This window comes from Budorcas taxicolor, chromosome 8 (genome assembly GCF_023091745.1).
Source record: "Budorcas taxicolor isolate Tak-1 chromosome 8, Takin1.1, whole genome shotgun sequence".
NCBI lineage: Eukaryota > Metazoa > Chordata > Mammalia > Artiodactyla > Bovidae > Budorcas > Budorcas taxicolor.
The window spans coordinates 25,969,433-26,100,726 of NC_068917.1; the positions used below are offsets into that span (position 1 = coordinate 25,969,433).

The 131,294-nt window shown below is 42.8% G+C and overlaps 7 protein-coding genes and 4 pseudogenes across 7 annotated transcripts; all 11 read right to left on the reverse strand.

Moving 5' to 3' along the window:
* Window positions 1–19,258: 19,258 nt before the first annotated feature.
* LOC128052640 (interferon beta-2-like) lies at window positions 19,259–19,819 on the reverse strand. Its single transcript, XM_052645223.1, has one exon. The coding sequence runs from the start codon at window positions 19,817–19,819 to the stop codon at window positions 19,259–19,261; it is 561 nt and encodes a 186-aa protein (XP_052501183.1).
* Window positions 19,820–26,532: 6,713 nt separating this feature from the next.
* Window positions 26,533–27,214, reverse strand: LOC128052251 (interferon omega-1-like; annotated as a pseudogene).
* A 9,830-nt stretch (window positions 27,215–37,044) lies between these two features.
* On the reverse strand, window positions 37,045–37,665 carry LOC128052258 (interferon omega-1-like). Its single transcript, XM_052644761.1, has one exon. It carries the CDS (start codon window positions 37,663–37,665, stop codon window positions 37,045–37,047), a length of 621 nt encoding a protein of 206 aa, XP_052500721.1.
* Window positions 37,666–40,419: 2,754 nt separating this feature from the next.
* Window positions 40,420–49,985, reverse strand: LOC128052691 (interferon alpha-2-like; annotated as a pseudogene).
* Window positions 49,986–55,442: 5,457 nt separating this feature from the next.
* LOC128052639 (interferon beta-2-like) lies at window positions 55,443–56,003 on the reverse strand. Its single transcript, XM_052645222.1, has one exon. The coding sequence runs from the start codon at window positions 56,001–56,003 to the stop codon at window positions 55,443–55,445; it is 561 nt and encodes a 186-aa protein (XP_052501182.1).
* Window positions 56,004–72,825: 16,822 nt separating this feature from the next.
* On the reverse strand, window positions 72,826–73,386 carry LOC128052636 (interferon beta-2-like). Its single transcript, XM_052645218.1, has one exon. The coding sequence runs from the start codon at window positions 73,384–73,386 to the stop codon at window positions 72,826–72,828; it is 561 nt and encodes a 186-aa protein (XP_052501178.1).
* Window positions 73,387–91,580: 18,194 nt separating this feature from the next.
* LOC128052311 (interferon tau-like) lies at window positions 91,581–92,243 on the reverse strand. Its single transcript, XM_052644823.1, has one exon. The coding sequence runs from the start codon at window positions 92,241–92,243 to the stop codon at window positions 91,581–91,583; it is 663 nt and encodes a 220-aa protein (XP_052500783.1).
* A 4,285-nt stretch (window positions 92,244–96,528) lies between these two features.
* LOC128052429 (interferon alpha-H-like) lies at window positions 96,529–97,098 on the reverse strand. The gene has a single exon (XM_052644989.1). It carries the CDS (start codon window positions 97,096–97,098, stop codon window positions 96,529–96,531), a length of 570 nt encoding a protein of 189 aa, XP_052500949.1.
* Window positions 97,099–104,150: 7,052 nt separating this feature from the next.
* LOC128052312 (interferon omega-1-like) lies at window positions 104,151–104,832 on the reverse strand (annotated as a pseudogene).
* A 7,982-nt stretch (window positions 104,833–112,814) lies between these two features.
* LOC128052469 (interferon omega-1-like) lies at window positions 112,815–113,463 on the reverse strand (annotated as a pseudogene).
* Window positions 113,464–119,105: 5,642 nt separating this feature from the next.
* On the reverse strand, window positions 119,106–119,675 carry LOC128052433 (interferon alpha-H-like). The gene has a single exon (XM_052644993.1). The coding sequence runs from the start codon at window positions 119,673–119,675 to the stop codon at window positions 119,106–119,108; it is 570 nt and encodes a 189-aa protein (XP_052500953.1).
* Between the last annotated feature and the right edge of the window lie 11,619 nt (window positions 119,676–131,294).

A 131,294-nucleotide genomic window follows, 5' to 3' on the forward strand; every position in this document is an offset into this window, starting at 1 on the left:
CACCCACCAGAACTCCAACACAAGCCTCCCTAACCAGGAAACCTTGACAAGCCACTGATAGAACCCCACCCACAGTGAGGAAGCTCCATAATAAAGAAAACTCCACAAACTACCAGAATACAAAAAGGCCACCCCAAACCCAGCAATATAACCAAGATGAAGAGACAGAGGAATATTCAGCAGGTAAAGGAACAGGAGAGTTGCCCACCAAACCAAACAAAAGAGGAAGAAGTAGGGAATCTACCTGAGAAGGAATTCCGAATATTGATAGTGAAAATGATCCAAAATCTTGAAATCAAAATAGAATCACAGATAAATAGTCTAGAGACAAGGATTGAGAAGATGCAAGAAAGGTTTAACAAGGACCTAGATGAAATAAAAAAGAGTCAAAATATAATGAATAACGCAATAAATGAGATCAGAAACACTCTGGAGGCAACAAATAGTAGAATAACGGAGGCAGAAGATAGGATTAGTGAAATAGAAGATAGAATGGTAGAAATAAATGAATCAGAGAGGAAACAAGAAAAACGAATTAAAAGAAACGAGGACAATCTCAGAGACCTCCAGGACAATATGAAACGCTCCAACATTCGAATTATAGGAGTCCCAGAAGAAGAAGACAGAAAGAAAGACCATGAGAAAATCCTTGAGGAGATAATAGTTGAAAACTTCCCTAAAATGGGGAAGGAAATAATCACCCAAGTCCAAGAAACACAGAGAGTTCCAAATAGGATAAACCCAAGGCGAAACACCCCAAGACACATATTAATCAAATTAACAAAGATCAAACACAAAGAACAAATATTAAAAGCAGCAAGGGAAAAACAACAAATAACACACAAGGGGATTCCCATAAGGATAACAGCTGATCTTTCAATAGAAACTCTTCAGGCCAGGAGGGAATGGCAAGACATACTTAAAGTGATGAAAGACAATAACCTACATCCCAGATTACTGTACCCAGCAAGGATCTCATTCAAATACGAAGGAGAAATCAAAAGCTTTACAGAGAAGCAAAAGCTGAGAGAATTCAGCACCACCAAACCAGCTCTCCAACAAATTCTAAAGGATATTCTCTAGACAGGAAACACGAAAAGGGTGTATAAACCCGAACCCAAAACAATAAAGTAAATGATAACGGGATCATACTTATCAATAATTACCTTAAACGTAAATGGGTTGAACGCCCCAACCAAAAGGCAAAGACTGGCCGAATGGATACAAAAACAAGACCCCTCTATATGCTGCTTACAAGAGACCCACTTCAAAACAAGGGACACATACAGACTGAAAGTGAAGGGCTGGAAAAAGATATACCACGCAAATAGAGACCAAAAGAAAGCAGGAGTGGCAATACTCATATCCGATAAAATAGACTTTAAAACAAAGGCTGTGAAAAGAGACAAAGAAGGCCACTACATAATGATCAAAGGATCAATCCAAGAAGAAGATATAACAATTATAAATACATATGCACCCAACATAGGAGCACCGCAATATGTAAGACAAATGCTAACAAGTATGAAAGGGGAAATCAACAATAACACAATAATAGTGGGAGACTTTAATACCCCACTCACACCTATGGACAGATCAACTAAACAGAAAATTAACAAAGAAACGCAAACTTTAAATGATACATTAGATCAATTAGACCTAATTGATATCTATAGGACATTTCACCCCAAAACAATGAATTTCACCTTTTTCTCAAGTGCTCATGGAACCTTCTCCAGGATAGATCACATCCTGGGCCATAAATCTAAACTTGATAAATTCAAAAAAATCGAAATCATTCCAAGCATCTTTTCTGACCATAATGCATTAAGATTAGATCTCAATTACAGGAGAAAAAATACTAAAAATTCCAACATATGGAGGTTGAACAACACACTTCTGAATAACCAACAAATCATAGAAGAAATCAAAAAAGAAATCAAAATATGCATAGAAACTAATGAAAATGAAAACACAACAACCCAAAACCTGTGGGACACTATAAAAGCAGTGCTAAGAGGAAAGTTCATAGCAATACAGGCATACCTCAAGAAACAAGAAAAAAGTCAAATAATTAACCTAACTCTACAACTAAAGCAACTAGAAAAGGAAGAATTGGAGAACCCCAGAGTTAGTAGAAGGAAAGAAATCTTAAAAATTAGGGCAGAAATAAATGCAAAAGAAACAAAAGAGACCATAGCAAAAATCAACAAAGCCAAAAGCTGGTTCTTTGAAAGGATAAATAAAATTGACAAACCATTAGCCAGACTCATCAAGAAGCAAAGAGAGAAAAATCAAATCAATAAAATTAGAAATGAAAATGGAGAGATCACAACAGACAACACAGAAATACAAAGGATCATAAGAGACTACTATCAGCAGTTGTATGCCAATAAAATGGACAACATGGAAGAAATGGACAAATTCTTAGAAAAGTACAATTTTCCAAAACTGAACCAGGAAGAAATAGAAAATCTTAACAGACCCATCACAAGCACGGAAATTGAAACTGTAATCAGAAATCTTCCAGGAAACAAAAGCCCAGGTCCAGACGGCTTCACAGCTGAATTCTACCAAAAATTTCGAGAAGAGCTAACACCTATCCTACTCAAACTCTTCCAGAAAATTGCAGAGGAAGGTAAACTTCCAAACTCATTCTATGAGGCCACCATCACTCTAATACCAAAACCTGACAAAGATGTCACAAAAAAAGAAAACTACAGGCCAATATCACGGATGAACATAGATGCAAAAATCCTCAACAAAATTCTAGCAATCAGAATCCAACAACACATTAAAAAGATCATACACCATGACCAAGTGGGCTTTATCCCAGGGATGCAAGGATTCTTCAATATCCGCAAATCAATCAATGTAATTCACCACATTAACAAACTGAAAAATAAAAACCATATGATTATCTCAATAGATGCAGAGAAGGCCTTTGACAAAATTCAACATCCATTTATGATTAAAACTCTCCAGAAAGCAGGAATAGAAGGAACATACCTCAACATAATAAAAGCTATATATGACAAACCCACAGCAAACATTATCCTCAATGGTGAAAAATTGAAAGCATTTCCCCTAAAGTCAGGAACAAGACAAGGGTGTCCACTTTCACCGCTACTATTCAACATAGTTCTGGAAGTTTTGGCCACAGCAATCAGAGCAGAAAAAGAAATAAAAGGAATCCAAATTGGAAAAGAAGAAGTAAAACTCTCACTGTTTGCAGATGACATGATCCTCTACATAGAAAACCCTAAAGACTCCACCAGAAAATTACTAGAGCTCATCAATGAATATAGTAAAGTTGCAGGATATAAAATCAACACACAGAAATCCCTTGCATTCCTATACACCAATAATGAGAAAGTAGAAAAAGCAATTAAGGAAACAATTCCATTCACCATTGCAACGAAAAGAATAAAATACTTAGGAATATATCTACCCAAAGAAACTAAAGACCTATATACAGAAAACTATAAAACACTGATGAAAGAAATCAAAGAGGACACTAATAGATGGAGAAATATACCATGTTCATGGATCGGAAGAATCAATATAGTGAAAATGAGTATACTACCCAAAGCAATTTACAAATTCAATGCAATCCCTATCAAGCTACCAGCCATATTTTTCACAGAACTAGAACAAATAATTTCAAGATTTGTATGGAAATACAAAAAACCTCGAATTGCCAAAGCAATCTTGAGAAAGAAGAATGGAACTGGAGGAATCAACTTGCCTGACTTCAGGCTCTACTACAAAGCCACAGTCATCAAAACAGTATGGTACTGGCACAAAGACAGACATATAGATCAATGGAACAAAATAGAAAGCCCAGAGATAAATCCACACACATATGGACACCTTATCTTTGACAAAGGAGGCAAGAATATACAATGGAGTAAAGACAATCTCTTTAACAAGTGGTGCTGGGAAAACTGGTCAACCACTTGTAAAAGAATGAAACTAGATCACTTTCTAACACCACACACAAAAATAAACTCAAAATGGATTAAAGATCTAAATGTAAGACCAGAAACTATAAAACTCCTAGAGGAGAACATAGGCAAAACACTCTCAGACATAAATCACAGCAGGATCCTCTATGATCCACCCCCCAGAATTCTGGAAATAAAAGCAAAAATAAACAAATGGGATCTAATTAAAATTAAAAGCTTCTGCACAACAAAGGAAAATATCAGCAAGGTGAAAAGACAGCCTTCTGAATGGGAGAAAATAATAGCAAATGAAGCAACTGACAAACAACTAATCTCAAAAATATACAAGCAACTTATGCAGCTCAATTCCAGAAAAATAAATGACCCAATCAAAAAATGGGCCAAAGAACTAAATAGACACATCTCCAAAGAAGACATACGGATGGCTAACAAACACATGAAAAGATGCTCAACATCACTCATTATCAGAGAAATGCAAATCAAAACCACAATGAGGTACCACCTCACACCAGTCAGAATGGCTGCGATCCAAAAATCTGCAAGCAATAAATGCTGGAGAGGGTGTGGAGAAAAGGGAACCCTCCTACACTGTTGGTGGGAATGCAAACTAGTACAGCCACTATGGAGAACAGTGTGGAGATTCCTTAAAAAATTGCAAATAGAACTCCCTTATGACCCAGCAATCCCACTGCTGGGCATACACACCGAGGAAACCAGAATTGAAAGAGACACATGTACCCCAATGTTCATCGCAGCACTGTTTATAATAGCCAGGACATGGAAACAACCTAGATGTCCATCAGCAGATGAATGGATAAGAAAGCTGTGGTACATATACACAATGGAGTATTACTCAGCCGTTAAAAAGAATTCATTTGAATCAGTTCTGATGAGATGGACGAAACTGGAGCCGATTATACAGAGTGAAGTAAGCCAGAAAGAAAAACACCAATACAGTATACTAACACATATATACGGAATTTAGAAAGATGGCAATGACGACCCTGGATGCAAGACAGGAAAAAGACGCAGCTGTCTATAACGGACTTTTGGACTCAGAGGGAGAGGGAGAGGGTGGGATGATATGGGAGAATGGCATTCTATCATGTATACTATCATGTAAGAATTGAATCGCTAGTCTATGTCTGACGCAGGATACAGCATGCTTGGGGCTGGTGCATGGGGATGACCCACAGAGATGTTATGGGGAGGGAGGTGGGAGGGGGGTTCATGTTTGGGAACACATGTAAGAATTAAAGATTTTAAAATTAAAAAAATAAAAATAAAAAAAAAATATTGGCATTAATGTTGAGAATATCAACTCCAGCTGGTTTTAGAATTAGAGGAAATATATCTGATGCCTTGTGGCTGAATCTTATGGAATAACATGTTTCTGTATGAATTCATTTATGTATATTAAGTTATTTATTTTCATGGTACTTGCATTTCTATGTTCCATTTATTACGTGCATGCGTGCTATGCATGCTTAGTCGTTCAGTCATCTCCAACTCTATGCGACACTATGGACGGCAGCCCAGCAGGCTCCTCTGTCCACAGGATTCTCTAGGTGGGAATACTGGAGTGGGTTGCCTTTCCTTTCTCCAATTTATTCCATAAGAATATGTAATTTTCTTTAATAAATATGTACCTTTTATTTACTCATGACATTATCTGAAGACATGTTTCCTCCTCTTCCTTTTGGGTCTCTTCCCAGAGGCCGAATGCTGTGAAGCGACAGAGAGAAGGTGCTGTGCCGCTCCTTCCTTTATCTGTGGGCCTTGTGCAGAGAGTCTTGAGTGTGAGAGGCAGAGGCCCCGACCTCACAGAGCTCACACTGGAGCAAGGACACTGCCGTGAAAGAAGTAGGCGTAAGATAATTAGGTGTTTACATCTGGGCCCTGGGCTTCACAGAAGTATCAGATGCTGATGGCAGTGAGTATCCTGGGAAGCTCATTTAGACCACGTTTAAGCGACTTAGCAGCAGCAGCACCAGCCGTCTCCCCAGGGAAGTAATCCGAAGTATGAGACTTGAAGAATGAGCATGAATTTGTCAAGTAACTCATGAAGAGCAAAATAAAAAAATAATAATACACAACAAAGCACAGCACGCGGAGTGTCCCTGCAGCAGGAATGGCTCTGGTGCTTTTAAAGGCAAGAACAAGACCAGAGTCGGTAGACTGTACTGATGCCTGCAGGGGATAGCATGGCATGGCCCTGGAGACATGGAAAAGGGCCCAGCATCGACTTTTGAATGATGTCAGATTTTATCTTAGGAACCAAGGAAATTACTTGCAAATTTAAAGCTACAGAGCCACTGGGACCAAAGCAGACGCAGGGAAATTCCTGAAACCAGCAGTTCGCAAAATGTGGTCTGTGAGCCCCTGCAGATCCCCAGGACACTCTACAGGGATTCATGAGGTACAATAATTATTATAGTGATATCAAGATCTTATCTGTCTTTTTCACCACAGGAACAACTTCTCCTGGTGGCACAGATGCAGCGCTGGGTAAGACTCCAGTGCTGTGGTGTGGATCAAAGCAGTGGCACCTCAGTGCCTAGTGATTGTCCTGTTCTTACGTAAAATATACTTGAAGTTTGAAAAAAGGACAGTTTCCCGTAAGAAGATCCCTAGTGAAACAGCAAGATGATGAATTTTATGAAATCTTCACTTTGGAGTACACATTTGAAAAATCCCTCCGTTGTAGTCTTGTTGACATGTTGTGTGGCAAGCACGTCCGCTGCATGTATGGTGATTGTTCTCAGGAGAAGCCCTTGGATGACGATTATTTGAGTTACGAGCTAAACTACCACTCCATTGTCTCTAAGGCAAACCATACAATATCACAGTTATCCAAGTCTATGCCCCAACCAGTAACGCTGAAGAAACTGAAGTTGAACAGTTTTATGAAGACCTACAAGACTTTTAGAACTAACATCCAAAAAAGATGTAGTTTTCATTATAGGGGACTGGAATGCAAAAGTAGGAAGGCAAGAGACACCTGGAGTAACAGGCAAATTTGGCCTTGGAATGCAGAATGAAGCAGGGCAAAGACTAACCGAGTTTTGCCAAGAAAATGCACTGGTCATAGCAAACACCCTCTTGCAACAACACAAGAGAAGACTCTACACATGGACATCACCAGATGGTCAACACCGAAATCAGACTGATTATATTCTTTGCAGCCAGAGACGGAGAAGCTCTATACAGTTAACAAAAACAAGACCAGGAGCTGACTGTGGCTCAGATCATGAACTCCTTATTACCAAATTCAGACTTAAATTGAAGAAAGTAGAGCAAACCGCTAGACCATTCAGGTATGACCTAAATCAAATCCATTATGATTATACAGTGGAAGTGAGAAATAGATTTAAGGGCCTAGATCTGATAGATAGAGTGCCTGATGAACTATGGAATGAGGTTCGTGGCATTGTACAGGAGACAGGGATCAAGACCATCCCCATGGAAAAGAAATGCAAAAAAGCAAAATGGCTGTCTAAGGAGGCCTTACAAATAGCTGTGAAAAGAAGAGAGGCGAAAAGCAAAGGAGGAAAGGAAAGATATACGTATCTGAATGCAGAGTTCCAGAGAATAGCAAGAAGAGATAAGAAAGCCTTCTTCAGTGATCAGTGCAAAGAAACAGAGGAAAAGAACAGAATGGGAAAGACTAGAGAACTCTTTGAGAAAATTAGAGATACCAAGGGAACATTTCATGTGAAGATGGGCTTGATAAAGGACAGAAATGGTATGGACCTAACAGAAGCAGAAGATATTAAGAAGAGGTGGCAAGAATACATAGAAGAACTGGACAAAAAAGATCTTCACGACCCAGATAATCATGATGATGTGAGCACTAATCTAGAGCCAGACATCCTGGAATGTGAAGTCAAGTGGGCTTTAGAAAGCATCACTATGAACAAAGCTAGTGGAGGTGATGGAATTCCAGTTGAGCTGTTTCAAATCCTGAAAGATGATGCTGTGAAAGTGCTGCACTCAATATGCTAGCAAATTTGGAAAACTCAGCAGTGGCCACAGGACTGGAAAAGGTCAGTTTTCATTCCAATCCCAAAGAAAGGTATGCCAAAGAATGCTCAAACTACTGCACAATTGCACTCATCTCACACGCTAGTAAAGTAATGCTCAAAATTTTCCAAGCCAGGCTTCAGCAATACGTGAACTGTGAAATTTCTGATGTTCAAGCTGGTTTTAGAAAAGGCAGAGGAACCAGAGATCAAATTGCCAACATCTGATGGATCATAGAAAAAGCAAGAGAATTCCAGAAAAACATCTATGTCTGCTTTATTGACTATGCCAAAGCCTTTGATTGTGTGGATCACAATAAACTGTGGAAAATTCTGAAAGAGATGGGAATACCAGACCACCTGACCTGCCTCTTGAGAAATCTGTATGCAGGTCAGGAAGCAACAGTTAGAACTGGACATGGAACAACAGACTCGTTCCAAATAGGAAAAGGAGTCTGTCAAGGCTGTATATTGTCACCCTGCTTATTTAACTTCTATGCAGAGTACATCATGAGGAACACTGGACTGGAAGAAACACAAGCTGGAATCAAGATTGCCGGGAGAACTCTCAATAACCTCAGATATGCAGATGACACCACCCTTATGGCAGAAGGTGAAGAGGAACTCAAAAGCCTCTTGATGAAAGTGAAAGAGGAGAGTGAAAAAGTTGGCTTAAAGCTCAACATTCAGAAAACAAAGATCATGGCATCTGGTCCCATCACTTCATGGGAAATAAATGGGAAACAGTGGAAACAGTGTCAGACTTTATTTGGGCGGGCTCCAAAATCACTGCAGATGGTGATTGCAGCCATGAAATCAAAAGATGCTTACTCCTTGGTAGAAGAGTTATGACCAACCCAGACAGTATATTCAAAAGCAGAGACATTACTTTGCCGACTAAGGTCCATCTAGTCAAGGCTCTGGTTTTTCCTGTGGTCATGCATGGATGTGAGAGTTGGACTGTGAAGAAGGCTGAGCGACGAAGAATTGATGCTTTTGAACTGTGGTGTTGGAGAAGACTCTTGAGAGTCCCTTGAACTGCAAGGTGATCCAACCAGTCCATTCTGAAGGAGATCAGCTCTGGGATTTCTTTGAAAGGAATGATGCTAAAGCTGAAACTCCAGTACTTTGACACCTCATGCGAACTGTTGACTCATTGGAAAAGCCTCTGATGCTGGGAGGGATTGGGGGCAGGAGAAGGGGATGACAGAGGATGAGATGGCTGGATGGCATCACCAACTTGATGCACATGAGTTTGGGTGAACTCCGGGAGTTGGTGATGGAGAGAGTCCTGGTGTGCTGCGATTCATAGGGTCGCAAAGAGTCAGACACGACTGAGCTTCTGAACTGAGCTGAACCACTCTCTTGATAAAATCAAGGTTTACTCTAGAGAATGACAGACAAATCACAGTCACTCAGAAGTGGGCATTTGACAGATATTTTCTTATACTATTTCTATTAATGTATATGAACATTCTTGTTGACTTTAATGAATGAGGCCAATCTATTTTCAATTCATGTTTCCAGGATATGAATTCATCTCAGTGTGTATCTTTGCTTCTGAAAATTTGAAGAGTAGTGATTTAATATCCATGAGTTTCAAAATTTCTAATTCTATGGTTTAATTTTGACTTGACATAATTAATCAGGATGATACATCTTGAAATGATGCTTTAAAATAATATTAAAATTAATTGCAGGCATTGTGATCTGGGCACACAACTTATACAAATATTTTTCCCCTGGAGGAATTATGGATATATTCTGTGAAGTCTAATGTATGATAATGTTCATGGATGGTTTATAGATATTTGAATCAAGTTATATTTCCTATTGTAGATTAAGGGCCCAAGAATGTTAATCACGAAATTCGTCCTGTAAATCATAGTTTCAGTTCTTCTCTTTACTACTTTATATATGGTTTTTTAGAAACTAGTAGCATTGTACTGGGCTTCCCAGGGGGAGCTAATGTTAGAGAACTTGCCTGCCAATTCAGGAGACAAGAGGAGACACCAGTTTGATGCCTGGGTCAGGACGATCCCCTGGAGGAGGGCATGGCAACCCACTCCAGTATTCCTGCCTGGAGAATCCCATGGACAGAAGAGCCTGGCACCTATGGTCCACAGAGTCCCAAAGAGTCAGACACAACTGAAGCGACTCAACTCACAAGCACAGCATTGAGGGGAAACTTCAGTGCTCCAGTGTTTCTGTTCACATTGCTATATAATGTTATATTTTTTACTCATTGTTTTATACCATTTGAAATTTAGCTCAAGCATTTTAAGAATTTAATTATAGATTCAATGTGTTTCTTAGGTATATTGAACTTCTTTCTCATGAAGAATAATTTCTTTCTCAGGTGTTTATTTCTGGAATTCTCAAGTGTATGAATATTGATATCAATGACAAAGATCTCGTTGATATTAACATTGCCACCTCTAATTATTCCCTACATTATATTTTCATGCTCTGTATTGGCCCCCTTCTGTGTTGCCTTTCTTTTGCTATTAAGTATTTAGTATTATTTGATTTTAGGTTTTTCTTCCTCTTCCAAGTAATAATGTAGTTTATGTATTAGATCAATCAATAGAACCTTTTACGTTTTAGCAGATTATATTAATTTTTAAAATTATGTTAACCTTTATCAGTTTGGGTCTCAAATGTATTGGATTTATGCCTTACTTTTAACATGACTTTTACATGGTTTTTGACCCTTGTCATACTCCATTCAGTTCTCCAACAGTCATTTCTTTTAGTAAATATATAATGTTAAAACAATTTAGAGTTTCTCTGAATCCTTGAATGAAAAACTGAACTACTAAAACTGCAAAATTTAAAGTAATTTGAGACTTCCTTGGCCGTTCAGTGGTTAGAACTTAGTATTTTCACTGCTGTGGGCCTGGGTTCAATCCCCAGTCAGGAAACTAATGCCTCTTAAGCCACGTGGCACACCCAAAATAATAACAAACCCTTTAAAGTAACTTCCACTGATGCGACTATTCACTTCTAGTTCTTACTAGGACTGTTGCTTTCAATCAACACAGTAAATGCTCCCAAGAGACTTGATAGGAACAGAGATGCATGTGAAGCTATGTTCAAGTGTTAACACAGGGGAATGTCTAAAAGTTAAAGGAAAACACATTGTTCATTTAAGAAAATGAAAACACATTAATTTTGATGCTGTTAGAATGATGGAAAGTTGCAAAATGAGTGTCATGTATTCTAAATATGATGATTGGAAATTTTTGGAGTCCTGTGGTTAGTAAGGCCCTAATCAACTTGAATGAAACAATTCTCACTGTAAGGTGAAGCATATGAGAATATAGCAATGAGTTTCATATTCTTATCTAGCTTGTAAACTTGCTCTGAAGGCGTTCTCATCCTGGGAGTCAAAATCTTTTTGAGTGATGACGATGCTGTTGCCATCATTAGACATCATGTCTCCTGACCTGTTCTTCAAGACTTCTATCGAGACTGCATCCAGGTACACGTACAACTAAGGAAACAACGGGAAAATCTACACTCAGTGTCACATAGACTCTCTCATAAAACTACCCTGCAAGCTTTAACCAAGGAAGCAGGTGAACCACGTGAGGTCTGAGAGGAGAGCTGGCGGCAGGGCTTCCTTCATCACACCAGGCTCTCCATCTGTTCCTGGAAGTCTCTCATGGCCTTTCTTCAGGGATCCATTATCCAGCGTTGGACCAGAGCAAGGAGCAAGCTACAGGACTGAGAGAATGAGGATCTGTGGCACCTCCGTCTGCACTCTAGGTCCTCAGGCTTGCGGTCTTGGTGGACTAGTGAGTGATGCCGTCATGAACAAACAGGAGCTGGAGTTACACTTCCACCTATGGGCTGTGGTCAAATACTGGCTTCAGTTCAGTTCAGTCCTCAGCCCAGTCATATCCGACTCTTTGCAATCCCATGGACAGTAGCACGCCAGGCTTCCCTATCCATCACCAACTCCCGGAGTTTACGCAAACTCATGTCCATTGAGTCGGTGATGCCATCCAACCATCTCATCTTCTGTCGTCTCCTTCTCCTCCCTCCATAAATCTTTCCCAGTGTCAAGGTCTTTTCAAACAAGTCAACTCTTTTCACATCAGGTGGCCAAAGTATTGGCATTTCAGCTTCAATATCAGTCCTTCCAATGAACATTCAGGACTGATTTCCTTTAGGATGGACTGGTTTGATCTTCTTGCCGTCCAAGGGACTCTCAAGAATCTTCTCCAACATCACAGTACAAGCGCATCAGTTCTTCAGCACTCAGCTTTCTTTATAGTTCAGGTCTCACATTCATACATGACTACTGGAAAAACCATAGCTTTGACTAGATGGACCGTTTTGGCAAAGTATTTCTCTGCTTTTTAATATGCTGTCTAGGTTGGTCATAACTTTTCTTTCAAGGAGTAAGCTTTTTATTCCATGGCTGCAGTCACCATCTGCAGTGATTTTGGAGCCCCAAAATATAAAGTCTGCCACTGTTTCCACTGTTTCTCCATCTATGTGCCATGAAGTGATGAGACCGGATGCCATGATCTTAGTTTTCTGAATGTTGAGGTTTAAGCCAAATTTTTTGACTCTCTTCTTTCACGTTCTCAAGAGGCTATTTTGTCCTTCACTTTCTGCCTTAATGATGGTGTTATCTTCATATCTGAGGTTATTGATATTTCTCCCGGCAATCTTGATTCCAGCTTATGCTTCATCTGGCCCAGTGTTTCTCATGATGTACTCTATATATAAGTTTAATGAGCAAGGTGATAATTTAGAGACTTGACGTACTCCTTTTCCTATTTGGAGCCAGTCTGTTGTTCCATGTCCAGTTCTAACTGTTGCTTCCTGACCTGCATACAGATTTCTCAAGAGGCAGGTCAGGTGGTCTGGTATTCCCATCTCTTTCAGAATTTTCCATAGTTTTTTGCGATCCACACAGTCAAAGGCTTTGGCATAGTCAATAAAGCAGAAATAGATGTTTTTTCTGGAGCTCTTTTGCTTTTTCGATGATCCAGTGGATGTTGGCAATTTATACTCTGGTTCCTCTGTCTTTTCTGAAACCAGCTCGAACATCTGGAAGTTCACGGTTCATGTATTGTTGAAGCCTGGCTTGGAGAATTTTGAGCATTACTTTACTAGCGTGTAAGATGAGTGCAATTGTGCAGTAGTTTTAGCATTCTTTGGCATTGCCTTTCTTAGGGATTGTAATGAAAACTGACCTTTTCCAGTCCTGTGGCCACTGCTGAGTTTTCCAAATTTGCTGGCATATTGAGCTTGCTACTGCTGCTAAGTTGCTTCAGTCGTGTCCGACTCTGTGTGACCCCATAGACAGCAGCCCGCCAGGCTCCCCCGTCCCATACTGAGCTTAGAGATTGGCTATATTGGTTTCCTCTGAACTCCAGCTGGGAAGAAAGCAGGAAATAAGAAACCAAAGAACGGTTAGCTGTCCTGCCAATTTGGAGAAGGCAATGGCACCCCTCTCCAGTACTCTTGCCTGGAAAATCCCATGGACGGAGGAGCCTGGTAGGCTGCAGTCCATGGGGTCACGAAGAGTCAGCCACGACTGAGCGACTTCACTTTGACTTTTCACTTTCATGCATTGGAGAAGGAAATGGCAACCCACTCCAGTGTTCTTGCCTGGAGAATCCCAGGGATGGGGGAGCCTGGTGGGCTGCTGTCTATGGGGTCGCACAGAGTCGGACACGACTGACGCGACTTAGCAGCAGCAGTAGCAGCAGCAAATGCAGAAGTGAAGAAAAAACAATTCTCATTCACAGTAGTGATTCTAGAAACGTGAAATGTATGTTTTTAGACGCACATATTCATCTTCTTTTTCAATAATGGGAAAAAATGGATTTTCATTATTACATGCATTTGCCATTTTCCTCTATTTTAATATCTTTAGCCATGGACATTTTATGACCATATCAGTTTTTCCAGTGTATCAATTTCATACATTAAACCTATCCATTTTCACTTCCATATAGTGAATTCATTATTTTTCTATTGTTTTATTATTTTTCTTGATGAAACATACTTGACTCATATATTTGTTTTTGATGAGCCACAAATGATGTACAATGTAAAAAATAAGGTAAAGTACTTTTCTCATGTTCTTGACAGTATTTGAGATCTAACATGGTTTCCAAGTAGGATTATACATTTTTTGAGTTTTATTACACATATAAGACACTGAATCATTTTCATTGTTATATTTTAACTAAATGTAGAAACATGCCAGCATTGGGACTTCCAGTGGTAACTTGTGAACTCCAAGAGGTATACTGTTTTCTTATGTGAAACATAAGAACATCTAAAATCACACACAAACATTCCTTTGTGTTTCTCTAGTTTTGTGGTTTTCTGCAGGGTTGTTGTTGTTTAGTCCATCAGTCGTTTCTGACTCAGGGTCCTCTGGCAAGAATCCTGGAGTGGGTTGTCATTTCCTTGTAGAGGGGATCTTCCCAACCTAGGGATGGAATCCGCATCACCTGTCTCCTGCAGTGGCAGGCAGATTCTTTACCACTAGTGCCGTCTCATCTGGTAAATTGGAAGTTCACATACAGTTTCATTAATTTTAACTTAGAAAAGCATTAGGTTTAACATGGAAATGTTGTAGTCCCAAATTCTATTTAAATGTTCTAATTGTTGAAACATTTCTTTTGTATTTAGAATATTTCATTCTGTGTATCACAATTCAGATTGTATCCATGGAAAACAAAACAGAGAGGATTTTTTGGAATGAATATGCCAATCTCAGTAAATAAATTTTCCATTATAATAGCAATTTCAAAAATTCAAATTTTGATAATCTTCAGCCATCACGAAAAACAGAATCCCTATAACATCTATTGTTTTCTTGACCTATTAACCACCTTTTTAGAGAACCAATTTGAGGCACAGCTAAACCAGACCCCCCCAAAAAAATAATTGTACGTATACATATACAGTTACACCAACATTCAAAAAAAAGAAGATCATGGCACACAGTCCCATCTCTTCATGGCAAATAGATGGGGAAAAACTGGCAACACTGTCAGATTTCATTTTCTTGGTGTCCAAACTTACTACGGATGGTGACTGCAGCCATAAAATTAAAAGACTCTTTTAAAAGATTAAAATTAAAAGATTCTCGTCATTCTCCCCAAAGCTGAACTTGGACAAAAAGCATTTGGTTCAGATTGTATTTTAATGAAGTGTGTGCAAGCAAGAACAATCCTTGTTCCCCTCAACCCTTACCAGAACTTCATTTGAACAAACAGTGCAAATGTGAAACCTGGCCTCATGCCCTGTCAAGTACAAACTAGCATGTTCCATTGGCACTTGCCATCTACCTACAGGGATTAAATCATGTGCTCTTGCAGTTGCTGATTTTCAACACCCCTGGAAAGGAATCTCGGGTGGAAAGCAGAAGTGAGGGAGGCTGTGTGCAGGGAAAACTGGCAGAGCAAGTCTTCAGAAGGTGAGCTATTTTCAGGAGCCCATTTTAAGAACTCAATGGTTCTTCTATCTCCTCATAGCTAGAAAAGCATGGAAACCCTTCATGGTGACGACTGCTTCTTGTGACTGCAAGAAACCTTCACCACACAGGCAGAAAACGTCCACAAAAAATAGGCACATGATTGCATGTATTGTCCCTTCACCAAAATCACATATATCTCTCTGTGTGTCTTTGGAACAGCTTCTCAGAGCTACCTGAGGTGCTGTCTCCTGGGCTACAGTTCTCATTTTGCCCCCCAAACACTTAACCTGCAACTTTCGTGTTGTGCATTTTTGAAAGTCAGCACCCTGAACTTATCTCTTCATCCATTCATCACCCAATAGTTTCCCAGCTTGCTTGCAGTGAGATTCCCATGAGGATAAATCCAGGCCACGGAACGCGAGAGGAAGTGCTCTCACCCTGTATAGTCCTGGCGCTTGGAAGCATCCCCTGTGAGCCACCAGACTTCATCGCTTTATTGCCCAGTGTACTAGATACAAGTACCACAGACAAACATGGAGTCATATATTGACGATGGAAAAAGCCACAGAACAGAAGGTACCCATGTCCCTGAATCACTCTTTGAATGAGAGCAAACCAGAAGATTCACCTGATCCGGAAGGCCTGCATTGTGCTCTTCAGAGAAGGAAAGATAAGTTTCTATGATGATGAAAATCCACACAGTTTATTCTTTATCTCTATAGCACCTAGACTTAACTGAAAAAGATATTGAAGAACAGAGGATCCTGGAAACCTGTCCATGGGAAAGAAACTATGAACGCTGAGTATAGAAAATACCAGCCCCGCAGACATCAAGAGATCTTTTCAATGATGATCACAAGATCTTTATACAAGAAAAGACATTCTGCTCTGCTGTTCACACCTGCTTCTGAAAAATCATGATTTTCATTTCAGTTTTCATTGCCTGAGGAAGTATGAGCTGCAGTCACTCTGGAACAGGAAGCAAACAATGATGGAATTCATTAGCAAGTGTTACAAATATAAACACCCTTATTGTTGCCATTTCTTTGAGGATTTTTACATGAGGGAAAGGCACTTTTCATTTCCACTCTGACAGCCTCTCAGGCAAAGTGGCTGTATTCCAGCTCCCTGACGTAGAGATGGATGCCATGGAAATACTCCCCGGCAGGAAGTCCCGAGAGAACAGCACAGATTGTCTCCTTCCATGGGCTCCAGTTGTTTCAGGCTCTGATCCGGGCTGCAGGGTAGCACGGCTGTCCTCCGTGGTGAAGAGTTGGAAGCTCTGCTGGAGCATCAGATAGTGGTTGCAGGGGCCCTGAGTCATCTGCACTGGAGTGATCATCTCTTTTCTGAGGAAATCTGAAGTCTGCTCTGTCCTTTGGGCGCGACTGAGAGCGGGTCCTTTGCATCTATTTCAGAAGTTTGAAGATTTCCCTGTGTTTCTGGCGGTGGATCCCAGGCTCGTTCCAGCGAAGAGAGCAAGCAGGGATGCAGCAGAGTATTCCCTATGGTGCGACGGGGAGGCGCTGCGACAGAGTGCACTTCAGCCCTGCCCTGGGGATGGGACCTTGGGCGATGGGACCGTCGGAGGGCGTTCCGGACAAAGGAGGACCCTGAAATGGCTATGAAACTATGGATGTTTGCGCTGATAAGTCGGAGGTCTTCTGGCAGGTGTAAAACAGCGGAGGCGATGAGAATATTGGCGATAGGAAGCTGGGCCAGAGTCCTGCCACACATGAAATCCGGCAGGGGTGGGCGGTGGGTGAGGCGGTTGCAGATAAGACGATTGGAAAGTGTTGCGGACACAGTGAGAGCCCACGTCGCAATGAGACGAGAGGCTATGGGGCACTGGGGGCGGTGTTGCACTCACTTTAGATGCCGAGGTGGCCAAGATTATTCGCTGTCGGACGATGGGAGGGCTTTGCGCTGAAAGTGAAGCACAGCGGAAGCGATGAGACTATTGGCTGTGGGGTGAAGGGAGGGCGTTTCTCACACAGGGGAGCCCTGCTTGGCTCTGAGAGGAGTCCGCGTTGCGGACAAAGTGAAACGTGACGGTGGGGAAAAACACTGCTGGTGGGACGATTGGACAGCTTTGAGACAAAGTTAAACCCTGCGGAGGGATGAGACCACCGGACGATGGATGGGTGTGGTCCACACAGGGGACCCTGGAAGTGGCGACGAGACTATTCGCTGAGGCAGGATGGAAAGGCGTTGGGCACAGAATGAAACACGGTGGCAGCGCTGAGGCTTTTGGCTTCGAGTTGAAGGGACGGCTTCGCGGACAAAGTGAAAGCGAGCACAGGTGATGAGACAATCGGCTTGGGGCGGTGGCACCGCGGTGTGGACAGAGTTAAACCCGGCGATGGCGGTGAGACTGTGAGAGATGGGACGGTGGGAGGACCTTGAGCACAAAGCCGAGCCAGGGGGAGTCAGTGAGGCTATAGGCTTAGAGCCATTTTGGACAACGTGAGAAACAGCCAAGGCGATGAGACTGGCTATGGGACCCTGGGAGTGCGTTGCAGCCAGAGGAGAAGTCAGCGGTGGTCAGGAGACAAATAAGCATGGGACGGTTTGGGGGACTTTCTGTGGATGAGAAGGAACGCGGCCACCACCTGGGTCAGGGACCAAAGAAGTGTGTGCCCCTGGAATGCTCTGGAATTTTCAGGGTCTTTCAAGGATTCGGCCTTGAAGTTGGGGAGTAAGTGTTGAATAGCTGAAAACTAGGAATATTTTTAAAAGCACAGCACTTTGTTTGAATTAATTTTATATTGAATTATATAGTTATTTTAAAAGAAATATTTCACATATCCAATTTTACAATAAATTTATAGAAGATATTTTAACTATTAAGCATAGAATATTAAAATATATTTTGTATATAACAGTAGCATTTTATTCAACTTTATTTAAACTATATTTTCTGTGTACTAAAACAAGTATTTAATATCGTTTTACTTTTCTATCTTTTATGGATGTAAATTTAATATTTCCAAGATCACTTTTCACTTATTTTTAATTGAGTGAATTAGCATGTTTGACAATTTCTAATGACTCTCATGACAGTCTTAAGTAATTTTCAACTCATGTTCCTGAAACCTCTTTCTGAGGACTACATTGCTGGAAATAAGGGTTGGAGTGTACAAGTAAGTGAGAACGTTTAGAAGGTCGGAATTTTTCATTTACTTTAGTAAGAATTTTATAAATTAAGTGGAATTTGCCCAAATTTTATTGGCATAAAGAAGGCTTACTTTGTAAGACTCTCAAATGTAAGGTGGTGGTGTACATTTTCCCCCAACTGAAAAAAAAAAAAAAAGAAAAAAGCCCATATCATATAGAGGGGCCCTCCGGCATGAGGTACATTTAAAGATGTCTGGTACATTTAAAGATGTGAACAAGACAAGCGTGGGTACTGTGTGGATACATGGAGAGCGTGCATATAACTCGGACATTCCACAGGGCTTCCTTGTATTTTAAATTCCTCAAAGGCAGGGGCCAGAAACTCGACTACTCTGCAGGCTTGTTTTGCAATGAATGCCTCCAAGGTGCTCTGCAATTTTTAATATGTGTTGTCACAAAAATCAAGTTGACATTGAAACTGCCATGTTGACCTTTGTTTCATAAATAATTTATTTCTCATATAAAAGTTTAAATAAATAAATAATGCATAAATCAATTTAAAAACAACTTAGTCTTTAACTAACTGTCCATTGAAATCAGTGCATTGCATCATCATTTACTTCAAGACCCTCTGCTGGCTGGAGTCTCACCTCAAAGTCACATTGTCCCTTCCCAGAGCCACAAGTGGGAGATGTTCAGTCCCGGAGGGAACCTGTTAGGCTCTTCAGGAAAGAAAAGTTCCTGAGCAATTGCACTTGCACGACTGCCCAGGCACACCTGTTGTGCTCCTTGGAATTGAGGTACTGCCCGAGGGTGAAGTAATATTTCTTCAGGCGAAGAATGGTCGTGTCTCCCATAGTGGAGGTTTGCTTCTGCATTATTTCCTTCTGGATTGGCTCCAGACGATTCATCTGCCCATAGAGTTCCTCAAGGAGGTGCTCAATGATGGTGTCAGACCAGCCAGTGCTGGAGAAGTCTCTGGTGAGAATATTGAAGATGTGCTGGAGCATCTCATACATGACCAATACGGCATCTTCCTTCTGGAACTGCTGTGCTTGCTTCATCTCCTCAGGCATCTGGAAGTCCATCCTGAACTCGAGGCAATGTTGAGGAGTTGCAGGTAACTGCCACAGGAGGTTCTGACACACCTCAAGGCTCCGCTCTTGTTGGAATCGAAGCAAGCTGTAGCACCTGCAAAGAGCTGTGGTGGAGAGACACAGCAGGACAACCATCTGGAGGAGGCACCGGTAGGTCATGGTGAAATCAGGCCCAGGGCTGCCTGTTCTGCTAGTAGGTGCTGAAGCTGAGTCTTCAAGAGTTTGCAGAGTGAATGTCCTTCCTCCTTGAGTGTGGCCTACTTATACAGGGTGGCCCTCCATTCTTACTATTTGAGAGGAATTTCCCACTTTCAGGTCTCCCTTTCAGTTTTCCCATGTCATTTGAATTATTAGTTGCCTCTAAAACTCTTTTTCTTTATGCTCCTTGCTATTTTAATTTATATATACCATGGGGAAAAAAGATATAGAAACTGAGAATTTCTAATGTTTGTAAAGTTTCAATGAATTGCTGAATGTTAAAGAAAAATATAAGCCACATCTTTTGAACTTGATTATTACAGGATTCGTTCATTTCAAAAGATTTTTCTTTTTTTTCTTTTCATATTATGAGATTTGTGGAGAGGGGGCCTTGTTTGTAAGAGTTTTCTTTTTCATAAGAATTAGGTTTCATTCTCAAATCTGCTATTACCAAACATTAATACTTGCAGTTTATGATTTTAACAAAGGCACCTATTTTTGTCTCTCTACAATAGAGTGATGTTCCTAGAGGGGTGGGAGAGGTTCCAGAGGGAGGGGAGATATGTATACCTGTGGCTGATTCATGTTGCTATATGGCAGAAACCAACACAATACTGTAAAGCAATTATCATTCACTTAACTAAATATATTTAAATAAAAAGAAAAAATAATGTATATAAAAAACAAAATAGAATGTTGTTAAACTAAGTTGTTCTGAATTGTTTTGGAGGCCTTAGTCATAAGGAGCAAGACATCACATAATGTTATCAACCTTGTTGTTTTTCAGTCGCTAAGTCAGGTCTGACTTTTTGTGACCCCATGGGATGCAGAATGCCAGGCTTCCCTGTCCTTCAGTACCTCCCGGAGTTTGTTCAAACTCATTATCACTTCATGGTAAATAGATGGGGAAACAATGGAAAGAGTGACAGACTTTCTTTGCTTGGGCTCCAAAATCAGTGCAGATGGTGACTGCAGCTAGGAAATTAAAAGACCACTTCTTTTTATATGAATGTGCAATTTAAATTTTTCTGGAGGCCACATCAAAAGAGTAAACAGAAAAAAGATAATTTTAACAGTATATTTGACTTAACAATATTTCTAAATGTTATCATTGCAACATAAACCAATACAAAATTAGTAGTGAGATAGTTACATTCTTCTTTTTCATAGTGCCTTCAAAATAGAGTACATGGTGTTAGTCATAGTACAGCTCAGGCTGGACTAGACAAGTGCTCAGCTGGCCACATGGGGTTGTCGGCTCCATGGTAACCAACACAGCTCAAGCTGGAGGGAGCAGTACGAAAACAAGATCAATATTAAAAATCAACCACTTTTTTTATATGAGCAATTAAAAGTTGGAAAATGACATTTAAAAATGATACCATTGACAATAACATAAAGTGTCTACTACTGAGAAACTGTCATAGCCAGAGGTGGCTAAGAAGACATGGCAATTAAAGGTAACGGGGCATCCTAAATGACATCCCAGAAGAGAAAAAGAACATTAGGTAAAAGATGAAGGAGATCTGGGAATTCCCTGGAGACCTAGTGGTTGGGACTCTATGCTTTCAGGGCAGGAGGCCCAAGTTCCATCCCTGGTCAGAGAACTAAGATCCCACAAGTCTCAGAACCAAAAATAAGAAAATAAATAAAAAGTTGCTACAACCAGAGTGTGTGTGTGAGGGGGCCGCGTGGGGAGAGGGAGAGGCATTAGGAGCTCTTCATAAAGTATAGACTGGGTAATTTTTAATAATAGTTTGTGACTGGACTGGCTCTTTGTGGCAGCAGGCGGGCTTTCTCCAGTTGGAGCAAGCGTGGCTGCTCTCTAGCTGAGCTGCTCAGGCTTCTCCCTGCAGAGCTCTCTCCTGCTGCAGAGCACAGACTCCAGGGCCCAGCTCAGTAGTTGTGGGGCACAGGTGCAGGGGCCTCACAGCACACGTCATCCTCCCTGAGCGGGGCTGGAACCCAGGTCCCCTGCACTGGCAGGTGAGTTCTTAACCACTGGCCCGCCAGGGAAGCCCTAGACTTTAATCCTTTGGAATATAACATTGACAGGCCCAATACCTTCCCTTTTGGCCTCTAAGGACAAGTGTATAATTGAAATTTGATTCAGATTAGATGGCCAGAAACTAATGAAGAATCAAAGGTTTCTCTGTTACATTGAGATTGTCTTTTTTTCCATCTTGATCATCAATAAGGATTAAGCAACTTGCCGAACTAATTCTTCTTCTGGGTGAGCAAAAGACATGCAAGCATGTGATGAGGTGGTCAGCATGCGTGAGAAGGGAATACAGAGTCTACAATAGAGACTGCCAAGGTCACCTCCTACTGCGACTCACAGTGTCTGTCATTTAGTGAGCAAGTATTTAGCAAATGTTTCTTAACCACTTCATGAACAAAAGAAGCAAATGCTGCCAATTTAGAGCGTGTCTTCCCACCTTCGAGCTGCGGCCTCGCTTTCAACCTCTCTCAGCACCTGAGGCTGAATCCGCCCAGGCTGGGGCTGCCCAGAGCCCCTTCTCAGGCCTCCCACCTGGTGTGGAGAGGGACAATGTGCAGAGCAATCTAAGTGCTCCTGGTTGTAGTCTTCTCTCTTGCCCTTTCTCACACCCTGGACATCTTGTCAAAAGTCTTGGATTGACTCATGCAATTTTTTTCTAGCTCACTTCAGGATGCAGCTGGAACTAGAACCTTGGCTGAAGGCCTCTTTGCCTAGCTCTCCTAACACCTCCAGAATATACCCACCCAGAAGATCCCACACTGTGCACCCCTGTCACTCTCAGAGTGCTCCCATCTGAGGGTCAATGGCCCAGGACCAGGCAGGAACAGCGCAGGCCTTGTTTTCACTGTTTCCTGCCAGGACCCACTGCTGCTGGACACTCAGACTGGCCCTTTCAGAACATGCCCATCTGCATCAAGCCTGCATTTACTTCAGATCCCAGGCCGTTCTCTGACCTGGACTTTAATTGTCAAAATCACTATCAGGGGTGCAGTGAGTCAGGCTAACCCAAGGTTGAGAAAACGGTTAAAAGGGACAACACATTGGCTGCAGCTGCTGAACAAGCCTTAGAGGCCCCCCTCTGCTGACACGTGAGCAAGTCCCACTGTGTGGGTTCTGGGTTAGTTTCCTGTCTCTGAGGCAGTTTCTGAATCTTCCTTAAAGTGAAACAGCCCAAAGCAAAGCCATCTACATACTCAAAACCAGCAAGTGACTTGTGTTTTTTACATCCTCAGAGATTGCGTCATGAACCCCAGAAGGCAAAAATAGCAAGGAAGTTGATGCAACAAGTGAAAGGGAAACTAAATGCAAGCTGCCAAAAGGGATTTCAGGATCCAGCCTGGGAATCCCCTCTGGCCTGGTCTCCTGGCTGAGTTGAGTGCTCAGAGCAGAGGATCCTCCTGACTGCCTGCCAGATGCTGTCTTCCTGACTGATTCTCTGAGGTCCTAAACTCTAGGAGGACCAAGAATCCAGTGAGGGTGGGGGTGAGTCTTGTGGACAGCTGGCCTGTGTGCCACATAGGAATGTTTCTGTCTAGAACTCTGGGTATTGTTGCAACCTTCTTGGCCTCCTCATCCCAGTGAAAGGCTATTTCTCTTCTCACTCGGGGGTGGGTGAGCTGCAGAAATGTGTCTCTGAACAGCTCTCTGGGAACTGCTTCATCTTCCTGACCACAGATCCAGAACCTCAGGAAATAATCTTCTAACCAGATTCAAATAAAACAGTTAATATGTAAGGAGCACTTGGGAAGTGTTTGGTACCATTCTGAGAATGTGCTATAAATTAAGGCAATTAATCTTACCACACTTTCAAGACAAGTTATTATGATTATCTTAGTTTTGCAGTTAACACATAAGGCAGCGATTTATAACTAGCAATCCATTTTTATGTACTGCTGCTGCTAATGAAGAAAAATCTCAAAGATCTTTTTGCAAGGGACCTGCCTCTTGAGAAACATATATGCAGGTCAGGAAGTAACAGTTAGAACTGGACATGAAACAACAGACTGGTTCCAAATAGGAAAAGGAGTGCGTCAAGGCTGTATATTGTCACCCTGCTCATTTAACTTATATGCAGAGAACATCATGAGAAACGCTGGGCTGGAAGAAGCACAAGCTGGAATCAAGATTGCGGGGAGAACTCTCAATAACCTCAGATATGCAGATGACACCACCCTTATGGCAGAAGGTGAAGAGGAACTCAAAAGCCTCTTGATGAAAGTGAAAGAGGAGAGTGAAAATGTTGGCTTAAAGCTCAACATTCAGAGAATGAAGATCATGGCATCTGGTCCCATCACTTCATGGGAAATAGATGGGGAAACAGTGGAAACAGTGTCAGACTTTATTTTTGGGGGGCTCCAAAATCACTGCAGATGGTGATTGCAGCCATGAAATTAAAAGATGCTTACTCGTTGGAAGTAAAGTTATGACCAACCTAGATAGCATATTGAAAAGCAGAGACATTACTTTGCCAACAAACGTCCGTCTAGTCAAGGCTATGGTTTTTCCTGGGGTCATGTATGGATGTGAGAGTTGGACTGTGAAGAAGGCTGAGCGCTGAAGAATTTGTGCTTTTGAACTGTGGTGTTGGAGAAGACTCTTGAGAGTCCCTTGGACTGCAAGAAGATCCAACCAGTCCATTCTGAAGGAGATCAGCCCTGGAATTTCTTTGGAGGGAATGATGCTGAAGCTGAAACTCTAGTACTTTGGCCACCTCATGCGAAGAGTTGACTCATTGGAAAAGACTCTGATGCTGGGAGGGATTGGGGGCAGGAGGAGAAGGGGATGACAGAGGATGAGATGGCTAGATGGCATCTCTGACTCGATGGACATGAGTTTGAGTGAACTCCCGGAGTTGGTGATGGACAGGGAGGCCTGGCATGCTGCGATTCATGGGATTGCAAAGAGTCGGACACGACTGAGCGACTGAACTGAACTGAACTGATAAATAAATAAGAAACTGAAGTATATGAGAAATGGATATAAATGTATATTTATATGGTATACATTAGTATGTCCATATGTATAGATTTGTTAACTACATATGAAAATGTCTAGAAGGATACCCATTAAATTGTTAATGGTATAGGATTACAGTGAATCCTCCAAGAAGTCAAGGGTAGGCATTCCTTTGTATGAATTATTTAAAAGTTTAGTGATGACATGTGTGTTTAATATATATAAATAAGCTTAAGAAACCCTTTTACTTCTTTAGAGTCATATTGATCATGGCAGCTACTGGTTCTCACATCTCTTAGCTGTCTCTGCATTCCCCAGCCTGCCTTGGTCTTCTTGCCTCCATTTGAACAGTTTAGGAAGACTGTTTTCTCAGGAGTGGCCAAGTGTAGAAAACTTCCTCTCCCTTCCTCACCCTACTCCAGGATCCTAGACTCCACACATGCAGATTGACCTCCCATGATGGATGTGCTGCTGCTGCTGCTGCTAAGTCGCTTCAGTCGTGTCCGACTCTGTGCGACCCCGTAGACGGCAGCCCACCAGGCTCCCCCGTCGCCAGTGATTCTCACTGTCCTGATGATTTCTGCCAGGAGCGCTTGATGCCTCTTGTGTGATTTGGACTCATTGAATCCAAACAGTAATTGTATGAAAACCACTCTTACTGTCCTCATATTAAAGATGAGGAAACTGACCTGTTGTGTTTGTGAGACTTTTCAGGGTCACACTGTTGGTAAATAGCACAGCTGGGATTCAGAGGTTTTGGAATTTCGAGAACTCTCCTCTCACTTGGGCTCTCTTCCTGTGGCTTCCACTCTGACTACACCATGCAGCTAGAAACCAGCACAGAACAGAGCTCGTGTGTGGAGGCAGTGAAGTTACTGTGGAAGGGAGTGAATTGCTCAGTAAGGCAGTCCTGAGGAGAAGGCGGGAGAGAGAGTAACAGGAGTCAGGAGCAGCCAGTCAGCAGGGTGTGTCCTCAGCTTTCCCGCAGGAGGTGACTGCTTCCCTCACATATGTACATCAACCAGTCTTTAACGAGTGGGGATAAATTAGTTACGCCTGTGACATCGAGACTAGCCATTTTCTACAATTCATAATCTCCTTTCTACCTTTTTTCTCTTTGGCACCCTCCACAGCTTATAGGATCTCAGTTCCTCAACCAAGGCTCCCTGGACGAAAAACTCCGAGTCCTAAGAACTGCACCACAGAAGATTCTCAGAATTCCGCCTTTTGACAGACATTTGTTAGAAAGTGATAGAACTGTTTCACCATATAAAGTGAACAAATACCATTTTGTGATAGGTATTTGAAGACAAAATAAGGATTTAGGTTTTCAAAATCAAAACTCGAGAAATTTATTGTGATAACTATTTAATAAATAAACCAAATAACAATTTTAATAAAATAGAGAAATATATCTTCTAAATTTTAATACAATGTAAACATACACATTTTTATATGAAAATATAAATATGATGAGATAAAATATTCCATTACCTAAATAAATAAAGAATAAATAAATAACATCAGGGCAGTCATAGCTTATCGATTGATACCCCTGCAGTTGATTTTTTTTATATCTATGTGCTTATTACTACAGACATGTATCGGCTGAGTTAATTCCACACATTTGGTGGCTAAAGCAGAATTCATAGTCTTCTGAAATGACCCCAGGTGAGTATACAAGGATGATGCGGCATCTTAGTCAGTGAGAGTCATGTCAAGGTGAGCTCAGGTCTCCATCCATCATTCTTAACCTTTCTTGCAAGCTGGCTGATGAAGACAAGGATCTCATGATTTCCACTCTGACGGTTTCCCAGGCGCAGTCGCTGTATTCCTTCTCTTTCAGGTAGACATGGATGCCCTGGAAGTACCTCTTCACAGCCAGTGTGGGGCCCGTCCTTCCCAGGGCAGAGTCTTCTTCTCCCATCACCTGCCCAAGGCAGGCGTCCAAGTCATCCAGCTGCTGATGGAGTCCAGTGCGGAGCTGCTCCAGGAGGGTGGTGTCCCAGGCAGCAGACGAGCGCTCTGTGTGGAAGAGGTTGAAGCTCTGCTGGAGCATCTCATGGAGCACAGAGATGGCCTGGGCCTCCTGGAGCTGGCCGCCCTCCACCATCTCCTGGGGAAAAGCGAAGTCTTTTCTGTCCTGCAGACAGAAGCGAGGGGAGAGTCTCCTCATTTGGCCCAGGAGCATTAGGTTCTTCCTGCCAACCAGCATGTGGTTCTGGGCCAGGTCACAGCCCAGGGATCCTCCTGGGGCGTAGCTGACCAACACGAGGGCCATGAGTAGAGAGAGCACGAAGGCCATGGGGAAGATGCGGCTGCTGCTGGGCTGGCTGAGACGGCGTCTGAGAGAACCTTGAGGTAGGTTCTCTGATGCCAGGCTTTCTAAGTGAGGCCATTAAATAGGGAACATGGTAATTTTCATTTTCTAATCATTCTATGCACTTTTACTTCCTTTTTCGGTTTTCTGTTACGTATTCTCAATACAGTCAAAGAAATGTTCTTCCTTGTAGACTATTAATTTTGCCTTTTCCTAGTCACTTCAGATGTGCCCATCCAAATGGATGTTTTTCAATCAAATGAGAAAGGACTTTCTCTTAAGTCAGGATTGATGGACATGTGTAATTACACACGTTACCACCCTTTATCTCTCATGCATAAGTGTTGCTCTCCTCTCATCCATGAACGTATTTTTGGCTCACTCTGAAGCTCCATTTTTCCCTCTTAGGTTCCTTAGGAAGCCAGGCTCTGTCTGCTCTATGGATTCCGTATATAAGGGATTTACCAGATCAGTCTGGCAGTTAAGCTCTTGGAAACAAATGATGAGTTTTCTTTAGTGTTTGATTTAGAGAAGAGGCTGATTATTACCAGTCCTTGAAGTCCTCCCACATTTCTCTTCCTTCTAGAACAGGTTCCTGCAGATCCCTGCCCTTCAGGGAACCATGAGGGCAGGACTATTACAGACATCACCCTTCTTTCCACCATTTTCTTACTGGAGACCTGTCGTCCTCCACAGACTGGGGCAGTACCCCCACCAGAATCCTGGTACTTCTCGGGGAACATGGGTGAGGAGACTCTACATCCAGGATAATTGTATTTTCCCAGCAGCACCTCACTCACAAGGGAGAGATCACATGGAGCCACCCCTGTCTCTGGAGTGACAGAGTCCCCTTCCTCACCTGCTGGACTCTCTCCCTCCCTGAGGGCAGGCTCACCACATCCTGAGGACTCGAAAACCTCCTTTCTGTGGAGGGCTTATTGACTGGTTGGGAAAATAAATTGTCTTCCTGAAACCCCAACCTCTCCCCTGGAGTTTTTGTGTGAAGGACCCTAGTGCTCAGTGGTGACCTCTTCTTCTCCTGACCCGTGTCCTCAGGTGTCTAAAGTGTCAGCAGTGCTCAGATGCTGAGGGCAGAAGTGTGTTTGTGCAAGTTAGTGGAGGAGTTTCCAGCTGCAATTATTTTCCTTTTAGTAGATAAATAATATTTACTTTGCCAGGTATAGGTTTTATTATTCAACACTTTTACTTAAACTCTTCAACTCTTGTTCTGCTCAGAGTTTCTGAGGTGGAGGAAGGAGACTCAGTGATGGGGTTGTCTCTTATTGGAAGCTTATGTCTCAGAATCTAATGAGATTCGGTCATTGATTCAGGCAGTTGATTCTACTGGGCATCTCTGTTCCTCTGTTTCTGTCTCCTCTGAGATTGCAGGGCAGTGAGATCCGGGGCACTGGATCAGAAGAAATCGCCTTCTTTCCTTTACTCGAGTGTAATTTTTCATTTAAACATTTTATATACACACTTAGTGACTTATTGGACAATGTTGGTATTCCTGCCTCTGCTCTGGTTCTATTTCATGATGAGGTGAGAACAAGAAAGGGAAGTAAAGAAGCCAGAGAGGTTGCATCTCTTTCACTTTCAAGATGTTAGATTTCTTTTTTGTTTCTCTTTGCAACTTTCCTAGAAAGTAAACTTCCTCAGTTGTTTTGTGGGGAAGAAGAAGACAAGGGAAAGTCTCAATGTCCTGATATGAAAGAAGGGAAGGGGTTTTCCCCTGAGGTAATGATGTATTATTCTGAGTTAGCAAACTGCAGTGCAGCACAGCTGGGGAGCAGACTGTGGCAGAGGGGAAGGATGAGGCCAATATGAACAACAGAAAGACTGGGACAGGGCTGCTTCTTACAGAAGCTCAATGAAGGCCAAGTCTTGGGTCAGTTGCCTGCTCTCAGCTTTGTAAGACCAGCTAGCTGATTTTCCTTTCCTTTAATCCACATGTCATCAGTATAAGCAGAGAAGGAAGAGACACGGGCACTCAGAACCCCATTTGCTAGAACACAAACCCTTTCTGGCAGGGTATAGGAGATCAGCCTTGCCTAGCATCTGTGTGGTTGATAAATCCATTTGGGTAATGAGAAGACGCTTCGAAAACACTAGAATGACAGGGAATGAAATGATTCCAAAAGATCCTGATCTTAATCTGGGTAACAGTAAAATTATGATATTAAAGTAATAGCTGAATTTTATTGATTGCTAAAATTAAAAGACGCTTACTCCTTGGAAGGAAAGTTATGAGCAACCTAGATAGCATATAGAAAAGCAGAGACATGACTTTGTCAACAAACGTCCGTCTAGTCAAGGCTATGGTTTTTCCAGTAGTCATGTATGGATGTGAGAGTTGGACTGTGAAGAAGGCTGAGCGCTGAAGAACTGATACTTTTGAACTGTGGTGTTGGAGAAGACTCTTGAGAGTCTCATGGCCTGCAAGGAGATCCAACAAGTCCATTCTAAAGATCATTCCTGGGTGTTCTTTGGAAGGAATGATGCTAAAGCTGAAACTCTAATACTTTGGCCAACTCATGCGAAGATGTGACTCATTGGAGAAGACTCTGATGCTGGGAGGGATTGGGGGCAGGAGGAGAAGGGGACGACAGAAGATGAGATGGCTGGATGGCATCACCGAGTCGATGGACATGAGTTTGAGTGAACTCCGGGAGTTGGTGATGGAAAGGGAGACCTGGTGTGCTGCAGTTCATTGGGTCGCAGAGAGTCGGACACGACTGAGCGACTGAACTGAACTGAGCTGTACCCTAACAATCTCCCTAATATTCCAGTTTGTGATAGGGTCATATTGATGGGTTGGGTTTCTGCAGGTTTTTTAAGAATTTTAAAAATACTTATTTTATGTCCTTATTTGACAGGGCCACGTCTTAGTTGAAGCATGCTGGATCTTGGATCTTCCTTGCTTCATGCAGGATTTTTACTTGGGCCATGGGAAGTCTTGCTTGCCACATGCAGGATCTAGTTCCCTGACCAGAAATCCAACTCAGGCTCCCTGCTGTGGGAGCATGGAGTCCTGGCCACTGGACCATCAGGGAGTCTCGAGGGGTAGGGTTTCGATATATGAATTTGGGGAACACACACACATTCAGTCTGTGACATGGTAATAAGAAGATACCAAGGTATTTGGCAAGGATTCCTTAGGATGTATTTCATTCTTGGTATTTATTTGAGGAGAAAGAACACATTCCCTGATGCTACCCTCACTTTTTATGGCATTTCCATCCTGGATTGTTTACTCATTAAATGTTATAAATGGTATACTGTGAACCTAATTACCAAGGACCTACCAGGCTTCCCTGGTGGCTCAGATGGTAAAGAATCTGCCTGCAATGCAGGAGACCAGGGTTCAATCCCTGAGTCGGGAAGATCCCCTGGAGAAAGAAATGGTAACCCACTCCAGTATTCCTGCTTGGAGAATTCCATAGGCAGAGGAGCCTGACAGGCTACAGTTCACGCGGTCACCAAATGTCAGACTTGACTGAGCCACTAACACTTTCACCAGACAAATTCCCCAGACACTCAGTCTTCATCAAAAATGACAGTGACAACAGCTACAAATTCCTTAGCCTCTAAAGGGACTCACTTAATCCTTCCAACATAGTGAAATGAGTTAATATTCTCCTCTCCAAGAGCCCCCTGCTAAGACTTTATGTGAATGAACTAATCTAATAATGAATGTCAGATTCCAAACTCCCTATCCACAGCATAAACACCTGAGCACACTGCATGTACTGAACTCTCACTTATTTCCCTCTTTTGCTTCTAACACAAGCTGTCCCTTTGTTGTTTCATACCTCAGTGTTACAAATCTCTTATTTCCATTAATGTCTCCCTCCAAATTCTCGATAAGCTGAGTGATTTAAAAAGTATCCTGATTATTTTGTATAAGAGGCAAACTGAAATTATCAAGTGGTAGTTATTACTGAGAGTCTAACTGTGCTTGACAAAATTAATAATTCTAATAATTATAAAATAATCGCATTTAACTGTCCAAGAGGACTCAGAGATTGTTAAGTGATCCTCACCATAAAATTGAGATACATGATGGACAAGATCCTTGAGTGATGACCCCTGCTCAGATTGGATTACAAACGTTTCAGTGAATCCTCTGTAGAAAACTGCAAGCTGATGGTACTTGTGGCTCTAGGTAAAGCATACTTGCTGCTACCAAATTACCTGAATATGGGAAATGACTGGAAGAATAGAAGACGACGTCCGGACAGAAATCTGCCTGATACTGTGACCCTCCAGTGGGAAGGAAGACTTGGGGACAAGACTGAGACTTAAAGGCGCCCCAGGGGAAAAAGAAAATTATTTCATTCACTATTAATATAAAAGGTAAATTTCTCCTGTAATGTTAATTGTCTGAAAAATCTTTTAAAATATATACATCTTAAACTCACATCAAGTTGAAATATTTTCCTTATGCCACAACAGTACTTGTAAGTTGCTGGCTTTAATGGAAGCAAAATCATCAGTAATGTTTTCAAAATTGCTACTTTGTATATATCTGTCTTCACTGAGGGAATGCCATATTTCACCAATTATGACCCAGTCAGTTCAGTTCAGTTCAGTTCATTTCAGTTGCTCAGTTGTGTCTGACTCTTTGCGACCCCATGAATTGCAGCACTCCAGGTCTCCCTGTCCATCACCAACTCCCGGAGTTCACTCAAACTCACGTCCCTCGAGTCAGTGATGCCATCCAGCCATCTCATCCTCTGTCGTCCCCTTCTCCTCCTGCCCCCAATCCCTCCCAGCATCAGAGTCTTTTCCAATGAGTCAACTCTTCCCATGAGGTGGCCAAAGTACTGGAGTTTCAGCTTTAGCATCATTCTTTCCAAAGAACACCCAGGACTGATCTCCTTTAGAATGGACTGGTTGGATCACAATTGGAGTCCATGGGACTCTCAAGAGTCTTCTCCAGCACCACAGTTCAAAATAATCAATTCTCCAGCACTCAGGTTTGTTCAGAATCCAGCTCTCACATCCATACATGACCACTGGAAAAACCATAGCCTTGACTAGATGGACCTTTGTTGGCAAAGTAATGTCTCTGCTTTTGAATATGCCATCTAGGTTGGTCATAACTTTCCTTCCGAAGAGTAAGCATCTTTTAATTTCATGGCTGCAGTCACCATCTGCAGTGATTTTGGAGCCCAAAAATGTAAAGTCTGACACTCTTTCCACTGTTTCCCCATCTATTTCCCATGAAGTGATGGGACCAGATGCCATGATCTTCGTTTTCTGAATGTTGAGTTTTAAGCCAACTTTTCCCTCTCCTCTTTCACTTTCATCAAGAGGCTTTTTAGTTCCTCTTCACTTTCTGCCATAAGGGTGGTGTCATCTGCATATCTGAGGTTATTGATATTTCTCTCAAATAACAAATCTCAACTAACAAATTCCTTTTTCCTCTCATGTCTTTTCATCAGGAATCATCTATTAAACATCCATTTTTTTATGTCGTCAGTTTTTCATTGGAGAGTTTCATTAACTTTTTCGAAATGTCAAATCATATGGATTAGGTGCTTAAACACGTGCAATCAAAATGCTTTTGATTTCAGCATAATGTGTGCTCAGTAGGTACCAGCTGTGAACTAGGCAGTTGGGTATATGATTCCAGCATGCGTCTTCGAAAGGCATCACCATCAAGACAGATTTTTAAAGCCCTGAAAACTAGAGCAGATCATGACCTAGTTCATGAGTTTGACCGGAAAACAGTTCTGGGCCCTGAACACAGGAAAACTACAAGTGTGTTTGTCACAAGTGAAACTCAGACTGGATACCAGCCAGATGGCAGGAGTGCAGGGTGAGTGTGGAGCCTGGGATCTGCTTGAGGACCTTGCAATCTGTGTGTTTCTAGCTGGAGATCACGGAGTTTGAACAAAAATGAACTATGAACTCCTTGGCTATTTCAAGTCCTGAAAGATGAATCTGTGAAAGTGCTGCACTCAACATGCCAGCAAATTGGGAAAACTCAGCAGTGGCTACAGGACTGAAAAGGTCAGTTTTCATTCTAATCCCAAAGAAAGGCAATGCCAAAGAATTCTCAAACTACCAAACACTTTTACTCATCTCACACGCTAGTAAAGTAATACTCAAAATTCTCCAATCCAGGCTTCAACAATATGTGAACTGTGAACTTCCTGATGTTCAAGCTGGTTTTAGAAAAGGCAGAGGAACCAGAGATCAAATTGCCAACATCTGCTGGATCATCGAAAAAGCAAGAGAATTCCAGAAAAACATCTATTTCTGTTTTATTGACTATGCCAAAGCCTTTGACTGTGTGGATCACAATAAACTGTGGAAAATTCTGAGAGAGATTGGAATACCAGACCACCTGACCTGCCTCTTGAGAGATCTGTATGCAGGTCAGGAAGCAACAGTTAGAACTGGACATGGAACAACGGACTGCTTCCAAATAGGAAAAGGAGTACGTCAAGGCTCTATGTATATTGTCACCCTTCTTATTTAACTTATATGCAGAGTTTCATCATGAGAAACGCTGGACTGGAAGAAACACAAGCTGGAATCAAGATTGCCAGGAGAAATATCAATAACCTCAGGTATGCATGACACCACCCTTATGGCAGAAAGTGAAGAGGAACTCAAAAGCCTCTTGATGAAAGTGAAAGAGGAGAGTGAAAAAGCTGGCTTAAAGCTCAATATTCAGAAAACGAAGATCATGGCATCCAGTCCCATCACTTCATGGGAAATAGATGGGGAAACAGTAGAAACAGTGTCAGACTTTATTTTGGGGGGCTCCAAAATCACTGCAGATGGTGACTGCAACCATGAAATTAAAAGACACTTACTCTTTGGAAGGAAAGTTATGACCAGCCTAGATAGCATATTCAAAAGCGGAGACATTACTTTGCCGACTAAGGTCCATCTAGTCAAGGCTATGGTTTTTCCTGTGGTCATGTATGGATGTGAAAGTTGGACTGTGAAGAAGGCTGAGCAACAAAAATTTGATGCTTTTGAACTGTGGTGTTGGAGAAGACTCTTGAGAGTCCCTTGGACTGCAAGGAGATCCAACCAGTCCATTCTGAAGGAGATCAGGCCTGGGATTTCTTTGGAAGGAAAGATGCTAAAGTGAAACTCCAGTACTTTGGCCACCTCATGTGAAGGGGTGACTCATTGGAAAAGACTCTGATGCTGGGAGGGATTGGGGGCAGGAGGAGAAGGGGACGACAGAGGATGAGATGGCTGGATGACATCAATGACTCGATGGAAATGAGTCTGTGTGAACTCTGGGATTTGGTGATGGACGGGGAGGCCTGGCGTGCTGCTATTCATGGGGTCGCAGAGAGTCGGACAGGACTGAGCGACTGAACTAAGCTGAACTGAACTTACCTGGGTAAAGTGACAATGCAAGAGCAGAGGGTTCATTGCCTATGGATCAGATTCACAGAAGAAACCTGCATTTTCAGTGGATATGACGGAGAAAGGCTGTCACCTACTCTAGCATACTGGTCTTAAAATGAAAGTCTCAGCTCCACAGCTCTTCTCAGTTCTACTCTGGGATGCTGGGGCTCCAGTTGTTTTCAGTACATTTCTCCTTTGCCTGCAGATTGCTTTTCTTTCAGAGTTCTCCAAACCGATTCCAAGAGATGGACGAGAAGGCTGGAGTATGACATGACAACCACCATCAATTAGGAAAAGGAAGACTAATGGTTGCTGCTAGATGCCATGTGTCACCAGTCAGATTGGCAAAATCTAAAAAGGATCATAAGATCCTGTTTTGGTCAATGTGTGAGAACATATAGGGACTTATATGGTCTTGAATATAGATTAATGTACCATTGTTATCATGGACAGTTGGCAGTATGCATGTGCAAGGTTTATGTGTTTTGACCAATAATATTGACTTCAAGGCCCCTTGTCAGAGAAAGACTCTCGCTTCCGTTATAAGACACCTGCATACACTTGTAGCAGTCTCTCCTCAAAGGCACTAATTTCTGAGAAGGACCGACTCTAGGAGGTGACACTGCCAGCACTTAGGGACTGAAGTCTTTATGGAAAACAACGAGGATCAAACCCAGGTCAGCCCAGGGCTGGAGAGCAGAACCTCGCACTGCATGGCCCTTGCTGTTTTCTTCCTGCCTGTGCCTTGCTGCTGAAAGACGGAAACCCAACAGAGAGTGGAGAAGGTGATTTTAGAAATGTCTTCAAGAAGTAGTAGAGTAGTACTCACACTAAAGAACAGGAAACATTATTAAGGAGTAATGTGTGTGATTTTCTGCATTCATATGAATGCAGAAATCTCTATGATTTCCCTATTATTGATTTTTATGATAGATCAAAGCATTTTCTACTAATCCTTCTTTCTCAAAGAATTTCTGTGACTTCCTAAGAATACTTCTAGAAATCTGAAACACAGAAATTGGAATTGTCTTCAGCTCTGAGCACACGAGAGTTCACACACTGAATATACTGTGAAACTAGCACGCAAGTTAAATATTTTTACCAAAGACCTAGTATCTTTCCGATGTTGCTTTTCAGTCACTGCCTCAGGCCAGCTGAACAGTATGCTCCCTGTGGGCAGCTACTCTGGGACTCTCACTGTCCTGATTATTTGTGCCAAGCACACTTTTGTGCTTCTTGTAATATGGACTTATTGATCCAAACAGTAGTCCTATGAAAAACTACTGTTATTTTCCCCATATTTGAGAAGAAGATCAAGATAGAATGCATGCCTGCATGCTTGCTAAGTTGGTTCAGACAGGTCCAGCTCCTGTGACCCATGGACTGTAGCCCACCAGGCTCCTCTGTCCATGGGATTTTCAAGAAAGAATACTGGAGGGGGTTGCCATATCCATCTCCTTAGTGTTTGTGATATTTTTCAGGGTCACACTGCTGTTAAATAGCAGAGCTGCATTCAAAGGTTTTGAAACTTCTAGAACTCTCCTTTCACTTGTGCTCTCTTCCAGTGATTTCCACTCAGAGAAACTTTGAAGCCAGAAACCATCACAGAACAGAGCTCCTGTGTTGGAGGCAGTGAAGATAGAGTGTAAGGGAGTGGATTGTTCAGTAAAGCAGGACCGAGGAGAAGGCGGGAGGAAGAGTAACAGGAGTCAGGATCAGCCAATCAGCACCACATGTTGGCAGCTTCCCTGGAGGAGGGGAGTCCTCCCCCACATACTGACACCAACCATTCTCTGTTGATTGGGTATAAACTAGTTATACTTGTGACTTCAGGACTACTCATCTACCACTGTTTCAGAGACTCCTTTCTACCTGTTTCTTTTGGGTAGAGGGGGCTGCACTCCACAGCTGACAGGATCTTATTTCCCTGACCAGGTATCCATGGCACCTGAGCAATTCACACTGGAAGCATGGAGTCCATTCTACTGGACTGCCAGGGATCCAGAAATTCTACCTTTTGACAATCATTTCCTGAAAAGTGATACAACTATTCTGTAGTATAAATGGATAAATGCTATTCTATGATAGGTTTATGTAGACCAAATATGTATTTAGATCTTCATAATGAAAACAGTAATTACTTTCATAAGAAATTAATAAATAAAACAAATTAGAAGATTAAGGAAATGAACATATTTTCTAAATTTTATTACAATGCAGAAAAACATTTGTACATGAAAATATAAATATGATGAGATAAAATAAATACATAAATAAACATAAATAACATCAGGGCAGTCATCCCTTATGGACTGATCCCTGTGCAGTTGAATACTTTTTATATCTACTTGCTTATTGCTACTGAGAAAGTACTATTGATTGAATTCAGGAAACATGGTGGCTAAAACAGAAATCAGAGTCTTCTAAAATGACTTCAGGGGAGCGTATAAGGGTGATGTGGCATCTTAGTCACTGAGAGTCATATCAAGATGAGTTTAGGCCTCCATCCATCATTCTTAACCTTTCTTACAAGCTGGCTGATGAAGACAAGGATCTCATGATTTCCACTCTGACGGTTTCCCAGGCACAGTCGCTGTATTCCTTCTCTTGCAGGTAGACATGGATGCCCTGGAAGTACCTCTTCACGGCCAGTGTGGGGCCCGTCCTTCCCAGGGCAGAGTCTTCCTCTCCCTTCACCTGCCCCAGGCAGGCGTCCAGGTCATCCAGCTGCTGATGGAGTCCAGTGCGGAGCTGCTCCAGGAGGGTGGTGTCCCAGGCAGCAGAGGAGCGCTCTGTGTGGAAGAGGTTGAAGCTCTGCTGGAGCATCTCGTGGAGCACAGAGATGGCCTGGGCCTCCTGGAGCTGGCCGCCCTCCACCATCTCCTGGGGGAAAGCGAAGTCTTTTCTGTCCTGCAGACAGAAGTGAGGGGAGATTCTCCTCATTTGGCCCAGGAGCCTGAGGTTCTTCCTGCCAAACAGCACATGGTTCTGAGACAGGTTACAGCCCAGGGATCCTCCTGGGGCGTAGCTGACCAACACGAGGGCCATGAGTAGAGAGAGCACGAAGGCCATGGGGAAGATGCGGCTGCTGCTGGGCTGGCTGAGACGGCGTCTGAGAGAACCTTGAGGTAGGTTCTCTGATGCCATGCTTTCTAAGCGAGGCCTTTAAATAGTGAACATGGTAATTTTCATTTTCTAATTGTTTTAATACACTTTCACTTCCTTTTTTGATTTCACTTATGTATTCACAATATGACCAAAGAAAATGTCATCAATATAAAGTATTAATTTTACCTATTTCCCAATAATTTCAAATGTACCCATCCGACTGTGTATGTCAATTAAATGAGAATGTTTTTATTATTCATCACTTTTATTTACACTGTTCAACACTTTTCTGCTCAGAGTTTCAGAGCTGGAGGAAGGACATTCAGTGATGGTGTGTCTCACTGGAAACTTATGTCACAGAATCTAGTGAGTTTCAGTCATTCATTCAGGCAGTTGCTTCCACTGGGCATCTCTGTTCCTCTGTCTCTTTCTTCCTGTGAGAACGAAGGATGGTGAGAACCAGGCTACTCGTTCAGTTAATACTATAGTATTGAATGAAAGGTTATTTAGAAAATAATCTGTTAATGAAATGGTATTTTTAACAGTAATATCGGAATGTTTTTTACTTGTTTAGGACCCTAATCCTCAGGAAGGTTTACAAACCTCTCAATGTACTTAAACGTTCCCTGAGGGGCTTCCCTGGTGGCTCAGTGGTGAGGAGTCCACCTGCCAACAGGACCCCATGCGGTCCTAGAGGATGCGCGTGCTGCAGGACAGTGAGCCCAGGGGCACAGCTACCGCCCTGTGCTCTAGACCCCGGGCCCTCACCACCGAAGCCAAGTGCACCGGAGCCTGTGCTCCCCAACAAGAGAGGCTCCCACAGTGAGAAGCCTATGCCCCACAACTAGAGAGGACCCACCTCTGCCACAACTAGAGAGAAGTCCGTGCGGCAGTAAAGACACAGCACAGTGAGAAATGAATAAATGAATAAAATTATTTCAAAAGTCCCTCTGACTTTACATATAGCTGCTGAGTGCGGTATGTCCCAACTGGAAAGAAGAGAAAGATGATTGATCCATCAATGTCCTGAAGATTGCCTACATTAAATACATGAATTTCCACAAAGATCTTTGTTACTTTGACAAACTGTATTCTTCCAGTGTTCACTTTACTAACATATGTCCTGTGAGGAAAGCTCTGTCCCCCTGTTGCTAAATGTATTAAATGTATTAAAAGCCCTGCACATGGGATAACCTAGGTGCACGGTCAGAGGAACCCCTGGTGTCTCCACCATTGCTCACTGTGGGGCGGGGTTCCCTCTATTACTGTGTTTCTCTGGGAGGCTGGACAGTCTGGACCCGCAGTGCTTGGCAGGCAGAGCAGGTGAAGTCACAGGAGAGTGTCTGACAGAGCCAGAACTTTCTCTCTGGTTCTGCTTTGAGTTGGTGGTTTGCAGTCGTAAGGGGAAATTGACAACCAGAAACCGTAATGGAGAAGGACACAGCTGTATGAATGGAGAGGACGCCTTCATGCAGAGTGAATGAGGAGAGCACGCTGGGGATTTCTACACTGGGAGGAAGTGCTGAGGATTACGGTGCATCCTCCTAGAAGTCAAGGGTAGGCACTCCTTTGAATGAATTATTCAAAGTTTAGCGATGACATGTGTGTTTAATATATATACATAAGCTTGAGAAACCCTTTCACTTCCTTAGAGTCACATTTCTCATGGCAGCTACTGGTTCTGCATGGCCTCTCTCAGCTGTCTCTGCAGTCCCCAGCCTGCCTTGTTCTTCTTGCCTCCATTTGAAGAGTTCAGGAAGACTCTTTTCTCAGGAATGGCCAAGTGTAGAAAACTTCCTCTCCCTTCCTCATCCTACTCCAGGATCCTAGACTCCACATATGCAGATTGACCTCCCATGATGGATGTGCTGCTGCTGCTGCTGCTAAGTCGCTTCAGTCGTGTCCGACTCTGTGCTACTCCATAGACGGCAGCCCACTAGCTCCACCGTCACTGGGATTCTCCAGGCAAGAACACTAGAGTGGGTCACCATTTCCTCCTCCAATGCATGAAAATGAAAAGTGAAAGTGAAGCCACTCAGTCGTATCCGACTCTTAGCGACCCATGGACTGCAGCCTACCAGGCTCCCGTGTCGCTGGGATTCTCCAGGCACGAGTACTGGAGTGGGGTGCCATTGCCTTCTCTGCATGATGTATGTGTTTCTCCACTAACCCTTGAAGGTGCTCCGGTTCTTCCAGCCCCCAAGCAGGCACCTGAGTCCATGACCTGGGCTTTTGTCCACACATCTCCCCCCCACCTCTAGTCTATGTCTCAAGAATCACATTCAATCCCCCCTCAAATTGTCCATTGTTCCTTCTATGACCCAGGGTGGGTGACCCCGTTCCCTCTTTATTAAGGTGAATTCAGTATAGGTTTATCCTGTAGGATCAGGCTTTGGGTCAGGTTTTATTCAAAGATGTGTGCAAGCCCATTTGTTTTTTTAGAATTACTTTTATTTTCTCTACTGAAAAACAAGAGTAGTCTTGTACAAAATATAGTAGAAAGCAAGTATCTTATGAATGATAAAGATTTAAACTCTATGAACAGCCTAAATATTTCTATAATTTAAATAAATAAATAAATATTACAACTTTTAAGATATGGAAAATGGATTCTTAAATCTGTTTTAAACAATTATGGTAACTAAGCCTTTAACATACATTTAAATAAGCCCATATATTAACTATTATTTATATGTCATCAGACACAAAAATAGAGTTAAAGGTTGCACTTTGAGTCTTAGAAAATAGCCATTTAGTTGACCAGATGAACTGTTTTCAGATTCAATGCCTTCTTTATTTCCTGAGTTTTCTGATGAGCTTGTTGGCTAAGACCAAGCACCTTCTGATTTGCATGCTGACAACCTCCCAGGCACAGCACCTGTATTCTTTGAGATACACACTGATTCGCTGGAAGTAACCCTTCACAGCCAATCTGGAGTTCTCACTGCCTAGAGGTGACTGTTCCAGTGTCCTTCCCTCCCTCAGACACGCGTCCACGTCCTCCAGCTGCTGATCAAGTCCCACGAGGAATCTGTCCAGGAGGCTCTCGTCCCGACCTGCAGAAGAGCCCGTGGTGCTGAAGAGCTGGAAGGTCTGCTGGAGCAACTCGCGCACAACAGCTGTGGCTTCTGTCTTCTCACGCCTGGTCCCGGGCACCAGGGTCTGAGGAATCTGAAGTCAGTCCTGTCCCTCAGACAGGACACAGTGGGCACTCTCTCCATCTGACGCCAGCGTGTGAAGCTTTCCAGATTGCCGTGGCCGGCAGGCAGCTCACAGCCCAGGGAGCACGTGGGGCTGGAGCAGAGCATCACCAGGGCCCGCAGCACGGAGACGGGGAGGGCCACTGGGATGCTGGGGGCTTGCAGGACCGCCTGCAGGGGAGGTCTAGGCCAGTTCTGAGGGCTTGGGGTGATGGGTGGCTCTTAAAGAGTCATTCGAGTAACTTCCATTTCCTGGGTTTTTCCACATTTTTCCCTTTCCTTTTTCTACTCTTTGTAATGAAATCAATAAAAGTGCTAATTTTTGCCATGAGTGCCTAGGTGGGGGACATCAAATCATGCATGCCACTGTGGTTGATAGCTACACAGACATATATTATGCTTTTCACACCTCCTTAGTTGTTTCTGGGAGAAGTCTGATCAAAGTCAGAGAGGGGACAAATATTCATACAATTGTGGCTTTTCCAGGTCACCAAGAAATGTTCAGTATGAAAACATGGTGGAGGGCGGCCAGCTCCAGGAGGCCCAGGCCATCTCTGTGCTCCACGAGATGCTCCAGCAGAGCTTCAACCTCTTCCACACAAAGCGCTCCTCTGCTGCTTGGGACACCACCCTCCTGGAGCTGCTCCGCACTGGACTCCATCAGCAGCTGGACCACCTGGAGGCCTGCCTGGGGCAGGTGATGGGAGAGGAAGACTCTGCCCTGGGAAGGACAACCTCACACTGGACCTGAAGAGGTACTTCCAGGGCATCCATGTCTACCTGCAAGAGAAGGAATACAGTGACTGCACCTGGGAAACTGTCAGAGTGGAAATCACGAGTTGCTTTCTGTGTCAACAAGTTCCTAAGAAAAGTCAGGAAGTTAGAAGGAACCTGATCCTCAGTGACTCATGTCCTAGCTCAGACACTTCAAGGTTCAGTCATTTCCAAAACTCTGATTTCTGCCTCAGCGATGAAAGAGTTTGAGTGACAATTGATATTGACATTAATGTTGAGAATATCAATACCAGCTGCTTTTATAATTAGAGGAAATATATCCGATGCCCTGTGGCTGAATCTTATGGAATAACATGTTTTTGTATGAATGTAACTCATTTATTTATATTAATTCATTTATTTTCATGGTACTTGCATTTCTATGTTCCATTTATTACATGCATGCGTGCTATGCATGCTGAGTTGCTTCAGTCGTCTCCAACTCTATGCGACCCTATGGACAGCAGCCCAGCAGGCTCCTCTGTCCACAGGATTCTCTAGGCAGGAATACTGGAGTGGGTTGCCTTTCCTTTCTCCAATTTATTCCATAAGAATATGTAATTTTCTTTAATAAATATGTACCTTTTATTTACTCATGACATTATCTGAAGACATGTTTCCTCCTCTTCCTTTTGGGTCTGTTCCCAGAGGCCGAATGCTGTGAAGCGACAGAGAGAAGGTGCTGTGCCGCTCCTTCCTTTATCTGTGGGCCTTGTGCAGAGAGTCTTGAGTGTGAGAGGCAGAGGCCCCGACCTCACAGAGCTCACACTGGAGCAAGGACACTGCCGTGAAAGAAGTAGGCGTAAGATAATTAGGTGTTTACATCTGGGCCCTGGGCTACACAGAAGAAGTATCAGATGCTGATGGCAGTGAGTATCCTGGGAAGCTCATTTAGACCACGTTTAAGCGACTTAGCAGCAGCAGCACCAGCCGTCTCCCCAGGGAAGTAATCCGAAGTATGAGACTTGAAGAATGAGCATGAATTTGTCAAGTAACTCATGAAGAGCAAAATAAAAAAACAATAATACACAACAAAGCACAGCACGCGGAGTGTCCCTGCAGCAGGAATGGCTCTGGTGCTTTTAAAGGCGTGAACAAGACCGGAGTCGGTAGACTGTACTGATGCCTGCAGGAGATAGCATGGCATGGCCCTGGAGACATGGAAAAGGGCCCAGCATCGACTTTTGAATGATGTCAGATTTTATCTTAGGAACCAAGGAAATTACTTGCGAATTTAATGCTACAGAGCCACTGGGACCAAAGCAGATGCAGGGAAATTCCTGAAACCAGCAGTTCGCAAAGTGTGGTCTGTGGGCCCCTGCAGATCCCCAGGACACTCTACAGGGATTCATGAGGTACAATAATTATTATAGTGATATCAAGATCTTATCTGTCTTTTTCACCACAGGAACAATTTCTCCTGGTGGCACAGATGCAGCGCTGGGTAAGACTCCAGTGCTGTGGTGTGGATCAAAGCAGTGGCACCTCAGTGCCTAGTGATTGTCCTGTTTTTACGTAAAATATACTTGAAGTTTGAAAAAAGGACAGTTTCCCGTAAGAAGATCCCTAGTGAAACAGCAAGATGATGAATTTTATGAAATCTTCACTTTGGAGTACACATTTGAAAAATCCTCTCCGTTGTAGTCTTGTTGACATGTCGTGTGGCAAGCACGTCCGCTGCATGCATGGTGACTGTTCTCAGGAAAAGCCCTTGGATGACGATTATTTGAGTTATGAGCTAAACTACCACTGTCTTGATAACACCAAGCTTTACTCTAGAGAATGACAGTCAAATCACGGTCACTCAGAAGTGGGCATTTGACAGATATTTTCTTATACTATTTCTATTCATGTGTATGAATATTCTTGTTGAGTTTAATGAATGAGGCCAATCTATTTTCAATTCACATTTCCAGGATATGAATTCACCTCAGTGTGTGTCTTTGCTTCTGAAAATTTGAGGAGTATTGATTTAATTTCCATTACTTACAAAATTTCTAATTTTATGGTTTAATTTTTACTTTACATAAATTATCAGGATGATGTTCATCTTTAAATGATGCTTTAAAATAATATTAAAATTAATTGCAGGCATTGTGATCTGGGCACACAACTTATACAAATATTTTTTCCCTGGAGGAATTATGTATATTTTTTGTGAAGTCTAATGTATGGTAATTTTCATGGATGGTTTATAGATATTTGAAGCAAGTTATATTTCTTATTGTAAGTTAAGGGCCCAAGAGTGTTAATCACGAATTTCCTCCTCTAAATCATAGTTTCAGTTCTTCTCTTTAGAAGTTTATATATGGTTTTTTACAGACTAGTAGCATTGTACTGGGCTTCCCAGGTGGCGCTAATGGTAGAGAACTTGCCTGCCAATTCAGGAGACACCAGTTTGCTGCCTGGGTCAGGACGATCCCCTGGAGGAGGGCATGGCAACCCACTCCAGTATTCTTGCCTGGAGAATCCCATGGACAGAAGAGCCTGGCAGCCTATGGTCCACAGAGTCCCAAAGAGTCAGACACGACTGAAGCGACTCAGCTCAAAAGCACAGAATTGAGTTAAAACTTCAGTGCTCCCGTGTTTCTGTTCACATTGCCATGTAATGTTATATTTTTTACTCATTGTTTTATACCATTTGAAATTTAGCTCAAGCATTTTAAGAATTTAATTATAGATTCAAAGTGTTTCTTACGTATTTTGAACTTCTTTCTCACGAAGAATAATTTCTTTCTCATGTGTTTATTTCTGGAATTCTCAAGTGTATGAATATTGATATTAATGACAAAGATCTCATTGATATTAACATTGCCACCTCTAATTATTCCCTACATTATATTTTCATGCTCTGTATTGGCCCCCTTCTGTGTTGCCCTTGTTTTGGTATTGAGTATTTAGTATTATTTGATTTTAGGTTTTTCTTCCTCTTCCAAGTAATAATGGAGTTTGCGTATTAAATCAATCGATAGAATCTTTTATGTTTAAGCAGATTATATTAATTTTTTAAATTAATTTAACCTTTATCAGTTTGGGTCTCAAATGTATTGGATTTATGCATTACTTTTTGATGACTTTTACATGGTTTTTGACCCTTGTCATACTCCATTCAGTTCTCCAACAGTCATTTATTTTAGTAAATATATAATGTTAAAGCAATTTAGTATTTCTCTGAATCCTTGAATGAAAAACTGAACAACTAAAACTGCAAAATTTAAAGTAATTTGAGACTTCCTTGGCCGTTCAGTGGTTAGAACTCAATATTTTCAGTGCTGTGGGCCTGGGTTCAATCCCCAGTCAGGAAACTAATGCCTCTTAAGCCACGTGGCACAGTCAAAATAATAACAAACCCTTTAAAGTAACTTCCACTGATGTGACTAGTCACTTCTAGTTCTTACTAGGACTGTTGCTTTCAATCAACACAGTAAATGCTCCCAAGAGACTTGATAGGAACAGAGATGCATGTGAAGCTATGTTCAAGTGTAAACACAGGGGAATGTCTAAAAGTTAAAGGAAAACACATTATTCATTTAAGAAAATGAAAACACATTAATTTTGATGCTGTTAGAATGATGGAAGTTGGATGCAGTCTGCAAAATGAGTGCCATGTATTCCAAATATGATGATTGGAAATTTTTGGAGTCCTGTGGTTAGTAAGGCCCTAATCAACTTGAATGAAGCAATTCTCACTCTAAGGTGAAGCATATGAGAATGTAGCAATGAGTTTCATATTCTTATCTAGCTTGTAAACTTGCTCTGAAGGCATTCTCGTCCTGGGAGTCAAAATCTTTTTGAGTGATGACGATGCTGTTGCCATCATTAGACATCATGTCTCCTGACCTGTTCTTCAAGACTTCTATCGAGACTGCATCCAGGTACACGTACAACTAAGGAAACAACGGGAAAATCTACACTCAGCGTCACATAGACTCTCTCATAAAACTACCCCGCAAGCTTTAACCAAGGAAGCAGGTGAACCACGTGAGGTCTGAGAGGAGAGCTGGCGGCAGGGCTTCCTTCATCACACCAGGCTCTCCACCTGTTCCTGGAAGTCTCTCGTGGCCTTTCTTCAGGGATCCGTTACCCAGCGTTGGACTAGAGCAAGGAGCAAGCTACAGGACTGAGAGAATGAGGATCTGTGGCACCTCCGTCTGCACTCTAGGTCCTCAGGCTTGCGGTCTTGGTGGACTAGTGAGTGATGCCGTCATGAACAAACAGGAGCTGGAGTTACACTTCCACCTATGGGTTGTGGTCAAATACTGGCTTCAGTTCAGTTCAGTTCAGTTCAGTCACTCAGCTCAGTCATATCCGACTCTTTGCAACCCCATGGACGGCAGCACTCCAGGCTTCCCTGTCCATCACCAACTCCCGGAGTTTATGCAAACTCAGTCCATTGAGTCGGTGATGCCATCCGACCATCTCATCTTCTGTCGTCCCCTTCCCCTCCCTCCATAAATTTCCCCAAGAATCAAGGTCTTTTCAAATGAGTCAACCCTTCGCATCAGGTGGCCAAAGTCTTGGAGTTTCAGTTTCAATATCAGTCCTTCTAATGAACCTTCAGGACTGATCTCCTTTAGGATGGACTGGTTGGAACTCCTTGCAGTCCAAGGGACTCTCAAGAGTCTTCTCCAACACCACAGTTCAAGACCATCAATTCTTCAGCGCTCAGCTTTCTTTATAGTCCAACTCTCACATTCATACATGACTACTGGAAAAACCATAGTTTGACTAAATGGACCTTTGTTGGCAAAGTAATGTCTCTGCTTTATAATATGCTACCTAGGTTGGTCATAACTTTTCTTCCAAGGAGTAACCTTTTATTCCATGGCTGCAGTCACCATCTGCAGTGATTTTGGAGCCAAAAAGTAAAGTCTGCCACTGTTTCCACTGTTTCTCCATCTATGTGCAATGAAGTGACAAGACTGGATGCCATGATCTTAGTTTTCTGAATGTTGAGGTTTAAGCCAACTTTTTCACTCTCCTCTTTCACTTTCATCAAGAAGCTCTTTAGTTCTTCTTCACTTTCTGCCTTAAGGGTGGTAGCATCTGCATATTGAAGTTATTGATCTTTCTCCCGGCAATCTTGATTCCAGCTTGTACTTCATCTGGCCCAGTGTTTCTCATGATGTACTCTATGTATAAGCTAAATGAGCAGGGTGATAATTTAGAGCCTTGACGTACCTTTTCCTATTTGGAACCAGTCTGTTGTTCCATGTCCAGTTCTAACTGCTGCTTCCTGAGCTGCATACAGATTTCTCAAGAGGCAGTCAGGTGGTCTGGTAGTCCCATCTCTTTCAGAATTTTCCACAGTTTATTGTGATCCACACAGTAAAAGGCTTTGGCATAGTCAATAAAGCAGAAAAAGATATTTTTTTCTGGAACTCTCTTGCTTTTTTGATGATCCAGTGGATGTTGGCAATTTATTCTCTGGTTCCTCTGCCTTTTCTAAAACCAGCTCGAACATCAGGAAGTTCACAGTTCACATATTGTTGAAGCCTGGCTTGGAGAATTTTGAGCATTAATTTGCTAGCATGTAAGATGAATGCAATTGTGCAGTAGTTTGAGCATTCTTTGGCATTGCCTTTCTTAGGGACTGGAATGAAAACGGACCTTTTCCAGTCCTGTGGCCACTGCTGAGTTTTTCAAATTTCCTGGCATATTGAAGTTAGAGATTGGCTATACTGGTTTCCTGTGAATTCCAGCTGGTAGAAGGCAGGAAATTAGAAATCAAAGAACAGTTAGCTAATCTGCCAATTTAAACACAAAGTAGCAAATACAGAAGTCAAGAAAAAAAAAATTCTCATTCACAGTAGTGATTCTGGTAATGTGAAATGTATGTGCTTAGACCCACATATTCATCTTCTTTTTCAGTAATGGGAAAAAATGGATTTTCATTATTACATGCATTTGCCATTTTCCCTCTATTTTTATATCCTTAGCCATGGACATTTTATGACCATATCATTTTCCCAATATATCAATTTCACACATTCAGTTCAGTTCAGTTCGGTTCAGTTTAGTCACTCAGTCGTGTCCGACTCTTTGCGACCCCATGAATATTACACCTATCCAATTTTTCACTTCCATGTAGTGAATTAATTTATTTTATTGTTCTATTATTTTTCTTGATGAAACGTACTTGACTCATATATTTGTTTTTGATGAGCTACAAATGATGTATAATTTTAAAAATAGGGTAAAGTACTTTTCTCATGTTCTTGACAGTATTTCAGATCTAACATGGTTTCCATGCAGGAGTATAAGTTTTTTGAGTTTTATTACACATATAAGACACTGATTCATTTTCATCGTTATATTTTAACTAAATGTAGAAACATTCCAGCATTGGGACTTCCAGTGATAACTTGTGAACTCCAAGAGGTATACTGTTTTCTTATGTGAAACATAAGAACATCTAAAATCACACACAAACGTTCCTTTGTGCTTCTCTAGTTTTATGTTTTTCTGCAGGGTTGTTGTTGTTTAGTCCATCAGTTTCTGACTCAGGGTCCTCTGGCAAGAATCCTGGAGTGGGTTGTCATTTCCTTGTAGAGGGGATCTTCCCAACCTAGAGATGGAGCCCACATCACCTGTGTCCTGCAGTGGCAGGCAGATTCTTTACCACTAGTGCCATCTCATCTGTTAAACCGGAAGTTCACATAGAGTTTCATTAATTTTAACTAGGAAAGCATCAGGATTTAACATGGAAATGTTGTAGTCACAAATTCTATTTAAATGTTCTAATTGTTGAAATGTTTCTTTTGTATTTAGAATATTTCATTCTGTGTATCACGATTCAGATTGCATGCATGGAAAACAAAACAAAGAGGATTTTTGGAATGAATCTGCTAATCTCAGTAAATAAATTTTCCATTATAATAGCAATTTCAAAAATTCAAATTTTGAAAATCTTCAGCCATCATGTAAAACAGAATTTCTATAACATCTATTGCTTCCCTGACCAAAATTAACCACCTTTCTAGAGAACCAATTTGAGGCAGAGCTAAACCAGACCCCCCCATCCCCCAAATACATATACATAGATAGTTGCACCAACATTCAGAAAACAAAGATCATGGCATATAGTCCCATCACTTCATAGCAAATAGATGGGGAAACAGTGGCAACACTGTTAGATTTCATTTTCTTGGGGCCCAAAATTACTATGAACGGTGACTGCAGCCACAAATTTAAAAGACTGTCTCTCCTTGGAAGAAATTATATGAGAAATATAGAGTGTGTTAAAAAGCAGAGATACCATGTTGCCAACAAAACTTCATGTAGTCAAAATTATGGTTTTTCCAGTAGTCATGTATGGATGTGATTTGGACCGTAAAGAAAGCTGAGCGTGGAAGAATTGAGTTTTTGAACTGTGGTACTGAGAAGAGTCTTGAGAGTCCCTTGGACTGCAAGGAGATCAAACCAGTCACTCCTAAAGGACATCAACCCTGAATATGCATTGAAAGGACTGGTGCTGAAGCTGAAGCTCTAATAATTTGACCACCTTCTGAGAAGAAACTGACCCTTTGAAAATGACCCTGATGCTGTGGAAGATTGAGGGCAGGTGAAGAAGGGGGTGACAGAGGATGAGATGGTTGCTTGGCATCACTGACTCAATGGACATGAGTTTGAGCAAACTTGGGAGATAGTGAAAGACAGGGAAGCCTGGCATGCTACAGTTCATGGGGTCACAGACAGTCGGATATAACTAAGCAACTGAACAAAAATATATACACATATATAAACACACACAATATGTATTACAATATATGTTAAATAAGTACACACGTGTATTGCTACTTTAACATAAAAGGGTGAAAAGCAAATGTTTACTTGAATTGCTGTCTTATCCTATATTATTTATTTTCCTGCACCATAAATGTTACCTCATCAGCAGGATAACAGCAAGACTAATTCAGTGACTGTTAGTGGTATTAATAGACTAAGCAGAGTAATGTGTCAAATATTTTATATAGTGTTTCATCAATTGCGATTAAATTTATCGCTTAACTCTTTGTGGATACAAAAACTTATTTTTGTTTTTTTTTGTCCTTGCACACAGCATGTGTGAGCTGTTTTTTGAAGATCATTATTAGGAAGACTGTCTTCAACTTTCCATTCCCAATATGTAGAAGATCAGGATGAGGCTCTTGGGCCTGGACCCAAATGGAAGACTCACTCATCACTTTTTCTTCAGTCATCCTCACCTAGTTGCAAGGAACTGCCTGATTATTCTTTTCTTGTCTCCCTCAGGTAGTAAGGAAACAGCCTGTAATGTGTCTACACTGTGGATATTTCCCTGCAGGCAATGCCTTTGGGAATCACCTTGGACGTTTCTTCCAAACAGCCGATGATACTGTGAACTATGACAGGCATTCTTGTCATTCGCCCCAAAGCTGAACTTGGAGAAAAAGCATTTGGGTCAGACTGTATTTTAAGGAAGTGTGTGCAAGCAAGAACAATCGTTGTTCCCCTCAACCCCTACCAGACCTTCATTTGAACAAATAGTGCAACCATGAAACCTGGCCTCATGCCCTGTCAAGTACAAACTAGCATGTGCCATTGGCACTTGCCATCTCCCTACAAGGATTAAATCATGTGCTCTTGCAGCTGCTGATTTTCAACACCACTGGAAAGGAATCTCGGGTGGAAAGCAGAAGTGAGGGAGGCTGTGTGCAGGGAAAACTGGCAGAACAAGTCTTCAGAAGGTGAGCTGTTTTCAGGAGCCTATTTTAACTCAATGGTTCGTCTATCTGCTCATATCTAGAGAAGCATGGAAACCCTTCATGGTGACAACTGATTTTGTGACTCCAAGAAACCTCCACGACACTGGTATAAAACTTCCACAAAAAAATAGGCACATGATTGCATGTATTGCCCCTTCACCAAAATCACATATATCCCTCTGTGTGTTTTTGGAACAGCTTCTAGGTGCTATCTGAGGTGCTGTCTCCTGGACTACAGTCCTCATTTTGCCCCCAACACTTAACCTGCAACTTTCATGTTGTGCATTTTTGAAAGTCAGCACCCTGAACTTATCTCTTCATCCATTCATCACCCAATAGTTTCCCAACTTGCTTGCAGTGTGATTCCCATGAGGATAAATCCAGGCCATGGAACATGAGAGGAAGTGCTCTCATCCTGTATAGTCCTGGTACATAGAAGCATCCCCTGTGAGCCACCAGACTTCATCCCTTTACTGCCACCTGTACTAGATCCAAGTACCACAGACAAACTTTGAGTCACATATTGATGATGGAAAAAGCCACAAAACAGAAGGTACCCATGTCCCTGAATTACCCTTTGAATGAGAGGAAACCAGAAGATTCACCTGATCTGGAAGGCCTGCATTGTGCTCTTCAGAGAAGGAAAGATAAGTTTCTATGATGATGAAAATCCACACAGTTTATTCTTTATCTCTATAGCACCTAGACTTAACTGAGAAAGATATTTAAGAACAGAGGATCCTGGAAACCTGTCCATGGGAAAGAAACTCTGAATTCTGAGTATAGAAAATACCAGCCCCACAGACATCAAGAGATCTTTTCAATGATGATCACAAGATCTTTATCCAAGAAAAGACATTCTGCTCTGCTGTCCACACCTGCTTCTGAAAAATCATGATTTTTATTTTAGTTTTCAGTGCCTGAGGAAGTATGAGCTGCAATCACTTTGGAACAGGAAGCAAACAATAATGGAATTCATTGGCAAGTGTTACAAATATAAACACCCTTTTTGTTGCCATTTCTTTGAAGATTCGTACATGAGGGAAAGGCACTTTTCATTTCCACTCTGACAGCCTCTCAGGCAAAGTGGCTGTATTCCAGCTCCCTGACGTAGAGATGGATGCCCTGGAAATACTCCCGGGCAGGAAGTCCCGTGAGAACAGCACAGACTGTCTCCTTCCATCGGCTCCAGTTGTTTCAGGCTCTGATCCGGGCTGCAGGGTAGCACGGCTGTCCTCCGTGGTGAAGAGTTGGAAGCTCTGCTGGAGCATCAGATAGTGGTTGCAGGGGCCCTGAGTCATCTGCACTGGAGTGATCATCTCTCTTTTCCGAGGAAATCCGAAGTCTGCTCTGTCCTTTAGGCGCGACTGAGAGCGGATCCTTTGCATCTGCTTCAGGTGTTTGGAGATTTCCCTGTGTTTCTGGCGGTGGATCCCAGGCTCCTTCCAGCGAAGAGAGCAGGCAGGGGTGCAGCAGCTCCTTTCACCTGCAAGTGGATGTGAGCCATAGAGAGTGTCAGTGCTTCTGCAGACGGCCGGCAGGGGGCGCGCGAGCACCGCGAACGGTGAGAAAGTGCTGAGATGGACCCGCAGACCGCCTGGTTCTCCAGGCGAGCGCGAGAGCGCGCACGCTGTGGATCCATCGTTTTTGCTTTCGAATCGCAGTCGTAGGAGAGTTTACAGTTGACTCTCGTGGGGCTGCTGGAGAGACAGGACGCAAAGGTTCCACAGAGCTTTTAATAGGAGCACTGATTCAAGGGTGCGCATATCATTAGCTCTTATGTGGAAAAGGCCTGGTTTCCGCTGTCCTGAGTAGGGAGTGGGAATATTGCATTTTCGGAAAGATCCCCTGAGTAGTGGGCTTTCTTCCACATGTCAACTCGAACTGGCCGTGTTAGAGGAAAAGAACCCCCTAGGTGGGGTTTCTGAGCGAGATGAGGCTGATTTTACAGATTGGGGCTCACTTCCGGAACCCGCAGCTCAGAGAAAGGGACCCGGCAGCGGTGATGGGATTATTGGCGATGCGAGGATGGACAGCGCTGTGCCCTAAAGTGAAACTAGAGGGTGAGCAAGACACTACTGGCTGCCGACTCATATGGGCCGTTGCTGACCTAGTGAAACACGGTAACCGAGAGGAGACAACCAGCTGTGCCGCATTGACGGGGGATGGGAGGGGAGCGTGGCGATCACGCATGAATCCCGCGTTGGCTTAAAGAGGATAAGCTGTCGAAGGATGGGAGGGGGTCGTGCACCAGGTGAAGCACGGGGGAGTGGGCGTTGCGCATACGGAGCGCGGCGGCTCAGAGCCTATTCGCTGTGGGACAGGGTCGCATCCCGCGGTGGCTAGGAGGCGCTTTGCTGTGGGATGATGGAGAGCATTCGGCACCAAGTGGAACACAGTGGCCGCTATGAGACTATTGGCTTTACCACGATTGGGGGGCGGAATAGGGGCCAGGATGGAGGGTCGAATCCCGCGGTGGAGCCGAAACTATTCGCTGTGGGACTATGGGAGGGAGTTCGGAACAAAATGAAACACAGTGGCCGCAATGACAATATCGGCTACGGGGCGATACCCGGCGGTGGCGATGAGCCCATTTGCTATGGGACAATGGCAAGAGTTGAGGTCCAATTTAAACCCGGCGGTGGGGATGAGGCCTTGGGTGATCTGAGTACCGGGCAGCTTTGAGGAAAAGTGAAACACCGCGGTGGAGATGGATTCTTGGCGATGGGAAGGCGGGACAGCGATGTGGTGCGCAAAGGGGAAACCGGAGGCGGCCGTGAGCCTATAGGCGATGGGACCACGGGCGGACGTTGGGCATAAAGGGGAAAGTGGTGGTGGCTCTGAGAAGAGTGGACAGCGTTGCGGACAAAGTGAAAGCCAGCATCGGCGATGAGACATTTGTCTACGGGGACTATGCGAGGGCGTTGGTCACTTAGGGGATCCTGGCGCTGGCCAGGAGACTATTCCCTATGGCACGATGGGAGGGCGTTATGCACGAAGTGAAACGGCGGTGGGATGAGACTTTGCGCGATGTCCTTGGAGCTGAAGTGAAACACCGCTTTGTCGATGAGCCTGTAGGCGCTGGGACCATGGGAGGTCGTTCGGCAAAAAGGGGAAGTCGGCGGTGGCAAGGAGTCTTGCTTTTCAGAGGATACATAGCAGTTGCGGCAAAAATGAAAGCCAGCATGGGCGTTGAGACAGACAGCTTTGAGACCATTGGCTTTGGGACGATGCCTATAGGCGAAGAGACCTTGTCAGAACATCGCAGACTATTGGCTGTGGGGCGATGGGAGGGCGTTTCTCACACAGGGGAGCCCTGCTTGGCTCTGAGAGGAGGAGTCCGCGTTGCGGACAAAGTGAAACAGGACGGTGGCAGAAAACTGCTGGCGGTGGGACGATTGGACAGCTTTGAGACAAAGTTAAACCCTGCGGAGGGATGAGACCACCGGACGATGGATGGGTGTGGTCCACACAGGGGACCCTGGAAGTGGCGACGAGACTATTCGCTGAGGCAGGATGGAAAGGCGTTGGGCACACAATGAAACACGGTGGCAGCGCTGAGGCTTTTGGCTTCGAGTGGACGGGACGGCTTCGCGGACAAAGTGAAAGCGAGCATAGGTGATGAGACAATCGGCTTGGGGCGGTGGCACCGCGGTGTGGACAGAGTTAAAACGGACGGTGGGGGTGAGACTGTGAGAGATGGGACGATGGGAGGACCTTGAGCACCAAGCGGAGCCAGGGGGAGTCAGTGAGGCTATAGGCTTAGAGCCATTTTGGACAACGTGAGAAACAGCCAAGGCGATGAGACTGGCTATGGGACCCTGGGAGTGCGTTGCAGCCAGAGGAGAAGTCAGCGGTGGCCAGGACACAAATAACCATGGGACGGTTTGGGGGACTTTCTGGGGGTGAGAAGGAACGCGGCCACCACCTGGGTCAGGGACCAAAGAAGTGTGCTCCCCTGGAATGCTCTGGAATTTTCAGGGTCTCTCAAGGATTCAGCCTTGAAGTTGGGGAGTAAGTGTTGAATAGCGGAAAACTAGGAATATTTTTAAAAGCACAGCACTTTATTTTTTGAATTAATTTTATATTGAATTGTATACTTATTTAAAAGAAATATCTCACGTTTCCAATTTTATAATAAATTTATGGAAGGTATTTTAACTAATAAGCATAGAATATTAAAATATATTTTGTATATAACAGTAGCATTTTATTAAACTTTATTTAAACTATATTTTCTGTGTACTAAAACAAGTATTTAATATCATTTTACTTTTCTATCTTCCATGAATGCAAACTTAATATTTTCAAGATGACTTTTCTCTTATTTTTAATTGAGTGAATTAGCATGTTTGACAATTTCTAATGACCCCCAAGACAGTCTTAAGTAATTTTCGACTCATGTTCCTGAAACCTCTTTCTGAGGATTACATTGTTGAAAATAAGGGTTGGAGTGTAGGAGCAACTGAGGACATTTAGAAGGTCAGAATTTTTCATTTACTTTACTAAGAATTTGATAAATAGAGTAAAATTTCCCCAAATTTTATTGGTTTAAAGAAGACTTACTTTGTAAGACTCTCAAATATAAGGTGGTGTACAGTTTACCCCAGTGGAAAAAAAAAGGAGAGGAAGAAACCCTCACATCATATAGAGGGGCCCTCCGGCATGAGCTATATGGTACATTTAAAGGAGTGAACAAGACAAGAGCACGTAGACTGTGTGGATACAAGGAGAGCATGCATATAACTCGGACATCCCACACAGCTTCCTTGTATTTCAAATTCCTCAAAGGCAGGGCCCAGAAACTCGACTACTCTGCAGGCTTGTTTTGCAATGAATGTCTGCAAGGTGCTCTGCAATTTTTAATCTGTGTTGTCAGGAAAATCAAGTTGACATTGAAACTGCCACATTGACTTTTGTTTCATAAATAATTTATTTCTCATATAAAAGTTTAAATAAATAAATAATGCATAAATCAATTTAAAAATAGGTTAGTCTTTAACTGTCCATTGAAATTCAGTGCCTTGCATCGTCAGTTACTTCAAGAGCCTCTGCTGCTGAAGAGTCTCACCTCAAAGTCACATTGTCCCTTCCCAGAGCCACAGGTGGGAGATGTTCAGTCCCGGAGGGAACCTGTTAGGCTCTTCAGGAAAGAAAAGTTCCTGAGCAATTGCACTTGCACGACTGTCCAGGCACACCTGTTGTGCTCCTTGGACTTGAGGTACTGCCCGAGGTTGAAGTAATATTTCTTCAGGTGAACAACGGTCGTGTCTCCCATAGTGGAGTTTTGCTTCTGCATTATTTCCTTCTGGATTGGCTCCAGACGATTCATCTGCCCATAGAGTTCCACAAGGAGGTGCTCAATGATGGTGTCAGACCAGCCAGTGCTGGAGAAGTCTCTGGTGAGAATATGGAATATGTGCTGGAGCATCTCATACATGACCAATACAGCATCTTCCTTCCGGAACTGCTGTGCTTGCTTCATCTCCTCAGGCATCTGGAAGTCCATCCTGAACTCAAGGCAATGTTGAGGAGTTGAAGGTAACTGCCACAGGAGTTTCTGGCACACCTCAAGGCTCCGCCCTTGTTGGAATCGAAGCAAGCTGTAGCTCCTGCAAAGAGCTGTGGTGGAGAGACACAGCAGGAGAACCATCTGGAGGAGGCACCGGTAGGTCATGGTGAAATCAGGCCCAGGGCTGCCTGTTCTGCTAGTAGGTGCTGAAGCTGAGTCTTCAAGAGTTTGCAGAGTGAATGTCCTTCCTCCTTGAGTGTGGCCTCCTTATACAGGGTGGCCCTCCATTCTTTCTATTTGAGAGGAATTTCCCACTTTCAGGTCTCCCTTTCAGTTTTCCCATGTCATTTGAATTATTAGTTGCCTCTAAAACTCTTTTTCTTTAAGCTCTTTGCTATTTTAATTTATATATACCATGGGGAAAAAAGATATAGTACCTGAGAATTTCTAACGTTATTTAAAGTTTCTCTGAATTGCTGAATGTTAAAGAAAAATATAAGCCAAATATTTTGAACTAGATTGTTATAGGATTCTTTCATTTTGAAAAGATTTTTCTTTTTTTTTTCTTTTCATATTATGAGATTTGTGGAGAGGAGGCCTTGTTTGTAAGAGTTTTCTTTTTCATAAGAATTAGGTTTAATTCTCAAATCTGCTATTACCAAACAATAATACTTGCAGTTAATGATTTTTAAAAAGATACCAATTTTTTTCTGTCTGAAAGAGAATAATATTAAACTAAGTTGATGAACAATAAACACATGATATATGTATGATTTAAATATAATACATGCAGTTTATGATTTTTTAAAAGGCACCTATTTTTTTCTCTCTAAAATAGAGTGATGTTCCTAGAGGGGTGGGAGAGGTTCCAGAGGGAGGGAATATATGTATACCTGTGGCTGATTCATGTTGCTATATGGCAGAAACCAACACAATATTGTAAAGCAATTATCATTGAATTAAAACTAAAAATATTTAATTAAAAGAAATAATAATGTATATAAAAAACAAAATAGAATGTTGTTAAACTAAGTTGTTCTGAATTGTTTTGGAGGCCTTAGCCATAAGGAGCAAGACATCACATAACTTTATCAACCTTGTTGTTGTCTATCAGTCACTAAATCGGGTCCGACTTTTTGCGACCCCATGGGATGCAGAATGCCAGGCTTCCCTGTCCTTCAGTACCTCCCGGAGTTTGTTCAAACTCATTATCACTTCATGGTAAATAGATGGGGAAACAATGGAAAGAGTGACAGACTTTCTTTGCTTGGGCTCCAAAATCAGTGCAGATGGTGACTGCAGCTAGGAAATTAAAAGACCACTTCTTTTTATATGAATGTGCAATTTAAAATTTTCTGTAGGCCACATCAAAAGAGTAAACAGAAAAAAGATAATTTTAACAGTATATTTTACTTAACAATATTTCTAAATGTTATCATTTCAACATAAAGCAATACAATATTAGAAGTGAGATAGTTACATTCTTCTTTTCCATAGTGCCTCCAAAATAGAGTACACGCTGTTAGTCACAGTACAGCTCAGGCTGGACTAGTCAAGCGCTCAGCTGGCCACATGGGGCTGTCGGCTCCACGGTGACCAACACAGCTCAAGATGGAGGGAGCAGTAGGAAAACAAGATCAACACTAAAACTCAACCACTTCTTTTTACATGAGCAATTAAAAGTTGGAAAATGACATTTAAAGATGATACCATTGACAATAATATAAAATGTCTACTACTGAGAAACTGTCATACCAGAGGTGCCTGAGAAAACGTGGCAATTACAGGTAATGGGCATCCTAAATGACATCCCAGAAGAGAAAAAGAACATTAGGTAAAAAACGAAGGCGATCTGGGAATTCCCCGGAGATCTAGTGGTTGGGACTCTATGCTTTCAGGGCAGGAGGCCCGAGTTCCATCCCTGGTCAGAGAACTAAGATCCCACAAGTCTCGGAACCAAAAATAAGAAACTAAATAAAAAGTTGCTACAACCAGAGTGTGTGTGGGAGGGGGCGGGGAGGGAGAGGCATTGGGAGCTCTTCATAAAGTGTAGACTGGGTAATTTTTAATAATAGTTTGTGACTGGACTGGCTCTTTGTGGCAGCAGGCGGGCTTTCTCCAGTTGGAGCAAGCGTGGGCTGCTGTCTGGCTGAGCTGCTCGGGCTTCTCCCTGCGGAGCTCTCTCCTGCTGCAGAGCACAGACTCCAGGGCCCAGCTCAGTAGTTGTGGGGCACAGGCGCAGGGGCCTCTCAGCACATGTCATCCTCCCTGAGCGGGGCTGGGACCCAGGTCCCCTGCACTGGCAGGTGGTTCTTAACCACTGGCCTACCAGGGAAGCCCTCGACTTTAATCCTTTTGAATGTAGCATTGACAGGCCCAATTACCTTCACTTTTGGCCTCTAAGGACAAGTGTATAATTGAAATTTGATTAAAATTCGATGGCCAGAAACTAATGAAGAATTGAAGCTTTCTCTGTTACATTGAGATTGTCTTTTTTTTCATCTTGATCATCAATAAGGATTAAGCAACTTTCCCAACTAATTCTTCTGAGTGAGCGAAAGACATGTGAACATGTGATGAGGTGGTCAGCATCCTTGAGAAGGGAATACAGAGTCTATAATAGGAGACTGCCAAGGTTACCTCCTACTGAGACGCACACTGTCATTTAGTGAGCAAATATTTAGCAAATGTTTCTTAACCACTTCATAAACAAAAGAAGCAAATGCTGCCAATTTATGGACTATTTTTTAAAATGGCTCTCAATAAAGTTTTGCTACTGGCTTGATTACATATTTTTCACATTCTTTCTGAGGGTTTTTTTTCCAACATATTTATTATTTACTGTTCTTGCAAGAATGAATGAAACAGTTTTTCATTGCATTTTTACTTTTTAATGGACTATGTTTTCCTTGCATTTTCATACACAAACGTATTGAAATAATTTTGGTTTTTAATCTGGCTAACTTTACAAACACTATATCTAAAAGTATTTGGTTGGATTTTTAAATTTTTAAATAAATGTATATTGTCTGCAAAATCCCATGGATGGAGGAGCCTGGTAGGCTGCAGTCCATGGGGTCCTGAAGAGTCAGACAGGACTGAGTGACTTCACTTTCACTTTTCACTTTCATGCATTGGAGAAGGAAATGGCAACCCACTCCAGTGTTCTTGCCTGGAGAATCCCAGGGGTGGGGGAGCCTGGTGGGCTGCCGTCTCTGGGGTCACACAAAGTCGGACACGACTGAAGTGACTTAGCAGCAGCAGCAGTATATTGTCTGCAAATAAAAATTTTAAAGGACTGAATGTGTCAATGGTGATGATCATATAGAGCAACTGTGATCTGTTGTATAAATTTGTACTTTACAAAACATTTTGTAGCATAGTTGAAATATGCATAGCCTATGATCTAGTAACTCCAGCAATCACCCTGGGAAAAAAATCAAGTGAATATGCATCAGGATGTAAGTAAAGAACAGTTATACCAGCACTATTTATAACAGTACTAAATACCAAATGACATAAAATCCCTTAAAATGGCATAAATAGATAAGTTGTTATCTATGCTTATGATAGGGTTGTTAATAACAAGATATAAGAAGCACAATAAATGCACAAACATAGTAGTGAGTAAGAGAAACTCAGTTCAAAAGAAAACACAAACCATTTGTATAAATATATACAGCATTTAAAAATAGGCCAACCTAAACTGGAGACATTTTGCTCAGCAACCTAGAGAGCTCCTATGAAGCTTCAGGACCACAATGGAAAGTCCGTCTCCAGCTTGAGGGAAGAGCGTGTCTTCCCACCTTCCAGCTGCGGCCTCGCTCTCGCCCTCTCTCAGCACCTGAGGCTGACTGTGCCCAGGTTGGCATTGCCCTGTGCTCACAGCCAACAGCTGGTGGGCCCAGAGCCCCTCCTCAGGCCTCCCACCTGGTGTGGAGAGGGACAATGTGCACAGAGATCTAAGTGCTCCTGGTTGCAGTCCTCTCTTGCCCTTTCTCACAGGCTGGACATCTTGTGACAGGCCTTGGATAGACTCATTGTGTGATTTTTTTCTAGCTCAATCAGGATGCAGCTGGAACTAGGTACTTGGCTGAAGGCCTCTATGCCTAGCTCTTCTAACTCCTCCAGAACATACCCAACCAGAAGATCCCACACTCTGCACCCCTGTCACTCTCAGAATGGTCCCATCAGAGGGTCGATGGCCCAGGAACAGGCAGGAGCAGCGCAGGCCTTGTTTTCACTGTTTCCTGCCAGGACCTACTGCTGCTGGACACTCAGACTGGCCGTTTCAGAACATGCCCGTCTGCATCAAGCCTGCATTTACTTCAGATCCCAGACCGTTCTCTGAGCTGGACTTTAATTCTCAGAATCACTATCAGGGGTGCAGTGAGTCAGGCCCCTCAAGGTTGAGAAAATGGTTAAAAGGGACAACACATTGGCTGCAGCTGCTGAACAAGCCTTAGAGGCCCCCCTCTGCTGACATGTGAGCAAGTCCCACTGTGTGGGTTCTGGGTTAGTTTCCTGTCTCTGAGGCAGTTTCTGAATCTTCCTTAAAGTGAAACAGCCCAAAGCAAAGCCATCTACATACTCAAAACCGACAAGTGCCTTGAGTTTTGGTACATCCTCAGAGATTGCGTCATGAACCCCAGAAGGCAAAAATAGCAAGGAAGTTGATGCAACAAGTGAAAAGGAAACTAAATGCAAGGTGCCAAAAGGGATTTCAGGATCCAGCCTGGGAATCCCCTCTGGCCTGTCCTCCTGGCTGAGTTGAGTGCTCAGAGCAGAGGATCCTCCTGACTGCCTGCCAGATGCCTGTGTTTTCCTGACTGATTCTCTGAGCTCCTAAAGTCCAGGAGAACCAAGAATCCAGTGAGGATGGGGGTGAGTCCTTGTAGACAGCTGGCCTGTGTGCCACATAGGAATGTTTCCATCTAGAACTCTGAGGATTGTTGCAACAGGCTTGGCCTCCTCATCCCAGTGAATGGCTATTTGTCCCCTCACTGTGTGGTGGGTGAGCTGCAGGAATCTGTCTCTGAATAGCTCTCTGGGAACTGCCTCATCTTCCTGACCACAGACCCAGAACTTCAGGAAATAATCTTCTAACCAGATTCAAATAAAAGAGTTAATATGTAAGGAGCACTTGGGAAGTGTCTGGTACCATGCTGAGCATGTGCTATAAATTAAGGCAATTACTCTTAGCACACTTTCAAGATAAGCTTTTATGATTATCTTAGTTTTGCAGTTAAGACATAATGCAGCAATTTATACCTGGGCAATCTATTTTTATGTACTAATGAAGAAAAATCCCAAAGACCTATTTGCTAAGAATATAAATAAATGAGAAAGTGAAGTACATGAAAAATCGATATTTATGTGATATACATTAGTATGTCCATATGTATAGATTTATTAACTACATATGAAAATGTCTAGAAGGATACCCATTCAATTGTTAACAGTATAGGATTTGAGTGCATCTTCCTAGAAGTCAAGGGTAGGCATTCCTTTGTATGATTTATTTAAAAGTTTAGCGATGACATGTGTGTTTAATATATATAAGTAAGCTCAAGAAACCCTTTTACTTCTTTAGAGTCACGTTTATCATGGTAGCTACTGGTTCCACATGGCCTCTCTTAGCTGTCTCTGCAGTCCCCAGCCTGCCTTGTTCTTCTTGCCTCCATTTGAAGAGTTCAGGAAGACTCTTTTCTCAGGAATGGCCAAGTGTAGAAAACTTCCTCTCCCTTCCTCATCCTACTCCAGGATCCTAGACTCCACAGATGCAGATTGACCTCCCATGATGGATGTGCTGCTGCTGCTGCTAAGTCGCTTCAGTCGTGTCCGACTCTGTGCTACTCCATAGACGGCAGCCCACTAGTCTCCACCGTTGCTGGGAGTCTCCAGGCACGAACACTGGAGTGGGGTGCCATTTCCTTCCCCGCATGATGTATGTGGCTCTCCACTAACCCTTGAAGGCGCTCCGGTTCTCACAGGCCCCAAGCAGGCACCTGAGTCCATGACCTGGGCTTTTCTCCACTCATCTCCCCCCCACCTCTAGTCTATGTCTCAAGAATCACATTCAGTCCCTCCTCACATTGTCCCTTGTTCCTTCTATGACCCAGGGTGGGTGACCCCATTCCCTCTTTATTCAGGTGACTTCAGTACAGGTTTATCTTCTAGGATCAGGCTTTGGGTTAGATTTTACTCAATGGTGTGTGCAAGTCAATTTTTTTTTTTCAAATTACTTTTATTTTCTCTACTGAAAAACAAGAGTAGCCTTATACAAAATATAGTACAAAGCAAATATCTTATGAAAGATAAATGTTTAAATGCTATGAACAGCCTAATATTTCCGAGAATTTAAATAAATAAATATTACAGGTTTTTAAGACATGGAAAATGGATTCTTAAATCTGTTTTGCACAGTTATGGTAACAAAACATTTAACAAACATTTAAATAATCCCATATATTAGCTATTATTTATGTTTCATCTGACACAAAAATAGAGTTAAAGGTTGCAGTGATTCTTAGAAAATAGCCATTTAGCTGACCAGATGCACTGTTTTCAGAATCAATGTCATTTTTATATCCTGAGTTTTCTGATGAGCTTGTTGGCAAAGACCAAGCACCTTCTGATTTCCACGCTGACAACCTCCCAGGCAGAGCGGCTGTATTCTTTCTCTTTGAAATACACACTGATTCACTGGAAGTAACTCTTCACAGCCAATCTGGAGTTCTCACTGCCTAGAGGTGACTGTTCCAGGGTCCTTCCCTCCCTCAGACTCGTGTCCACGTCCTCCAGCTGCTGATCAAGTCCCACGAGGAATCTGTCCAGGAGGCTCTCGTCCCGACCTGCAGAGGAGCCCGTGGTGCTGAAGAGCTGGAAGGTCTGCTGGAGCAACTCGCGCACAACAGCTGTGGCTTCTGTCTTCTCACGCCTGGTCCCGGGCACCAGGGTCTGAGGAATCTGAAGTCAGTCCTGTCCCTCAGACAGAACACAATGGGCACTTTCTCCATCTGACTCCAGCGTGTGAAGCTTTCCAGATTGCCGTGGCCGGCAGGCAGCTCACAGCCCAGGGAGCACGTGGGGCTGGAGCAGAGCATCACCAGGGCCCGCAGCACAGAGATGGGGAGGGCCACTGGGATGCTGGGGGCTTGCAGGACCGCCTGCAGGGGAGGTCTAGGCCAGTTCTGAGGGCTTGGGGTGATGGGTGACTCTTAAAGAGTCACTCGAGAAACGTTCATTTCCTGGATTTTTCCAGTTTGCCCTTTCCTTTCTTTTTCTACTCTTTCTAATGAAATCAATAAAAGTGCTAATTTTTGCCATGAGTGCCTAGGTGGGGAACATCAAATCCTGCGTGCTGCTGTGGTTGATATCTACACAGCCGTATATTATGCTTTTCACACCTCCTTATTTGTTCCTGGGAGAAGAGCCTGGTCAAAGTCGGAGAAGGAAGAAATATTCATACAAATGTGGCTTTTCCAGGTCACCAAGAAATGTTTAGTCTGAAAAGAGCTTATGAGAGAAGCTTTTGATTTTTCTCATTTGTCCCTCATTGACCCTTTTCTCCCTTCTTTAAAAGGTTTCGGTTGTGTATGTACCTTTATGATATCACCTGAGTAGGCCTTAAGCTCCCTGGAGACATTATAGGGAACAATATCACTGATATCATTTGTTAAAAGTGAGTTATTATGCAACTATAATCCACAAGGCACTTTTTAAGGTGCTGGTTGTCCTAAACAACTCATGTTTGCCTGTGTTTATTTCTCTTTCTCCTCTACCACTGCAATATTTCACAGGATACTTTGCTTCAGTCTCTGTGTGATAGTGCAGATAATCTTATCCCCTTAAATATTTCACTGGAAAGTGAACTATATAATCCATCTAATTATGCAACATTTGACTGCCTTGAGAGAATGTAAGCCCCCTAAAGGCAGTAATGGCACATGTGGAGAATTCAGGAAGGTGTCTGTCCCAGAGGAAGTGCACAGAGGGGTCTCTGTCCCATTGTTGTTTGTCACTAAGCCATGTCTGATTCTTTGATCCCATGGACTACAGCACGCCAGGCTTCCCTGTCCTTCTCTATCTCTCAGAGTTCGTTAAAATTCATGTTCATTGAGTTGATCCAAAGCGATCAAATCATCTCATCCTCTGTTGATCCCTTCTCGTCCTGCCCTTTCCCAGCATCAGGGTCTTTTCCAGTGAGTGGGCTCTTCCCATCAGGCGGCCGAAGTATTGGAGCTTCAGCTCTGTCCCAGAAGTAGTTCTTAGAGAACTATCCACACCAAAGTTTGAGTAGACCTAGTATCTGAAGACAGTTTCAGAAAATGAGAATTTTCTGAAAACAAAGATAGTAAGAGAAATTTAAATGGATTTTTTAACTTTCTGGATAATTTCTCAAAATATTATCTCAGGTGGAGACCGAGACTCTCAGAGTTGTTGTTTAGTTGCCATAATCTGCCAGGCTCCTCTGTAGAGCTCAACAAAATACCGCTTGAAATACAGGATTGGAACTTATCAGGTGCAAAGGGAACTGTGTACTCAGCTTTCATCTAATGATTGTATCGTCCCTGGAACGAGAGAATGGCACTTTTGTGATAATGAAGAATAGGAGTTGGAAAGGAAGACCTTACTAAGTGTTCCTCTAAAATAGGAAACACATTGTCAGAGCAGACAGCTGGGTCCAGTGCATGAGACAGTGGACATGGGGCAAGATCCCTGGGTTGATGTCACAGCTCCAGCCTGCACTGCCTGTGTGACCTGCGGCACTACGGTTTCTCCTCTTAAATGGAACTGATCATCATAGAGGTTTCACTGGGTTTTTCTGAAGATTGTAGGACATAACGTACTTCTGACAATGCTTGGAAATATAAGCATTCAGTATCCGTTAACTGTTCCCATGAGGCAGAAAATTCGCACATCCATCTATGGAAACTGGATAGAATTTCCCTGAGATGACCTGCTTCCTTCCCTTAATGCTCAGCTCACTGGTCAACATTATCACATCTAATCTCATCTCTGGTGAACATGATGTGCTGTCCAAACACTACATCTAGTCGCTTCCATGGAACAGCTGACCTCTCACACATGAATAGGGTGACCGTCCAGTCTGTACCCCAGTCTCTTTTCAGGGTGAGTTAATAGGTCTATATTCTCAGAATCCCATAACCTCCACAAAGACTGAGAAATGTAAACAGACAAATAAAGATAAATAAATAGATACTGGGAGTTAGCAGAGCGGTCCTCTATCCTTTTAGGTAACACTGTGCCTAAGAGCCTGCCACCCTCCTTGGCTCTGTCTGCAGTTAAACAGTGTCACATAAGCTGCTCTGAAATCTGTCATCTGTAGAGCTCTGCATCCCTGTTTGTGTAGTTAAGTGACATTTTGTCATTTGGCAGAGATGTCACTGTATGTTTTTCAACTACATCATTTATTTCTGTTTACCTAGGTGCATTACTTCTTCATTCACGGCTTACTTTTATTTTCTAGGAATGTTCAATGAGTGGAAAGTTTTGATCTCTTGAAAAATCACAGAGGAAATACATTAACTGTTCTATTCATGTCTGTTTTCTGTTCCTGTTTTTGCAATAAACCTCAAAGTGGAAATAGAAAAGATTGTAGGAGCATTAGCACAGCTTTTACAAACTGAGATACAAATGACAAAGAAGAGGCAGCAATATGAAAACTGTATAAAAGTGCCTAAGAAAAACATGGGTTGCCTGGACGTGGCAAGGACACTGGCCTGGGCTAAGAAAGGCAGATTCTAATCACTTGAACACTTGGACAGGAGTGGTGGTTACACTTTATTTTATTAATTTGAACTTAGAAAAGCATCAGGATTTAAGATGGAAATGTTGTAGTCCCAAATTCTATTTAAATGTTCTAATTGTTGAAACATTTCTTTTGTATTTAGAATATTTCATTCTGTGTATCACAATTCAGATTGTATGCATGGAAAACAAAACAGAGAGGATTCTTTGGAATGAATATGCCAATCTCAATAAATAAATTTTCCATTATAATAGCAATTTCAAAAATTCAAATTTTGAAAATCTTCAGCCATCATGTAAAACAGAATCTCTGTAACAACCATTGTTTCCCTGACCTAAATTAACCACCTTTTGAGAGAACCAATTTGAGGCACAGCTAAACCAGACCCCGCAAAAAAATACATATACATATACATATATAGTTGCATCAACATTCAAAAAACAAAGATCATGGCATAACAGTGCTATCACTTCATGGCAAATAAATGGGGAAAAAGTGGCAACCCTGTCAGATTTCATTTTCTTGGGGTCCAAAGTTACTACAGATGGTGACTGCAGCCACAAAATTAAAAGACTCTTTCTCTTGGAAGAAATTATATGAGAAACCTAGACAGTGTGTTAAACAGCAGAGATACCATGTTACCAACAAAGGGCTGTCTAGTCAAGGCTATGGTTTTTCCAGTGGTCATATATGGATGTGATTTGCATCATTAAGAAAGTGCGCGCCGAAGAATTGATGTTTTTGAATTGTGGTCCTGAAGAAGAGTCTTTGAGAGTCCCTTGGACTGCAGGGAGCTCAAACCAGTCAATCCTAAAGGACATCAACCCTGAATACGCATTGAAAGGACTGATGCTGAAACTGAAGCTCTAATACTTTGGCCACCTTCTGAGAAGAATCCCACCCTTTGAAAATGACCCTGATGCTGTGGATGATTGAAGGCAGGAGGAGAAGGGGGCAACAGAGGATGAGATGGTTGCTTGGCATCACTGACTCAACAGACATGAGTTTGAGCAAACTTGGGAGATAGTGAAGTACGGGGACGCCTGGCATGCTACAGTTCATGGGGTCACAGACAGTCGGACACAACTAAGCGACTGAACAAAAATATATACACATATATAAATACACACACTTGTACAATATATATTAAATAAGCATACACATGTGTTTTGCTACTTTAACATAATAGGGTGAACAGCAAATGTTTATTGAATTACTATCTTATCTTGTACTATTTATTTTCCTGAACCATAAATGTTACCTCATCAGCAGAATAACAGCAAGGCGAATTAAATGAATGTTAGTGGTATTAATAGACTAAGCAGAGTAATGTGTCAAGTATTTTATATAGTGTTTCATCAGTTGCAATTAAATTTATCGCTTAACTCTTTGTGGATACAAAAATTTGTTTTTGTTTTTTTGTCCTCGCACACAGCATGTGTGAGTTGTTTTTTGAAGATCATTATTAGGAAGACTGTCTTCAACTTTCCATTTGCAATATGTAGAAGATCAGGATGAGGCTCTTGGGCCTGGAGCCAAATGGAAGACTCACTCATGACTTTTTCTTCAGTCATCCTCACCTAGTTGCAAGGAACTGCCTGATTATTCTTTTCTTGTCTCCCTCAGGTAGTAAGGAAACAGCCTGTAATGTGTCTACACTGTGGATATTTCCCTGCAGGCAATGCCTTTGGGAATCACCTTGGACGTTTCTTTCAAACAGCCGATGATACTGTGAATTATGACAGGCATTCTTGTCATTCTCCCCAAAGCTGAACTTGGAAAAAAAGCATTTGGGTCAGACTGTATTTTAAGGAAGTGTGTGCAAGCAAGAACAATCCTTGTTCCCCTCGACCCCTACCAGAACTTCATTTGAACAAATAGTGCAACCGTGAAACCTGGCCTCATGCCCTGTCAAGTACAAACTAGCACGTGCCATTGGCGCTTGCCATCTCCCTACAAGGATTAAATCATGTCTTCTTGCAGCTGCGTTTCAACACCCCTGGAAAGGAATCTAGGGTGGAAAGCAGAAGTGAGGCATTCTGTGTGCAGGGAAAACTGGCAGAGCAAGTCTTCAGAAGGTGAGCTGTTTTCAGGAGCCTATTTTAACTCAATGGTTCTTCTATCTCCTCATAGCTAGAAAAGCATGGAAATCCGTCATGGTGACGATTGGTCTTGTGACTCCAAGAAACCTTCACGACACTGGCAGAAAACTTCCACAAAAAATAGGCACCTGATTGCATGTATTGCCCCTTCACCAAAATCACATATATCCCTCTGTGTGTCTTTGGAACAGCTTCTCAGAGCTAACTGAGGTGCTGTCTCCTGGACTGCAGTCCTTATTTTGCCACCCAAACACTTAACTTTCAACTTTCGTGTTGTGCATTTTTGAAAGTCAGCACCCTGAACTTATCTCTTCATCCGTTCATCACCCAATAGTTTCCCAACTTGCTTGCCGTGAGATTCCCATGAGGATAAACCCAGGCCATGGAACTCGAGAGGAAGGGCTCTCACCCTGTATAGTCCTGGTACATAGAAGCATCCCCTGTGAGCCACCAGACTTCATCCCTTTACTGCTGAGTGTACTAGATCCAAGTACCACAGACAAACTTGGAGTCACATACTCTTGATGGAAAAAGCCACAGAACAGAAGGTACCCATGTCCCTGAATCACCCTTTGAATGCGAGCAAACCAGAAGGTTCACCTGATCCGGAAGGCCTGCATTGTGCTCTTCAGAGAAGGAAAGATACATTTCTATCATGATGAAAATCTGCACAGTTTATTCTTTATAGCACCTAGAATTAACTGAAAAAGATATTTAAGAAAAGAGGATCGTGAAAACCTGTCCATGAGAAAGAAACTCTGAACGCTGAGTATAGAAAATACCAGCCCCGCAGACATCAAGAGATCTTTTCAATGATGATCACAAGATCTTTATACAAGAAAAGACATTCTGCCCTGCTGTCCTCACCTGCTTCTGAAAAATCATGATTTTCATTTCGGTGTTCTGTGACTGAGGAAGTATGAGCTGCAATCGCTTTGGAACAGGAAGCAAACAATAATGGAATTCATTAGCGAGTGTTACAAATATAAACACCCTTATTGTTGCCATTTCTTTGAAGATTCCTACATGAGGGAAAGGCCCTTTTCATTTCCACTCTGACAGCCTCTCAGGCAAAGTGGCTGTATTCCAGCTCCCTGAGGTAGAGATGGATGCCATGTAAATACTCCCTGGCAGGAAGTCCCGTGAGAACAGCACAGATTGTCTCCTTCCATCGGCTCCAGTTGTTTCAGGCTCTGATCCGGGCTGCAGGGTAGCATGGCTGTCCTCCGTGATGAAGAGTTGGAAGCTCTGCTGGAGCATCAGATAGTGGTTGCAGGGGCCCTGAGTCATCTGCACTGGAGTGATCATCTCTCTTTTCCGAGGAAATGTGAAGTGGCTCTGTCCTTTAGGCGCGACTGAGAGCGGATCCTTTGCATCTATTTCAGGAGTTTGAAGATTTCCTTGTGTTTCTGGCGGTGGATCCCTGGCTCATTCCAGCAAAGAAAGCAAGCAGGGATGTAAGCAGCTCCTTCCACCAGCAAGGGGATGTGGGCCATAGAGAATGTCAGTGCTTCTGCAGACGGCCGGCAGGGGGCGAGCGAGCACCGCGAAACGATGAGAAAGCGCTGAGATGGACCCGCAGACCGCCTGCTTCTCCAGGCGAGCGCGAGAGCATGGATGCTGTGGTTCCATCGTTTTGGCTTTTGAATCGCAGTCTTGGGAGAGTTTGCAGCTGACTCTCGTGGGGCTGCTGGAGAGACAGGACGCAAGGTTCCACAGAGCTTTTTATAGGAGCACTGATTCAAGGGTGCGCGTATCATTAGCTCTTTTGTGGAAAGGCCTGGTTTCCGCTGTCCTGAGTCGAGAGCCAGAATATTGCATTCTCGGAAAGATCGCCTGAGTAGTGGGCTTTCTTTCCACATATCAACCGGAACTGGCCATGTTTGAGGAACAGAACCCCAAGGCAGGGGTTCGAGCGAGATGAGGCTGATTTTATAGATTGGCGCTCACTTCCGGCGCGACGGAACCCACAGCTCAAAGGGACCGGCAGCGGTGATGCGATTATTGGCGATGCGAGGATGGACAGCGCTGTGCCCAAAGTGAAACTAGAGGGTGAGCAAGACACTGCTGGTGCCGGCTCATATGGGCCGTTGCTGACCTAGTGAAACACAGTGTCTGGAATGAAACAACTAGCTGTGCTGCACTGATTGGGCGGGGTGGGGGGAGCGCGGCGAACACCTCGGAATCCCGCGTTGGCTTGAAAACCATAAGCTGTGGAAGGATGGGAGGGGGTCGTGCACCAGGTGAAACACGGGGAGTGGGCGTTGCGCACACGGAGCGCGGCGGCTCAGAGACTATTCGCTGTGGGACCTGCTGGGGCGTTGCTCACAGGGTCGAATCCCGCGGTGGCTAGGAGGCGCTTTGCTGTGCGATGATGGGAGAGCGTTCGGCACCAAGTGGAACACAGTGGCCGCGATGAGACTATTGTCTTTACCACGATTAGGGGGCGGAGTAGGGGTCGGGATGGACGGTCGAATCCGGCGGTGGAGCGGAGACTATTCGCTGTGGGACTATGGGAGGGAGTTCGGAACAAAATGAAACACAGTGGCGGCAATGACAGTATCGGCTACGGGGCGATACCCGGCAGTGGCGATGAGCCCATTTGCTATGGGACAGTGTCAAGAGTTGAGGTCCAATTTAAACCCGGAGGTGGGGATGAGGCCTTGGGTGATCTGAATATGGGTCAGCTTTGAGGAAAAGTGAAACACCGCGGAGGAGATGGGATTCTTGGCGATGGGAAGGCAGGACAGCGATGTGGTGCACAAAGGGGAAACCGGCGGCGGCCGTGAGCCTATAGGCGATGGGAGCATGGGCAGACGTTGGGCATAAAGGGGAAAGTGGTGGTGGCTCTGAGAAGAGTGGACGGCGTTGCGGACAAAGTGAAAGCCAGCATCGGCGATGAGACATTTGTCTACGGGTGACTATGCGAGGGCATTGCTCGTGTAGGGGAGCCTGGCGCTGGCCAGGAGACTATTCTGTATTTCACAATGGGAGGGCGTGTTGCACAAAGTGAAACAGGGCGGTGGGATGAGACCTTGGGCGATGTCTTTGGAGCTGAAGTGAAACACCGCTTTGCGATAAGCCTATAGGCGCTGGGACCATGGGAGGTCGTTGGGCAAAAAGGGGAAGTCAGCGGTGGCAAGGAGTCTTGGTTTTCAGAGGATAGATAGCGTTGCGGCCAAAATGAAAGCCAGCATGGGCGTTGAGATAGACAGCTTTGAGAATATTGGCTTTGGGACGACCTTGTCAGAACATCGCAGACTATTGGCTGTGGGGTGATGGGAGGGCGTTTCTCACACAGGGGAGCCCTGCTTGGCTCTGAGAGGAGGAGTCCGCGTTGCAGACAAAGTGAAACCGGGCGGTGGCGGAAAACTACTGCTGGTGGGACGATTGGACAGCTTTGAGACAAAGTTAAACCCTGCGGAGGGATGAGGCCACCGGACGATGGATGGGTGTGGTCCACACAGGGGACCCTGGAAGTGGCGACGAGACTATTCGCTGTGGCAGGATGGAAAGGCGTTGGGCACACAATGAAACACGGTGGCAGCGCTGAGGCTTTTGGCTTTGAGTTGACTGGACGGCTTTGGGGACAAAGTGAAAGCGAGCACAGGTGATGAGACTATCGGCTTGGGGCGGTGGCACCGCGGCGTGGACCAAGTTAAACCCGGCGGTGGGGGTGAGACTGTGAGAGATGGGACGATGGGAGGACCTTGAGCACAAAGCGGAGCCAGGGGGAGTCAGTGAGGCTATAGGCTTAGAGCCATTTTGGACAACGTGAGAAACAGCCAAGGGGATGAGACTGGCTATGGGACCCTGGGAGTGCGTTGCAGCCAGAGGAGAAGTCAGCGGTGGCCAGGACACAAATAACCATGAGACGGTTTGGGGGACTTTCTGGGGGTGAGAAGGAACGCGGCCACCACCTGGGTCAGGGACCAAAGAAGTGTGCGCCCCTGGAATGCTCTGGAATTTTCAGGGTCTCTCAAGGATTCAGCCTTGAAGTGTGGGGAGTAAGTGTTGAATAGCTGAAAACTAGGAATATTTTTAAAAGCGCAGCACTTTTTTGTTTGAATTAATTTTATATTGAATTATATACTTATTTTAAATGAAATATTTCACGTTTCCAATTTTATAATAAATTTATAGAAGGTATTTTAACTATTAAGCATAGAATATTAAAATATATTTTGTATATAACAGTAGCATTTTATTCAACTTTATTTAAACTATATTTTCTGTGTACTAAAACAAGTATTTAATATCGTTTTACTTTTCTATCTTTCACAGATGTAAACTTAATATTTTCAAGATGACTTTTCTCTTATTTTTAATTGAGTGAATTAGCATGTTTGACAATTTCTAATGACCCTCAAGACAGTCTTAAGTAATTTTCGACTCATGTTCCTGAAACCTCTTTCTGAGGACTGCGTTGCTGGAAATAAGGGTTGGAGTGTACAAGCAACTGAGGACATTTAGAAGGTCAGAAATTTTCATTGACTTTACTAAGAATTTGATAAATTAAGTGGAATTTGTCCAAATTTTATTGGCATAAAGAAGGCTTACTTTGTAAGACTCTCAAATGTAAGGTGGTGTACATTTTCCCCCAACTGAAAAAAAAAAAAAAAAGAGGAAAAAAGCCCACATCATATAGAGGGGCCCTCCGGTATGAGCCATCTGGTACATTTAAAGACATGAACAAGACAAGCGCGGGTAGACTGTGTGGATACATGGAGTGCATGCATATAACTCGGACATTCCTCATGGCTTCCTTGTATTTTAAATTCCTCAAATGCAGGGGGCAGAAACTCTACTACTCTGCAGGCTTGTTTTGCAATGAATGTCTCCAAGGTGCTCTGCAATTTTTAATCTGTGTTGTCACGAAAATCAAGTTGACATTGAAACTGCCACATTGACTTTTGTTTCATAAATAATTTATTTCCCATATAAAAGTTTAAATAAATATATAATGCATAAATCAATTTAAAAACAGCTTAGTCTTTAACTGTCATTGAAATCAGTGCCTTTCATCGTCATTTACCTCAAGAGCCTCTGCTGGCTGGAGTCTCACCTCAAAGTCACATTGTCCATTCCCAGAGCCACAGGTGGGAGATGTTCAGTCCCGGAGGGAACCTGTTAGGCTCTTCAGGAAAGAAAAGTTCCTGAGCAATTGCACTTGCACGACTGCCCAGGCACACCTGTTGTGCTCCTTGGAATTGAGGTACTGCCCGAGGGTGAAGTAATATTTCTTCAGGCGAAGAATGGTCGTGTCTCCCATAGTGGAGGTTTGCTTCTGCATTATTTCCTTCTGGATTGGCTCCAGACGATTCATCTGCCCATAGAGTTCCTCAAGGAGGTGCTCAGTGATGGTGTCAGACCAGCCAGTGCTGGAGAAGTCTCTGGTGAGAATATTGAAGATGTGCTGGAGCATCTCATACATGACCAATACGGCATCTTCCTTCTGGAACTGCTGTGCTTGCTTCATCTCCTCAGGGACCTGGAAGTCCATCCTGGCCTCCAGGTAATGTTGAGGAGTTGCAGGTAACTGCCACAGGAGGTTCTGACACACCTCAAGGCTCCGCTCTTGTTGGAATCGAAGCAAGCTGTAGCTCCTGCAAAGAGCTGTGGTGGAGAGACACAGCAGGAGAACCATCTGGAGGAGGCACCGGTAGGTCATGGTGAAATCAGGCCCAGGGCTGCCTGTTCTGCTAGTAGGTGCTGAAGCTGAGTCTTCAAGAGTTTGCAGAGTGCATGTCCTTCCTCCTTGAGTGTGGGCTACTTTTACAGGATGGCTCTCCTTTCTTCTTGAGAGGAATTTCCCAGTTTCAGTTCTCCTTTTTTTTCCCCCGTGTCATGTAAATGATTAGTTACCTCTAAAACTCTTGTTCTTTTAAGCTCCTAGCTTTTCATACAGTCTGGAGGAATTTCTAATGTTTCTGTAGATTTTCAGTGAATTGCTAAATGCTAAAAAAAATAGCTTAGTCAATTTGAATTACAGCAGGGTCTTTCATTGGGAAAAGATCTTTGTCTTTGTTTTTTCATGTTATTAGATTCTGTGAAAGTGTCTTTATTTCTAAGAGTTTATGATTTTAGAAAAAATATATTTTTATATCTAAAATAGAATGGTATAAGCTAAGTTGATCTGAAATATTTTGTATTCCTCAGCCACAAGCAGCAAGATATTGCATAACTTTAACAACCAAAAGTTATTGCTCTATTTGACAATCTCAAACTATTCCAAATATAACTAAAAAGTAAAGATTAAGGAATATCTCTATGCAGGCAAATGAATGTTACACAGACCATGCGTTAAAGTCCATGATTCCTCTTATAGGGATCCTTTGTGACAATTGCTGAGGCCCGATGCATATTTATTTTGTACACACTTCAAATAATCTAAATATCTGATTTTGCACACTAGGGTAAGGATGCAGCAAGCAGGTCCTCACTTTGTACCTTGGGAACTGCTTGTACATGAACTTTTCCTCATAATGAAAGAATATCTCTGAGATAGGATTCTTAGGGATTTTCTTAATTTAGTTTGAAAGAATTGAATAAATGTTACTGTAATTTTTACCCTTTCTTTTCTCACATTTAAATTTTTCTAGAAGGGATTTATTTTTTGGTATTATTAGAAAATAAAGCACCTAATTATATTCAAAAGCAGGGCATAAAATTGTAGATACAATGCAATTATGTAAAAGTATATAGGAAAAAAATAAACTAAAGGAAATATACTCACATTTTAATAGTAATTAAGTTTGACTTGTGAAACTAAGGATAACATTATTTTTATCCTTTATGTGATTTTCCAGTATGCTACCAGAGAATGTATTCAGCACTGCTCAGAAGAAATATAATTTCTTCAAATTTTAAAAAAAAATTTAAATTTCTTAATTTAAAATTTTCTAGTAGCCACATCAGAAGAGGAAAAAGAAACAAGTGAGGTTAATTTTAACAGTGTATTTTATTGAACATGAAATATCCAAATGTTATCATTTCAACACATACCAATATAAAATCAATAATGAGATAGCTACATTCATCTTTTTCATAGTTCCTTCAAAATACAGTACATACTTTTACAGTCATAGTACAGCTGAGATTGGACTAGTGAAGTGGTCATTTGGCCTCTTGTGGTTGACGTCATGGTGGCCAGCACAGCTCAAGATGGAGGGAGCAGCTTGATCAGAGAGCCAGGAGAATTCCCGAGTTTGCAGGGACCACACAGAAGGAGCTTCAAGTTGTGGGCGAGTTATGTGCTAAGAATCAAGGGGATCAATGGTGGAAAATGAGCTCAGAATGTATTCGGGACAGTCATGAATGCTAGAGTGTGGCTTTGTAGTTAATTCGAGAAATCTTCAGGCAGAGTGGCTGCTCGGTTGTGCCCTGGACAGAAGAATGGGCACAGATGTTGTCGGGAACTGAAGCAGGGAGAAATCCTGCCCAGGTGCTCTCATCTCTCAGAGACTGGAAAGAAAGACCAGAGTGAGGAACTGGAAGAAGGGGATGGGTGCAGAATTGTAAACAAGAATTCTCTTTTCTGCTTTGTCCTCCCTCCTTTCTCCCTTTGTCCTCCTCCCATGCCCTGCTATTGTGTTTATGAACTGCTTCTTAATCAGTCTCTTTCAATTGCCTTTATGGAGTTTATACCACCTTTCAATTGCCTTCATGGAGTTTATATTGATTTTTGTCAGTATAATTAATTTTGCTGTGAAAATCCTTGTTTCTCTCCTTTGGTGCACATTTTTATAGCCTTCTGTTGGGTGTATGGCCTGGGATGAAGTAACTGGGTGAGAGAATGTGCATATGTTCAGAGTTAGTAGATGTACAAACAGATTTTCCAAATGTTTGCACCAACTTATAGTCTCAGTATCTGAGAATGCGATGTTAGTTGCATTACTTTGTTTTCAACACTTGGTGTTGCCTGTCTTCTTACTTTTAGCCATTCTAGTGAAGCATAGTGATGTCTTATGACATCAAGACATCATGTAACTCATCTTGCCTAATTGTTTCTAAGGTTCCATACAATTTTCATATGTTTATTGACCATTTTGGATATTTTCTTTGTGACAGGCCTGTTCCAATACCTTGCTGACTGTCTCAGGTAATTTTTTTCTATCTAAAGATGATATAATTGTGTACATACAAAAATACAAAAGAATATATAAACTATTAGAATTTTAAAATAAATTTAACAAGTCACCAAAAAGAAGTTCAACTTTAAAATCAATCACCTCTTTTTACACTAGCAATAAAAAATTGGAAATTGACATTTCCAAATGATACCACTGATAAGAACATAAAAAGTCTGTTACTGAGAAATTGTCACAGCCTTGAGGTGTCTAAGGAAACATGGAAATTAATAAAATGTGCCAATCTAAATAGCATCCCAGAACAGAAAAACAATATTGGGTGGAAACTAAGGCGATCTGAGAATTCCCTTGAGTTTCAGCGGCTGGAACTCCATGCTTTCACTGCAGGGCACCCAGGTTGGATCTCTGGTTGAGAATCTATTTAATGAGATCCCACAGTTCTCATAGCCTTAAATAAATAAATAAAAATGAAGTTACTCCAACCAACGGTGGTGAATGGGTAGGTGGTGGAATAAGGAAATCTGAATAAAGTGTAGATTTCAGTTTTTTTTTTTTAAGTAGCTTTGACAGGTCACTTTATCTTCATATTTAACCTCAGCTGAAATTCCAGTACTTTGGCCACTTGATGCAAAGAACTGACTCATTGGAAACACCCTGATGCTGGGAAAGATTGAAGGCAGGAGGAGAAGGGGACAACAGAGGATGGCATCACCGACTCGATGGACTTGAGTTTGAGCAAGCTCCGGAAGTTGCTGATGGACAGGGAAGCCTGTGTGCTGCAGTCCATGGGGTCACAAAGACTAGGACATGAGTGAGCAACTGAACTGACAAGTCTATAATTTCATTTTTGATTCATATGAGATGCCCAGAAGCCAGTGAAAAATATAACAGTTTTTCCATTTATATTGAGACAGTATGTTTTAAATCTTGATCACTAATGAGGATTAAGCAACTTCTCTTTTTGTAAGGGAGCAAGGGGCATGGGAGCAAGGGGCATGTAAGCATGTGATGAGGTGAAAAGGAGCTATTTATTCATATCTTCCCTCAGTGAGGAGGGAAATCAGAGCATGCAATAGGAGACTGCCAAGGCCACCTCTCCTGAGAAACAACAGTTATTTAGTGAACAAATTTTATTTAGCAAACATTTCTTAACCATGTCATAAAGAAAAACAAATATTTCCATTTTCTTGAACTATTTTAAAACTGTCTCTCAATAAATTTTTGCTGCTAGTTTGATTATGTGTCTTGCACATTCTTTCTGAGGTTTATTCCAATATACTTATGCTTTACTATTGTTGCAAGTATTAATGAAATTTTTTCATGACATTTGCTACTTTTTGAATAGCAACTTTAAATACAAAGTAGAGATAGAAAACTTTGCTATTAAGTTTTCCTTGCATTTTCATATACATACACATATGAAAATAACTAATTTTGTTTTTCCCCCCCTCTGGCCAGTTTTAGAAACACTATATAAACATTTTGGGTTTGATTTTTAAAATTTTTAGATAAACAAGTACATTGTCTATAAATTAAAAATTTAAAGGACCTAAAATATCAAGTGTAATGACTATGTGGAGCAACTGCTGTTTGGTGTGTTAATTTGTACAACTACTTTCAAAAACATTATCTAGGAAAGCTGAAAATATGCATGGCCTATGACCCAGTAAATCCACTCTTAATTAACCTAAAAAAAAATCATGTAAATCTGCATCAGGATATAAGTAAAGAATATTCAGACCAACAATATTCATAACAGTGGCAAACTAGAAACAACCCAAATATCCCTTAAACTTGCATGAATAAATATGTTACCTATGCTTACACTACAGTTGTTACTAACAATAAAATGTAAGAAACACAACTGAATGCACAAACATAGTAGTGAGTAAAAGAACCTCAACTCAAAAAAAAAAACCATAAACCATTTATACAAATTTAAAAATAGGCCAAACTGGACTGAGACATTTTGCTTGGCAACCTAGAGAGCTCCTGTGAAGCTTCAGGACCACGATGGAAAGTCCGTCTCCAGCTTGAGGGAAGAGCGTGTCTTCCCGCCTTCCAGCTGCGGCCTCGCTCTCGCCCTCTGTCAGCACCTGAGGCTGACTCTGCCCAGGCGGGGGTTGCCCTGTGCTCACAGCCAACAGCTGGTGGGCCCAGAGCCCCTCCTCAGGCCTCCCACCTGGTGTGGAGAGAGACAGCATGCAGAGGGATCTAAGTGCCTCTGGTTGCAGCCTCTTCTCCCTTCCCTTTGGGCTTCCCTGGTGGCTCAGCTGGTAAAGAGTCCACCTGCAATGGGGGAGACCTGGGTTTGATCCCTAGGGTGGGAACATTCCCTGGAGAAGGGAACAGCTACCCCCTCCAGTATTCTGGCCTGGAGAATTCCATGGACTATGCAGCATACAGCCCATGGGGTCACAAAGAGCAGGACACAACCGAGTGCCTTTCACTTTCACCTTCTGTTTTCCCTTTCCTCAGGCTGTGCACGTCTTTCATATGCCTTGGACTAGACTCTTTGCCCAGTGTTTGTCCTTCTCACTTGAGGATCAAGCTGGAACTAGGTACTTTGCTGGGGGTCCTCTCTGCCTAGCTCTTCTAACTCCTCCAGAACATAACCAACCAGAGGATCCTACACTCTGCATCCCGTCACCCTCAGAATGCTCCCATCAGAGGGTGGACGGCCCAGAGCAGGCAGGAGCAGCCCACACCTTGTCTCACTATTTGCTGCCAGACCCGCTGCTGCTGGACGCTCAGACTGGCCCTTTCACAGCCTGCCCGTCTGCATCAAGCCTGCATTTACTCTTCCCTTCAGATCCCAGGCCGTCCTATGAGCTGGACTCATTTAATTCCCACCATCATTGTCAGGGCTGCATTGAGTCGGGCCAACCTCAGGTTGAGAAGAGAGTTAAAAGGACAACATTGGCTGCAGCTGCTGAGCAAGCCTTGGGCCCCTGCCCCAAGCTGCTGGCATGAAGGCAGGTCTCCTGGTGTGGGTTCTGGGTGAGTTTCCTGTCTCTGAGGCACTTTCCGAATCTTTAAAGTGAAATAGCCCAAAGCGAAGGCCTCTACATACTTCAAAACCGACAAGCGACTTGAATTTTGTTCCATCATCAGAGATTGGGTAATGAACCCCAGAAGGCAAAAATAGCAAGGAAGTTGATGCAACAAGTGAAAAGGAAACTAAATAAATGCAAGCTGCCAAACGGGATTTCAGGATCCAGCCTGGGGATCCCCTCTGGCCTGGCCTCCTGGCTGAGTTGAGTGCTCAGAGCAGAGGATCCTCCTGACCGCCTGCCAGAGGCCTGTGCCTTCCTGGCTGAAACTCTGAGCTCCTAAAGTCCAGGAGAACCAAGAATCCAGTTAGGGTGGGGGTGAGTCCCTGTGGACAGCTGGCCTGTGTGCCATGTAAGAATGTTTCCGTCTAGAACTCGGTATTGTTGGAACAGGCTTGGCCTCGTCATCCCAGTGAATGGCTATTTCTCCTCTCACTGTGTGGTGGGTAACCGGCATGAAGCTGTGTCTGAATAGCTCTTTGGTAACTGCCTCATCTTCCTGACCACATCGGAAAATAATCTTCTAACCAGATTCAAATAGAAGAGCTAATATGTAAGGAGCACTTAGGAAGTGTCTGGTACCATTCTGAGCACGTTCTGTAAATTAAAGCACAGAAACTGGGAGGACCATTGGGAAGTTGGGGGGCTCTGCAGGACTGCCTGAAGGAGAGGTATCAGCAAGTTCTGAGGACTTTGGGAGAGGGGTGCATTTTAAACATTGAGTATTGAAACTTTGATTTTTCTGTGTTTTGCCAGTTTTCCCCTTTTCTTATCTACTCTTTTTTTATGAAGCCAATGAAAAATGTGCATTTATTGCCATGAGTGCCTCGGTGGGGGACTCCAAATCACGTGTGCCACTGAGATCTCTACACAGCAGTGTAACGCTTTTCTCCCACCTCCTGTGTTGTTCCTGGAGAGGAGAGTCTAGTTAAGGTCAGAGAAGGGAGAAACATTCGTACAATATATGGTGGATTTTCTGGGTCAGAAGGAAATATTCAATATAAAAGACTTTTGATTTTTCTTATTTCTCTCTATTGACCCTTTTCTCCCTTCTGTAAAAATTTTAATTATGTATATACCTTAAAAAGTATCAACTGAATTGTTCTAAAGTTCACTGCAGACACTGTTGGAGAACAATATCACTGAGATGATCTGTTAAAAGGAAAGCATGGTGCACCTACAATCTTCTGGCCACTCATTTAGGTGCTGGTTTCCCTAAAATTTTTGAGTTTGCCTGTGTATGTGAGTCTCACTCTTCTCTACCAACTACAGTTGCCTCTGTCATTGTGCGATACAATCTCATCTCCTTATATATTCACTGAGAGGTGGTATCCTGCCACATATTCAGGGAGAATGAGGCTGCAATGATTTTCAAACTTTGTAATGATACATCTTTATTGAATCTGTAAGATACAGATTATTTTTAATAATATTAATGGTAGCAACCTTTAATTATACACAACCTCTCAGGGAAGTGTTTTACAAACACTTCATTTCATCTCTACAACTTCCCTTTGAGGTAATTACTATAAGTATTAATATGATTGCAAATAAGGAGGGCTTCCCTAGTGGCTCAGATGGGAAATAATCTGACTGCAATGCAAGAGACCCGAGCTTAATCCCTGAGTTGGGAAGATACCCTGAAGAAGGAAATGGCTACCCACTCCAGTATTCTTGCCTGGAGAATTCCATGGACCGAGGGGCCTGTCAGGAGACAGACAGTACATGGGGTTGCAAAGAGTTGGACACAGCTGATCGACTTACTTGCAAATAAGGAAACTGAAATAGAGAGGTTACATAATTTACTAAGTCATGATTAATTATATAAGTGGTATTTTACCATTATAGTGTTCTGTGTCCTTGTGACTTCTCATTAATCTTAAGCATCTCCTTTAGCTATACTCTGTACAGTGGAATTAAGTAACTTATCTAATTATGTGACACCTGATTGCCCTGATAGACTATAAGGCAGTAATGCCACATCTGGAGTGTCCAGCAAGTTGTTGTTGTTCGGTCACTAAGTCATGTCCCACTCTTTGCGACCCCATGGACGGTTGTAGCCTACCGGGCTCCTTTATCCATGGGAATTTCCAAAGTATTTGGAATTTCCAATAGTATTTGGAATTTCCAATAGTATTTGGAATATTTCTTCCCAGGCAAGAATACTGGAGTAGGTTGCCATTTCCTTCTCCAAGGGATCTTCCGAAATCAGGGATCAAAGCCATGTCTCCTGCATTGGCAGGAGGATTCTTTATCACTGAGCCTCCAGGGAAGTCCTCGCTCTGTCCCAGAGCCAGTTCTAAGTGTGAGTAGATGTAGGATTTGAAGACTGTGTCAGAAAATGATGATCTTCTGAAAACAAAGGTAGTAAGAGTACATTTTAAATGGATGCTTTATCCTTCAGGATAATTTCTAAAAATAATATCTTGGATGGGAACAGGTCCAGTGAAAGTGACCAAAGGTCCAGTTTAAGTGAAAGTGAAAACTGCTCAGTTGTGTCTTACTGTTTGGGACCCCATGGACTATATATACAGTCCATGGAATTTTCCAGGCTAGAATACTGGAGTGGGTAGGCTTTCCCTTCTCCAGGGGATCCTTCCAGCCCAGGGATCAAACCCAGGTCTCTGCATTGCAGGCAGATTCTTTACCAGCTGAGCCACGAGGGCAAGAATACTGGAATGGGTAGCCTAGCCCTTCTCCAGCAGGTGTTCCCGAACTCGGAATCAAATCAGGATCTCCTACATCCAGAGCTCCTACAGACCAGGAGCTCTACAGACTGTGTAGAGCTCAACACAACACCATCTAAAAGACAAGACTGGAAGCAAGCAAGTGTAAGGGGAACTGCATCCTCTTCAATGGTACTGTTGTAATGACTGTAATGTCTTTGGAACGGTGAATGGCACTTTTGTGATAGAGAAGAATGGGAATTGGGAAGTAAGAACTTGCTGAGTATTTCTCTAAGACAGGAGGCACATTGTCAGAGGAGAGGGCTGGATCCAGGGCTTGAGACAGTGGGCATGGGGGCAGGCCTGCCTGGGTGATGTCCCAGCTTCAGTCTGCATTGGCTCTATGACCTTCAGCACCTCAGCTTTCTCCCCAGTTACATGGAAATGATGATCCTGTCTATTCCACGGGCTTGTTGCGATGATTGGATGGCCTCACGTATTTCTAACAATGCCTGGACAAATAAGCAGGCATTATTTAGCCATTCCCCTGTGGGGCAAAATTCACACATCCAGCTATGGGCACTGGATAGAATTTCCCTGAGATGACCTCTTCCCTTCCTTGAATTCTCAGCTCATTTCTGATCTCATCTCTTACGCGAACCTGGCGCCCTGTCCAAACGACTAACATCTAGTAGTTTCCAGATAGCAGCTGGCCTCTCACACGTGAATGAAGTGGCTGTCCAGTCTGTACCCCAGTCTCTCTTCAGTGTGAGTTAATAGGACTATATCCGCAGAATCTGATAACCTCCATAGGGAGTGAAAAACAGAGACAAATAAATAGATTCTTAGATTTAGCAAAGCTGACAACTAGCCTTTTAGGTGAGCACTCTGCCTTGGAGCCTGCTGCCCTGCTCTGGCTCTGTCTGCAGCTAAGCAATCTCACTTGGTGTCAGGGGACGTTCAGCTTTAAGGGATCCAGTATGTTATTCTTTTCTTTTGTGTGCCGTTTCTCAAGGATTCTCTGTTCCTTATTAGTTCCTGGAACACAGGAGCGAGCAGAGCTGCATGCATTTCTCACGACTGAGATCATGAGAGCGGGCACCTGCTTGGATCCCTGCAGTGACTCCCTTCAGTGACCTTAATTAAATGTAATCTACTCAGTTATGCCCCTCTTACTCAAGATATTGAATGCTTTCTGACCCTTTGAAGATTGTTATTTGCTTGGCTTTGTTTTTGCTCAATTTTTTTTACTGCCTAAAGCTGCCTTGTATGAAGATATATAAACATGAATTTCTGCAAATAAAGCACCCTTGTTTCACTCGAGACTTGGGTCCCCTGCATCCCTCTTCTCGTTGACTCCAGTCCCCAGGTCCCGGTCTACAAAGACCGTGACAACCTGGGGTGGTCTAAAATCTGTCACACTGTAGAGCTCTTCATCCCTGATTTTTAGTTAAGTGATATTTTATCATTTGCACAGAGAAGACTATATCACTTTCCCCCCCAATATCAGTGTTTACTTTCCATTTGCCTTTGTGCATTCAGTTCAGTCACTCAGTTGTGTCCGACTCTTTGTGACCCCATAAACTGCAGCACACCAGGGCTCCCTGTCCATTACCAATTCCCAGAGTCCACCCAAACCCATGTCCATCGAGCTGATGATACCATCCAACCATCTTATCCTCTGTCGTCCCCTCTCCTCCTACCCTCAATCTTACAGCATCAGTATCTTTTCCAATGAGTCAGTTCTTCACATCAGGTGGCCAAAGTATTGGAGTTTCAGCTTCAACATCAATGCTTCCAATGAACACCAAGGACTGATCGCCTTTAGGATGGATTGCTTGGATCTCCTTGTAATCCAAGGGACTCTCAAGAGTCTTCTCCAACAACCACAGTTCAAAAGCATCAATTCTTCAGTGCTCAGCTTTCTTTATAGTCCAACTCTCACATCCATACATGACCACTGGAAAAACCATAGCCTTGACTAGATGGACCTTTGTTGGCAAAGTAATGTCTCTGTTTTTGAATATGCTATCTAGGTTGGTCATAACTTTCCTTCCAAGGAGTAAGCTTTTTATTCCATGGCAGCAGTCACCATCTGCAGTGATTTTGCAGCCCAGAAAAATAGTCACCCACTGTTTCCGCTGTTTCTCCATCTATCTCCCATGAAGTGATGGGACCGGATGCCATGATCTTCGTTTTCTGAATGTTGAGCTTTAAGCCAACTTTTTCACTCTCCTCTTTCACTCTCATCAAGAGGCTCTTTAGTTCTTCATTTTCTGCCATAAGGGTGGTGTCATCTGCATATCTGAGGTTATTGATATTTCTCCTGGCAATCTTGATTCCAGCTTGTGCTTCTTCCAGCCCTGCATTTCTCATGATGTACTCTGCATAGAAGTTAAATAAGCAGGGTCACAATATACAGCCTTGACATACTCCTTTTCCTATTTGGAACCAGTCTGTTGTTCCATGTCCAGTTCTAACTGTTGCTTCCTGACCTGCATACAGGTTTCTCAAGAGGCAGGTCAGGTGCCCATCTCTTTCAGAATTTTCCACAGTTTATTGTGATCCACACAGTCAAAGGCTTTGGCATAATCAAGAAAGCAGAAATAGGTGTCCTTCTGGAACTCTCCTGCTTTTTCGCTGATCCATCGGATGTTGGCAATTTGATCACAACTTAGTTTTACTTTCCAGGAATGTTCAATGAAGGAGGAAAGGTTTGATATCTTGAAAAATCACAGAGGAAATATATTACCTCGTCTTTTCACTTACATTTTCTCTTCCCTTTTTTGGTTAACAAACCTCAAAGTGGAAATAGAAAAGATTGCAGGATCCTTAGGACCACTTTTACAAATTGAAACTACAAATGCCAAGCAAGAGGTAACAATATGAAAATTATATATATGTAGCACATGAAGAAATGGCTGCTTAACCATTGGAAAGATCCCCTGGAGAAGGAAATGACAATCCACTCCAGTATTGTTGCTGTGAGAAGCCTATGGACAGAGGAGCCTGGCAGACTGCAGTCCATGGGATCCCAAGGAGTCGGACATGAAAGACAGCAACAACCATTGCATGGACACAGCTAGGACAAGGGTACTGGCTAAGACAAAGAGGTGCCCAAAAAGCAGCAAGTCATTCTAACCACTTGAACACCTGGACAGGAGTGGTGGCTACACTTTAGTCTTCTTGAGGGTAACATTGGAGGTTTAATCATCTTGATATAGCCTGAGTTCAGCAGAATGATTGGCACAGAGTAAGTGCTCAGAAATTTTCTCAATTGAAGAGGGTAAATGAAACCAAATATGACAAATTATAAATTTCTGCAGCAGAGCCAAATGCGAGATCCATGCATATAAAGCTCAGGTATCTCTCACACCTAATTAGCTCTTCCAAGAGGGTATCTAGAGGCAGGAGAAAGAAGACCTTTTAAAAGAAGCCTAGCAAAGTTTCCTTCAAAGTTGCTCTTATCAGGAAGTAAGATCCAGATTAGTTCAGTTCAGTTACTCAGTCGTGTCTGACTCTTTGCGACCCCATGAATCGCAGCATGCCAGGCCTCCCTGTCCATCACCAACTCCCGGAGTTTGCCCAAACTCATGTGCATCAAGTTGGTGACGCCATCCAGCCATCTCATCCTCTGTCATCCCCTTCTCCTCCTGCCTCCAATCCCACCCAGCATCAGGGTCTTTTCCAATGAGTCAACTCTTCGCATCAGGTGGCCAAAGTATTGGAGTTTCAGCCTCAGCATCAGTCCTCCAATGAGCAGCCAGGATTGGTCTCCTTTAGGATGGACTGGTTGGATCTCCTTGCAGTCCAAGGGACTCTCAAGAGTCTTCTCCAACACCACAGTTCAAAAGCATCAATTCTTCAGTGCTCAGCTTTCTTCACAGTCCAACTCTCACATCCATACATGACCACTGGAAAAACCATAGCCTTGACTAGACAGACTTTTGTTGGCCAAGTAATATCTCTGCTTTTGAATATGTTATCTAGGTTGGTCATAACTTTCCTTCCAAGGAGTAAGCGTCTTTTAATTTCATAGCTGCAATCACATCTGCAGTGATTTTGCAGCCCCCCAAAATAAAGTCTGACACTCTTTCCACTGTTTCCCCATCTATTTGCCATGAAATGATGGGACCGGATGGCATGATCTTCGTTTTCTGAATGTTGAGCTTTAAGCCAACTTTTTCACTCTCCTCTTTTACTTTCATCAAGAGGCTCTTTAGTTCTTCATTTTCTGCCATAAGGGTGGTGTCATCTGCATATCTGAGGTTATTGATATTTCTCCTGGTAATCTTGATTCCAGCTTGTGCTTCTTCCAGCCCTGCATTTCTCATGATGTACTCTGCATAGAAGTTAAATAAGCAGGGTGACAATATACAGCATGATGTACTCCTTTTCCTATTTGCAACCAGTCTGTTTTTCCATGTCCAGTTCTAACTGTTGTTTCTTGACCTGCATACAGACTTCTCAGGAGGCATTTCAGGTGGTCTGGTATGCCCATCTCTTTCAGATTTTCCAGTTTATTGTGATCCACACAGTCAAAGTCTTTGGCATAGTCAATAAAGTAGAAAAATATTTTTCTGGAATTCTCCTGCTTTTAATCATGATGAATTAGTTTATTAATCTGATTTTGAATTCTGTCACACTGGAATGTGTATAGATTTGGGAAAATTCTGACTGTATTGAATCACATTTGTGCTACTTCATAGCACCTATGGTCTGTTGTTCTTGCACATAGTAGGCACTCAGTAAATGAGGGTATCAAAGGACACACTGAAGAGAACAAGTCTTTAGCACAGTCCCAGGTGCAGAGGGAACGTTTAATGAATGTTACCTTTTCCTATTTCTTTTACTGTTTTTTGAATTCTCTTACTGACTTGAACGAGTGTGTGCATGCCTGCTCAGTTGCTCAGTAGTGTCCTACTCTTTGCAACTCCATGGACTGTAGTTTGCCAGGCTCCTCTGTCCATGGAATTGTCCAGGCAAGAATACTGAAATGGGTTGCCATTTCCTCCTCCAGGGGATTTTCCCGACCCAGGGATGGAACTGGCGTCTGCTGTATCTCCTGTATTGTCAGGCTAGTTCTTTACTGATGAGTCACCTGGGAAGCCCTTTAATGAGTGAGGCCAATCTATTTTCAGTTCATGTTTCCTAAAGCTGTTAATTTGGGCTTCCCAGATGGCGCTAGTGGCAAGGACTAGCTAGACTGGCAGGCTATAGTCCATGGGATCGCAAAAGAGTCAGACACAGCTGAAGAAACTTAGCATGCACACACTCAAAGCTGTGAATTTACCTCAGTATGCAACTTTGCTTCTGCAAATTTGAAGAATAGTGATTGAATTTCCATTACTTACTAAATTTCTCATTTCATTTTTTAATTCTGACTTGACCATAATTTATCAGGATGATTTAAAATCTCTAAATGATTGCTTTTGTGCTACGTTGCTTCCGTTGTGTCTGACTCTTTGCGACCCTATGGACCGCCAGGCTCCTTTGTCCAAGGGATTCTCCAGGCAAGAATACTGGAGTGGGTTGCTGTGCCGTCCTCCAGGGGATCTTCCTGACCTAGGGATGGAATCCAGGTCTTTTATGTCTATCTGCATTGGTAGGCAGGTTCTTTACCACTAGCGCCACCTATTTTCATATTAATTGCAGGCTTTGTGATGTGAGCATGCAACTTATAATATGTTTGCTCTGGAGGAATTATAGGTATTTTCTGGGTAGTCTAATATGTGAGAACTTTCATGGGTGATTTATAAATGTCTGATAGAAGTTGTATTTCCTAGTCTAGGTGATAGTGGCCCTGTATATAAACCTCCGGTTCACAGTCTTTTACACCATATTTCAGGCCTTCTTTTCTCTATTATTTTTCTGTATTTTTTTACCAACGTACAGCACTGGACTAAATTTCAGTGCTACCATGTTTCTGTTTGCATTACTACATATTGCTGCATTTTTCCCACTAAATCTCCTATAATATTTGAAATTTACTTCCATGCTTTTAAAATTTAATTATAGATCCAACTGTATTTCCATGTATATTGACCTTGTTTCTCAAATGAAACATGTTTTTATTGAATTGTCCTGGATGTTAATGACATTACTATTGATATTAATTATTTATCAAGATCTCATTGACGTTAACATTGCCACCTCTAATTACATCCTTCATTATATTTTCTTGCTCTGTATTTGCCCATCTTTTTTGTTGTTGTAGTTTTAGTATTAATAAGTATTTAGTATTATTTGAATTTCGGCTTTTCTTCCTCTTCAAGGTAATAGTGGGGTTTATGTTTAAAGCAATCAACAGATGTTTTCATTCATAAGTAGCTTGTATTTATTATCTTGAGTGCTGTATATCTGGGTCTTAAGTGCATTGGTTTCTGCTTCACTGTTAATATTACTTTTACATATTCTTAAAGCTACTGAATTAATTTATTTTATTATTTATCTGGCTGTGCTGGGTCTCTGTTGCTGTGCGGGCTTTCTCTAGTTGTGGTGCTTGGGCTTCTCATTGCAGCAGCTTCTCTAATTGAGGAGCAGGGGCTCCAGGTGCACAGGCTTCAGTAGTTGCAGCTCATGGGCTGAGTAGTTGCGACTCCCAGACTCTAGACACAGGTTCAGTAGTTGTGGCTTACGTGCTTAGTGTCTCTGAGGCATGTGAGATCTTCTTGGACCAGGGATCAAACCAGTGTCCCTTGCATTACAAGGCAGATTCTTAACCACTGGACCACCAGGGAAGCCCTTTTACATATTTTTTTTTGACACTTGTCATATTCCTTTCAATTCTCCATTGCCATTGATTTAAACCCAGTATACTTTTGAAAGCAATTTAGAGTTTCTCTTAAGTTTTGAGTGAAAAATTGCAAAATTAAAACTGCAAAAATTAACCTATTGGGGGAGTTCCCTGGTGGTGCAAAATCACTGCAGATGGTGATTGCAGCCATGAAATTAAAAGATGCTTACTCCTCAGAAGGAAAGTTATGACCAACCTAGATAGCATATTCAAAAGCAGAGACATTACTTTGCCAACAAAGGTCCATCTAGTCAAGGCTGTGGTCTTTCCCGTGGTCATGTATGGATGAGAGAGTTGGACTGTGAAGAAAGCTAAGTGCCGAAGAATTGATGCTTTTGAACTGTGGTGTTGGAGAAGACTCTTGATGGTCCCTTGGTCTGCAAGGAGATCAAACCAGTCCATCCTAAAGGAGATCAGTCCTGGGTGTTCATTAGAAGGACTGATGTTGAAGCTGAAACTCCAATACTTTGGCCACCTGTTTCAAAGAGTTGACTCATTGGAGAAGACTCTGATGCTGGGAGGGATTGGGGGCAGGAGGAGAAGGGGATGACACAGGATTAGATTGCTGGATGGCATCACTGACTTGATGGACATGAGTTTGAGAGAACTCCGGGAGTTGGTGATGGACAGGGAGGCCTGGCATGCTGCGATTCATGGGGTCGCAAAGATTCAGACATGACTGAGCAACTGAACTGAACTGAACTGAACTGGTGGTCCAGTTGTTAGGACTTCCACTGCTGTGGGCCTGGGTTCAATCCCTAGTCATGAAGCTAAAATCCCACAACATGCATAGCACAGCCAAAGATAAATAAATACATTTTAAAAAGTAATTTTAACCGATTTTACTGTTCCCTTCTAGTTCTTATTGGGGCTCTTGCTTTTAGCCAATAGAGTAAGTGTTCATAGGAGACATGATGGGAATGGTTATGCACATGAATTTATGTTCAAGTATCTGTATGCAGGTCAGGAAGCAACAGTTAGAACTGGACATGGAACAAGAGACTGGTTCCAAATAGGAAAAGAAGTATGTCAAGGTTGTATACAGTCACCCTGCTTATTTAACTTATATGCAGAGTACATCATGAGAAACGCTGGACTGGAAGAAACACAAGCTGGAATCAAGATTGCCGGGAGAAATATCAATAACCTCAGATATGCAGATGATACCACCCTTATGGCAGAAAGTGAAGAGGAGCTAAAGAGCCTCTTGAGGAAAGTGAAAGAGGAGAGTGAAAAAGTTGGCTTAAAACTGGGCATTCATAAAACGAAGATCATGGCATCTGGTCCCATCACTTCATGGCAAATAGATGGGGAAACAGTGGAAACAGTGTCAGACTTTATTTTTGGGGGCTCCAAAATCACTGCAGATGGTGACTGCAGCCATGAAATTAAAAGCTGCTTACTCCTTGGAAGAAAAGTTATGACCAACCTAGATAGCATATTCAAAAGCAGAGATATTACTTTGCCGACTAAGGTCCGTCTAGTCAAGGCTATCGTTTTTCCTGTGGTCATGTATGGATGTGAGAGTTGGACTGTGAAGAAGGCTGAGCGCCAAAGAATTGATACTTTTGACCTGTGGTGTTGTAGACGACTCTTGAGAGTCCCTTGGACTGCAAGGAGATCCACCCAGTCCATTCTGAAGGAGGTCAGCCCTGGGGATTTCTTTGGAAGGAATGATGCTGAAGCTGAAACTCCAGTACTTTGGCCACCTCATGCGAAGAGTTGACTCATTGGAAAAGACTCTGATGCTGGGAGGGATTGGGGGCAGGAGGAGAAGAGGACGACAGAGGATGAGATGGCTGGATGCCATCACCGACTCGATGGACGTGAATCTGAGTGAACTCCGGGAGTTGGTAATAGACAGGGAGGCCTGGTGTGCTGCGATTCGTGGGGTCGCAGAGAGTCGGACACGACTGAGCGACTGGACTGAACTGAACTGATAAACAGACAAGAGGTTCTAAAAGACTAGTGAAAATAAATTGACAGTTTATTTAAGAAAATAAAAACGTGTTAATTTTGAATGTGCTTAGCATGATGGTTGGAGAAGGCGATGGCACCCCCTCCAGTCCTCGTGCCTGGAAAATCTCACGGACGGAGGAGCCTGGAGTGCTGCAGTCCATGGTGTCGCTGAGGGTCTGACACGACTGAATGACTTCATTTTCACTTTTCACTTTCATGCTTTGGAGATGGAAATAGCAACCCACTCCAGTGTTCTTGCCTGGAGAATCCCAGGGACGACGGAGCCTGGTGGGCTGCCGTCTCTGGAGTCATACAGAGTCGGACACGACTGAAGCGACTTGGCAGCAGCGGCGGGTACCATAGCAAAGGTATCCCTCTTTTTCCCCCTGAAAATTACCTGTAAAAATTACCTGCAAGTATCTTCTGATGTGAGAACCCAGTTTTCCATTACTTCTTTTTGTATTTTTTAATATAATTGAAATTTTAAAAAAATACATTATTTTTATGTATCATTCTCTATGAGACGGAAAGTTTCAACATAGAAGGTACTGAATTAAATTTATTTATCAGTGTTTCTTAAGGCAATTCCACCATCTGCCACTTTGATACTCAATTAATACATGTGACGTGAACTGAATGAATGAATGAGTAGAGAAGTGTTACCATCAGTTACTCACTTTTGTTTAGAATACTGAGGATTGAATTTAGGTGTTAAGAATAAACAGACTCAGTGTCTGGATTTCTACACAAAGACCACTGCACAAATATGTTTCCAGTGAGGCAGTGGAGATCTTCGCCTGTGGAGATTTCTTTCATCAAAACACAGGATTTTCTACTTAAATACTCATTGCTGGATTAGTTCATTTTTGGGTTTATTCAATCATTCAGTAAAAATATGTTTGGAAATGCCATCCACTAAAAGAGAGCAGAATAAATTTGATCTCACACACACAAAAAGAAAACTAAAAGTTTGATAAGAATTTAATAAATAAAAAATCATATTTAATGAAATGGAAAGCTGAACATATTTCCTAAATCTTAATACAATGTGAAGGCAAATATCATTATATGAAAATGTAAATATGACAAGAACAAGTATAAATAATAAATAACTCAGGGAAATAATTGCTTAAGGACTAATGACCCTAGAGCTAAGTTTTTAACATCCTTGCTTAATACTACAAAATATATGCTTAAGTAATTCAGTAAATTTTGTGGCTAAAGCAGAAATCAGAAACTTCTGAAATGACCACAGGTGAGTGTGCAAGGCTGATGTGAGATCTTAGTGAGTGAGAGTCATTTCAAGGTGAGTTCAGGTCTCCACCCATCTTTCTTAACCTTTCTTGCAAGCTGGCTGATGACGAGAGGGCTTTCATCATCTCCACTCTGAGGATTTCCCAGGCGCAGTCGCTGTATTCCTTCTCTTGCAGGTAGACACGGATGCCCTGGAAGTACCTCTTCACGGCCAGGGTGGGGCCCGTCCTTCTCAGGCCAGAGTCTTCCTCTCCCATCACCTGCCCCAGGCAGGCGTCCAGGTCGTCCAGCTGCTGATGGAGTCCAGTGCGGAGCTGCTCCAGGAGGGTGGTGTCCCAGGCAGCAGAGGAGCGCTCTGTGTGGAAGAGGTTGAAGCTCTGCTGGAGCATCTCGTGGAGCACAGAGATGGCCTGGGCCTCCTGGAGCTGGCCGCCCTCCACCATAGCCTGGGGGAAAGCGAAGTCTTTTCTGTCCTGCAGACAGAAGCGAGGGGAGAGTCTCCTCATTTGGCCCAGGAGCCTGAGGTTCTGGCTGCCAATCAGCATGTGGTTCTGAGACAGGTCACAGCCGAGGGATCCTCCCAGGCTGTAGCTGACCAGCACCAGGGCCATGAGTAGAGAGAGCACGAAGGCCATGGGGAAGATGCGGCTGCTGCTGGGCTGGCTGAGACGGCGTCTGGGGGAACCTTGAGGTAGGTTCTCTGATGCCATGCTTTCTAAGTGAGGCCATTAAATAGGGAACATGGTAGTTTTCATTTTCTAGTCATTTCTCTACACTTTTAGTTCCTTTTTTGATTTTCATTTATGTATTCACAATATGATCAAGGAAAATGTCATCAATCTAAACTATTAATTTTGTGTATTTCCCAATAACTTCCTATGTGCCCATCCAAATGGATATTTATCAATCATATGAGAAAGGTCTTTTTCTTAACTCAGGAGTGATGTATATGTGTAATTACACACATTATTGCTTTTTGTCTCTCATGCTGTTCTCCTCTTGTCCATAAACACATCTGCAGCCCTGATCTTAGGCTCTACTTTTCCCTCTTACTTTACATAGGAAACCAGTCTCCCTCAGCTCTATATTTCTGTATTTATAAAGTATTTACCAGTTCCCTCTGGTAATTAAGCTCTTTGAAATAAATGATGTTTGTCTTTAGTGTTTGATTTAGAGAAGATTCTGAATATTATGAGTCCATGAGCTTCTCCTATGTTTCTCTTCCTTCTAGTACACGTTCCTGCAGGTCCATGTGGTTGTGCTTCAGGGAACCATGGAGTCAGGACTATTGCAGACATGACGCTTTCTTTCCACCATTTTCATACTGGAGACCTATTGTCCTTCACTGGCTGGGCCAATACCCGCAGAAGAATCCTGGTTCTTGTCAGGGAACATGGGTGAGGAGACTAATTCCAGGATGGTTGTATTTCCCCAGCAGCACCTCACTCACAGGGATATCACATGGCGCCACCCCCTGTCCTCTGGGTGACAGAGTCCCCGTGCTCACCTGCTGGACTCCCTCCCTGCAGACAGGCTCACCACAGCCTGAGGATGTGAAAAATCTCCTTTCTGTGGAGGGCTTGTTTACTTGTTGGAAAATAGATGGTCTTCCTAAACCCCCACCTTCTCCTCTGGAATGTTTGTGTGAAGGACCTGAGTTCCCAGTGGTGACCCCTCTTCTCCTGGCCCATATCCCCAAGTGTCCTAAGTGTCAGTATTGCCCACATGCTGAGAATAGGGTGCACTTGTGCAAGTAGACAGAGGAATTATCCAACTGCCATTATTTTACCTTTAGTAGAGAGAGAATTTTCATTTTACCAAGGATAGATTTTATCATTCTACTCTCTTAATTTTTTGAACACGTGTGATGTTCAGAGTTTCTGAGTTGGAGGAATGAGATTCAGTGGTGTTGCTGTCTCTCATCAGAAGTTTATGTCACAGAACCCAGTGAGCTTCAGTTGCTCCTTCAGTCAGTTGATTCCACTGGGCTCCTTTGTTCCTGTGTCTCTGTCTTCCTCTGAGAATGCAGGGCAGTGAGACTCACGCTACTCAGTCGAGGGAAATAGCCTTCTTTCTTTGCTTGTGGGTGATTCTTCAGTTGAAGTTGTTTTAATTTATATTGACATACTGGACAAGACTAGTCTCACTGCTCCTGCTCTAGTCCTAATTCATGATGAGGTGAGAAAAATAAAAGGAAGTAAAGAAAGCCAGAGGGGCTGTACTCTATCATTTTCAAGGCTTTAGATTTTTTTGTTTTTCTTTGTACCTTTCCTAGAAAGTAAAATTCGAGATGAGAAAACCAATGTAGACCAAAAGAAAACCAATGTCAATCTGAATGTCATGAATATGAAAAAAGGGAAGTGGCTTTCCCCTGACACAATGACGTATTCTGAGTTAGCAAACTTCAGTGCAGCACAGCTGGGGACATGCTGAGGCAGAGGGGAAGGATGAGGCCAGTATGAACAACAGAAAGGCTGGGACAGAGCTGCGTCTGCCAAAAACTCAATGAAGGAAAAGTTCTGGGTCGGTTTACTGCCCTTTGCTTTGCAAGAGCAGTGGCCTCATTTTTCTTTCATTTAATCCATGTAAGATCAGTTTCAGGAGAGAAGGAAGAAGTCACAGCCATCAGCTCACAAGGAACTGAGAAGCAGAGCCTCAGCTGGTGAACACTAACCCTCTCTGGCAGAATCGTGGGGACCAGCCTTGCTGAGCGTCTGTCCTGGTGATAGATCCGCTCAACAATGAGAAGATGCTTTGTGAAAGCTAGAATTAAATAAAAGGGAATCAGGTAATTCCAAAGATCATTATGTTAATTTGGGTAATAGTAATCATAATATTAAAAAGTAATAACTGAAGTTTGTTTGCCACTGATGGACTCGCCATTTTAAGCTCTTTAAAATATTAACTCAGTTCTCTCATTAACCCTATTTGGATCACACCATTTATACAACTGGTGAGAAATGTCAATCTAGAGCATTGAACTATTCCTATTCCCAATGTACCAAATACAAAGGTACACCTAAGGAGCTTTACAATGATTTGTCTGAACAAGCCCATTAAAAGAGTGAAGGGTTCACATGAACATGATACTGGGAAACCAACAAAATAAGTTGAAGGAGGAGAATGAGATGACAAAAGCCCTTAAATCCCCTGCAAATGCTAAATGGCTTTGTAGGGCAATAAGGGAGGTGGTCTTAAATCTAGAGAAATCTCTTTAAGGTCTAATCAAAACAGACAAAATTGCTATTGAGTAGTTAGAGGGGAATAGATTTTTCTGCTAATTGAAAAAAATAAGTAAATGAGTGGGACTTTGCTACAGGTGAGGATCTGGCCCTTTCACACTGTTTCCTGGATTCAGTCCCTGGTATGAAAAATGACGTCCCGCAAGCCATGAGGTGGTAAATCTAAGATTTTATGAGTGATTTCTTCAATGAGATATAGTAAAATCACTTTATTAACCCTATAAGGGCTGACCCCTGGGATCTTTGTATTTTAAATTCTTGACTTTTCTTGTGAGTTTAAGAACAAAAGAAGAGCATCAATTTCCAGCCACATGAACCCTGACTTTTCTCCTTTAAGATGACAGCTAAAACGTCACTTGGCATCTTGTTCTATACCCATTGTGTTCTTTACCCATTGTGTTCCCTGGCCTCCAGCAGGCTCTGATAGAAGTTCAGGGTGGAGATCAGGAAAGAGGCAGTCTGTGCTCTGGGAAACTAACGCAACAGACCAGCAGAGAGTTAGGTAATTTTCCTGAGAAAAAGTTATGAACCGTTTTTGCAACTTCTCATAGGTAGAAGAGCACTACAATCATTCATGGAGATGCCTGTTCCTGCTGACTCTCAGCCACCTTCTACCAAGTGATGGCGTGTAACCCCTTTACCACACTCACATTTATATACTGACCCCTCTAAAACCTTGAAGCAGTTCCTCAGAGCTACATAGACTCTCTCCTCTTGGCTAGAATCCTCAGTACGTCCACCCGAAAAACTGAACTCCTGGCAGTCATGTTGCCAGTATTCTTTCATTTGAGAAGAATCCTTTGTGGTGTTCCCTCCCTTTTAAGGTTGAGGTCATAGGGCTCAATTTTAAGTCCTTTTCTCATTTTATACTCTTTTCCGATTTGAGCAGTTTTTCTGTTCCATGCTTTCTATTTAATGGAATTGCTTGTAAATTGCCATCTCCAATATCCAATGGACATTTGCACTGATATGTTTACTAATTACCTATAGTAGCTAACTTTTTATATCCTCCACAGCTTGGTCCATATTCTACTGGCAGTATTCCAATTTTCTCCCTTTTATTGTGGAACTCAACCTAACTGATATTCATTTCTGCTACTAATTAGTACTATTTTTAAAATAGTTAACATTTTAATATGAATTAACTGATTATTGATTTGATATAATTTCCTTTAAAAAATCAAAGTAACAAAAATGATTGAATTAGTTATGTTTATATCTAGGTCTTGAGGGCAACACGCAACCTGGCTAAAGGAAGTGTATTCTTCATTCTAATCTGCATATAAAAAAATGGGTCAAGGACTTGTAAAATAAATTCTTTAATCAAGTTGTGCAATTCAGCTTGGTGTTTCTTTTTTAAAGAAAAAAGCAAAGGGTGTTTTTTAATAGTAAAAATTTAATGAATAAGAAAAATTATAAGCTGACTAAATATAAAATATGTATTTTCCCTTAAGCATACATACATAATATTATATGAACAAAATAATTTAAGTAAATATAAATAGATAAATAAATATTAAAGTAGATAAATGTCCATGTAGATAAATAAGCAGATAGATCAGCTTGAGTATCTGTGAGGGAGTAGTTGCTATAGAGTAGAGCATGTGATCCTTTAATCTTCCTGAAAACCTTTGACAGATTGAATCAATTCAGGCCATGATGACAGCAGAAATGAGTCTTCCACGTGGCAGCGCAGGGGGAAGTGTGGTCTGTTGGTCCATGAGAATCATTTCCGTGTTGAACCAGGTGTGTGTCAGTCCTTGCTCCTGAATCTCTCCTGCAAGTTTGTTGAGGAAGAGAAGGCTCTCATGACTTCTGCTCTGACAACCTCCCAGGCACAAGGGCTGTGTCCCTTCTCTTGCAGATAGAGAGTGACTCTGTGGAAGTATTTCCTCACAGCCAGGCTGGAGACCTCCTTGAGCAGGGGAGCCCCTCGCAGCTCCTCCTCCTGCCTGAGACAGGCTTGCAGGTCAGTGAGCTGCTGATCCAGTGCAGCGCGGAGCTTGTCCAGGAGGCTCGGGTCCCACGCGGCGGCCGAGCCCTCTGTGCTGAAGAGCTGGAAGGTGTGCTGGGTCACCTCGTGGAGCACAGAGATGGCTTGAGCCTTCTGCAACTGGCTACCACCCAGCGCCTCCTGGGGGAATGCGAAGTCTTTTCTGTCCTGCAGGCAGGAGGAAGGGGAAACCCTCCTCAGTTGCCGCAGGAGCATCAGGACCCTCCTGTTGGCCAGGCTGTGGGTGTGAGGCAGGTGGCATCCCCGAGAGCAGATGGCATTGCAGCTGAGCAGGAGCAGGGCCAGGAGTAAGGACCAGGCTGCGGCCATCGGGGACCTTGCAGATGCTTCTGGCCTGGGGCGGTGGCTGACTCTGTGAACCTGCTCTCTAGGTTCTCTGAAGACCTTCCTTCAGGCCTGGGGCTTAAAAAGGTGCCCATGGTTTCCATTTTCTGAAAGTTCCCTCTTACTTTCTACTTTTGTTTTTGCTTTTCAATTTGCACTCTTCAAATGGGTAGGGACAGCATTTCTCAAAACTGTTTTTCATTATTGCCTCCCCTTCCCTGTTGACAGAGTCTTCTGAGATATTTTTTTCCTAATTACCCCACCATGAAATTTTAACAGCACAGTTATGCTGTTGATCCATCTTTGTACTCCATGCATATCTTTATACATAAGAAAAGAAAATGCAAAACTCCTTGTTGTATTCACCCTAGGGTTAACAATGCCATAAAATGAAAGGTGTACATTAAATGTAAAAGCTGTTGAATTTTATTTAACTTTATGAATGAGTTTGAAGAATGACTTTTAATGGAGGATATTTACTTATAATGTACCAAATTTACTTACTATTGTACCAAATTACATATTCACATGAAATTGATTTAAAAATGTATGATAATACCACACTATAGATAGACTTAAAAGTCTTTCAAAACTCAAAATCATTGAAAATCTTAAATTATTTTCTTATTATTTATCTTGAGGTACTTTTAACTTTCCCTCATATCAGAAACCAATTTTTAATTCCCTGGCTACTCAATATTCATCTCTGTTTTATCAACATTTCTTTCTCTTTAGCTCTTGACGTGCTTTATGCATATTCTTAACAACTTTGATAAGGATAAGTAATAAAATACCATGATATCTCGCCAATGGAAGAACGTGAAGAGGAACTAAAGAGCCTCTTGATGCGGTGAAAGAGGAGACTGATAGACTGGTATAACACTCAACATTTAAAAACCTAAGCTTATGACATCGATGGCAAATAGATGGGGAAAAAGTAGAAATTGACAAATTTTCTTTTCTTTGTCTCCAAAATCACTGTGGGCAGTGACTTCAGCTACAAAATTGAAAGACACTTGCTCCTTGGAAGAAAAGCTATGACAGAACTAGACAGCATATTAAAAAGCATAGGCATCACTTTGAGGACAAAGGTCTGTATAGTCAAAGCTATGGTATTTCCAATGATCTTGTGAGAGTTGGACCACAAAGAAAGCTGAGCGCAGTAGAATTTCACTTTCAAATTGCGTTGCCTTAGAAGACTCTTAAGAGTCCTTTGGTCAGCAAGGAGATGAAACCAGTCACGAAATCAAACCTGAATATTTTTGGAAGGACTGACACTGAAGCTGAAACTCCAATAAATGTTAGTTGCTCAGTCGTGTCTGATCTTTGAGACCACATGGACTCTAGCCAGCCAGTTGCTCTTCTGTCCATAGAATTCTCCAGGCAAGAATGCTGGATTAGGTTGCCGTTCCCTTCTCCAGGGGTGTTCCCGACCCAGGGATCAAACTCGGGTCTCCCGCATTGCAGGTACATTCTTTACCATTTGAGCTATCAGGGAAGCCCTATATTTTGGCCACCTGATGTACAGAGCCAACTCATTGGAAAAGACCCTGATGCTGGGGAAGATTGAGGGCAGGAGGAGAAGGGGGTGACAGAGGATGAGACGGTTGGTTGGCATCACCAACTCAGTGGTTATGAATTTGAGCAAACTCCAGGAGATAGTGAAGGACAGGGAATCCTGGTGTGCTGCAGTCCATGGGGTCGCAAAGAGTCAGACAGGATTTAGTGGCTCAAAAATAACAGTAAAATTTCCTTCCATTGAACCCTGCATGGTAAAGCTTCTCCAGGCAGCTGCAGGAGGGAGAAGGTCTTTTTCTTGGGTCCCTTTGGGAAATGCCCACTTGGGAGAGTTTGCAGTTCTGGGCTCTGCAGACAACCAGGGCATAGCATCCTCAGTGAGCCTCTTGTACTGACTTACTCTCAGGGGAAAAACCTTTCTTTTTACAGGGAACCTTGTCATAGCCGTGCCAGCAACAGTGTTCTCTGGTTGGAAGCATGGAACCTTGCATTTTCCGAGCCTTCCCTAGAGTTTTGTGCTTTATTTTCCAGGAAGGATTCCACTTACTGAGGGGTTTCACGTGGGGAGTCAGCGAGTTAGAGTCAATTTTACAGATTCGGATCCTTTCTGGTGTGATCCAGTGACAGCTCAGAGACAGGGGAATCTGGCAGTGGTGATGGGACCTCTGGAAGGTGTCCAGGATGCTGTGGGGGTGAGTCAGAGGGTGGCCAGCACCAGGGCCAAGGACTGGGGAGCTGTGATTTCCTGTTCTAAGAATATTTATCCCTGCGCAGACTAAATTTTAAAAAATCTTGGCCTATCATGGATAATAAGAAAAGAAAAGAAAAGTAATTTAGAACATGGAACCAAAAGATTTCTTCTTGAACAAGTTGGCAGGAAAACTCAGGAATTAAGGGAAAATATTTTAATTGTCAAGATGCTGAAATTTACTGACTTTTACCGATACGTGAAGTTAAGCAAATTGGTTAATTTCATTCCCCCTCTATGACTCATAACCTCCTCTGTTGGAAGGGGATGAGCAAATTGGAAGTGGTCAAACGAGAGATGGCAAGAGGGAAGATCGACATTTTAGGAATCAGTGAACTAAAAATGACTGGAATGGGTGAATTGGACTCAGATGACCATTATATCTACTATTGTGAGCAAGAATCCCTTAGAAGAAATGGAATAGCCATCATAGCCAATGAAAGAGTCTGAGATGCAGTACTTGGATGCAATCCCCAAAATGACAGAATGACCTCTGTTCATTTCAGGGAAAACCATTCAATATCACAGTAATCCAAGTCTGTGCCCCAACCAGTAATGCTGAAGAAGCTGAAGTTGAATGGTTCTAATGAAGACCTACAAGACCTTCTAGAACTAACACCCCCAAAAGATGTCCTTTTCATTATATGGGACTGGAATGCAAAAGTAGGAAGTCAAGGAACCCCTGGAATAATAGGCAAATTTGGCCTTGGGGTCCAGAAGGAAGCAGGGCAAAGGCTAATAGAGTTTTGCCAAGAGAACTCACTGCTCATAGCAAACACACTCTTCCAAAAACACAGAAGACTCTACACATGGACATCACCAAATGGTCAATAGTGAAATCAGATTGATTACATTCTTTGCAGCCAAAGATGGAGAAGCTCTATACAGACAGCAAAAACAAGACTGGGAGCTGACTGTAGCTCAGATCATGAACTCCTTATTGCCAAATTCAGACTGACATTGTAGAAAGTAAGGAAAAACACTAGATCATTCTGGTATGGCCTAAATCAAACCCCTTATGATTATACAGTAGAAGTGAGAAATAGATTCAAGAGATTAGATCTGAGAGACAGAGTGCCTGAAGAACTATGAATGGAGGTTCGTGACATTGTACAGGAGGCAGCGATCAACAACATCCCCAAAAAAAAGAAATGCAAAAAGACAAAATGGTTGTCTGAGGAGACCTTACAAATAGCTATGAAAAGAAGAGAAGCGAAAGGCAAAGGAGACAAGGAAAGATATACCCATCTGAATCCAGAATTCCAAAGAATAGCAAGGAGAGATCAGAAAGCCTTCCTCAGTGATAAATGCAAAGAAATAGAGGAAAGCAATAGAATGGGAAAGACTAGAGATCTCTTCAAGAAAATTAGAGATATCAAGGGAACATTTTGTGCAAAGATGGGCACAATTAAGAACAGAAATGGTATGGACCTAACAGAAGCAGAAGATATGAAGAGGTGGCAGGAATACACAGAAGAACCATACAAAAAAGATCTTCATGACCCAGATAACCACAATGGTGTGATCACTCACCTAGAGCCAGACATCCTGGAATGTGAAGTCAAGTGGGCCTTAGGAAACATCACTACGAACAAAGCTAGTGGAGATGATGCAATTCAAATCCTAAAAAATGATGCTGTGAAAGTGCTACACTCAATATGCTAGCAAATTGGGAAAACTCAGCAGTGGCCACAGGACTAGAAAAGGTCAGTTTTCATCCCAATCCCAAAGAAAGGCAATGCCAAAGAATGTTCAAACTACCGCACAATTGCACTCATCTCACACGCTAGTAAAGTAATGCTCAAAATTCTCCAAGCCAGGCTTCAACAGTACATGAACCATGAACTTCCAGCTGTTCAAGCTGGTTTTAGAAAAGGCAGAGGAAGCAGAAATCAAATGGAAAAACATTCATTGGATCATCGAAAAAGCGAGAGAGTTCCAGAAAAACATCTGCTTTGTTGAGTATGCTAAAGCCTTTGACTGTGTAGATCACAACAAATTGTGGAAAATTCTTCAAGAGATGGGAATAGCAGACCCCCTGATCTGCCTCTTGAGAAACTGTATGCAGGTCAAGAAGCAACAGTTAGAACTGGACATGGAACTACAGACTGGTCCCAAATAGGAAAAGGAGTATGTCAAGGCTGTATATTGTGATCCTGCTTGTTTAACTTATATGCAGAGTGCTGCTGCTGCTGCTAAGTCACTTCAGTCGTGTCCAACTCTGTGTGACCCCATAGACAGCAGCCCACCAGGCTCCCCCGTCCCTGGGAGTCTCCAGGCAAGAACACTGGAGTGGGTTGCCATTTCCTTCTCCAATGCATGAAGGTGAAAAGTGAAAGTGAAGTCGCTCAGTACATCATGAGAAATACTGGACTGGATGAAGCACAAGTTAGAACCAAGATTGTCGGGAGAAATATCAATAACCTCAGATACGCAATAACCTGTGACACACTTATGGCAGAAAGTGAAGAACTAAAGAGCCTCTTGATGAAAGTGAAAGAGGAGAGTGAAAAAGTTGGCTTAAAGCTCAACATTCAGAAAACTAAGATCATGGCATCCAGTCCCATTACTTCCTGGCAAATAGATAGGGAAACAATGGAAAGAGTGAGAGGCTTTATTTTGGGGGGCTCCAAAATCACTGCAGATGGTGATTGCAGCCATGAAATTAAAAGACGCTTACTCCTTGGAAGAAAACCTATCACCAACCTACATAGCATATTAAAAAGCAGAGACATTACTTTGTCAACAAAGGTCCATCTAGTCAAGGCTATGGTTTTTCCAGTTGTCATGTATGGATGTGAAAGTTGGACGATAAAGAAAGCTGAGCATGGAAGAATTGATGCTTTTGAACTGTGTTGTGGGACAAGACTCTTGAGAGTCCCTTGGACTGCAAGGAGATCAAGCCAATCCATCCTAAAGGAAATTGGTCCTGAATATTCATTAGAAGGACTGATGCTGAAGCTGAAACTCCAATCCTTTGGCCACCTGATGTGAAGAACTGACTCATTTGAAAAGACCCTGATGCTGGGAAAGATTGAAGGTGGAGTAGGAGGGGATGACAGAGGATGAGATGGTTGCATGGCACCACCGACTCAATGGACATGAGTTTGAGTAAGCTCCAGGAGTTGGTGAAGGATAGGGAAGCCTGGCATGCTATAGTCCATAGGGTCACAAAGAGTTGGACACAACTGACCTGAACCTCATCTAAACCTAATGATATCAGTAGTATCCTACCTTCTGTTATGATCATATGTGGGGGTACATTTCATTACATGAATTTTGGGAAAATTACATTACACATTACATTACACACACACATTAAGTCTGTAACATGGTAATAAGAAGGTACCGACGTGTTGTGTTTATGGCAATGATTCATTAGAATATATTTCATTCTTGATATTTATTTGAGGATAAAAAACACATTCCTTGATGTTGCCATCACTTTTTGTGGCACATTAGTCCTGATTTGATTACTAACTAAGTGTTAGAATGCTACTGTGAACATGATTACCAAGGACCTACCAGACAGATTCCACAGACTTTCAGTCTTTATAAAAAAATGATGCTGTCAGGAACTACAAATTCCTTAGCCCTTAAAAGGGACACTTAATCCTTCCAACATAGTTGAAACTGAGTTGTAAATATTCTCATTTCCAAGAGCCACCTAGTAAAACTTTATTTGAGTGAAATAGTGTAATAAGAAAATGGCAAATCCAAGTTTCCAAACCTAATATGTCAGATTCCAAGCCCCACCTCCCTATCCAACACCATAAACACCTGTGCAAACTGTAAGTATTCAACCATCGCTTATTTTCCTATTTTACTGACGTACAGTGTGCCTTTGTCATCTCTACTTCACTGTTACAGTACTTTATATTTTCGTTCGTTTATTGTCTCTCTCCAAATTTCTAGATAAATTGAGCAGTTTACAAATTTACAAATAATCCTGATTAGTTTATATAATTAGCAAAATAAAACTATCAACTGGTAATTATTTCTGAGAGTCTGATGTGATTGAAAAAATTAATAATTCTAATAATAATAAAATAATCATACTTAAGGGACCATATAGATTTATAGAGATTGCTGAATTAGTCCTCACCATAAATTTGAGGTATGTGATAGATAAGACCCCTGAGAGTTATAGCCCCTGCAGGAGATTGGATTACAAATATTTCCATGAGCCTCTGTAGAACATGGGCTTCCCTTGTGGCTCAATGGGTGAAGAATGCACCTGTCCATGTGGGAGATGAGTGTTGGATCCATGGGTTGGGAAGATCCCCTGGAGAAGGGAATGGACACCCACACCACTATTCTTGCCTGGGAAATCCCATGGACAAGGGAAGCCTGGCAAGCTACAAAAGAGTTGGACTTGACTTATGAACTGAATAAAAACAGTAAAAACTCAAGAAATTCACCTTCGTAAGAATTTAATAAATAAAATACAAATTGAATGAACTAGAAATGTAAATGTATTTTCTAAATTTTAACACAGTGTAAAAATCTTTTATATGAGAAAATAAATATGAGGAGATAAAAGAATAAATATAACTAAATAAATAAGCAAACAAATAATAAATAACATCAGTGTAGTCATTGCTTAGGACTGAATCCCCTTAAGCTGAATACATTTACTTCCTACTACCGACAAAGAACTGGTTGAATTAATTTAATAAATTTTGTGATTAAAGCAGAAATCAGAGTCTTCTGAAATGGCTACAGGTGAGCATACAAGGGTGATGTGGCATCTTAGTCAGTGAGAGCCATATCAAGGTGAGTTCGGGTCTCCATCCATCATTCTTAACCTTTCTTGCAAGCTGGCTGATGAAGACAAGGATCTCATGATTTCCACTCTGACGGTTTCCCAGGCGCAGTCGCTGTATCCCTTCTCTTTCAGGTAGACATGGATGCCCTGGAAGTACCTCTTCACAGCCAGGGTGGGGCCCGTACTTCCCAGGCCAGAGTCTTCCTCTCCCGTCACCTGCCCCAGGCAGGCGTCCAGGTGGTCCAGCTGCTGATGGATTCCAGTGCGGAGCTGCTCCAGGAGGGTGGTGTCCCAGGCAGCAGAGGAGCGCTCTGTGTGGAAGAGGTTGAAGCTCTGCTGGAGCATCTCGTGGAGCACAGAGATGGCCTGGGCCTCCTGGAGCTGGCCGCCCTCCACCATTTCCTGGGGGAAAGCGAAGTCTTTTCTGTCCTGCAGACAGAAGCGAGGGGAGATTCTCCTCATTTGGCCCAGGAGCCTGAAGTTCTTCCTGCCAACAAGCACATGGTTATGAGACAGGTCACAGCCCAGGGATCCTCCCTGGCTGTAGCTGACCAGCAACAGGACCATCAGTAGAGAGAGCACGAAGGCCATGGGGAAGATGCGGCTGCTGCTGGGCTGGCTGAGATGGTGTCTGGTGGAACCTTGAGGTAGGTTCTCTGATGCCAGGCTTTCTAAGCAAGGCCATTAAATAGGGAACATGGTAATTTTCATTTTCTAATCATTTCTCTACTCTTTTACTTTCTTTTTTTGATTTTCATGTATGTATTCACAGTATGATCAAAGAAAATGTCATCAATCTAAACTATTAATTTTGTGTATTTCCCAATAACTTCCTATGTGCCCATCCAAATGGATATTTATCAATCAAATGAGAAAGGTCTTTTTCTTAACTCAGGAGTGACGTATGTGTTTAATTACACACATTATTGCTTTTTGTCTCTCATGCATAAATGTTGCTCTCCTCTTGTCCATGAACACATCTGTAGCCCTAATCTTAGGCTCCACTTTTCTCTCTTACTTTACATAGGAAACCAGGCTCCCTCAGCCCTATGGTTTCTGTATTTATAAGTGATTTACCAGATTACTCTGGCAATTATGGTCTTTGAAACAGAAGAAGGTTCATCTCAAGTGTTTGATTTAGAAAAGAGTCTGATTATTACAAGTCCATGAGCTCTTCCCACGTTTCTCCTCCTTCTAGAACATGTTCCTACAGGTCCTGTAGTTGTGTTTTAGGGAACCATGAAGTCAGGACTATTACAGACATTGCTCTTTCTTTCCACCATTTTCATCCTGGATGCCTATTTTCCTCCGCAGACTGGGCCAGTACCCCCACCAGAATCCTGGTTCTTCTCAGGGAACATGGGTGAGGAGACTCTAGTTCCAGGATGATTGTATTTTCCCAGCAGCACCTCACTCACAGGGAGAGATCACATGGAGCCACCCCCTGTCCTCTGGAGTGACTGACTCCCTTCCTCACCTGCTGGACTCCCTCCCTGAGGACAGGCTCACCACATCCTGAGGACTCGAAAATCTCCTTTCTGTGGAGGGCTTGTTTACTTGTTGGGAGAGGAAATCATCTTCCTGAAACCCCACCCCATCCCCTGGAGTGTTTATGGAAGGACCCGAGTTCCCAGTGGTGACCCCTCTTCTCCTGGCCCATGTCTCCAGGTGTCCTAAGAGTCAGTAGTGCTAAGGTGCTGAGCGCTAGTGTGTTTGTGCAAGTGGACAGAAGAATTATCCAACTGCCATTATTTTACCTTTAGTAGAGAGATAATTTTCATTTTACCAAGAGTAGGTTGTATCATTCAGCTCTCTTAATTTTTTGAACACGTGTGATGTTCAGAGTTTCTGAGTTGGAGGAATGAGATTCAGTGGTGTTGCTGTCTCTCATCAGAAGTTTATGTCACAGAACCCAGTGAGCTTCAGTTGCTCCTTCAGTCAGTTGATTCCACTGGGCTTCCTTGTTCCTGTGTCTCTGTCTTCCTCTGAGAATGCAGGGCAGTGAGACTCATGCCTCTCAGTCGAGGGAAATAGCCTTCTTTCTTTGCTTGTGGGTTATTCTTCAGTTGAAGTTGTTTTAATTTATATTGACATACTGGACAAGACTAGTCTCACTGCTCCTGCTCTAGTCCTAATTCATGATGAGGTGAGAAAAATAAAAGGAAGTAAAGAAAGCCAGAGGAGCTGTACTCTATCATTTTCAAGACTTTAGATTTTTTTGTTTTTCTTTGTACCTTTCCTAGAAAGTAAAATTCGAGATGAGAAAACCAATGTAGACCAAAAGAAAACCAATGTCAATCTGAATGTCATGAATATGAAAAAAGGGAAGTGGCTTTCCCCTGACACAATGACGTATTCTGAGTTAGCAAACTTCAGTGCAGCACAGCTGGGGACATGCTGAGGCAGAGGGGAAGGATGAGGCCAGTATGAACAACAGAAAGCCTGGGACAGAGCTGGGTCTGCCAGAAACTCAACGAAGGAAAAGTTCTGGGTCAGTTGACTGCCCTTTGCTTTGCAAGATCAGTGGCCTCATTTTTCTTTCATTTAATCCACGTAAGATCAGTTTTAGGAGAGAACTAAGTCACATCCATCAGCTCACAAGGAATGCCAGTTGCTAGAAAACTAACTCTCTCTGGCAGGATTTTGGAGACCAACCTTGCTGAGCATCTGTCTAGGTGATAAATCTGCTCAACAATGAGAAGATGCTTTGTGAAAACTAAAATTAAATAAAAGGGAATCAGATAATTCCAGAGATCATTATGTTAACCTGGGTAATCATAATCATAGTATTAAAAATAATAACTGAATTTTGTTTGCTACTAATGGATGGCATCACAGACTCAATGGACGTGAGTCTGAGTGAACTCTGGAAGATGGTGATGGAAAGGGAGGCCTGGAGTGCTGTGATTCATGGGGTCACAAAGAGTCGGACACAACTGAGCGACTGAACTGAACTGAGCTGAACCCTAATGATCTCCCTAATATTCCAGTTTGTGATATGATCATATTGATGGGTTGGGTTTCTGTGGCTTTTTTAAGAATTTTAAAAATATGTATTTTGTGTGCTTATTTGGCTGGGCCAGGTCTTAGTTGAAGCATGCTGGATCTTGGATCTTCCTTGCTTCATCCAAGATTTACTTGGGCCATGGGAAGTCTTGCTTGCCACATGCAGGATCTAGTTCCCTGACCAGAGATCCAACTCAGGCTCCCTGCTGTGGGAGCATGGAGTCCTGGCCACTGGACCGTCAGGGAGTCTCGAGGGGTAGGGTTTCGATATATGAATTTGGGGAACACACACACACATTCAGTCTGTAACACAGTAATAAGAAGATACCAAGGTATTGTGTTTATGGCAAGGATTCCTTACGATGTATTTCATTCTTGGTATTTATTAGAGGAGAAAGAACACATTCCCTGATGATACCCTCACTTTTTATGGCATATCCATCCTGGATTGTTTACTCATTAAATGTTATAAATGTTATACTGTGAACCTAATTACCAAGGACCTACCAGGCTTCCCTGGTAGCTCAAATGGTAAAGAATCTGCCTGCAATGCAGGAGACCAGGGTTCAATCCCTGAGTCGGGAAGATCCCATGGAGAAGGAAATGGTAACCCACTCCAGTATTCTTGCTTGGAGAATTCCATGGGCAGAGGAGCCTGACAGGCTACGGTTCATGGGGTCACAAAAAGTCAGACTCAACTGAGCCACTAACACTTTCACCAGACAAATTCCCCAGACACTCAGTCTTCATCAAAAATGACAGTGACAACAGCTACAAATTCCTTAGCCTCTAAAGGGACTCACTTAATCCTTCCAACATAGTGAAATGAGTTAATATTCTCCTTTCCAAGAGCCCCCTGCTAAGACTTTATGTGAATGAACTAATCTAATAATGAATGTCAGATTCAAAACTCCCTATCCACAGCATAAACACCTGAGCACACTGCATGTACTGAACTCTCACTTATTTCCCTCTTTTGCTTCTAACACAAGCTGTCCCTCTGTTGTTTCATACCTCAGTGTTACAAATCTCTTATTTCCATTAATGTCTCCCTCCAAATTCTCGATAAGCTGAGCGATTTACAAAGTATCTTGATTATTTTGCATAAGAAGCAAAATGAAATTATCAAGTGGTAGTTATTACTGAGAGTCTAACTGTGCTTGACAAAATTAATAATTCTAATAAGTATAAAGTAATCACATTTAACTGTCCAAGATGACTCACAGATTGTTAAGTGATCCTCACCATAAAATTGAGATACATGATGGACAAGGTCCTTGAGAGACATGACCCCTGCTCAGATTGGGTCACAAACATTTCAGTGAATCCTCTGTAGAAAACTCCAAGCTGATGGTACTTGTGGCTATAGGTAAAGCATACTTGCTGCTACCAAATTACATGAATATGGGAAATGACTGGAAGAATAGAAGATGACGTCCAGACAGAAATCTGCCTGATATTGTGACCCTCCAGTGGGAAGGAAGACTTGGGGACAACACTGAGACTTAAAGGTGCCCCAAGGGAAAGAGAAAATTATTTCATTCAATATTAATATAAAAGGTAAATTTCTCCTGTAATGTTAATTGTCTGAAAAATCTTTTAAAATATATACATTTTAAACTCACATCAAGTTGAAATATTTTCCTTATGCTGCAACAGTACTTGTAAGTTGCTGGCTTTAATGGAAGCAAAAGCATCAGTGCTGTTTTCAAAATTGCTGCTTTGTATATATCTCTCTTCACTGAGGGAATGCCATATTTGACAAATAATGACCGAGTCAGTTCAGTTCACTTCAGTTCAGTCGCTCAATCATGTCTGACTCTTGGCAACCCCATGAATTGCAGCACTCCGGGCCTCCTTGTCAATCACCAACTCTCGGAGTTCTCTCAAACTTCTGTCCATCGAGTCGGTGATGCCATCCAGCCATCTCATCCTCGGTTGTCCCCTTCTCCTCCTGCCCCCAATCCCTCCCAGCATCAGAGTCTTTTCCAATGAGTCAGCTCTTCCCATGAGGTGGCCAAAGTACTGGAGGTTCAGCTTTAGCATCATTCCTTCCAAAGAACACCCAGGACTCACACCCAGGACTGATCTCCTTTAGGATGGACTGGTTGGATCTCCTTGCAGTCCATGGGACTCTCAAGAGTCTCCTCCAACACCACAGTTCAAAAGCATCAAATCTTCAGTCTCAGATTTCTTCACAGTCCAACTCTCACATCCATACGTGACTACTGGAAAAACTGTAGCCTTGACTAGACAGACCTTTGTTGGCAAAGTAATGTCTCTGCTTTTGAATATGCTATCTAGGTTGGTCATAACTTTTCTTCCAAGGAGTAAGCGTTTTTTAATTTCATGGCTGCAATCACCATCCTCAGTGATTTTGGAGCCCAAAAATGTAAAGTCAGCCACTCTTTCCACTGTTTCCCCATCTATTTGCCATAAAGTAACGGGAGCAGATGCCATGATATTAGTTTTCTGAATGTAGAGCTTTAAGCCAACTTTTTCACTGTCCTCTTTCACTTAAATCAAGAGGCTTTTTAGTTCCTCTTCAATTTCTACCATAAAGATGGTGTCATCTGCATATCTGAGGTTATTGATATTTCTCTTAAATAACCAATCTCAACTAACAAATTCCTTTTTTATCTCATGTCTTTTAATCAAGAATCATCTATTAAACATCCATTTTTTTGTGTAGTCAGTTTTTCATTGGAGAGTTTCATTAACTTTTTCAAAATGTCAAATCATATGGATTAGTTGCTTAAACACGTGCAATCAAAATTCTTTTGATTTCAGCATAATGTGTGCTCAGTAGTTGTCAGCTGTGAAATACGTAGTTGGGTATATGATTGCAGCATGCATCTTCGACAGGCATCACCATCAGGACAGATTTTTAAAGCCCTGAAAACTAGAGCAGATCGTGACCTAGTCCATGAGTTTGACCGGAAAACAGTCCTGGGCCCTGAACACAGAAAAACTACAAGTGCCTTTGTCACAAATGAAACTCAGACTGGATTCCAGCCAGATGGCAGGAGTGCAGTGTGAGTGTGGAGCCTGGGATCTGCTTGAGGACCTTGCAATCTGTGTATCTTCTAGCTGCAGATCACAGAGTTTGAACAAAAATGAGTTATGAACTCCTTTACTTGGGTAAAGTGACAATGCAAGAGCAGAGGGTTCACTGTGTATGCATCAGAAATTCACAGAAGAAACCTGCATTTCCAGTGAATGTGATGGGGAAAGGCTGTCACCTACTCTAGCGTACTGGTCTTAAAACGAAAGTCTCAACTCCACAGCTCTTCTCAGCTCTACTCTGGGATTCTGGGGCTCCAGTTGTTTTCAGTACATGTCTCCTTTGCCTGCAGATTGCTTTTCTTTCAGAGTTCTCCAGAACCGATTCCAAGAGATGGAGGGGAAGGCTGGAGTATGACATGACAACCACCATCAATTAGGAAAAGGAAGACTAATGGTTGCTGCTAGATGCCATGTGTCACCAGTCAGATTGGCAAAAACTAAAAAGGATCATAAGATCCTGTTTTGGTCAATGTGTGAGAACATATAGGGACTTATATGGTCTTGAATATAGATTAATGTAGCCATTGTTATCATGGACAGCTGGCAGTATGCATGTGCAAGGTTTATGTGTTTTGACCAATCATATTAACTTCATGGCCCCTTATTCAGAGAAAGACTCTCGCTTCCGTTATAAGACACCTGCATACACTTGTAGCAGTCTCTCCTCTAAAGGCACTAATTTCTGAGAAGGACCAACTCTAGGAGGTGACACTGCCAGCACTTAGGGACTGAAGTTTTTATGTAAAACAACGAGGATCAAACCCAGGACAGCCCAGGACTGGAGAGCAGAACCTCACACTGCATGGCCCTTGCTCTTTTTTTCCTGCCTGTGCCTTGCTGCTGAAAGATGGAAACCCAACAGAGAGTTGAGAAGGTGATTTTAGAAATGTCTTCAAGAAGTAGTAGAGTAGTACTCACACTAAAGAAGCAAGAAACATTATTAATGAGTAATGTGTGTGATTTTCTGCATTCATATGAGATCTCTATGATTTCACTATTATTCATTTTTATGGTAGATCAAAGCATTTTCTACTAATCATTCTTTCTCAAAGAATTTATGTGACTTCCTAAGAATACTTCTAGAAGTCTGAAACACAGAAATTGGAATTGTCTTCAGCACTGAGCACAGGAGAGTTCACACACTGAATATACTGTGAAACTAGCACCCAAGTTAAATATTTTGACCAAAGACCTAGCATCTTTCCAGTGCTGCCTTTCAGTCACTGCCTCAGGCCAGCTGACCAGTCTGCTCCCTGTGGGCAGCTACTCTGGGACTCACTGTCCTGATTATCTGTGCCAAGCACACTTTTACGCTTCTTGTAATATGGACTTTTTGATCCAAATGGCAGTCCTATGAAAAACTACTGTTATTTTCCCATATTTGAGAAGAAGGTCAAGACAGAATGCATGCCTGCATGCATGCTAAGTTGGTTCAGACAGGTCCAGCTCCTGTGACCCATGGACTGTAGCCCACCAGGCTCCTCTGTCCATGGGATTTTCAAGAAAGAATACTGGAGGGGGTTGCCATATCCATCTCCTTAGTGTTTGTGATACTTTTCAGGGTCACACTGCTGTTAAATAGCAGAGCTGCATTCAAAGGTTTTGAAACTTCTAGAGCTCTCCTCTCACTTGTGCTCTCTTCCAGTGATTTCCACTCAGAGAAACTTTGAAGCCAGAAACCATCACAGAACAGAGCTCCTGTGTTGGAGGCAGTGAAGATAGAGTGCAAGGGAGTGGATTGTTCAGTAAAGCAGGACCGAGGAGAAGGCGGGAGGAAGAGTAACAGGTGTCAGGCTCAGCCACTCAGCAACACATGTTGGCAGCTTCCCTGGAGGAGGGGAGTCCTCCCCCCACATACTGACACCAACCATTCTCTGTTGATTGGGTATAAACTACTTATACTTGTGACTTCAAGACTACTCATTTACCACCGTTTCAGAGACTCCTTTCTACCTGTTTCTTTTGGGTGGAGGGGGCTGCACTCCACAGCTTACAGGATCTTAGTTCCCTGACCAGGTATCCATGGCACCTGAGCGTCTCACACTGGAAGCATGGAGTCCATTCCACTGGACTGCCAGGGATCCAGAAATTCTACCTTTTGACAATCATTTCCTGAAAAGTGATACGACTATTCTGTAGTATAAATGGACAAATGCTATTCCACGATAGGTTTATGTAGACCAAATAAGTATTTAGTTCTTTATAATGAAAACAGTAATTACTTTCATAAGAAATTAATAAATAAAACAAATTAGAAGATTAAGGAAATGAACATGTTTTCTAAATTTTATTACAATGTAGACAAACATTTGTACATGAAAATATAAATATGATGAGATAAAATAAATACATAAATAAACATAAATAACATCATGGCAGTCATCCCTTATGGACTGATCCCTGTGCAGTTGAATACTTCTTATATCTACTTGCTGATTGCTACTGAGAAGTACTATGGATGGAATTTGGAAACATTGTGGCTAAAGCAGAAATCAGAGTCTTCTAAAATGACTTCAGGGGAGTGTACAAGGGTGATGTGGTGTCTTAGTCAGTGAGAGTCATATCAAGGTGAGTTCAGGTCTCCATCTATCATTCTTAACCTTTCATGCAAGCGGCTGATGAAGACAAGGATCTCATGATTTCCAGTCTGACGATTTCCCAGGCGCAGTCACTGTATCCCTTCTCTTGCAGGTAGGCATGGATGCCCTGGAAGTACCTCTTCACAGCCAGGATGGGGGCCGTCCTTCCCAGGGCAGAGTCTTCCTCTCCCGTCACCTGCCCCAGGCAGGCCTCCAGGTCATCCAGCTGCTGATGGAGTCCAGTGCGGAGCTGCTCCAGGAGGGTGGTGTCCCAGGCAGCAGAGGAGCGCTCTGTGTGGAAGAGGTTGAAGCTCTGCTGGAGCATCTCGTGGAGCACAGAGATGGCCTGGGCCTCCTGGAGCTGGCCGCCCTCCAACATCTCCTGGGGGAAAGCGAAGTCTTTTCTGTCCTGCAGACAGAAGCGAGGGGAGATTCTCCTCATTTGGCCCAGGAGCCTGAGGTTCTGGCTGCCAACCAGCACGTGGTTTTGAGATAGGTCACAGCCCAGGGATCCTCCCGGGCCGTAGCTGACCAGCACTGGGGCCATGAGTAGAGAGAGCATGAAGGACATGGGGAAGATGTGGCTGCTGCTGGGCTGGCTGAGATGGTGTTTGAGTGAAACTTGAGGTAGGTTCTCCGATGCCACGCTTTCTAAGCAAGGCCATTAAATAGAGAACATGGTAATTTTCATTTTCTAATTGTTTTAATACACTTTCACTTCCTTTTTTGATTTTCATTTATGTATTCACAATATGATCAAAGAAATTGTGATCATTTTAAAGTATTAATTTTACTTATTTCCCAATAACTTCAAATGTACCCATCCGATTGGATATGAGTCAATTAAATGAGAACTTTTTTATTATTCAACACTTTTACTTAAACTGTTCAACACTTTTCTGCTCAGAGTTTCAGAGCTGAAGAAAGGACATTCAGTGATTGTGTCTCTCACTGGAAGCTTATGTCACAGAATCTAGTGAGTTTCAGTCATTCATTCAGGCAGTTGATTCCACTGGGCATCTCTGTTCCTCTATCTCTTTCTTCCTCTGAAAACGAAGGACGATGAGAACCAGGCTACTCGTTCCGGGAGAAATAGGCTTCTTTCCTTTACTCGAGTATAATTTTTCACTTAGTCTACATTGTTTTAGTGACTTGCTGGCCAGGGTTTGTCTTGCAGCTCCTGCTCTAGTTCTAATTCACATTGAGGTTAGAAACATAAAGGGAAGTGAAGGAAGGCAGCGGGGCTGAGCTCTGCCAAATCTAAGACTTGAGTTTGTTTGTTGTTGTTTCCCTTTGCCGCTTTCCTAGAAAGTAAAGCTCCACAGTTGCTTTGTGGGCAAAAAGGAAAGTAATCTAAGTCTGAATGTCTGAATATGAACGAAGGGAAGTGGTTTTCCCCGACACAATGATGTCTTCTGAGTTAGCAAACTTCAGTGCAGCACAGCTGGGGATGAGGCTGTGGCAGAGGGCAAGCATGAGGACAGTATGAACAACAGAAAGGCTGGGCCGTGGCTGCTGCTGACAGAAGCTCAATGAAAGTTAAGTCCCAGGTCAAGTGACTGTCCTTAATTTGCAAGATCAGCTACCTCATTTTTCTTTCAATTAATGCACATAGGGTTAGTTTCAGGAGAGAAGGAAGAAGTCAAGCCCATCACCTAACAAGAGATGGACAACTAGAATGCCAATTTGTGGAATACTAACCCTCTCTGGCAGTGTCTTGGAGACCAGCCTTGCTGAGCATCTGTCTAGGTCATATATCCACTCAGGCAATGAGAAGATGCTTTGAAAAAAACTAGAGTGAAATAGAATTAAATGATTGCAAAACATCCTGAACTTAATCTGGATAATAGTAATTATGATATTAAAAATTATAGCTGAATTTGATTACCTGCTGCTAATGGACTAGTCACTTTTCAAGCTCTTTAGAATTTTAACTGAATCCTCTCATTAGCTCTTAGGGTCACACTTACTTATACTCCCGGAGAAAAATATAAATCTAGACAAATGAACTATTCCAATCATAGCAAAGATTCAAGAGCAAACCTTGGGGGCTTTGATTTGTCTGAATGATCCAATTAAAAAAAAAAGGAGGGGTGCAAATGAACATGACATTAAGGAACCAATGAAATAAGTGATAGAGGAGAATGAGTTGACAAAGATACCTTAATTCATTTCAAATGTCAAATGGTCACGACCTATTGTTTTGTAGGGCCACAGTGTGTGGTCTGAAGTTCGCAAAATTAAGATCTAATCGTAAATAGACAAAGTCACTATTTCATAGTTGGAAGGGAGTAGATTGTTCTGCCAGCTAAAAGAAAAGCAGGAGTTTGCTCATTGTCTAGTGGTTAGGATCCAGCACTTTCACTGCTGTGACCTGATTTCAATCCCTGGTTGGGGAAGTCCGATCACACAAGCCTCGCTGAAGTCTAAGCTTTTATGAGTGGTTTCTTCAACGAAATATAGTAAAATAATTTTGTTTACCCTATGAGAGGTAAGCCCTACTTTCTATGTATTTAAACCTCTTGACCTTTCTTGTGAGCTTAAGAACAAAGAAACGCAGGTAACAGTCTCTCGCCACATGAGTTCTGACGTTTCTCCTTCAGGATGAGAATGAAAACATCTTTCAGCATCAGGTTCTGCAGAATGAAGTCTCTACCCACTGCAGTCCCTGACCTCCGACACGCCCTGATGGGAGTTCAGGGTTGAGATCAGGAATGAGGCACTCTGTGCTCTGGGAAAACTGACACAAGAGGCCTTCTGATAGTTAGATAATTTCCGGAGAAAATTGACGAACCCAATTTTACAACTTCTCATGGGTAGAAAGCTCTAAAATCTTTCAGAGAGACATCTGTTCCTCCTGATTCTCGGCCACTTTCTCCCGAGATGTGAGTTTATCTGTACGCCACCGCTCACCACTGTCGCATGCATGCTGACCTCCTCTGCATGCATGGGGCAGGTCCTCAGAGCTGAGGGGAGGCTGCGCTCTGGCCTGCAGTCCTCAGCAAGTCTGCCAATAGAGTGAACTCTCGGGAGTCATGTTTGGGGGTGTGGTTTTTTTTGTTGACAAGGACCCCTTCCAGGAGACCTCCTCAGGTAAACTGCTGTTCTCATTCGAAAGGAAGACGCCTGCGTTTCTCACCTCCAGTCCCGCCGGGTCACCCCGGTGTCTACTGACGGAGTCCAGTGAAGAAGCTCTACTCTCTGTCCAACCTCTGGTCAAGATGTGGGTGTCGAGGAGGCCTATGCGTGACCACGATGGAAGCGCACGTGTGCTTCCTAGACAGAGCAGTGAACATTTTTCTCCTTAGCAGGGAGAAACTGGCTTGAATTGTGAAGTAAACCTCAAAGCCTTGTATAGTTATCTTTTAAAAATTTCTAGCTCAACCTATTAAACATCATTAAGTAATACTATAGAACTGACATGAAAAGGTTATTTAGAAAATAATTTGTTATGAAATGATATTTTTAGCAGTAATATCAGAATGCGTTTTACTTGTTTAGGACCCTAGTCCTCAAGATTTCCAAACTACTCAGTTCTTTTCAGTTCAGTCGCTCAGTCATGTCTGACTCTTTATGACCCCATGAATCGCAGCACACCAGGACTCCCTGTCCATCACCAACTCCCGTAGTTCTCTCAGACTCATGTCCATCGAGTCAGTGATGCCGTCCAGCCATCTCATCCTCTGTCATCCCCTTGTCCTCCTGCCCCCAATCCCTCCCAGCATCAGGGTCTTTTCCAATGAGTCAACTCTTCGCATGAGGCCAAAATACTGGAGTTTCACCTTTAGCATCATTCCTTCCAAAGCAATCCCAGGGCTGATCTCCTTCAGAATGGACTGGTTGGATCTCCTTACAGTCCAAGGGACCCTCAAGAGTCTTCTCCAACACCACACGTACTTTAAATGTTCCCTGAGGGGCTTCCCTGGTGGCTCAGTGGTGAGGAGTCCACCTGCTAACAGGACCACATGTGGTCCTAGAGGCTGCACGTGCTGCAGAACAGTGAGCCCGGGGGCACAGCTCCTGCCCTGTGCTCTAGACCCTGGGCCCTCACCACCGAAGCCAAGTGCACTGGAGCCTGAGCTCCCCAACAAGAGAGGCTCCCACAGTGAGAAGCCTGTGCCCCACAACTAGAGAGGACCCACCTCTGCCACAACTAGAGAGAAGTCCGTGCGGCAGTGAAGACACAGCACAGTGAGAAATGAATAACTGAATAAAATTATTTCAAAAGTCCCTCTGACTTTACATATAGCTGCTGAGCGCTGTATGTTGCAAAGAAAGAACAGAAAGATGATTGATCCATCAATGTCCTGAAGATTGCCTACATTAAATACATGAATTTCCACAAAGATCTTTGTTACTTTGAGAAATTGTTCTCTTCCAATGTGCATGTTACTAACATATGTCCTGCGAGGAAAGCTCTGGCCCACTGTTGCTAAATGTATTAAAAGCCTTGCCTGTGCCCCTTCTATTCAATCTTGTTTGATTGTGTTTGTCTCTCAGAGATGCAAAGACACCAGGATGGAATTTAAGAACTTCCTTGGATTGCATTGTCCCCAGGCACCTCTTGCCCTGCTCTCTGATAACTTGCTGGGTCCTAAGGAAGACACAAGTCTGCAGTTGTGATGGGAGTGACTCTCGCCCCTTCCAGGACTCTACAGGCTGCTGTGGTGTGAGTGTCTCCTGTGCTGGGGACACAGCTGGTGGCCAAGCCTTCGTGCTCTGTCTCTGCTCTCAGCATCCGCTTCAGTCTTCTCCGTCTCTGAAAAGGAATGTTGTGGAGAAGCACTTGCCTCAGTGCAGCTCATCTGTGTTGTTCTGTGTCCTGAGGACCCGCTGCTGCTCCAGGAAACACTTTAAACATCTCTGTTCTCCTTCCAAGTTCTCAAGCTGCTGCTGACTTTCAACTCCAAGTTTCCGGTGCTTTGGGCTTTTCTCAAATGAGATTCCTGAACCAGGTGAGTTCCTCCTAGTGCAACCAGCACTTGGAATAGCCTAGGTGCACGCTCAGAGGAGCCCCTGGTGTCTCCACCATTGTTCACTGTGGGGCGGGGTTCCCTCTATTTACTGTGTTTCTCTGGGAGGCTGGACAGTCTGGACCCGCAGTGCTGGGCAGGCAGAGCAGGTGAAGTCACAGGAGAGTGTCTGACAGAGCCAGAACTTTCACTCTGGTTCTGCTTTTAGCTGGTGGTTTGCAGTCGTAAGGGGAAATTGACAACCAGAAACCGTAATGGAGAAGGACACAGCTGTATGAGTGGAGAGGACGCCTTCATGCAGAGTGAATGAGGAGAGCACGCTGGGGATTTCTACACTGGGAGGAAGTGAACGATTGTGATATTTGAGTGTAAGGGTAAGATATTCACCTGACCTCTTGCCAACTGAATACCATGTCTTCAAGCATCTCTACAATTTTTTTCCAGGGAAAAAAAATTCCACAACCAACAAGAGGCAGAAAATCCTTCCCAAGCATTCATCAAATCCTGAAGCATGGTTTGTTTGTTTTTGTTTTTTTTTTTTGATGGTTGTTTTTAGGCTACTCTTTTTGAAAAAATTCAGAGTTATGAAAAGCGTTGGAGTGGTTATGTTCACTTCAACGTCCTCAGAGCAGCAAACAACACAGCTAGAGCTAGAGTATTTTTACTTCTAACTTGCAGATCCTAAAGAGGGCTCAAGGAATCGTAAAATGCATTTTTTAATCAAGCTGCCATTCAGGCTTGGTGTTTCTGTTTTAACGAAAAAACAAAGTAAGTCTTTTACAGTAAGAATTTAATAAAGGAAGAAAAATCATAAACTGACTAAATACAAAATATACATTTTCCCAGTCAGACACGACTGAGTGACTTCACTTTCACTTTTCACCTTCATGCATTGGAGAAGGAAACGGCAACTCACTCCAGTATTCTTGCCTGGAGAATCCCAGGGACGGGGGAGCCTGGCAGGCTGCCGTCTATGGGGTCTCACAGAGTCGGACACGACTGAAGCGACTTAGCAGCAGCAGCAGCATACATACATAATATTTTATCAACAAAATAATTGAAATATTTATAAATCGTTAAATAAATATTAAAATAAATAAATAAATAAATGTCCAGGTAGTTAAATACATAGATAGATCAGCTTCGGCATCAGTGAGGAACCAGCGCCTATAGAGTAGAACATCATGTTGCTTAATATTCCAAAAATCATTTGACACACTGATTCAATTCAGGGAGCAATGACAGCAGAAATGAGAGTCCTTGACATGGCAGCGCAGGAGGAAGTGTGGTCTATTGGTCCGTGAGAATCACTTCCGTGTTGAACCAGCTGTGTGTCAGTCCTTGCCCCTGAATCTCTCCTGCAGGTTTGTTGAGGAAGAGAAGGCTCTCATGACTTCTGCTCTGACAGCCTCCCATGCACAAGGGCTGTGTCCCTTCTCTTGCAGATAGAGAGTGACTCTGTGGAAGTATTTCCTCACAGCCAGGCTGGAGTCCTCCTTGAGCAGGGGATCCCCTCGCAGCCCCTCCTCCTGCCTGAGACAGGCTTGCAGGTCAGTGAGCTGCTGATCCAGTGTGGTGCGGAGCTTGTCCAGGAGGCTCTGGTCCCACGCGGCGGCTGAGCCCTCTGTGCTGAAGAGCTGGAAGGTGTGCTGGGTCACCTCGTAGAGCACAGAGATGGCTTGAGCCTTCTGCAACTGGCTGCCACCCAGCGCCTCCTGGGGGAATGCGAAGTCTTTTCTGTCCTGCAGGCAGGAGGAAGGGGAGACCCTCCTCAGTTGTTGCAGGAGCATCAGGACCCTCCTGTTGGCCAGGCTGTGGGTGTGAGGCAGGTGGCAGCCCAGAGAGCAGATGGCATTGCAGCTGAGCAGCAGCAGGGCCAGGAGTAAGGACCAGGCTGCGGCCATTGGGGACCTTGCAGATGCTTCTGGCCTGGGGCGGTGGCTGACTCTGTGAACCTGCTTTCTAGGTTCTCTGAAGACCTTCCTTCAGGCCTGTGTGTTAAATAGGAGCCCATGGTTTCCATTTTCTGAAAGTTCCCTCTTACTTTCTACTTTTGGTTTTGCTTTTCAGTTTTCACTCTCAAAAGTTAGGGTTAGGGCAGCACTTCTCAATCATTTTTTTTTTTTTATGTTGCCCTTCTTTCTTCTGCCCACAGAGCCTTTTTAGATATATTTTCTTAATTGCCCTGCCCTGTGAAATTTTGATAACACAGATGTACTGTGTATGTATTTATGTACCCTATCAATATCTTTTCTCTGTACATAGAAAAAGGAGGTGTAAATCTTACTCTTTGTATTCAGTGTAGTTAAGAAATACATAAAATTTTAAGCTATAATTTAAATGTAAAAGCTACTGAATTTTATTTTTTTTTATAAACAGTTTTCTGAGTGACTTTTAATGTCATATGTTTACTTTTATAAGTAGGTATGTATCCAATTACATATTGAAATAAAATTTATATAAATACTTTTAATAATACCAAGTTATAGACATACTTAAAAGTCATTCAAAGCTGCTCAAATCATTGAATAACTTAAAAATAGTTCTTTAATATTTAATTTAAGTATTCATCACTGAATTTTCTTCATGTCAGAAAATAATTTTTAGTTTTACTGCCTGCTAGATATTCAACTGGATATTATCAACATTTTTTCTCTTTAAGACTTTGACATGTTGAACCTTTGTAGAATTTTGTAAGAAATGATAACATTTTTGTATTTTATTTACAAATAAATTTTCCATTTTTATGTAATTTCTGGAGCCCAAATCACAGTGACCTTCAAACATAAGCAACATACATGAGACAGACAATGGTTTCTCAGAAGTACAGAGAGGGCAGCTCTCACAGTATGACTCTGAGATCAAGCAAATGATGGAAAGTCCTCCAGTGAACCATCTAGTCACCTTAGATGGTACCACTGGCCTTGTATACAATTTGTTTATATTCCATAAACTCAATCTCAATGCTTCTCTTATGTATGAGACACAAGAAAGGCCAAAGACAGAAATAAATACTAAGGGGTTAGATTTTGTTGTATCAGGTTGAGCTTTGACGTGTAATAACTAATCATTGTAATGACAAGATTTGTTCATATTCCAGAAAACTAACGCCTGCATGTGTGGAAGTAGCATTATCCCCAGTGAGAAGCCATGATTTAGGAATCACGATGCATGTGAATCTTTCTCTCTGTTCCTTTGCACCAAATTTCAGATTTGCCAAATGACTTTCAAGTTCCAATCCAAGTCTATCGTTTTCAAATAAAAGGAAACAATCTTTGTAATTAATTCAGAACAGGATAAATATTATTTCATGGGAGATTTAACTTTTGGCTCTGCTCCTGAATTCATTTTACAGTGGATTTTATGTTGTCTTGTCCCCTTATGTTCCAAACTTCAAAGAAGAGACATGTGACCGTGTTTGGCAAATCAGCTCTGTAGTGACTGAACTCTGTCTTCTTCTCTGTGATATCCTCTGTACCAGGCCCAGTGTAATGGCTCAACAAGCTGTTTTTTGGTGTTTATTTATTTATTCACTTCTGGGTGCCCTGGGTCCTCACTGCTTGCCTGGACTTCCATCAGTCGTGGCAGGTGGGGCCGCTCTTCCTCGCAGAGCCTGGTTTCCTTGCTGTGCGGGCCTCCTCAGGCTCCAGCGTGCAGGCTCCAGGAGCTGCAGCACGTGGGCTCTGGAGCAGGGTCTCAGCAACAGGGGAGCACTGTCTTAGTTGTTCCGTGGCAGGCGGACACTTCCTGGACCAGGGATCGAATCTGTGTCTCCTGAGGAAGATTCTTCCTCACTGCACCATCAGGGAAGTCCTCAGCAAGTAATTGTAGCTAAAGCAGTTTCTCAGATTTCCTCCTACTACTGGAAGGCGTTTACAAATGACCAAGCTATTTTGCTTCATCGGGGTCCTATTTCCTGGAATGATAATAGACAGCAGCTGATATTTCCACTCTGTTCCTGCTGGTACCTGTCATACTGAGTTTGTTGCTAAAACCACTAGGAGTCTCCTTCCTTGAAGGTAAATGGGGTCTGGGGCTTCACGTAGCAAGTGCAACACACTTTTCAGCCTTTGCCCAGCACTGTATTAAACTCAGGAGGATGCCTCACCCCTAATTGTCCTCAACTAGGTCATGATTCCAGAAAACATCTACTTCTACTGCATCGACAGGGCTAAAGCCTTTGACCTTGTGAATCACAACAAACTGTGGAAAACGCTTCAAGAGATGGGAATACCAGACCATCTTACCTGCCTCCTGAGAAACCTGTACGCAGGTCAAGAAGGAACAGTTAGAACCGGACATGGAACAATGGACTGGTTCCAAACTGGGGAAAGAGTACACCAAGACTGTATACTGTCAGCCTGCTTATTTAACTTATATCCAGAGTACATCATGTGAGATGCTGGGTTGGATAAAGCAGAAGCTGGAATCAAGATTGCTGGGAGAAATATCAATAACCTCAGATATGCAAATGACACCACCCTTAAGGTAGAAAGGGAAGAGGAACTAAAGAGCTTCTTGATGAAAGGGAAAGAGGAGAGTGAAAAAGCTGGCTGAAAACTTAAAACATTCAAAAAATCAAGAACATGGCTTCCAGTACCATAGCTTCATGGTAAACAGATGGGGAAACAAAGGAAAGAGTGACAGACTTTATTTTCTTGGGCTCCAAAATCACCGCAGATGGTGACTGCAGACAGGAAATTGAAAGACACTTGCTCTTTGGAGGAAAAGCTATGACCAATCTAGACAGCATATTAACAAGCAGAGACATTACTTTGGCCTAAAGGTCTGTATGGTCAACTCTATGGTGTTTCTAGTAGTCATGTACGGATGTGAGAGCTGGACCAGAAAGCTGAGTGCCAGAGAATTGATGCTTCTGAACTGTGGTGTTGGAGATGACTCTTGAGAGTCCCTTGGACTGCAAGGAGAACAAGCCAGTCCATCCTGAAGGAAATTAGTCCTGAATATGCACTGGAAGGACTGATGCTGAAATTCCAATTCTTCGGCCACCTGATGCGAAGACCTGACTCATTGGAAAAGACCCTGATGCTGGGAATGATTGAAGGCAGGAGGAGAAGGGGACGACAGAGGATGAGATGGTTGGATGGCATCACTGACTCTAAGCAAGCTCTGGGAGTTGGTGATGGACAGGGAAGCCTGACGTGCTGCAGTTCAGGGGTCATAAAGAGTCACCAATGACTGAACGACTGACCTGAAGTGCGGTCATGACAGAAAAGAACATGCCGGGTGTCGTACACAGAGCCATGTATCTGAACTCAAACTCTCCCTGATGCTCGTAGCTCACAGCAATGAGCAGGCGGTTTACCACAGTACTCTTTGGTGGGTCTTTACCGACCTGGCAATTACTACTACATTGACCTGAGCTACTTCAAAGACTCCTCGCAAGGAATGATGAATGATCATTTCCACGCTCTGTTTTATTCCATCTCATGGCTGGTGAGCTTCATTTTAGTTTGTCGTCCGGTTTTTGACATGTAATAATTAAAGCCTTATAACAGGTTGAAAATCTAGAGTTTGCATCTGAATCCCTGGTCTCTTTATTTTGCCTACTAACCTGCTCATTCTTTTTTGTCAGTGTGACTATTTTCTTACTTCTACATGCCAAGCATGCAGACTTTAAAGACTTTTCCGTTCTGAATGGTTAGGACCCCAGCAAAGTGATATCATGAGGTCGTAAACCCAAGGTAATGATATTAGGTGACCGGCCTTTGGGGAAGTGATTAGGGTGTGAGGATGGAGGCCTCGCAAAAGGAAATAATGCCCTTATAAAAGAGGTGGATATACACTAGTCCGTCTCCTGCCCTGTGATGGTACGAGAGAACTCTGCAGTGTGAGACCTGAAGCAGGCTCTCACCACAACTAGACCAAGCTGACGTACAGTTCTCGGATATCCAGACTCGAGAACTAACTTTGACCAATACATTTCTGGTCTTTGCAAACTACCCAGCCTATGCTATTTTGTTGAAGAAGCTTGAATTGTAAGAGCAGATGGCGTTGCAGCTGAGCAGCAGCAGAGCCAGGAGTAAGGACCAGGCTGCGGCCATCAGGGACCTTGCAGATGCTTCTGGCCTGGGGTGGTGGGTGACTCTGTGAACCTGCTTTCTAGATTCTCTGAAGACCTTCCTTCAGGCCTGTGTTTTAAATAGGAGCCCACGGTTTCCATTTTCTGAAAGTTCCCTCTTTCTACTTTTGTTTTTGCTTTTCAATTTGCACTCTTCAAATGGGTTAGGACAGCATTTCTCAAACTGTTTTTCATTATTGCCTCCCCTTCCCTATTGACAGAGTCTTCTGAGATATTTTCTTCCTAATTACTCCCACCATGAAATTTTGACAACACAGTTATGCTGTAGATCTTTCTTTGGACTCCATGCATATCTTTATACATAAGAAAAGAAAACGCAAAACTCCTTGTTGTATTCACCCTAGGGTTAACAATGCCATAAAATGAAAGGTGTACATTAAATGTAAAAACTGTTGAGTTTTATTTAACTTTATGAATGAGTTTGAAGAATGACTTTTAATGGAGGATATTTACTTATATAAATAGTAATGTACCAAATTACATATTCATATGAAATTCATTTAAAAATATATAATAATACCACAGTATAGATAGACTTAAAAATCTTTCAGAACTGAAAATCACTTAAAATTTTAGGTTATTTTTCTTTTAACTTTGTTTCCTTTCAGAAATCAATTTTTAATTCCCTGTCTGCTGAATATTCATCTCAATTTTATAACATTGCTTTCTGTTTAGCTCTTGACATATTTATGGATACTCTTAACAGCTTTGATAGGAATAAATAATAAAATACCATGATACCAATCCAATGGAGGAGAGTGAAGAGGAACTAAAGAGCCTCTTGATGAGGGTGAAAGAGGAGACTGAAAAAGCTGGCATAACACTCAACATCAAAACACCTAAGCTTCTGATATCTATGGCAAATAGATGGGGAAATAGTGGAAACCGTGACAAGTTTTCTTTTCTTGGTCTCCAAAATCACTGTGGACATTGACTGCAGCTACAAAATTAAAAGACACTTGCTCCTTGGAAGAAAAGCTATGACAGAACTAGACAGCATGTGAAAAAGAGTAAACATCACTTTGACAACAAACGTCTGTATAGTCAAAGCTATGGTATTTCCAATGGGCTTGTATGGATGTGAGAGGGGGAACATAAAGAAGGCTGAGTGCAGTAGAATCAATACTTTCAAATTATGGTGCTGGAGAAGACTCTTGAGAGTCCCTTGGATAGCAAGGAGATCAAACCAGTCAAGAAATCAACCCTGAAAAGCATTGGAAGGATTGATAATGAAGCTGAAGCTCCAATAAGTAAGTAAACGTTAGTTGCTTAGTCATGTCTGATCTTTGTGACCCCATGGACCGTAGCCAGCCAGTTGCTCTTCTGTCCATGGAATTCTCTAGGCAAGAATACTGGAGTAGGTTGCCATTCCCTTTTCCGGCGATCTTCCTGACCTGGGGATCAAACCCGAGTCTCCTGCACTTGCAGGTACATTCTTTACCATCTGAGCTACCAGGGAAGCCCTGTACTTTGGCTATCTGATGTGCAGAGCCAACACATTGGAAAAGACCCTGATGCTGGGGAAGATTGAGGGCAGGAGGAGAAGAGGGCGATAGAGGAGGAAATGGTTGGATGGCATTACCAACTCAGTGGTTATGGATTTAAGCAAACTCCAGGAGATAGTGAAGGACAGGGAACCCTGGCGTGCTGCTGTCCATGGGGTCACAAAGAGTCAGACAGGATTGAGCACAGGATTTAGCAACTCAAAAAGAGCAATAAAATATCCTTCCCTTGAGCCCTGGACAGTGCGCATCTCCAGACCGCTGTAGGAGGGCCAAAGAGCTCTTTTTCTCGGGTTCCTTTGGGATGCCCACTTTGGAGAGTTTGCAGTTCTGGGCACAGCATCCTCAGTGAGTCTTTTGATCCTGATTTACTATTGTGGGGAGAAACTCTTTTTTTTCACCGCGCTGAGAGCTGAAGAGGGAGCCTTGTAGCCCTGCCAGCGACAGTGTTCTCTGGTTGGAAGCTCAGAAGCATGCATTTTCCGAGCCTTGCCTAGAGCTTTGTGGTTTATTTTCCAGGAAGGATTCCATTTACTGAAGAGCTTCAGGTGAAGAGTCAGCGAGTTGGGGTCGATTTTACAGATTCGGGTCCCTTCTGGCACCATCCAGCCACAGCTCAGAGACAGGGAACCTGGTGGTGGTGATGGGACCCCTGGAAGGTGTCCAGAATGTCCTGGGAGTGAGTCAGAGCACGGCCACCACCAGCGCCAAGGACCGGGGAGCTGTTACTTCCTGCCTTCAGAATATTTATCCCTGTACAGATTAAACTAAAAAAAAAAATATTTCCTGGCCTATTCATGGATCATAAGAAAAGAAAAAATTAGAACATGAAAGCAACAGATTTCTTCTTGAACAAGTTGGCAGGAAAACTCAGGAATTAAGGGGAAATATTTGAATTCTCAAGATACTGAAATTTACTGACTTTCACCAAAACATGAAGTTAAGCAAATTGGTTAATTTCACTGCCCCCTCTCTGACTGGTTACTGATTAAAGGAATGGTTCATGCAAATATTTGGATCCAGCCATGGATAGGGAACAATTGGCTAAACGGTTAAATGATTTTTTAAATATCCAAGTGTCTTTCAAAATATATTAAAATAAAAATTATTTTAGGTATGTTTTCCCCATTATCCCTCGGGAAGAACCAGAAGGCAGGACATTTTTCCCTGTTGCCTCATTTCTCTTGCTGTTTCCTTTCTTTCATCAGTGCTCTTACTGTCCTTTAGATGTCCTTCAGATGGGCCATCATTCTTCTCTCTGATTCAGACTCTATGGTTTTTACTTGTGAACGCAGATTATCAGTTTTCTTTCTGAAGAAGGGGATTGAGAATAATTACACATGACAATTTCTTCTCTGTCATGTATAGTTTGAACATGAAATATTTCCATACAACCTCAACTAGTGGGCTGCAGGAGCTAAATGTGCCATGCCCTGTGTCTTGGTTCAGGCTGCTCTAACAAGGTCCCAGCATCTGGTGGCTCATCAGCGATAGTTTATTTGTCACAGTCCTGGGGGCTGCAAGTGTGAGATCAGGGTGCCAGCAGGGTGGAATTCTGGTGAGAACCCTCTTCTGGGTTGCAGACTGCCAGCGTGTCTCTATGTCCTCACATGGTGGAGAGCAGAGACAAAGCAAAGAGTCTTGTGAGCCTCATGAAGACAGTAATCCTGTGCATGAGGAATCCCCCCTCATAATCTCCTCTGACCCTAATGATTTCTCTAATATCCCACCTCCTGATATGATCACATGGTGGGGGAACACACACACATTCAACCTGTAACATGATAACAAGAAGATACCCAGGCATTGTGTTTATTGCAGATTCATTAGACTATGTTTCATTCTTGATATTTGTTTGAGGAGAACACATTCCCTGATGCTGTCATCCCTCATTATGGCTCATTCATCCTGAATTGATTCCTAATGAAATGTTACAATGCTACTGTGCACATGATTACCAAGAACTTGCCAAACAAATTCCACAGACTTTCAGTCTTTATAAAAAATGACATTGACAGTGACTACAAATTCCTTAGCCCTTCAAAGGGACACTCAATCCTTCAAACATAGTTGAACCTGAGTTGTAAATATTCTCATTTCCAGGAGCCACCTGCTAAGACTTGATTTGAATAAAACAATCGAATGAGAAAATGGCAAGTCCAGGTTTCAAAACCTATTATGTCAAATTCCATATTCCCCCTCCCCATCCATTCCATAAACACCTGTGCAAATTGTCTGTATTGAACCATCGCTTATTTTCCTATTTCACTAACACACGTGTGCCTTTGTTTTCCATACCTTGTTGTTACAGAACTCTATATTTTCATTAGTTTATCGTCTACCTCCAAATTTCTAGATGAATTGAGCAATTGACAAAGAATCCTGATTATTTTATGTAATAAGCAAAATGAAATTATCAACTGGTAATTCTTTCTGAGAGTCTAAATGTGACTGACAAAATTAATATTTCTAATAATTATAGAAGAATCATATTTAACCATCCAAGATGATTCATATAGATTGCTCAATTAACCGTCACCACAAATTTGAGATGCATGATAGATAAGACCCTTGAGAATAAGAGACTGGATTACAAACATTTCAGTGAGTCTCTGTAGGAAACAGGCTTCCCTGGTGGGAAAGAATCTCTCAGTGGATTAAAGAATCCACGTGTCCATGCAGGAGAGGGGTGTTAGATGCCTGGATTGGGAAGGTCCTCTGGAGGAGGAAATGGCAAGGCACTCCAGTATTGTCTGGGAAATCCCATACAAGAAGCCTGGCAGGCTACAGACCATGGGGTCACAAAGAGTTGAATAAGACATAGCAACTAAACAATGAGAACTGTAGAAAACACCAAGCTGACAGAGCTCTCGTGGATTTAGGTTAAAAACACTTAATGCTGCCAAGTGAAGTGAAGTCACTCAGTCGTGTCCGACTCTTTGTGACCCCATGGACGGTAACCTATCAGGCTCCGCAGTCCATGGGATTTTCCAGGCAAGAATACTGGAGTGGGGTGCCATTACCTTCTCCAGGGGATCTTCCCAACCCAGGGATCGAACCCGCGTCTCCTGTATTGCAGACAGACGCTTTACTGACTGAGCCACTAGGGAAGCCCCGGATGCTACCAAATACATGAATATGGGAAATGACTGGAAAAATAGAAGACGACATATGCTAAGGGGTGAAACGTTAGGGATGGAGCAGAGCATCCCGGTTGCCATCAGGAGGGAGACCAGAGTTTCAGAAATTCAGCCCTTCACCTGGGTCTCAGTGAAACAGCTCAGGTCCTGCACTAAGCTAAGTCCTCCAAGCTCCCTTCGCTGCGCCCCAGCGGCCGGGATGTGCGCCTGAACTCTCAGTAACGGACCGTACACGCCTCCAAGTCCAGCGCTGGCAACTCCTGCGCAGGAACCAGGGGAGAACCGAGGAGTCCCCGTCAAGAGCCTTGACCCCTGCGAGGCGCTGCCATAGCCCCGGAGCCCGTGGGGCCTCGGGAACAGTGAGGAAGCTTCCTTTTCGGTCCCACCGCCCAGGGGAGCTTTAATGCTACTTTGCTCAGATCCTCAGATTTCTGCACCTGCCCTCATGTCCACCCTCCCCTTCCTAGGAGGAGATTTTGGCCAGAGCGGTTTACACTGGTGCCCTTTATGCTGCGATTGATGGCTGGAAATCAGAGCATGTTGTGAAGTATTTTGAAATTCAAGACTGTTTCTGTGGAGAAAGACTAATTCTTTCAGGGATTCAGGGAAAGGGAAAGGCACGTGAAGTCTGTCCAGGAATCTAGGAGATATTCGGACCCTCCAGTGGGAAGACTTGGGGACAAGACTGAGACTGAAAAGTATTACATTTAATATTAATATAAATGGTTAATTTCTCTTGCAGTCTTAATTGGTTAAAAAAGATTTCAAAATGTATAGTGAAAGTCGTTCAGTCACGTCTGACTCTGTGACCCCATGGATTATACAGTCCATGGAATTCTCCAGGCCCGAATACTAGAGTGGTAGGCATTCCATTCTCCAGGGGATCTTCCCCACCCAGGAACGGAGCCCAGGTCTCCCGCACTGCAGGCAGCTTCTTTACCAGATGAGCTATTAGGGCAGCCCCAGAACACTGGAGTGGGGAGCCTAGTCCTTCTCCAGGGAATCTTCCTGACCCAGTCATCGACCTGGGGACCCCTGCATTGCAGGCGGACTCTTACAATTTATAAGTAATTATGAGCAACTTACACTTTATAAGTCTTAAATATCAAGTTAAGACATTTTCTTTAAGACCAAACAAAATTTTAAGTTCTTGGCTTCAGTGGAAACAAAATCATCAGTAATGTTTGCAAAATTGCTTCCTAGTTTATCTGACTTCATTGCGTGAATGCCGTATTTCACTAACAATGCCAAAGAATGCTAAAACTACCTCACAATTGCACGTATCTCACAGGCTAGTAAAGTAATGCTCAAAATTCTCCAAGCCAGGCTTCAGCAATATGTGAACCGTGAACTTCCAGTGTTGAAGCTGGTTTTAGAAAAGGTAGAGGAACCAACGATCAAATTGCCAACATCTGCTGGATCATTGAAAAAGAAGAGAATTCCAGAAAAACATCTATTTCTGCTTTATCGACTATGCCAAAGCCTTTGACTGTGTGGATCACAATAAACTGTGGAAAATCCTACAAGAGATGGGCATACCAGACCACCTGACCTGCCTCTTGAGAAACCTGTATGTATGCAGGTCAGGAAGCAACAGTTAGAACTGGACATGGAACAACAAACAGACTGGTTCCAAATAGGAAAAAGAGTATGTCAAGGCTGTATATTGTCACCCTGCTTATTTAACTTATACTCAGAGTACATCATGAGAAATGCTGGGCTGGAAGAAGCACAAGCTGGAATCAAGATTGTGGGGAAAAATATCAATAACCTCAGATATGCAGATGACACCACCCTTATGGCAGAAAGTGAAGAAGAAGTAAGAGCCTCTTGCAAGTGAAAGAGGAGAGTTAAAAGTTGGCTTAAAGCTCAACATTCAGGTAACGAAGATCATGGCATCCAGTCCCATCACTTCATGGTAAATAGATGGGGAAACAGTGGAAACAGTGTCAGACTTTATTTTTGGGGGCTCCAAAATCTCTGCAGATGGTGATTTCAGCCACGAAATTAAAAGAAGCATACTCCTTGGAAGGAAAGTTGTGATCGACCTAGACAGCATATTAAAAAGTAGGGATGTTACTTTGTCAACAAAGGTCCATCTAGTCAAGGCTATGGTTTCTCCAGTGGTCATGTATGGATGTAAGTGCTGGACTATAAAGAAAGCTGAGCGCCGAAGAATTGATGCTTTTGAACTGTGGTGTTGGAGAAGACTCTTGAGAGTCCCTTGGACTACAAGGAGAGCCAATCAGTCCATCCTAAAGGAGATCAGCCCTAGGTGTTCATTGAAGGACTGATGTTGAAGCTGAAACTCCAATACTTTGCCCACCTGATGGGAAAAGCTGACTCATTTGAAAGGACCCTGATGCTGGGAAAGACTGAGGGCAGGAGGAGAAGGGGATGACAGGGATGAGATGGTTGGATGGCATCACCGACTCAATGGACATGAGTTTGGGTGGACTCTGGGAGTTGGTGATGGATAGGGAGGCCTGGCGTTCTGCAGTCCATGGGGTCGCAAAGAGTCGGAGACGACTGAGTGACTGAACTGAGCTGAACTGATGACCCAGGAACTGTCATAAATAATTAATTTCAGTTTACAAAATCCCTTTTTCTCTCATTTCTTTCAACCAAGGGTCTTCCCTTGTGGTCAGACAGTAAAGAATCTGCCTGAAATGCAGATTCCAGATTCCATCCTTGATTGGGAAGATCCCCTGGAAATGGCAACAGACTCCAGTAGTCTTGCCTGGAGAATCCCATGGACAGAGGAGCCTGGTGGGCTAT

Coding starts and splice junctions, on each gene's coding strand:
- LOC128052640 (XM_052645223.1), bottom strand. CDS start 19,819: ATGACCTACCGGTGCCTCCTCCAGATGGTTGTCCTGCTGTGTCTCTCC.
- LOC128052258 (XM_052644761.1), bottom strand. CDS start 37,665: ATGGCATCAGAGAACCTACCTCAAGGTTCTCTCAGACGCCGTCTCAGC.
- LOC128052639 (XM_052645222.1), bottom strand. CDS start 56,003: ATGACCTACCGGTGCCTCCTCCAGATGGTTCTCCTGCTGTGTCTCTCC.
- LOC128052636 (XM_052645218.1), bottom strand. CDS start 73,386: ATGACCTACCGGTGCCTCCTCCAGATGGTTCTCCTGCTGTGTCTCTCC.
- LOC128052311 (XM_052644823.1), bottom strand. CDS start 92,243: ATGGCATCAGAGAACCTACCTCAAGGTTCCCCCAGACGCCGTCTCAGC.
- LOC128052429 (XM_052644989.1), bottom strand. CDS start 97,098: ATGGCCGCAGCCTGGTCCTTACTCCTGGCCCTGCTCCTGCTCAGCTGC.
- LOC128052433 (XM_052644993.1), bottom strand. CDS start 119,675: ATGGCCGCAGCCTGGTCCTTACTCCTGGCCCTGCTGCTGCTCAGCTGC.